The 141,319-nt window shown below is 46.5% G+C and overlaps 4 protein-coding genes across 7 annotated transcripts; 2 read left to right on the top strand and 2 right to left on the bottom strand.

Annotated features, from left to right (window-relative positions):
• Positions 1 to 908: 908 nt before the first annotated feature.
• DYRK4 (dual specificity tyrosine phosphorylation regulated kinase 4) lies at positions 909 to 38,865 on the bottom strand. 3 transcript variants are annotated; one of them, XM_009901458.2, is made up of 14 exons: positions 38,576 to 38,865; positions 34,522 to 34,605; positions 31,468 to 31,620; positions 26,665 to 26,800; positions 24,240 to 24,403; positions 23,084 to 23,220; positions 20,728 to 20,868; positions 18,485 to 18,623; positions 15,693 to 15,774; positions 12,060 to 12,232; positions 8,402 to 8,462; positions 6,976 to 7,105; positions 4,129 to 4,286; positions 909 to 1,418 (listed from the first exon to the last, which is right to left on the bottom strand). In XM_009901458.2, the coding sequence occupies exons 1-14, from the start codon at positions 38,597 to 38,599 to the stop codon at positions 1,192 to 1,194; spliced, it is 1,809 nt and encodes a 602-aa protein (XP_009899760.2). In that variant the 5' UTR covers positions 38,600 to 38,865; the 3' UTR covers positions 909 to 1,191. The 3 variants fall into 3 exon arrangements, with proteins under 3 accessions (XP_009899760.2, XP_054034091.1, XP_054034092.1); XM_054178116.1 differs by lacking the exon at positions 38,576 to 38,865 and adding an exon at positions 37,777 to 38,108; XM_054178117.1 differs by lacking the exon at positions 38,576 to 38,865 and adding an exon at positions 37,777 to 38,108 and having other exon boundaries at positions 1,308 to 1,418; positions 4,125 to 4,286.
• Positions 38,866 to 56,874: 18,009 nt separating this feature from the next.
• On the bottom strand, positions 56,875 to 74,773 carry RAD51AP1 (RAD51 associated protein 1). The gene is made up of 9 exons (XM_054178312.1): positions 74,731 to 74,773; positions 72,530 to 72,579; positions 70,892 to 71,030; positions 68,853 to 68,962; positions 67,679 to 67,753; positions 66,119 to 66,268; positions 63,919 to 64,077; positions 60,722 to 60,865; positions 56,875 to 57,074 (listed from the first exon to the last, which is right to left on the bottom strand). Exons 1-9 carry the CDS (start codon positions 74,748 to 74,750, stop codon positions 56,947 to 56,949), a joined length of 975 nt encoding a protein of 324 aa, XP_054034287.1. The 5' UTR covers positions 74,751 to 74,773; the 3' UTR covers positions 56,875 to 56,946.
• Positions 74,774 to 74,919: 146 nt separating this feature from the next.
• CZH12orf4 (chromosome Z C12orf4 homolog) lies at positions 74,920 to 105,784 on the top strand. 2 transcript variants are annotated; one of them, XM_054178862.1, is made up of 14 exons: positions 74,920 to 75,151; positions 77,610 to 77,804; positions 78,557 to 78,702; positions 81,242 to 81,423; positions 83,506 to 83,605; positions 83,702 to 83,823; positions 85,446 to 85,552; positions 86,976 to 87,173; positions 90,096 to 90,203; positions 92,018 to 92,092; positions 96,345 to 96,547; positions 100,047 to 100,104; positions 102,267 to 102,334; positions 105,101 to 105,784. In XM_054178862.1, exons 2-14 carry the CDS (start codon positions 77,627 to 77,629, stop codon positions 105,191 to 105,193), a joined length of 1,638 nt encoding a protein of 545 aa, XP_054034837.1. In that variant the 5' UTR covers positions 74,920 to 75,151; positions 77,610 to 77,626; the 3' UTR covers positions 105,194 to 105,784. The 2 variants fall into 2 exon arrangements, with proteins under 2 accessions (XP_054034837.1, XP_009899761.1); XM_009901459.2 differs by having other exon boundaries at positions 90,096 to 90,224.
• Positions 105,785 to 134,110: 28,326 nt separating this feature from the next.
• On the top strand, positions 134,111 to 141,038 carry FGF6 (fibroblast growth factor 6). Its single transcript, XM_009901460.1, has 3 exons — positions 134,111 to 134,453; positions 135,364 to 135,467; positions 140,862 to 141,038. Exons 1-3 carry the CDS (start codon positions 134,111 to 134,113, stop codon positions 141,036 to 141,038), a joined length of 624 nt encoding a protein of 207 aa, XP_009899762.1.
• Positions 141,039 to 141,319: the final 281 nt, after the last annotated feature.

The following is a 141,319-nucleotide window of genomic DNA, read 5'->3' as shown; positions in this document are numbered from 1 at the left end:
CCATGCAGAACTTGCTGTCCACCAGGACTCCAAGGTCTTCCTCCATGGAGCTGAAATAACAGGCTGCCCAGGGAGGTGGTGGAGTCACCATCCCTGGAGGTGTTCAAGAGGGGATTGGACAGAATCACAGAATCACCAAGGTTGGAAGAGACCTCAAAGATCATCAAGTCCAACCTGTCACCCAAGACCTCATGACTAAGCCATGGCACCAAGTGCCATGTCCAATCCCCTCTTGAACACATAGAATACATAGAATACATAGAATAAACCAGGTTGGAAGAGACCTTCAAGATCATCGCATCCATGGTGCCATGGTTTAATCATGAGGTCTGTGGTGACAGGTTGGATTGGATGATCTTTGAGGTCTCTTCCAACCTTGGTGATTCTGTGAAATGAAATGCAGTGAAAAGCCAATCTACTGTCTGAAGACCTAACTGTTTATCAACTAATTAAATAGATCAATTATAAGGGTAAGAGAAACCCTGGGGGGGGGGGGGGTGTTTAGAGAGATTAAACGCCCTGTGGAGGAGAATTTCCCTGAATCAAACCAGTTTGCTTTAATCCATCCTTCTTGTTGATGTGAATACTGAGTGGAGGAGTGGGCCCAGAATGCTGCTGCTAAGGAACATGATTAACATTTTAAATTTGCTGAAAAATGTGTGACATTAGTTTCCATCTAGTGCTTCACTGTAAAAAGGAGAGAGAGAAGGGGTGGGGGGGAAGTGAAGATGTTGGATGTGATTTCTCTTATTTATTTACTTATTTATTAATAGAGAAGCAAACCCAGTAGTCCTGTCCATGAATTCCCCTTGGTTTGTGCTGTTATAAGAGAAAAGATTCAGATTCTTCAGTCCAATGCATTTATTCTTCCAGATTCGGGAAGCCTGCAAATTCAGAGCTCCAATGCAACACCAAGAGCAAGACACTCTTCCCTCTTTACAAGTCTCCATTTTATTGCTGCTGGTTGTGAAGGATCTGTGATCACAAGGATGTAGGTGAGGAAAATGAATGGCTTGCAAATTCTGTTTTGACTGTCTGGACTATTTCAGGGTAAAGAAAATGAAACATTAACTATACTTACAGTGTGCACAGGCCATGTACAGACAGATACAGCTTATGTTCCTGAGTACCAATAATACCTACAAAATAGATCAGGTATGCAACCGAACCAAGCCTGGCTTGTGCTGCTTATTACTTAATTGGTGGGAAAAAGAGAGGATTTTTGGAAAGAGTATTTTCACCACTGTGTTCTTCTGGATCACTTTGAAGAGGATTTTCCATCTGGGCTTCCAAATGTTTCTCTGAAATCACAAGTTTCCTTCTGTTCTGCACATCATTCTCTGTGGAGAGCAGAGTAGGGGCCAGTCTTTCAGCCAGTTCACTTTGCACTTTGTCATCCACATCTTTGCAGGTCTTTTCTGTAATAATAAGTAAAATCACAGGGTAAGACTGCAGACTCTTAGAATCATAGAATGGTCTGGGTTGGAAGGAGCCTCCAGAGGTCATCTAGTCCAATTCCCCCTTCAGTAAGCAGAGACATCCCCAACTAGATCAGGTTGCTCAGAGCCCTGTTGAGCCTCTCCTTGAATATCTCCAGGCATGGGGCCTCAACCACCTCCCTGGGCAGCCTGTTCCAGCGTTCCACCACCCTCATAGTAAAGAATGTGTTCTTAACATCCAATCTAAATCTGCTCTTCTCTAGTTTGAAGCCATTGCCCCTGGTCCTGTCACTGCAGGCCTTTGTAAACAGTCTCTCTCCAGCCATCCTGTAGGCTCCTTCAGCTATTAGGTCTCCCTGAAGCCTCCTCTTCTCCAGGCTGAACAACCCCAGCTCCCTCAGCCTGTCCTTGTAGCAGGGGTGCTCCAACCCCCTGATCATTTTCATGGCCCTCCTCTGGACCCTCTCCACCAGCTCCATGCCCTTCCTATATTGAGAGCTCCAGAGCTGGATGCAGTATTCCAGGTGAGGTTTTATCAGAGCAGAGCCAAGTGGCAGAATCACCTCTCTGGATATGCTGGCACATCTTTTGATGCAGCCCAGATACACACACAATCAGAACAAAGACATGAAAAATCAGTATTCTGGGATCTTATAGCCACCACTGATAGAATAGAATTAGAATAGAATAGAATTAACCAGGTTGGAAAAGACCTTGGAGATCATTGAGTCCAACCTATCACCCAACACCATCTAATCAACTCAACCATGGCACCAAGCACCCCATCCAGTCTCTTCCTAAACACCTCCAGTGATGGTGACTCCACCACCTCCCTGGGCAGCACATTCCAATGGCCAATCTCTCTTTCTGTGAAGAACTTCTTCCTAACATCCAGCCTAAACCTCCCCTGGCACAGCTTGAGACTGTGGAGGTGTTTAGGAAGAGACTGGCTGAGGCACTTAGCGCCATGGCTTAGTTGATTAGATGGTGTTGGGTGATAGGTTGGACTCGATGATCTCAAAGGTCTTTTCTGACCTGGTTAATTCTATTCTATTCTATTCTATTCTATTCTATTCTATTCTATTCTATTCTATTCTATTCTATTCTATTCTATTCTATTCTATTCTATGTCCTCTTGTTCTGGTGCTGGTTGCCTGGGAGAAGAGACCAACCCCCACTTGGCTACAACCTCCCTTCAGGTAGCTGTAGACAGCAATAAGGTCTCCTCAAATGATGAATCCTTTTGCTCTGAAAGTGAAGTGCACTCTGCTGTGGTTTCAGATGCCATAAGTATTTTGCTGTCAGTAGGGAAAAGATCTTTCTCTACAAAGCTTTGGTACTGCCAGACTTCTTGGTGGCAGCTGCTATAAAGCTTCAGGAATGCATGCCTGCAAAAGTGAGAAACAGTAGCTCCAGGCACCATATTCCACTGCCCATCCATTATCTGCACACTGCGCTGTTGAGGCCAAACCTAAAACTCAGAGCAGGGCATCTATGGTTTATGCTCAAACAACCCTGTCTGGTTTAAGCTGTAGTCAAGGACCTGTAACCAAGGAGACAGAGTTAATTATGAAACAAAGATGAGTGTTATATAACCAGCCTATGAAATAGCTAAAATAGTTCCATATAAGGAGGAGAAGGAACAGTCCAACTTGTGGTCATCTGGAACACTGGGGGGCCCTGACCACCTGAGAGCACCACAACCTGAAGATGAAAAGAGCATGCACAAGGAGGAGGGGGCTTAAGTACAATGATGGTTGGCAATAATTTGTGGAAATCTGATGAAAATGCAACATTTTGATCTATATAATCAGAAGCTTCAAGCCAGTTTCTTATGCAGGGTAGGTGGAGCTCTGCCCTGTGCATCTGGCACTGTGATAATGAATGCCTGATTCTTAATGCTACATTGATACTAAGGAGTTTATTCCCTGCTTTGTGGTAACAGTGTCACCTCACTTTACTTCATGCAGATGATGTTACAATATCAAGACACACTGAACCTGATGTAAATCATAGAATCATAGAAGGCCTTATGTTGGAAGGGACCTTAGAGATAGAATAGAATAGAATAGAATAGAATAGAATAGAATAGAATAGAATAGAATAGGAGTAGAGTAGAGTAGAATGGAATAGAACAGAACAGAACAGAACAGAATGGAATAGAATAGAATAGAATAGAATAGAATAGAATAGAATAGAATAGAATAGAATAGAATAGAATAGAATAGAATAGAATAGAATAGAATAGAATAGAATAGAATAGAATAGAATTAACCAGGTTGGAAGAGACCTTCAAGATCATCACATCCAACCTATCACTCAACACCATCTCATCAACTAAACCATGGCACCAAGCACCCCATCCAGTCTCTTCCTAAACAGCTCCAGTGATGACTCCACCACCTCCCTGGGCAGCACATTCCGATGGCCAATCTCTCTTTCTGGGAAGCATTTCTTGCTAACATCCAGCCTAAACTTCCCCTGGTGCAGCTTGAGACTGTGTCCTCTTGTTCTGGTGCTGGTTGCCTGGGAGAAGAGACCAACCCCCACCTGGCTACAACCTCCCTTCAGGTAGTTGTAGACAGCAATAAGGTCTCCCCTGAGCCTCCTCTTCTCTAGGCTAAGATCTTCTATTCCAACCGCCCCACCACAGGTAAATGACTTAGTTCTCCAGGCAGCACATACTCACGAATATTCCCTTCTTCTTTATTCTCTGGTGCAGTGAAAGATCCATCACTGTGCCTCCTTGAAGTCTGTGTTTTCTGGTTTGCTCCATATATTTCTGGTTCCTGGATCCATTCATGTTTCATTGCTTCATCGGGAGTCAAGCGCAGGGCAGGTTCCCACCTTAAATCCACAAACAGATAGTCAAATATATGCTAATATTTCTAATATTCTAATATTTCTAACATTCTTGTATTACTTATATTATACTTATATTACTGCACTGGTAAGGCCACACCTTGAGTACTGTGTCCAGTTCTGGGTCCCTCAGTTTAGGAAGGATGTTGACTTGCTGGAGCGTGTCCAGAAAAGGGCAACAAAGCTGGGGAGGGGTCTGGAGCACAGCCCTATGAGGAGAGGCTGAGGGAGCTGGGGTTGCTTAGCCTGGAGAAGAGGAGGCTCAGGGGAGACCTTATTGCTCTCTACAACTACCTTAAGGGAGGTTGTAGACAGGCAGGGGTTTGTCTCTTGTCCCAGGCAACCAGCACCAGAACAAGAGGATACACAGTCTCAAGCTGTGCCAGGGGAGGTTTAGGCTGGAGGTTAGGAAGAAATTCTACACAGAGGGAGTGATTGCCCATTGGAATGAGCTGCCTGGGGAGGTGGTGGAGTCACCATCATTGGAGGTGCTTAGGAAGAGACTGGATGGTGTGCTTGGTGCCATGGTTTACTTGATTAGATGGTGTTGGATAATAGGTTTGATGCGATGATCTTGAAGGTCTCTTCCAACCTGGTCTGGTCTATTCTATTCTATTCTATTCTATTCTATTCTATTCCATTCCATTCCATTCCATTCCATTCCATTCCATTCCATTCCATTCCACTCCACTTAATTTAAGCCAAAACATTCTGTCTTCTGAAAATCAGGCCTTCATGATATTTTCTGAGACAAATGAATTATATCTGAAAACAAAGAGCAATCTTAGGTGGCCTTCTCTATCCTTCAAAACCTGTGTGTTTTGCTGATCAAACTCTCTTCAGCATCATACTCTTCTGGCTATGCCCTTCATGGTGTTATTAGTGTAGGGATCCCTACTGAATATTGGGTTTGTGTTTTTCACATTCCATCAGTGCAAGCCCCAGGAAAGGGAACATAAATGAGGTATAAGGCCATTCATTAAAAGATGTCTTCCCTCATTTAACTGCTTGAAACTACTGTAGAGACTTAAAGCAACAAAACCCATGTGAGATCTTATTAGAGAAATTAAAGGTGATTTCTTAATGATTGTTTTTAATGATCTCTACACTGATTTTCATCCCCTCACAGGCTTCATTAACTCAGTTCCCACACCCACAAGTACCAAGTGTTCTGGCCAAGACCAATTGTGTGTTGCAGAGAGGACAAAGGTTCTCAGCTACTGAGTCACAGAATCATAGAATCACTCAGAGTCATTGAATCATAGAAACAAAGAATTATAGAATCATTGAATCACAGAATCATAGAAACAAAGAATTATATAATCATTGAATCACAGAATCACAGAAACAAAGAATCATTGAATCATTGAATCATAGAATCACAGAAACAAAGAATCATTGAATCATTGAATCATAGAATCACAGAAACAAAGAATCATAGAATAATTGAATCACTGAATCATAGAATCATAGAAACAAAGAATCATAGAATCATGGAATGGTCTGTGTTGTAAGGAACCCCCAAGGTCATCTAGTCCAACTCCCACTGCAGTCAGCAGGGACATCCTCAACTGGATCAGGTTGCCCAGAGCCTTGTTGAGCCTTACCTTGAATACCTCCAGAGACAGGGCTTCATCTACCACCCTGAGCAACCTGTTCCAGTGTTCCACCACCCTCATGCTAAAGAACTTGTCCTCACCACATCTTGATTGATCTCAGCCTCCATGAATTTTAGGCATGGTCTCTTTTACCTTGAATTTTGGAATCATAGAATGGTTTGGGTTGGAAGGGACCTCTGAAGGTCACCTAGTCCAACTGCCTCTCTGCAGTAAGCAGGGACATCCTCAACTAGATCAGGCTGCATCAGGGGAGGTTTAGGCTGGATGTCAGGAAGAAGTTCTACACAGAGAGAGTGATTGCCCATTGAATGGGCTGCCTGGGGAGGTGGTGGAGTCACCATCATTGGAGGTGTTCAGGAGGAGACTTGATGGGGTGCTTGGTGCCATGGGTTAGTTGTTTAGGTGGGTTGGATTGGTTGATGGGTTGGACACAATGATCTTGAAGGTCTCTTCCAACCTGGTCTATTCTATTCTATTCTATTCTATTCTAGGCTGCCCAATATATGTTTTCCTTTTGGGCTAACAGGAAAATGAATGGCATGAGTGGTATTCTACAACCTTGTCCCATGCAATTAGCTTTGAGCTTTTTCACTGCTGGTCACCTGTGTTTTGGGCTTACCAGAGTGCAGGCTTCCTGACTGGGACACAAACAGCACACTCTTCAGTGTTACCAGTGGGAGAAGTGTCCTGTTTGACGAGTCCATACCATTCCTTCAACCCCTGTTCTGCTGTGCCTTCCACTGCTCAAACACATGTACATTTCCATTCATACTGCATTCATATCCATCTCAGTATTTCTGTTGCTAATCTCTACATGCAGACTATCTGGCTCTAATTTGTCTCATTTAAGGACAATAATGCTAATGATAACATCAATAACAACAACAGTTATCCAAATGGTGCCATGTAGGGGGGGGGGAAAACACCCCAACCAAACAAGATAACCTCAACAAAACTGCAAAACATCCCCACCCCAAAACCTGAACACATACAAAGATTTTAAAGGTACAAGAGAATGAAAGCCTGCTGCAGAGAAGACCAAACTATGAACTCACATTAGACATCCTTTCAGAAAGTCCAAGAAACCAGCATCATGGGTTTTCAGCACTGAGCTTAGATCCTTGGAGTCTGGACATCTCTTTTTCCCCTTGCTGTTTGTTATTGATTTAGGAAAACCTTTGGAATCTGGAAGGAAAAGAAATAAATAAAGACATGATCAAAAATGACATTAAAAGTCCATACCAAATGTTTAAGAATTGCAAGAGCAGCATCCATAGCCCTCCCACCTGACTCCAGTTTTGCCCTGTTGGATTCATAGCCTACCAGCATCATGGGAAAGAGTACTGGTAAATTCATAGACTACCTTTTTTTGTTGTTTCCTGTAATTTACACCACCAAATTAAACACAGAGGACTGAACTTAGAGTAAATTAGTTCCCAAAGCCCACTGCATCCATACTAGCAATAATATGTTTAAGGAGCAACAGGGCAATGGATTTTCCAATCACTTTGGCAATGAGAGGGCCATAAGACGTGAAAAGCACAGCACCAGGTTCATTTGTAGGCCTCCTGTTACCCTTTTCCTTCTCCCTTAGTGTTGTCAATTAAGATGAAGCATAGAATCAGAGAATTGTTAGGGTTGGAAGGGACCTCAAGGATCATCCAGTTCCAATCCCCTCTGCCATGGGCAGGGACACCTCACACTAGATCAGGTTGCTCACAGCCACATCCAGCCTGGAATTAAATACCTCCAGGGATAATGCTTCTACCACCTCCCTGGGCAACCTGCTCCAGTGTCTCACCACCCTCATGCTGAAAAACTTCTTCCTAACATCCAATCTCAATCTACCCATTTCTACTTGTTTTTTTCCATTCCCCCTGTTCCTATCACTCCCTGACTCCCTAAAAAGTCCCTCCCCAGCTTCCTTGTAGCCCCCTTCAGATACTGGAAGGCCACAAGAAGGTCTCCTTGGAGCCTTCTTTTCTCCAGACTGAACAGCCCCAACTTTCTCAGCCTGTCCTCATAGCAGAGCAGCTCCAGCCCTCTGCTCATCCTCATGGCCCTTCTCTGGACACCTTCCAGCACCTCCAGATCCTTCCTGTAATAGGGGCTCCAGAACTGGACACAGTACTCCAGGTAGGGTCTCACCAGAGTGGAGCAGAGGGGGAGAATCAGGTCCCTCAACCTGCTGGCTCTGCTTCTCTTGATTCAGCCCAGGATGGGATTTGCTTTCTAGGCTGCAAGTGCACACTGCTGGCTCATGTTGAACTTCTTATTCACCAGCACCCCCAAGTCCTTTTCTTCGGGGCTGCTCTCAAACCAGTCCCTGCCCAGCCTGCATCAGTGCTTGGGATTGCCCGACCCAGAAGCAGGACTTAAGAAGCTTAAGTTCTCTGAGCCTACTCTTTGTTGGTGCTCTAAGTAGTGATAAGCTAGCAGGGAGGAATCCAGCAAGGACAACACAAAACCAGGAGCAGTTACCAAAGAACGTTCTCTTCCTTGATGAAGCCTGGATAAAGTCAGCTGGTGGAAGTCCCAATACCTTCAACAGAGCAAGTGAATTTATGGAGTTATTCCTCATTTCATAAACATTCATTAAAAGCCACCAGAAGAGAAGTGGTATCACACCCTCCCCTTGAAAAGAAGCTGAATGTCACGACAGGCTGTGAAGTGTCTACAAACCATTTCCTGTTGTGCCTGATGGTAAAAGCAACTAAAAAGGATTGCTTAGAACTGTCTGCACACAGAAAATGTTAGCTTAGAAAGGATGACACTGGGATCTTCACTACCACAGAAGGCTCTAACAAAAAAAAGTCTCTCTTAATGACAGCTACATGCAGAGATGCTTCCTTTGAAAGGTCTTGCACAAACTCACTTGGCACTAGTAGGATCAGACCTGGGGCTGAGCTTAGTGGTTAGCAGGGAGTAACTGAGTAACTTCCTTTCAGGGGTCACCTATTCTAACCTTTGCACTGAGCAGGTGATCTGAGGTAAGAGATGTCAAGGTGCATCACTAAACCTCTTTGAAAAACATTCACAAAGAGCCTAGATCCAAATCTAGGGGCAAGAGAGTATAAGAAGGGGAAGCATCCACAGAATGGGGCTTGAGAAGCGAAGGGTGACCTCTAGGAATAAAATCTTGGTCACCAAGAGAGTAGAGCAACATTTGAGCAGGTGACCCAGTGGGGTTCTGCTCAAGGCTTTGATGCTTTCAAGATTGGCTGGACAAAGCCACAGGTGACTGCTCCAACATTAGCAGAAATCTCTCTGCAGGAGTTTGGACTCCTAAGGACTGCATCTAAGGAGACTCCACACTTACATCGAGATGGAAATGCCACCTGGGCCTGGCCTTGGAGAGGTTTTTGTGCATTTTTCATATATTTTTAAGATTTTTAAAATAGTTTTAATATTTTTTGGTATATTTTTTATGCCTTGTATGATTTTGGTGGATTGGTTTTTTTTTTTGTATGGGATTGGTGTATTTTTATATTTTGTGTATTCTTGTATCATAGAATCAGTCAGGGCTGGAAGGGACCACAAGGATCATCTAGTTCCAGCCCCCCTGCCATGGGCAGGGACACCCCACACTAGATCAGCCTGGCCAGAGCCTCATCCAGCCTGGGCTTAAACACCTCCAGGGACGGCGCCCCAACCACCTCCCTGGACAACCCATTCCAGGGCTTCACCACTTTCATGGGGAAGAACTTCCTCCTCACCTCCAGCCTGAATCTCCCCAGCTCCAGCTTCATTCCATTCCCCCTAGTCCTATCACTACCTGACATCCTGAGAAGTCCCTCCCCAGCCGCCTTCTAGCCTCCTTCAGATACTGGAAGGCCACAATTAGGTCACCTCGGAGCCTTCTCTTCTCCAGACTGAACAGCCCCAACTCCTTCAGTCTGTCCTCACAGGAGAGGTGCTCCAGCCCTCTGATCATCCTCATGGCCCTTCTCAGGACATGTTCCAGCACCTCCAGATCCCTCTTGTACTAGGGGCTCCAGAACTGGAGGCAGTACTCCAGGTGGGGTCTCACCAGAGCTGAGCAGAGGGGGAGAATCACCTCCCTTGACCTGCTGGCCACACTTCTCTTGATGCAGCCCAGGATCTGATTGGCTTTCTGGGCTGCAAGTGCACACTGAGAGCTCCTGTTGAGCTTCTCATCCCCCAGCACCCCCAAGTCTCTCTCCTCAGGGCTGCTCCCCAGCCAGTCCCTGCCCAGCCTGGATTTGTGCCTGGGATTGCCTCGACCCAGATGCAGGACCCTGCACTTGTTCTTGTTGAACCTCATGAGGTTGGCTTGTGCCCACCTCTCCAGCCTGTCCAGGTCCCTCTGGATGGATCCCTTCCCTCCAGCCTGTCTGCTGCACCACACAGCTTGGTGTCATCAGCAAACCTGCTGAGGTTGCACTCAATGCCACTGTCCATGGCACCCACAAAGATGTTGAACGAGACTGGTCCCAGGGCTGATCCCTGAGGGACTGTGCTTGTCCCTGGCCTCCACTGGGACATGGAGCCATTGACAGCCACCCTTTGGGTGCAGCCATCAAGCCAGTTCTGTATCCATCCGAGTGGTCCACCCATAGTTTGTATAGGTTTTGTATTTTTTCCTATTTTGCATATTTTGATATTTTTTCTGCTTGGTCTATTTTTTTGGCCTATTCTTATATTTGGCATCTTTGGTGTGGTTTTGTATATTTTGTATCATTTGGGGTATTTTTTTTATGCTTGGCCTATTTTTTTGGGGGGTCTATTTTTAGGTTTTGTGTAGTTTTTTGGTATTTTAAATATTTTGTATTTTCAGCATATTTTTATCTTTTGTACAGTTTTCCTATTTTTTTATGATTTTGTGTACTTTTTGGTGTGTTTTTTTTATACTTTGTCTATATTTTTTGTATTCTTTTAATATTTTATAGATATTTTTGGGTATATTTTTATATATTTTTTTGGTATTTTTTGCATCCTTTATATTTTTATATTTTTATGGTTTTATATTTTTATATTTTTATGGTTTTATATTTTTATATTTTTATGGTTTTATATTTTTATATTTTTATGGTTTGATTTTTTTATATATTTTTATATTTTGTATTTTTGTTCTATTTTTTATATTTTGTATTTTAAAATATTTTATAGATTTTTGGGTATATTTTAAAAATTTTTTGGTATTTTTTGCATCCTTTTTTATATTTTTATATTTTTATATTTTGAATTTTTGTTCTATTTTTTATATTTTGTATTTTAAAATATTTTATAGATTTTTTTGGGTATATTTTTAATATTTTTTGGTATTTTTTGCATCCTTTTTTTATATTTTTATATTTTGAATTTTTGTTCTATTTTTTATATTTTGTATTTTAAAATATTTTGGTGTATTCTTTATATTTTATCTATTTTGGGGGTATATCTTTTAGATTGAGCATACTTTTGTTTCTATGTTTTCACTTACCCTTTTTCCTTCTACCTTTGCAACTTCCCTTTTACTCAAATGCCACATATTTTTTGTTGGACTGACCTTTTTGCCATCCAAATCGATTCCAGACTCTCTCTTTTGTGACTTTCTCCTCTCCTTTCTCTTGCCTAATTTGCTTTTACCCTACTGGGGAAAAAAGGGAGAGGGGAGGCAATCTAAACCTGTTCCATTTGGTGCTTTTGGACTCCAGGAAAGCTTAAACCACAACACTTCTCCACACAAGTTCTGACCATCTGAAGATGTTTCCCTCAGAAGCAAGACAGTGAGTGTACAAAGCAGTGTTTGGCACATGAAATGGATAGAAGAGGTTTGTGTTAGAACTCATAGAGCCCTTTGGCTGCAATAACCTCCTTCTGAAAGGCCAGCCCTTACCCAGGTAGATTCCATTCTCTTTTGAGGTTTCCCTTTGTTGCTGGCAGGGCAGTTGAACACAGAATACAGAACAGACCAGGTTGGAGATCATCCAGTCCAACCTGTCACCCAAAATGTTTGTCAAATGAGTATCACCCAAAATGTTTGTCAAATGAGTATCACCCAAATGTTTGTCAAATGAGTATCACCCAAAATGTTTGTCAAATGAGTATCACCCAAAATGTTTGTCAAATGAGTATCACCCAAATGTTTGTCAAATGAGTATGCAGTTCCAAGATGATCCCCCCCCCCAAAAGTTACCTCCATGATGCAGGCAAGTTGGTCAACTTCATTTTCACCTGGAAACAGTGGGTAGCCCGTGTAAAGCTCAGCTATGATACAGCCCAAGCTCCACATATCAACAGCCATAGCATAAGGATGGCCAAGGATCACTTCAGGAGAGCGATAAAAGCGGCTCTGGACATAGGTGTACACTGCACCAGAACAGAAAGTTAGACAAGAAGCAAAGTATCACAAGTGAGACACAAATGTGGCTTCCAGATTTCACAGACCAGGCATCACGTATCGACTCTGTCCATTAGCTAACACTAAGGGATTCCTCACACAGGCTCTGCAAACCTTTTCTAATCCCATCCTAAAAAAAAATCAATGCTTTCCACTGCTCTATCTGGAAATTGCCCTTGGCTAAGTTTCACAGAAGGAAATTATTCTGTCAATGCTCTGCTTCTGCTTACTCCATGTTCATTTTCCCATTTGGAGGCCTTCCCCTCGCATCAAGCAAGAGTTCATTATCACAGGCTTGCACTGTAGGAAATATTGGTTTCACTGACACCTAGGGAACGTCCCCTACTGCCTTCTGTTTGCCCTGCTAATACATTATAGCCCCACAGCAGATGTCAAAAGATCTCATTCCCAGATTGGAACTCATCAGAGCGAGTAGGTTAATTCTTTCACCTCTTGTGTTTCAGACAAATGAGCACAAGTACAGCATGCAAGCTCTGATATTTTCTTACTCCCAACTCTCTGATCAACACTCTGTTTAATATTCCTGCACTTCTTTCCATTCCCATATACTCAACATCTTTCTGGAAGGAAAATGTCCTGATCTCTATGATTAGAAAGTGCCTGTGCCTTTGTGCATTTGATCAGTTGCATCATTGTTGTCTGCTCTTTGTCATCCTTTGTTACCAATAAATAGCTGACTTTGTTTTCTGGTCTCCATTCCTGTAGCCCTTTGAGGGTTGCACCAATTCTTGTTTCAGCTGAGAGTTTCCTCAGTCATGCTTTGTTTTTCTTTTCTCTGATTTTGTATTTCAGTTTGTTACACTCCACAAATATTCCAGGCTTCACCTCACCTCACACAGAGTGTGCCATCAGAAAGTTTGCAGATGACACCAAGTGAGGTGGCAGTGTTGATCTGCATGAAGGTAGGGAGGATCTACAGAGGGGCTTGGATAGATTGGATCCATGAGGCAGCATTAACAGGATGAGATTCAACAAGTCCAAATGCCAGGTGCTACACTTCAGTCACAACAACTCCAACCAACACTACAGGCTTGGGGCAGTGTGGCTGGAAAGCTCTCTGGCAGAAAGGGACCTGGGGGTTCTAATGGACAAGCAGCTAATATGAGCCAGCAGTGTGCCCAGGTGGCCAAGAAAGCCAAAGGCATCCTGGCTGCGATTAGAAATGCTGTGTCCAGCAGGAGTAGGGAGGTGATTGTCCCCTGGGACTCAGCTCTGGTGAGGCCACACCTTGAGTGTTGTGTCCAGTTTTGGGCACCTCAATACAAGAGAGAGTTGGAGGTGCTGGAGCCAGCGCAGAGGAGGGCAAGGAAGCTGGGGAAGGGCCTGGAGAATAAATCTGATGAAGAACAACTGAAGGAGCTGGGGATGGTTAGTTTGAAAAAGAGGAGTCTGAGGGGAGACCTCATTGCCTCTACAACTATCTAAAAGGTCATTGTGGAGAGACTGGTACTGGTCTCTCCTCACAGGAGATAGAACAAGAGGGAATGGCCTCAAGCTGTGGCTGGTCAGGTTTAGACTGGATATTAGGAAACATTTTTTCAGGGCAAGAGTGGTCAGGGATTGGAATGTGCTGCCCAGGGAGGTGATGGAGTCCCCAAGCCTGGCTGTGTTTAAAGGCAGTTTGGATGTGGTGCTTGGGGCTATGGTTTAGGGGTGAGGCTTGTAGAGTAGGGTTCTGGGTTGGACTTGGTGATCCTGAGGGTCTTTTCCAACCTGAATGTTTCTGTGATTCACCTTACATTGCACCCAAACACAGGCAAACCCAAAATGACTAGGCACTCTGTCAAAACTGATAAGCAAACCCTAATGGTCAGAAGTCCAAAATATAAGTGGGCAGGTTTGGCTCAGCTTGAATATAAATCTTTGAAAGGAAAAATAAGACTAGTTTCCTTTTTGTTTATGTGTTGGGTTGGTTGGTTTGGGTTGGGTTTTATTTTGTTTTGTTCTAAATTAATAACCTGCACTGCAGTGTTCTTTCTTGGCCTTTGCTTTCTGTTGTAGTGCTTGCTTTTCATAACAGATGATCATAGAATCAACAAGGTTGGAAAAGACCTCAAAGATCATCAAGTCCAATCTGTCACCCAAGACCTCATGGCTACTAGACCATGCACCAAGTGCCCCATCCAGTCTCTTCCTAAACACCTCCAGTGATGGTGACTCCACCACCTCCCTGGGCAGCACATTCCAATGGCTAACAACTCTGTGAAGATCTTTCTCCTCACCTCCAGCCTAAACCTCCCCTGGCACAGCTTGAGACTGTGTCCTCTTGTTCTGGTGCTGCTTGCCTGGGAGAAGAGACCAACCCCCACCTGGCTACAACCTCCCTTCAGGTAGTTGTAGATATCAATAAGGTCTCCCCTGAGCCTCCTCTTCTCCAGGCTAAGCAACCCCAGCTCCCTTAGGCTCCCCTCATAGGGCTGTGCTCGAGGCCTCTCCCCAGCCTCATTGCCCTTCTTGAGGGGCCCAGAACTGGACACAGTACTCAAGGTGTGGCCTCACCAGTGCTGAGTATTTGCATTCCTGATGACAACATCATTCTTGCTTCACAGTATGTCTATTAATGTTAAGATTCATTATTATATGAATTTTTATGCATTTTTTTCTCATTTGCATTTTTTTCTGTATAGAAAGAGAGATTGGCCATTGGAATGTGCTGCCCAGGGAGGTGGTGGAGTCACCATCACTGGAGGTGTTTAGGAAGGGATTGGATGGGGTGCTTGGTGCCATGGGTCAGTTGATTAGGTGGTGTTGGATGATAGGTTGGATGCAATGATCTTGAAGGTCTCTTCCAACCTGGTTTATTCTGTTCTGTTCTATTCTATTCTATTCTATATTCAGGTGTTAACTCAGAGCAGAAGTACAGATTGAGGAGGATGCTACAAGCCCACAGAACTTGGACTCAGTGATCTCAAGGGTCTTTTCCAACCTGGTTCATTCCATTCCATTCCATTCCATTCCATTCCATTCCATTCCATTCCATTCACATCTTTGACAGGGGTAAAAAGAATCCTCCAACTGAACTTAGAGTTTCTAAACTAAAAGAATAATCCACACACTGTATTAATCCAAAAAGTACCAATCCAAATGTAACCATCCCCCTCTGAAAGCTAAGTGAAGTGTTGGGATTGTCCTCCTGGGCTTATTGCAGATAACCACTCCTGCAAATGCAATTCTGCTTTCAACAGAAGTGAAGGAGCCGATGAGGCTTTGGATAAAGAAAAAGGATGGCCACAGCTTACTTGTCTCCTACCAGGATTTGCTCCACAGCCAGTGGCTGAACAGTTCATCAGGTTCCCATTAGGGGCATAGGTCACTACAGGAGTTGAATCAAAGACATAACTTTTCCACATGATTTAAAATCAAGAAAGCTTACTAAGAAAATTACATCAACTTGACTTTTCTGCAGACCTCTTTGGTGTTCATAGCAGCTTGATCCAAAATCAATAACTTTAACTGAACCTTGGCCATTGTGGTATAACAATATGTTCTCCTAAAGAGAAAAAAAAAGAAAGAAAAGAAAAGAAAAGGAAAAAAAGAAACCATCACAAAGAAAAACAAAAGGGTTTAAACACCACAACAGGTTAGTGAACACTGAAAAATAAGCAATGCATCACCCAGTGGGTTTACACTTCTCTGCATAACAAAAGCTTCAAATTACAGCTTGCTTGGGAATGACTCTGCTGACACGAGGAGGCAGCCAAGAGTGTGTAGTTAACCAAAGCAGAGGGGAGGTTTGGAAAGTACCCATCCTAGGCAGGAGCACTAGTCCCTCATGCACAGTCCAAGCCAGGGGACTGCACAGTGCGTGGTGCTCTCAAGGCACCAGCCTCTGAGAGTGTTTGCTGGGGAGCAGAATGACCTCCCCAAGGCTCTTAGCTGTTGATCTAGTAAAAGGCAAACTGTATCTAGTTGCATGCTAGGATAAATTAACAAGAACCATTCTTTTGTGACCGCAGAAAGCTCCTGCCCTGTGAATGAGTGGTACTTCACAGTTCCTCCCTCCACTGCTTTCAGCTTTCCCCAGACTCTCTGTAAGCATACCTCTCTCCACCTCACACAAGTCTGATGTAGAGATTTCAAGGAATTGATAACTGGAAATGATAGGGATCCAACGGATTACTAGCTGGGTACAGATGAGTACAGCACTGTGTGCCTGCAATTCCAGCTTGAGAAGTGATTCTGAAACAGCTGGCTCAAGAATATCTGCCCTGGTGAGTGCCTATGAGGTCTCTTCTGCAGAACCAAATTTTATCCTCACTAAAACTATAAATCAAGGATTTCCTTTGATTTCTATACAATCTTCTCCATTTCTTAGCATAGAGATAGCTGTCTTTTATCAACCAGTTTTATAGTGATCATATGTCAAACTTTGAAGGACTGAGCAGCTCCCAGGTTGATGCCAAAGAACGACAAAGTAGGTCCTAGGGTAATTCGTATATTCTAGGTATGTATTCGTGGGCTCATAAGGAAACACAAGAGGGAGAAGGTGCTCCTGATGAAAGGCAAGACCAGGATTGACTTGCAGTACTCAGGAGCTCTTGGGTCTCTTATAGGAAGAGGAACTAGATGACCTTTAAGGTCCCTTCCAACCAAAACCGTTCTGTGGACATAATGCTGGCTTAATAGTGTGTAAGTTTAGACTGGGAGCTTAGGAGGGGAGAGGATTAAGCCCAAGAATTCAGCATGGTATAAAATAACTTAATTGCAAGCTCAGAATTTCATAGGACTCCATTCAGGCATTGGAATGTGCTGCCCAGGGAGGTGGTTGAGTTTAAAGGTGGTTGTGTTTAAAGGTGATTTGGATGTGGTGCTTGGGGATATGGTTTAGGGCTGAACCTTGTAGAGTAGGGTTCTTGGCTGGACTTGGTGAGCCTGAATCCATTTTCCAACCTGAATGTTTCTGTGATTCATGGTAGGACTCTGTCTCTAGCACTGAATCTCTCTCACAATGCAAGGCATCTGATTAGCTGCTAAATAAGGTTCTGGGGGGAGTGGTTACCTAGAATCAAGTCCAGAGATACTCCACACTCTACCTAACATTGAGAAATATCACAGCAAGCAGAGGGAAGAATACACACGGGTTTCAGGCAACATAAATTCATGAAACTGTGCACTTGTAGAATGAGAACAAAATTCCCTCTTAGTTAACTCACTAAATGTGCAGTAATAGGTTACTCTATTTAAATACAGGCTGCACTCATTCATCTTGCCAGCCTCATTCCTTGTCGTTGGCTGCCTGGAAACAGTGTTCCCCATTGGGCTAATTTGTTGTTGATGAAGATATTCTGGTTGCTTTGCAGCCTTCACTTCTCACTGTAAATGGATCTGGCAAAAGATGCTGGCAAGACAATGGGGACAGCCAGTATGTGACTTTTCAGCCATCTCAGTCAAGACCCAGGAAGAAAAATGAGAGCAGATTTTCATCATTAGCATTTTCACTTGAGAGGTGGTTGGTTGATTGATTGATTGGTTCATTTGCTACTTTGCAAAAGGAATAAAGAGAAACATTCACCTGAAAGGAAAATGTAAATAAATTACTTCAGAACTGTTAGAAAACTGTAAAAAAAAAAAAAAAAACACCCAACAAACCCAAAAAATTAGAATTGGAACTTAAGGACAATGGAAGTGTGATGGAAGTGTGTCCCCTGGAATGAGCTAGAGCAGCAGAAATTGCATCACAGATGTTCCTCCAGAAACAGGTGTGTACTCTAAATGCTGTACTATAGAATGGCTTTGTCCTGGCCTCAGCTGGCTACTTAATTTTACAGCTCTGCATATGAAGCTCGATGGACTTAGCAGGATAACCTGAAACAAGCTGCCTTGTGAATGTCTCCTTGAATGACAGTGTCCCTCATGCTGAAATGCTTAATTTCACAAGGAGGTATTTTTTATTCCCCTTTCTCTATGCCAAATGCCATTGCCTGACTTCAATTCATATTTGCATGCAGTTTAGCAACCAGATAACATCTATGTATTGTATGTATTCTATATGTAACATTGCAGTGAATGAACTGAATCAATGGCAAGAGTCACTCAACTCCAGTTCTGAGGGAGTCTGAGATAAACCACAGCTCCTGCACAAAGACCCTACTGGGGTTTTAAGGAGTCTGAGAGTTCCTTTTGATCAGTTACAAAAAAAAAGCAGGATAAAGCTAATGTATTCTGCACAGAATAACAGGTTGTGAAATGACTGTACTTACAGGCTTCAGATCACAGTGAATGATTCTTTCCTGGTAGAGCACTTGCAAACATCTCAGCACACCCTGAGTGAAGTGTCGAATTAAAGACAAACTGAAACCTTGGAAATTGTTCTTTTTGATCAACTCATACAAATTTATTCTGCGAGGGTTGTGGGAGTGGAAGAAGAAGACAGAAGGCAGAAAAGAGATTAGGGAACTTATTTTCAAAGGCATGATTAGCTCACAGTTCATCAAGTGAGTATTTAGCCTGTCTTCCTACATGAGGGAGGACTCATGCAGAAGAGAATGACTTAGCTATTTTCCTCCTCGAGAATGCTCTTCTGCATGTAACATGCACAAACACCTCCCTTGAGCCTCCAGATCTAAAGAAGACATAATGTTGTCAATGGACTTGCTTGCTTGCTGAACTCAGTGCTATATTATGAGCTGAGCTGATTTTCATCAAGAACAACTGTCATTCAGGAATGAGAGGAATACATTTTCTTCAGCCTCTTCTCATTCTCACTTGCCTTTGCCTTGGCACCTTGTGTAAACCCTTTTTCTCCAAAGAGTCTTTCATCAGCAGCAAATCTCTCTAGATAAATACTCCCATAAATTCAGGTCTCATTAGCTTCCTGTAGCCCTCCTGTCACTTATCATATCAGAGCATTAAGTGATGTTGCTATTTTCTGCCAGGCTTGGTTAGCAACATATGAACGTTGCCCTGAGACCTTGAGAGCAGCCTTAATAGCCCTGCCCAGCAGCCTGGGATTCCTCCAACCTGCCCACAGCCCAGAACCCCATGTCAAACCCTCAGGACCATCATTCCCTGATCCAGTGACACCACAGCAGGGATGGTCTCCAGCTCCCTACAACCCCTGCTATGCACCCCACCAAGCCAGGCCCATGTCCCAGGGCAACCTTGGTCCATCCCTGTAGCCAGGGCTGAGGCTGTCCATGTACTCCCTCCTGCTGCCCTTCTCCTGGCTGTCAGGTTCTGCCCTCAAGGACTCCATAACTCCTATTGCCAGAGGCCCAGGAAGCCCTCAGCCTACTCTGTGCCCTGACAAGTAGAATCATAGAATTGTTAGGGTTGGAAGGGACCTCAAGGATCATCTAGTTCCGACCCCCCCTGCCATAGGCAGGGACACCTCACACTAGGGCAGGGACACCTCACACTAGGTCAGGTTGCTCAGATTAGGTTACTCAGGTTGAGTACTGAGTGCTAAATGTGTGGTTGTTCTTCAGAGGAGGAAAGGGCCACAATGAAGGTGGCTGTTGAAGGGATGCACAAGTGTGTCTTCAGCAACATTGCTCTCAAGAGTTGTCCTCAGCAGGACCAGAAATATCTGCAAGGACATCAACAGCTGCAGCTTTCTGCCTTCCCACCTTGTGCATCCACTGGTGGCAGGCAAGGTCCGTTCCTCCAGAGGTAACCCAGGTTACTAGGGCTTGATGAAGAAGAATTTAGGGGTCTCCACTGTACTTTAAAAGCAGTAACTATTTTACCAGACAAATATATTATTTTTTCTATGACAGCCAGTCTTCAACTCTCCAGTGAAGAGCTGAAACATAATGGCTGTCCCAGGAAGGTTTTCCTACAGCAGCTTTCTGAGAGCGTGGTCTATGGCAATGCCTATCCCTGTCTGGCTGTGAGTGGCAAGCTCCCATGCAGCAACACACTGACTTTAAGTCTCTTTGAGATCAAGCCTTCCATACAAAGATGAATCTTCAGCCAGGGCTGTGACAGGTGCAGCAAAAGGACCTTTACTTTAAGAGATGGGGAACTATGGGTTAACCTCCACAGTTCCAGCTGGACACTCTGATTACAGGGAGGCTGCTGGTGGATAAAATGCTCTGGCTTCTCTAAAATGTCTCCAAAATTCCTAGGATATGTCCTGCAGCACAAGGCATAGAAAACAATAAGAAGCTGTACTTTTAAGTTGTTTCATATTATTTATGTACCCTGAAGCTTACAAGTCCAGAAATTGTTGTTTGATTCATTTTTTTTTTTGGTCAAGGAAGCCTTCACTACACAGAACAAAAAGATAAGAGATGGATTATGGCCTCATCAAGGTTTTTATCACTTGGCCTTCGGTGGCCAAAGGCTCAGTTATACAGCCTGTATTTCAACAGGATCCCTTCCTTCTAACATTAAGAGCTGCAAATTCTTCTGAAGAAGAAATAATAAAAAGAAATAAAGCCTGGAAGGTGCAAGATTTACAATGCTCTGTAAGGTTTGTGGAAAGGAAAATAGACTTTACCCCAGCAGCTCAAAGGAGATGCAGAAGTGGTTGCGAAAGTAGAAGTACTCCTTCATGTGGATGATGTTGTGAGTGTCATCCTTGTCCTTCTTCAGGAGAGCATCAAGGATCTTCACTTCTACCAAAGCCTGGCTGTGAAATCTGAAATCACAGAATTAAGCAGGTTGGAAAAGATCTTCGAGATCAAGTCCAACCTATCACCCAGCACCATCTAATCAACGAGGGCACAAGCCCTATGAGGAGAGGCTGAGGGAGCTGGGGTTGCTTAGCCTGGAGAAGAGGAGGCTCAGGGGAGACCTTCTTGCTCTCTACAACTACCTGAAGGGAGGTTGTAGCCAGGTAGGGGTTGGTCTCTTCTCCCAGGCAAGCAGCACCAGAACAAGAGGACACAGTCTCAAGCTGTGCCAGGGGAAGTTTGGGCTTGAGGTGAGGAGAAAGTTCTTCCCAGAAAAAGTAATTGACCTTAAGAAAAAGTAATTGTGCTGCCCAGGGAGGTGGTGGAGTCCCCGTCCCTGGAGGTGTTCAAAAAAGGATTGGATGTGGCACTTGAAGCCATGGTTTAGTTAGTCATGAGGTGTTGGGTGACAGGTTGAACTTGATGCTCTCTGAGGTCTTTTCCAATCTTATTGATTCTATGATAAATCATGGCACTAAGTGCCTCATCCAGGCTCTTCCTAAACACCTCCAGTGATGGTGACTCCACCACCTCCCTGGGCAGCACATTCCAATGGCCAATCTCTCTTTCTGGGAAGAATTTCTTCCTAACATCCAGCCTAAACCTCCTCTGGCACAGCTTGACACTGTGTCCTCTTGTTCTGGTACTGGTTGCCTGGGAGAAGAGACCAATTCACCTCCTGGCTACAATTTACCATCCATCTCTGTTATCTGCTGCAACTTTGACTCTTGATGGTTGTTTCCTAGTCTAAACATACTGGCTTCCACAAAACTTAAATGTAGTTATTTTGACTTGGATGAAAAATTTGTTTACATGACAAAATTTCACATAAGCATCCAGTGTAAAGTCCTAGTGCCTTTCAAGTCCACAGGAATGCTTTCCTTGACTTGAACAGGACCATACTTCACACCTACCACTGTAAGACAGGCAGTACTGAAGACTGGCTTTACATTTCGCATTCACTAATAAGAATACACTGCACCAGTACAGGTTGGGAGGTGATCTGCTGGAGAGCAGCCCCGTGGGGAACAAGTTATCCATGAGACAGCAATGTGCCCTGGTGGCCAAGAAGGCCAATGGGATCCTGGGGTGTATGAAGAAGAGCATGTCCATGCTCTTCTCTGCCCTAGTGAGACCTCATCTTGAGTACTGTGCTCAGGTTTGGGCTCCCCAGTTCAAAAGGGACAGGGATCTGCTGGAGATGGTCCAGTGGAGGGCTACAAGGATGATTAAGGGACTGGAGCACTGCCTGGTGAGGAGAGGCTGAGAGACCCAGGGCTTTTTAGTCTGGAAAAGAGAAGATTTAGAGGGGATTTAATAAATGTTCATAAATACCTGAAGGCTGGGGGTCAGGAGGGAGGGGACAGCCTCTGCTCACTTGCTCCCTGGGATAGGACAGGGAGCAATGGATGTAAGCTGCAGCACAGGAGGTTCCACCTCAACACAAGGGGGAACTTCTTTACTGTAAGGCTCACAGAACACCTGAACAAGCTCCCCAGAGGGGTTGTGGAGTCTCCTTCTCTGGAGACTTTCAAGGCCCATCTGGATGTGTTCTTCTGGTCCTGCTCTGGCAAGGGGGTTGGACTTGGTGATCTCTTTGGGTCCCTTCCAACCCCTGACATCCTGTGATCTGCTGGTTAGGCAACTAAAGAGCTAAGACTGTTGCTCTATTCAATAGCATCATTCTCATCTGCTTTGTTGACCTTGGTTCAATATAAACTCAACATGAAATATCTGTAATCATTCACATTCTATCCCACCAGTTGCAGGGAGTGATAAGGGTTTAAAGTGAAAGAGCCACCAGATGAATTCCTGGCTTCCAGGATGGTGTTACCAGCAGGACTTAGGTGATCCTGCTCTGGCTTGATGACCTTCAGAGGCTTTTTCCAACCCCTACCATTCTGTGATTCCTTACGAATGTAGGCTTTCAGGTCTCACTTGTGTGTGTAAGAGATACAGAGACCTCCTCCTTGTAAGTCAGGAGCAAGTGTGCCTGCTGACATAGACAATGTCTCTGTGAATGCTGAGTCCCTGACATTGCCTTTCCTCACTCAGTTCTCACTGTGAAAGCCTGATATACAGTGGGGGTTGATTTTGCTTTCTTCACACTATCCCAGAATGCCACTGCCTGTAGAACAAAAAGCTGTGACTGTACTGGTTTAAAGTCAACAGACATCTCACCTTTTCTTATTCCTTATTATTTTCAGTGCCACTAATTCATTGGTTTTATGATCCAAGCATTTAGCCACCTGCCCAAATGACCCTTTCCCAATGACCTCCAACACTTCGTACCGGTATGCAATATGGTCGTGTAAAACCTTCAAAAGGAAACACATAGTTCAGATTCCAGAGGCAAGACAAACATGGACAGCAAGCTACCCATGGGACAGCAATGTGCTCTTGTGGCCAAGAAGGCTAATGGGATCCTGGGGTGCATTAAGAGGAGTGCATCCAGTAGATCCAGGGAGGTTCTCCTCTCCCTCTACTCTGCCCTAGTGAGGCCCCAATTGGAATAGTGCATCCAGTTCTGGGCTCCCCAGTTCAAAAGGGACAGGGATCTGCTGGAGAGAGTCCAATGGGGGGCTACAAGCATGATGAAGGGACTGGAGCACTGCCTGATGAGGAAAGGCTGAGAGCCCTGGGGCTGTTTAGTCTGGAGAGGAGAAGACTGAGAGATCTAATCAATGTCTGGGTGTCAGAAAGGAGGGGACAGCCTCTGCTCACTTGTGCCCTGGGGTAGGACAAGGGGCAATGGATGTAAAATAGCACAGGAAGTCCCACCTCAAGATGAGAAAGAACTTCTTTACTGTGTGGGTCACAGAGCACTGGAATAGGCTCCCCAGAGAGGATGTGGAGTCTCCTTCTCTGGAGACTTTCTAAGCCCATCTGGATGCATTCCTGTGCTAGAATCTATGGTCCTGCCCTGGCAAGGGGTTTGGGCTCAAAGATCTCCAGAGGTCCCTTCCGACCTCTAACACCCTGTGACCCTGTGGTGAGGCTTTACAATAGTTTTTGTGTGTGTGAGTTTACTGGCTATGAGAGATGCTGGGCTGGTAGCAAGTGAAGTCTACATTAAACAAGGGTGACAGAGAAAATGACAAGCACATGCTTCATTAATCCACCTACCTTGCATCAATCCTGAATGAGGTGCAAAGCAGGTCTCTCTTTAGGATTCTCTTCTGAGCTTTAAAGTGATTGGTACTGATGTTTTCACTATGTCAATATTAATCTTCTAGAAGCAACACTTTTCTCACAGAGATCACTTCAAGAGCTGGCAGATTGTCACTACAAACTTACTGAGCTGAAAATGAGTGCCATCATTTTTTTCCCCACTTACCTTCAGGTAGGAACCATGCTCATCATCGTAACAATTATTACTCTGGGTCTCAGGCAAGACTTCAATCTTTTTAGCTTCCAGCCCAAGAAACCACAGCTCTGCATAATTGAAAATCTCTTTTTGCTCATAGACTGTTAACTGGTTTCTGAAATATTTCAAGGCTTCTACATCAGAAAACAAGAAGGTAAAATGAAAAGGGGGAAAACAAACAAACAAACAAACAAAACAACAATCATCAAATCAATCAAGTGGCAGAAATTGAAGGGCAAATCGCTTTTACAAGGGACTATTTGAATGCAAATTGTGCTGCCGTAGGGGGGAGGCTGTGCAGCTGCCTGCTAGAGGCCAGAATTACTACGATTTTGCACAACTTTCTGCTTCTTGTGTCTGGTTTTTTTTTCCTCCTGCCTTCCCGGTGATCTGTTTCACAAAGCATTCTTCATCTGCCAGCCAGACTCCGAAGAGTGCTTGGGTAAAAACGACTTGATCCTGAGCAAAGTTATTCACCTAGATGGTTTTGAAAACCCCATCTGGTGAGACGCTGGAACAGGTTGCCCGGGGAGGTGGTGGAAGCCTCTTCCCCTGGAGGTTTTTAAGGCCAGGCTGGACGTGGCTCTGAGCAACCTGATCAAGTGCGAGGAGTCCCTGCCCGTGGCAGGGGGGTCGGAACTAAATGATCCTTCCAAACCTAACAATTCTGTGATTCTGTGATCTGGTACTTCAGCAAGCTTCATAGCTTACATATTTTTATGCTGCATGGGTTTGTGGTTGGGGGTTTTTTTATTGTCTTGATTGTCATAACTATAATACAGGCAATAAGCTTTAGGTAACCCAAGCTTTCAGGCCCTTGTTTATCTGACAGAAAAATGTCAAGTTCAGATGCGTGTCAGGAATTAAACGGGACTCAGATCCGTGCTTCCCTTAGTGCTGATTCTTCCCTCACAGAGACATTTCAGCTCCTCTCACACCTCTGCTTATATAATTGAAATCTAGATAAATAATCAGCCAGCAGCATTACAAATCAGTGCGCTCTCCAGGCATGCCTGGGGGTGTTTTGTTAAACAGTGGCATAACTTCATCCCCTGATGCAGGGATGCTAAATCATTCTGAAGCAAAAGGCCACTACATTATTTTTTCCCCCTCCCCTAGGCTCTTTGTAAAAATAGATTAACCCCACCTTAAACTTTCTAGATGTCAGAACCCCCCAAAATGCAGTTTAGCCCACATAGATAAAACGTGGCACAGCTGCAAGCAAGTGGGAAAAGCATTTTGTCATTATATTAGCATAGTGCTGTCAACCAAATGACTTGGCATAACTTTAAGGCAAACCTGTCAAACCTTTTGCATTTACAGAACATTTATACAGAATTAAGCAGGTTGGAAAAGACCTTTGAGATCATCAAGTCCAACCCATCACCCAACACCATCTCGTCAAGTAAACCACGGCACCAAGTACCTCATCCAGTTTCTTCCTAAACACCTCCAGTGATGGTGACTCCACCACCTCCCTGGGCAGCACATTCCAATGGCCAATCTCTCTTTCTGGGAAGAATTTCTTCCTAACATCCAGCTTACACCTCCCCTGGTGCAGCTTGAGACTGTGTCCTCTTGTTCTGGTGCTGGTTGCCTGGGAGAAGAAAGCACCCCCCACCTGGCTACAACCTCCCTTCAGGGAGTTGTAGATGGAAATAATGTCTCCCCTAAGCCTCCTCTTCTGCAGGCTACAATACTGAACTTTAAGACTTTCACAGGGCTGGAGCTTCTCTCTCATGGAGACAGACTGAGAGAGTTGGGGCTATTCAGTATGGAGAGGAGAAGGCTCTGAGGAGACTTTGTTGTGGCCTTCCAATATCTGAAGGGGGATGCAAGAAAGCTGGGGAGGGACTTTTGAGGGTCTCAGGGAGAGATAAGACTAGGGTGAATGGAGCAAAAATGGAAGTGGGTAGATTCAGATTGGATGTTAGGAAGAAGTTCCTCACTATGAAGGTAGTGAGACACTGGCACAGGTTGCCCAGGGAGGTGGTGGAAGCCTCATCCCTGGAGGTTTTTAAGGCCAGGCTGGATGTGGCTCTGAGCAACCTGATCTAGTGTGAGATATCCCTGCCCATGGCAAGGGGGTTGGAACTGGATGATCCTTGAGGTCCCTTCCAACCCTGACAATTCTATGACTATTACTCTATGATTCTAGGAAATACACTTCATTATCATGGTGTAATGCACACTTCTCTCATTTATCTCTATACATCCCCTTCTGTGTTCCTCCCCAAGTAGGATTTTGAGAAATCACTGTCTTCCACATGGTTTGTTCTACTTTTCAGTGACCATTGAGTGTGGGACTTCTGGCCACTGAGCACCCTGGCTGCATACCCTCCTGCAGGCAGCCTGTCACTCTGGCCTTTTAAGCACAGTCTGTGTTCTATTCTACCTGAAGCTGTCATAGGCAGTTTGACACAGATGCTGGTGCTTTCTGGTTCTGATGGTTTCGTCTGGGCTCTGGCATCGCTCTCAGGAAGACAATCTGGAAGGGCAAATTGGGAAATATTGCCTGGAGTTCCATTTTCCTGCCAAAAAGGAAAAAAAATAAAAGGAGATTTGTTTACAGACACTTTCAGGAAGATCCAGTTGATCTGGACTTATGTAAATACATACAAACCCCATGATATCTCAAATGGTACACTCCCAAAGACAAAGATGCAAGATGCTTATTTTGGATTTGTTGAGTGATCCCAGTTTAGGAAAGAGGTTGAGTTGCTGGAAGGTGTCCAGAGAAGGGCTACAAAGCTGGGGAGGGGTTTGGAGCACAGCCCTGTGAGGAGAGGCTGAGGGAGCTGGGGTTGCTTAGCCTGGAGAAGAGGAGGCTCTGGGGAGACCTCATTGCTCTCTACAACTACCTGAAGGGAGGTTGTAGCCAGGTGGGGGTTGGTCTCTTCTCCCAGGCAAGCAGCACCAGAACAAGAGGACACAGTCTCAAGCTGCACCAGGGGAGGTTTAGGCTGGATATTAGGAAGAAGTTCTTCATAGAAAGAGAGATTGGCCATGGGAATGTGCTGTCCAGGGAAGTGGTGGAGTCACCATCACTGGAGGTGTTTAGGAAGAGACTGGATGGGGTGCTTGGTGCCATGGTTTAGTTGATTAGATGGTGTTGGGTGATAGGTTGGGCTTGATGATCTCAAAGGTCTCTTCCAACCTGGTTAATTCTATTTGATTCTATTCTATTCCATTCTATCTTTAGGTCAATTTTGTGCAGAGCCAGTAGAAGCATGCTTAGGGACAGAAACACTCTCTGACCCAGGAAGCAAATTCTGCCAATAGTACTAGAGGCTATTGGGCCATGGAAAGAAAAATCTCTAAATAGAATCATAGAATTGTCAGGATAGAATAGAATAGAATAAACCAGGTTGGAAGAGACCTTCGAGATCATCATGTCCAACCTATCACCCAACACTACCTAATCAACTACACCATACAACCAAGCATCCTGTCAAGCCTCGCCCTGAACACCCCCAGCGACGGCGACCCCACCACCTCCTCAGGCAGCCCATTCCAGTGGGCAATCACTCTCTCTGTGTAAAACTTCCTCCTAACCTCCAGCCTAAACCTCCCCTGATGCAGCCTGAGACTGTGTCCTCTTGTTCTGGTACTGGTTGCCTGGGAGAAGAGACCAACCTCCGCCTCACTACAACCCCCCTTCAGGTAGCTGTAGAGAGCAATAAGGTCACCCCTGAGTCTCCTCCTCTCCAGGCTAAGCAACCCCAGCTCCCTCAGGGAGGAAGGGACCTCAAGGATCATCTAGTTCCTGCTGCCATGGGTAGGGACACCTCACACTAGATCAGGTTGCTCAGAGCCACATCCAGCCTGGAATTAAAAGCCTACAGGAATGAGGCTTCCACCACCTCCCTGGGCAACCTGTGCCAGTATCTCACCACCCTCATGGGGAAGAACTTCTTCCTAACATCCAATTTGAATCTACCCATTTCTAGTTTTGTTCCATTCCCCCTAGTCTTATCACTCCCTGACACCCTGAAAAGTCCCTCCCCAGCTTCCTTGTAGCCCCCTTCAGATACTGGAAGGCCACAATTAGGTCTCCTCAGAGCCTTCTCTTCTCCAGACTGAACAGCCCCAACTCCCTCAGTCTGTCCTCATAGAAGAGGAGCTCCAGCCCTCTGATCATCCTCATGGCCCTTCTCTGGACACCTTCCAGCACCTCCAGATCCTTTCTGTAACAGGGGCTCTAGAACTGGACACAGCACTCCAGGTGGGGTCTCACCAGAGTGGAGTAGAGGGGGAGGATCACCTCCCTCAACCTGCTGGCTCTGCTTCTCTTGATGCAGCCCAGAAAGCCAATCCCATCCTGGGCTGCAAGTGCACACTGCTGGCTCATGTTGAGCTTCTCACCCACCAGCATCCCCAGGTCCTTTTCTTTAGGGCTGCTCTCAGGGCAGTCCCTGCCCAGCCTATATCAGCGCCTGGGATTGCCCCAACCCAGATGCAGGACCTTAGACATGGTCTTGTTGAACTTCATAAGAGAAGGTTCATTCAGTGCATGGGCTCTCATTTCAAATGGCTGTATTGTGATTAAGTTGCTGTAACCTGCATGAGCTAGTAGAGAGGGGCAGGAAGGGTAGGATAATAGACATTAGCCATTTTGGGTTTCTGTGTGGGCACATCTGCTGAAGAGTTTTGCTAGAATCCTTAAAACTGCTTGCACAGCCCACACTGCTGCAGGCACACCACTCGGATCTGCACACATAAATATTTATAACAGAAACATCAAGAGTGATATGAATGGGGAATGAATGGGCCTGTGTGGGTGCAGAAGCACTGGAAGGAAGAAACTGCAGGAGAAAAAGCTATATGGATGTCACCAGTATCAACAGATGATCAAGAAGGTTTCACCTCAACAGGAGGAGAAACTTCTTTCCAGTGAGGGTGACAGAGCACTGGGACATGCTGCCCAGAGAGGTTGTGGAGTCTCCTTCTTTGGAGACTTTCAAAACCTACCTGGATGCATTCCTGTGTGGACTACCCTGAATGATCCTGGTTTTGGCAGGGGGTTTGGACTCAGTGTTCTCTGGAGGTCCCTTCCAACCTCTAATATACTGTGATACTGTAATCCTAGAGCATGCAGATTCTCAGGGCTCCCAGAATGGGAAAATAAAGGACAGACCACAGAATCAAGCCAAGAAGAGATGATGAAGGGCTGGAGATAATAGAGCAAGAGATAAAGTGACAGAAGACAGTGTGCTGAGAGCGTTATCAAACACCGGAATGGTCTGCCCAGGGCAGTGGTGGAGTCACCATCCCTGGAGATGTTTAAGCAGTGTGTGGACCTGGCATGCAGGAACATGGTTTGGCATTGCCCCTTTAGTGCTGGGTTGTGACTGGATGATCTTTGAGATCTCTTCCAAAAGGCTGTTTTCTATGATTCTGTAATGCTGGGGGCAAGGAGGGTAGGACATGCTCTTAATCTCTTCACTGAGGAGAAAAGACTCAGCTGGAGAGGATGGATCCAGTGGATCAACACTTGGCTGCACCTATAGAGAGGGCTATGGTTTCTACAGAGGATGAAGAACAGGAACAGCTGAGCAAAACCAGGATACATCTGGTGAAGTAGGTAAAGAGGGCCTGCAAAAAAAAGCTTTGCTAACTAGTGAGAGGGGTTTTAATTAGGTGCAGAAGGGAAGAGTAATCATTACCTAAAGGCCCTGACACTCAGTCACCTCAGTAGCTGCTGAAGAGGAAAAAGCATTCTGGGAGGTTTCTGGGTTGTGTTCTTAAGGCAGCTGATCAGAGATGCGTTGCTGGACCTCTTACTCTTGTGCAAGGAACAAGTGGTTGAGGACACAAAGGTCAAGGAAAGGGCAGACTTGGCTGCAGTGACCAAGTGATTGTGGAGTTTAACATCCCTGGAGAAGTGAGTGAGACAGCAGAATTACAAACCCTGGTCTTCAGGAAAGTACCTTTTGGCTTGCTCAGGGGTGTCCTGAATCATAAACCCATGGAAGGCTGCCTTGGAGGAAAGGAAGTCAGAAGAACTCAGTATCTTTGAGGTCAGTCTCCTTGAAGCACATGAATAGTCCATTTAACATGCACAAAGTTGAGCAAATATTGCTGAAGGCCATCGTGGATGAAAAGGGAGCCTCTGACCACGCACAAACACAGGAAGGAGTACAAAAAAGGGGCTGGTTATCTGGACTACATACAAGAGACACTACCTGAATATGTAGGTATGCTTGGGAAAGCCAAAGTTCAGCTGGAATTGCAGCTAGCAAGGGATATGAAAGTGAATACATCACCAGCACAAAAATAAGGTGAAGGAAAATGGGGGTGCTGGTGAACAAGAAGCTGGACATGAGCCAACAACATACAATCATGCTGGTAAGGAATTAGTCTATTTCATAGCCTCATAGAATAGTTTTGCTTGGAAAAGACCTGGAAGTCCATCAAGTCCAACCATTATTTAACTCCACCAAGGCTTGTGCTAAACCACATCAGAGGATCACAGGATGTCAGGGGTTGGAAGGGACCCAAAGACGTCAGAGCAGGACCATACAACCTAGCTCAGCTCACAGAGGAATGCATCCAGATGGGCCTTGAAAGTCTCCAGAGAAGGAGACTCCACAACCCCTGGGGAGCCTGCTCCAGTGCTCTGTGATCCTCACAGTAAAGTTCTCCCTTGTGTTGAGGTGGAACCTCCTGTGCTGCAGCTTACATCCGTTGCCCCTTGTCCTATCGCAGGGAGCAAGTGAGCAGAGCCTGTCCCCTCCCTCCTGACCCCCAGCCCTCAGATATCTATAAACATTTATTAAATCACCTCTAAGTCCTTTCTTCTCCAGACTACAAAGCCCCAGGTCCCTCAGCCTCTCCTCATCAGGCAGTGCTCCAGTCCCCTAACCATCCCTCAGCACCCCCATATCTGCATCTTTTAAACACCCCCAGGCACAGGGAGTCAACCACCTCCCTCTTGAGCCTCTTCCAGTGTTTGATAACCCTTTCAACATTTGACTGTTTGCAGCTCTTCTTTCTCTTTCTTGTGCTCTTTTTCCCCCTTCCTCTTCAGCTATGGCTGAAAATAAAAACTGATGCAAATGATGCTCACACCAAATTATTCCTCTTCCCACACACAAACGTATTTGTGAGGCTCAGACACTGACACTCTTTTAGCAGTACTTTGAGAGGAGCTGATTTGCCAGGCAGACACAAGGCATCCAAGAGCTTTGCAACTCACCTGAAGAGAGGGAAGGACGTTCTGCAGGCTCTTCTTGTTTGTTATCTGAGGCAGGCTGCTTTCAAGGAGGGGAGGGTTTGCAGTGTCTGCAACCAAACCATTCTTTGCTTGACCTTCCAGACGTGGGAGGGAAAGAACACCACGACTGACTCTCTAAATGGAAAGCATAAGTTAAATATTACATAATGACCTAGAAAGCCATTCTGTGCAACACCTTCCAAAAAAAAACCAAAACAGGACTCTAAAACCTTTGAAAATGGGTATGGTTCGCTTCTGACACCTCAGGATGACTCTGTGGCTGCTAGCAGTTGTACTAAGGGGCAAGAGGAGGTTGTCCAGGCAGCCGGGCGCATTTTAGAGCATGAAAGCTTCCCCACAACATCCACAAGCATTGGAGAAGTGGAAAAGGTGCTTGGAGAGGACTCCTTTGAGAATAGAATAGAATAAATAGAGTAGAATAGAATAAATAGAATAGAATAGAATTAACCAGGTTGGAAAAGACCCTTGAGATCACCAAGTCCAACCTATCATCCAGCGCCATCTAATCAACTAAACCATGGCACCAACTGCCCCATCCAGTCTCTTGCTAAACACCTCCAGTGATGGTGACTCCACCACCTCCCTGGGCAGCACATTCCAATGGCTAAGCTCTCTTTCTGGGAAGAACTTCTTCCTTACATCCAGCTTAAACCTGGTGCAGCTTGAGACTGTGTCCTCTTGTTCTGTTGGTGGTTGCTGGATGTTAGGAAGAAATTCTTTCCTGAAAGAGAGATTGGCCATTGGAACGTGCTGCCCAGGGAGGTGGTGGAGTCACCATCACTGGAGGTGTTTAGGAAGAGACTGGATGGGGTGCTTGGTGCCATGGTTTAGTTGGTCAGATGGTGTTGGGTGAAAGGTTCTAACATCCAGCCTAAACCTCCCCTGGTGCAGCTTGAGACTGTGAGTGGGGAAAATACAGCATATGTAGGGTAAGCTACTTGAAAGAGTCTAGCACAGAGCCATGAGGATGATTAAGGGAGTGGAACATCTGTATGAGGAGAGACTGAGGGAGCTGAGGGCTCTGTAGCTTGGGAAGAGGAGACTGAGAGGTGACCTCATCAGTGTTTATAAATATGTAAATGGTGAGTCCCAAGAGGATGGAGCCAGGGTGGTGGTGCCCAATGACAGCACAAGGGGCAATGGGTGGAAGCTGAGGCATAGGAAGTTCCATGCAAATATGAGGGAAAATGTTTTCAGTGTGACAGTGACAGAGCACTGAGACAGGCTGCCCAAGGAGGTTGTGCATTCTCCCTCTCTGGAGATATTCAAAACCTGCCTGGATGAGTTCCTGCGTGATCTGCTCTGGGTGCTCCTGCTCTGGCAGGGGGGTTGGACTGGATGAGCTTTCAAGGTCCCTTCCAGCCCCTGAAATTCTGGGATTCCGTGTAACAAGCAGGCATGAATTGGAAATGGCAGGCAACATCATTAGCTCTTTCCAGTGGAAGAAGAGAGATTGAGACTGGACTGCTGCCAAACACCCTGGGTGGAGACAGTGGGAGGGTCTTCCTTGTACTGGTTTCTCATTATTTCCTTCCCCCTCCTTTCTAATGGAGATCACTTTGGCCGGGCCCCTTTGTTGCACTACTCATTAGTGAGGAAAGGGCAAGCTCTGTGCCAGCTTTACTGAAAAAAAATAAATGCTTTTATCAGCTGGAAACCTCCAGGACTATTCAGCCTTTCTTTAGCCTTCTCCTCTTCGTTAACTGCAAAACATTTCAACGTCACTCATTCTTTAAAGCCAGTCGTTGGAGGAAGTGGGTTTGTGAATGTGTGAACTTCTAATCTCCTTTGTTATCTGAACTGATGGAAATCACACTCTTAGTAGCAAAGAAAATTGTCGAGGTTGACTATTTCTTTGGCAAACAACAACAAAACGTTTGGAAACAGCTCTGAAATAGATCAACTGTGCACTATCAAATGCAGGACAAGGGCTAAAGTGTTAAGGCTACAGTCCATGCACATCCTTGGGAAATTTTTGTCATCAGGAAAGGGTAGAAATATGGTTGTCAAGCTTTTGACACAAAGGAGAGGTTTGGTCTATTCTCAAAAAGCAAAGACACAAAGCTCTCAATCCAAATGACTTGAACTGAGGTCTTTTCCAACCTTATTACAGAATCACAGAATCACCAAGGTTAGAAGAGACCTCAGAGATCATCAAGGCCAACCTGTCATGACTAAACCATGGCACCAAATGCCACATCCACTCCCCTCTTGAACACCTCCAGGGATGGTGACTCCACCACCTCCCTGGGCAGCACATCCCAATGGCTAACAACTCTCTCTGTGAAGAACTTTCTCCTCACCTCCAGCCTAAATTTCCCCTGGCACAGCTTGGAATGGAATGGAATGGAATTAACCAGGTTGGAAAACACCTTCAAGATCATCGAGTCCAACTTATCACCCAACATCATCTAATCAACTAAACCAGCAAGCACCCCATCCAGACTCCTCTTAAACATCTCCAGTGATGGTGACTCCACCACCTCCCTGGGCAGCACATTCCAATAGGCAATCTCTCCTTCTGGGAAGAAGTTTCTCCTCACCTCCAGCCTAAACCTCCCCTGGCACAGCTTGAGACTGTGTCCTCTTGTTCTGGTGCTGCTTGCCTGGGAGAAGAGACCAACCCCCACCTGGCTACAACCTCCCTTCAGGTAGTTGTAGAGAGCAAGAAGATCTCCCCTGAGCCTTCTCCAGGCTATGATTCTATGACTGAGTAAGTTTTCTTTTCCAGTGCTATGGAAAAGTCTTTATGAGCTTAGAACTGAGATTCCAGTGGACTTTTCATGGCAACTTCAAGAAACAAAAGCAGGTAGACAGAAATGCCTCAAATTCTACTGAACAGCTAGCATAGCCAAAACACTTGCAAGCATCTTGGGAGACCCATTCATGCTGCAGGGGAAATGGAAGAGGGGAGGGAATAAAGGACTTCTCCCTATTCAGATTCATGCATTATAGGGGACCTCTTAGGAAACAAGCATCCAGGTATTTTTAAAAGTCAGCTGAAGAGTCACATACCTGATGGAAGACTCTGTTAGGTCCCAGATGCTCTCTCTCTTGAACAGTCAGCTGAGACTGGGAAAATGCATCCACATGGGAAGACTGCAAAGAATGAAATGAAGCTCTAATCAAAAAAAGAAAACCAATCCTGGAATCTCTGTGTGGTTTCCAAGGTCTTTTCTTTGTGGCAATGTCTGTGCCAATATAGTGTATGAGGGAGGACCACAAAGGCTGCTGAAAACACCCTGTGCTTGTCCCAGCCAGACAGCTGTTTTGTGAGCAGGTGCAGAGACAGCTCCTTGTGCCTATTGTGCTTCTCAGCAGGCTTGGTCTGCCCATGTGCTCAGTGGAAGGGAAGGGGGAGGCCTTTGCCATCCCTAAATATGCCCTCAAAAGCCAATAGTGAGTCTGCTTGGAAAGATTGCTTTAAACTGCCTCACAAGATAGATGATCCCAAAGGTCTCTTCTAACCTGGTTAATTGTATTCTATTGTGAGCCCAGCTACTGCTGCCAGCTATGCCAGCTCCTTATTAGGCCCTTTATTCACAGCATCACTGAACTGTCAGGGTTAGAAGGGACCTCAAGGATCATCCAGTTCCAACTCCCCTGCCATGGGCAGGGACACCTCACACTAGAGCAGGTTGCTCACAGCCACATCCAGCCTGGCTTTAAAGCCTTCCAGGGATGAGGCTTCCACCACCTCCCTGGGCAACCTGTGCCAGTGTCTCACCACCCTCATGGGGAAGAACTTCTTCCTAACATCCAATCTGAATCTACCCATTTCTAGTTTTGCTCCATTCCCCTCAGTCCTATCACTCCCTGACACCCTAAAAAGTCCCTCCCCAGCTTTCTTGTAGCCCCCTTCAGATACTGGGAGGCCACAATAAGATACTGGGAGGCCACAATAAGATCAGAGCCTTCTCTTCTCCAGACTGAACAGCCCAAACTCTCTTAGCCTGTGTAAATTTCAGAATCAGGAAAAGATGAGAACAGCTCTGGGATCACTCCTATTACAGAATCACAGAAGGTTAAAGGTTGGAAGGGACCTCCAGAGATCATCCAGTCCAACCCCCCTGCCAAAGCAGCATCACCCAGGGTAGTCCTCACAGTAATGCATCCAGGTAGGGCTTGAAAGTCTCCAGAGAAGGAGACTCCACAGCCTCTCTGGGCAGCCTGCTCCAGGGCTCTGGCACCCTCACTGGAAAGAAGTTTCTCCTCATGTTGAGGTGAAATCTTCTATGTTCAAGCTTGAACCTGTTGTTCCTTGTCTTATTACTGTGCACCACTGAAAAGAGCTTGGCCCCCTCCACTTGACACCCACCCCTCAGATATTGATAGATGTTGATCAGATCCCCTCTCAGTCCTCTCTTCTCAAGACTAAACAGCCCCAGGGCTCTCAGTCTCTCTTCAGAGGGGAGATGCTCAAGTCCCCTAACCTTCCTCATATTATGCTAATGGAGTACAGTTTGAGAGGAAAAGTCATGGCTGTCTGTGGAGCATAGGAGAACAGTGGGAAAGGGAAAGGTACTAAGACCTTTCTTTGCAGGACATAATAATTCTCTTCTTTGGAACTGAAGGTCAGCTGGCTGGGGATAGAATAGAAAAGAAAATAGAATAGACTAGAATGGAGAATAGAATAAAACAGGTTGGAAAAGACCTTCAAGATCATTGAGTCCAACCTATCACCCAACACCATCTAGTCAACCAAACCATGGCACCAAGCACCCCATCCAGTCTCTTCCTAAACTCCTCCAGTGATGGTGACTCCACCACCTCCTTGGGCAGCACATTCCAATGGTAAATTACTCTTTCTATGAAGAACTTCTTCCTAACATCCAGCATAAACCTTCCCTGGCTCAGCTTGAGACTGTGTCCTCTTGTTCTGGTGCTGGTTGCCTGGGAGAGGAGACCAACCCCCACCTGGCTACAACCTCCCTTCAGGTAGGTAAGGGATAATGGATCATGTACTGCAAACCCAAAACATCCTCTGAGTCACCTCAACAAAAGCCCCTAAGAACAGGACTACTGGATTATTGCATCCTACTTATCAATGTCCTGGAGCAAGATATACTTTGCCCAGTGCACCAAACATCCTTGTTGTCACTATTCTTCAGTGTAAATTTGCTCTGATGAAGTATGGAAAACCCAGAGCCAGAGTATTTTTGCAGACAAACCCTTCACATGCCAACTACATAGCCTGGATATCCATAGTGAATCACATCAGTTATGAAGGTGAGTCTGGACCCACATTCTTAACTCTATTGCAGGATGTTAGAGGTTGGAAGGGACCTCTGAAGATCATGAAGTCCAACCCCCCTGCCAGAGCAGGACCACAGAACCTAGCTCAGGTTGCACAGGAATGCATCCAGGTGAGTCTGGAGAGTCTCCAGAGAAGGAGACTCCACAACCTCTCCAGGCATCCTGTTCCAGTGCTCCATGACCCTCACAGTAAAGAAGTTGCTCCTCACATTGAGGTGCAACCTCCTGTGCTGTAGTTCTACCTCAACCTGAGGAGGAACTTCTTTAGTTGGAGGGTCCTATAGCAATCCAGCTTTTAATAAGTATGAATTTTAGTGCATAGTTGTTTTTCACACACACAGACACACTTCACCTACACTTTCCTCCCAGCTAGCTTCACTTTTGCAGTTTCTGGAAGGGATGAAACAGCTATCACTGAAAACCAAAGAAACAGTGGACTTCAAACAGAAATCACAGAATTCTTGAGGCTGGAAGAGACCTCTGAGACCATCAAGTCCTGACTATGCTTTTGCAGACTGCAGCCTTCACTCTAAAATGGTTATTATATTTATTCATGGTTATTATATTTATTCATATATCTCTTAGCAATACTTCTTTCAAATGCTATGCAGTGATGTTGATGCTACTAAACCTGAACTCCAAACTGTGCTGTATTTGCTAACAGAGCCTGAACAGCTCACACAATGTCTTTAAAATCCAGCAAGAGCTAAAGAAGCAGCCAAATAAGCTCCAAGACGTCCTGCCAGCGTCTGGAGTCTGTTTGATTTCCATGGACTGGGGATAAATTAACACCTTAAATTTTACACCCTAAAAATCAAATTCAGTCTATCAGCCCAAATCTCTGCCTTTATTTCATCAGGGAAAAGTGTGAGTCCTTTCATTTCTCTTTCTCATAACCTACTTAGCAAGGGCTTACAGTTCTTCAGTGCTGTTTGGGGAAGTGATTCACCACACACACACCACACCCCACACCCCCCCTTAAAATCAATCAATAATCAATCCTCATAACATTACCTCCAGCAGGTAAACAGCCTCATCTTTCATCTGGGGGGGGTGGGAAAATGGATCTGTGGCTACTGATGGCTAAATGGGGAGCAGGTGGATTGATCTGTTAGTCCCCACAGTGATGATCTTGATGCAGATGATCCATCAGCTGCTGCTCTAGCAAAATCCTGCACACCTAGCGTGGGATCTCCAGCTGAGCCCTTGCGACTGGTTTCATTCTGGCAGGTGCATTCGAGGCAAAAACTCCATCAGCTGTTACTATTCCCCTCCATTTCACTCCTGCCTGTCCTACTTAGAGAGCACTGAGCCTGCCCTGCAGCACCAATTGTTGCACTTCAGTCTCAGATCACCATCTCCTGCTCTTCCAGCCCTTCAAATCCTGTGTTACCTTGCTGGTATTCCTCAAGAACCAGAACAATGTCCTCATTCACCACCTAACCTGCAGCCTACAGTTTTAGGCACTGAGCACACAACAGCCTGCAAAAAAACCCCAGCAGCTGTGACACATCTTCCTAATTCCCCAAATGCCTTCTTATTTCTCTTCCCCACCCCCTCCAGTACCCTTTTAAGCAGAGAACTCAGAAACGCATGGAAATCTTAGAGCTTATTAAATGCACAGCTTCACAACTCCAGGCAGACTACACTGTCTCCTCGTGGAAACGCTCACTTCCCTCCTCTCTGCCCTCAGAGCTGACTAAAGCCTCGAGAAACCCACAGAGACCAACGCCAGATCATGCAGCACGTCGGAAAAGCCACAGCGAACGGACTCGCGCGCGCGCTCGAAACGCAGCGGCAACGTTTTCCCCACCTTGTCAACTAGTTCTGTCAGCATCACTGCAAGGGCTGTTAACTGCAGGATGGAAGCTGTTTATTCCATTCAGAGAAGGCATCTCAGGGATCCCACCTTCATCTAGTCAGAGCATAGCAGGATCAGTTGCATCCACAGTACCCTGATCGGGGTGGTGGTGGCGGTGGGGGGGAAATAAATAAATAACTGGAGAATGCTTCTGCTTGGCTTCAGCTTTCAGTTTGTACCCCGGAAATATGCCAGTGACTATTAGCTGCTCTAGTATTCTTTTTGGTGGCCATCTGTTCCCTTTCTCAGCCTCCTCCTAGCCAAATATAATTTTCCATATTTAACGTGGCAAGGCAGTAATAAGCAAGACAAATATAACGGGATTGGCTGTTCTCCTTGCCATCTCAGCCTGCTCCTTTCTCACTGAGCTCATGTGGTTGTGAAACTCAAGAGAAGAGAAAAAAAAAACACCACCCAACCCTAAAGAAACACCACCAAAATGCTTCAACTTGCATCTCTCTCAAAATTTGTCACACTGACCTCGCTATGCGGTGAGAAAAAGCTTTTCTACCAAGAAGCCTAGCCTAGAAAAATGAAGATAAATTAATGCCTCAAGGGTAGAGTCCTCGTTGGATGCTATTTGGAATGGAATGGAATAGGATAGGATGGAATGGAATAGGATAGGATGGAATGGAATAGGATAGGATGGAAGAGGATAGAAATTAACCAGGTTGGAAAAGACCTTGGTGATCATCAAGTCCAACCTGTCACCCAACACCACCTCATCAACTAAACCATGGCACCAAGCAACCCATCCAGTCTCTTCCTAAACACCTCCATGGTGACTCCACCACCTCCCTGGGCAGCACATTCCAATGGCCAACCTGTCTTTCTGGGAAGAGCTTCTTCCTAACATCCAGCCTAAACCTCCCCTGGTGCAGCTTGAGACTGTGTCCTCTTGTTCTGGTGCTGGTTGCCTGGGAGAAGAGACCAACCCCCACCTGGCTACAACCTCCCTTCAGGTAGTTCTGGAGAGCAATAAGGTCTCCCCTGAGCCTCCTCTTCTGCAGGCTAAGCAACTCCAGCTCCCTCAGCCTCTCCTCAGAGGGCTGTGCTCCAGACCCCTCCCCAGCTTTGTTGCCCTTATTTCTTTGTGGACCAAACTGTGGCACCTTGGTTTGGGGCTGTGGTGGGTGTAGGCTGTGCCTTTAAAATTTAGCTGCAGGTTTCAAGCAGAAAAAAAAATATCAATAAATCACTGTTGAGTGTAAAAAGGAAAACAAAAGATTACCCCAAAAAACTTCATTGGATAAATGTCTGGGGTTGAAAGGAGCTGCACCATAACTATTCATCACTTTTCAGTCTTTTTCTCTTCTCCTCTGATCTGTTCTGCTTTGCCAGGGAGAAGATAACACTTCTGGCTGACCTTGAGATAAGCCTAACCTACTGCTTTTCTCTCAGCTTCTCTCTCTCTCTCGGTACAGGGGAATTTGGGAGGGGTAAGTGGGGCAGTGGAGCAGCTTCCCTGGGCTTTCTGACCAGGGTGGGGTTTGGTGTGGTAAATCCTGTATATTTTGTACATACTCATTGCATTCCGTTGTGGAGTGTAGTTTTTGCTTGTCAATACAGCTTCATTTGCTTCTAACTGAGCTGCTCTGGCTGGAAGTTAGTGCTGGGGGAAGTTGCAACCCCCCACAGCAGCTCTTCATGACATCAGTGAAACAGAGCTTAGCTGTCATCCTGTCTTTGCTTTTCCTCTTTTGGGTGTTGTGCATGTGTGACAGAGCAGTGATGGAGGCGTCCCTCTCCCCTCACCATGCTAGGGGATATGTCTAAAACTGAAAATGCAGAGTGCTCTCCTCCTTCCTGCAGCCAAGTATTGGCATGTTCCCTGCTGGTCTTAAATCTGTCAACAGCCCACAATAGTTCTACTTTTCACTCAGAAACCAGTTTTCAGAGAAGAAATACATGCTCACCCACAGAAGCCACTCCAGAAGGGCCTCTCTTGGAACGAGCACTGCTTTTCACAGCGTGGTCAAAGGACAAGTAGCCAGTCTTGTGCACTCCTGGTGGGCCATGCAATGTCCTTGCCTGACATAATAGCTGAGGGGCCCCACTCTAAAAGGCACATCACTGCCACTTCCATCCTTCCAGGTCTCATAACTCTCAAATCATAGAATCATTAAGGTGGGAAAAGACCTCTGAGATCATCAAGTCCCACCATCAACAAAGGGCAGCAAAGCTGGGGAGGGGTCTGGAGCACAAGCCCTGTGAGGAGAGGCTGAGGGAGCTGGGGTTGCTTAGCCTGGAGAAGAGGAGACTCAGGGGTGACCTTCTTGCTGTCTACAACTACCTGAAGGGAGGTTGTAGCCAAGTGGGGGTTGGTCTCTTCTCCCAGGCAAGCAGCACCAGAACAAGAGGACACAGTCTCAAGCTGTGCCAGGGGAGGCTTAGGCTGGATGTTAGGAGGAAGTTCTTCATAGAAAGAGAGATTGGCCATTGGAATGTGCTGCCCAGGGAGGTGGTGGAGTCACCATCACTGGAGGTGTTTAGGAAGAGACTGGATGGGGCACTTGGTACCATGTTTTAGTTGATTAGATGGTGTTGGGTGATGGGTTGAACTTGATGATCTCAAAGGTCTTTTCCAACCTGGTTAATTCCCTTCCCTTCCCTTCCCCCAACACCACCATGCCCACCATGTCCTGAATTGTTATGTCTACATGCTTTTTGAACACCTCCAGGGATGGTGGCTCCACCACCTCCCTAGGCAGCCTGCTCTAGTCTTTCAGTAAAGGAATTTTTCCTAACATAGTCAACAAATCCTTTCCAGTATTACACCTCACAGAGAAGAGAAACTCCAATGTTTATAAATATCTGAGGGCTGGGTGTCAATAGGGAGGGGACAGGCTCTGCTCAGTTGCACCCTGGGATAGTACAAGGTGTAATGGATATAAACTACAGCACAGGAGGTTCCACCTCAACATGAGGAGGAACTTCTTCACTGTGAGGGTCACAGAGCACTGGAACAGGCTGCCCAGAGAGGTTGTGGTGTCTCCTTCTCTGGAGACTTTTAAGACCCATCTGGATGTGTTCCTGTGTGACCTGTGCTAGATTCTGTGGTCCTGCCCTGGCAGGGAGGTTGCACTCAATGATCTCTGGAGGTCCCTTCCAGCCCCTAGCATCCTCTGATCCTCATTCTCTAGCCAAACAACTGCACAGATTCTCACAATGAGCAGACCAGGTTCAGCACAGAGGTGCCATGTGCTGGTATACAAATCAAACAGCACAAACATGCAGTAAGTGTATTTAAGTCACTCCCACAAAAGCATACAGAGGCAAACTGGCACAAGTGGGCACACTCAGCTGGTTACACTCCAACTCCTCTCTCTCACAGGTATACCTAGCATGTCTGAGTAATTAGAGAGCCACAGAATCACAGAAGCAATCAGGTTGGAAGAGACCTCCAAGATCATCAAGTCCAACTGACCACCCAGAACCATCTAATCAACTAAACCATGGCACCAAGTGCCTCATCCAGTCTCTTCCTAAACACCTCCAGGGACATTGGCTCCACCACCTCTCTGGGCAGCACATTCCAATGGCCAATCTCTCTTGCTGGGAAGAACTTTCTAAGATCAAGCCTAAACTTCCCCTGGTGCAGCTTGAGACTGTGTCCTCTTGTTCTGGTGCTGGTTGCCTGGGAGAAGAGACCAACCCCCACCTGGCTACAACCTCCCTTTAGGTAATTGTAGACAGCAAGGTTCACAAGAAGGGATTTAACTAATGTAGTGTGTGACATCTAACTGTGAAAAAACAGATTCTGATACTGGAAACTACCAGAGCAGTCCACTGTTGATATCATATTTGTGTACTACACAGATAAGGAATTATTGGAACCACTACCAGCACTTATTAATACCACTTGGTGCTCTTCTTTTAACCAGGTACATGAAGTGGGGTAGAGGACAGAAAGCTGCACACTGCCTGCCCTCTGGTTTGCTCACAGCACAGCCATTCTTTTCCTGGGAAGACTTCTAACACAGCTTGACTTAGCTCCACATCCCTCTGGCCATATCTTTCCATCTCAGGTTTTGACTTGCTTTGTTGAGAAAATGTTCACTTTCTCAGGCTAGCTTACACAGAAAGGAGCAAAAAACAGATCTGGTCATGCATTCAGCTGTCTCCCATGAAGGAGAATGCCCTCTACTTTATTTCCTTTGATGTATTTCTGTTCCTCACAGTGCTTTCCATGCTCCTCTTTTTATTTTAAGGCACTCTTGTAAACATATTCAAATTTCCTGTGCCGCAGCTTGCAGGAATAAAAGTATTTTTAAGGGTGATTCTTCTCTCACAGCTGAAGAGAACCAACTAGTTTTTGACAGCACAAGAGAATGTATGAAATTTTCTCCTACATTCTTTTACAACACTCTCAGGGTAAAAGAAACCTGCCAGGTTTACTACTAATTTTTTACACAGAATGACAGAATTATCCAGGTTGGAAAAGACCTTTGAGATCATCAATTCCAACCTAGCAGCCAACACCATCTCATCAACTAAACCATGGCACCAAGTGCCTCATCCAGTCTCTTCCTAAACACCTCCAGGGATGATGACTCCACCACCTCCCTGGGCAGCACATCCCAATGGCCAATCTCTCTTTCTATGAAGAACCTCTTCCTAACATCCAGCCTAAACCTCCCCTGGTGCAGCTTGAGACTGTGTCCTCTTGTTCTGGTGCTGCTTGCCTGGGAGAAGAGACCAACCCCCACCTGGCTACAACCTCCCTTCGGGTAGTTGTAAAGAGCAAGAAGGTCTGCCCTGAGCCTCCTCTTCTGCAGGCTAAGCAACCCCAGCTCCCTCAGCCTCTCCTCACAGGGCTGTGCTCCAAACCCCTCCCCAGCTTTGTTGACCTTCTCTGGACACCTTCCAGCAACTCAACATCTTTCCTAAACTGAGGGGCCCAGAACTGGACACAGGACTCAAGGTGTGGCCCAACCAGTGCTGAGCACAGGGCACAATGACCTCCCTGCTCCTGCTGGCCACACTATTCCTGATACCATTGGCCTTCTTGGCCACCTGGGCACACTGCTGGCTCATGTTCAGCCTACTATCCACCAGTGCCCCCAGGTCCTTCTCTGCCTGGCTGCTCTCCAGCCACTCCAGCCTGTAGCCCTGCCTGAGGCTGTTGTGGCTAAAGTACCTATTTGATGCATTCATAAAAACTGGTCAGCTGCCAATGTGTAGAGACTGCAATTAGAAGGTTCTACAGAGCATTAGAGCAAATCATTGTGAAACTGGAAGGATATACTGATACACAGGATATACAGTCATGATATACTGAAGTGAAAAATCAATGAATAAGAGATCTCAGCTGTAAATTACAAAGCAATTCTGCTAAGTTTGAAGGAAACGTTTATGATCTTTGTAACTCACTCTTTAAAAATAGATAAATCCATTTCTGGTAAATATCTAATCAAGCAAGCTAAGACTCTTGAATGTGTCCAGAGAAGGGCAACGAAGCTGGGGAGGGGCCTCGAGCACAGCCCTGTGAGGAGAGGCTGAGGGAGCTGGGGCTGCTTAGCCTGGAGAAGAGGAGGCTCAGGGGTGACCTTCTTGCTCTTTGCAACTACCTGAAGGGAGGTTGTAGCCAGGAGGGGGGTTGATCTCTTCTCCCAGGCAACCAGCACCAGAACAAGAGGACACAGTCTCAAACTGTGCCAGGGGAAGTTTAGGCTGGAGGTGAGGAGAAAATTCTTCACAGAGAGAGTTGTTAGCCATTGGAATGTGCTGCCCAGGGAGGTGGTGGAGTCACCATCCCTGGAGGTGTTGAAGAGGGGATTGGATGTGGCACTTGGTGCCATTGTTTAGTAGTCATGAGGTGTTGGGTGACAGGTTGGACTTGATGATCTCTGAGGTCTTTTCCAACCTTACTGATTCTATGATTAGGCTGTGCTCCCATCCAGTGAGATCTGGACAGGCTGAGAGCTGGATGAAGGCAAACCTCATGAAGTTCAATAAGGACAAAGTGTAGGGTGCTGCACCTGTGAAGGAAGAACAGCAGGCACCAGGACGGGTTAGATGCTGCCCTACTGCAGAGCAGGACCTTGGAGTCCTAGTGGACAGGAAGCTACCTATGGGACAGCAATGTGGCTTTGTGGCCAAGAGAGCCAATGGGATCCTGGGGTGCATCAGGAATAGTGTGGCCAGCAGGGCTAGGGAGGTTCTTCTCCCCCTCTACTCTGCCCTGCTGAGACCACACCTGCAATCCTGTGTCCAGTTTTGGGCTCCCCAGTTCAAGTGAGACAGAGAGCTGCTTGAAAGAATACAACAGAGAGCCATGAGGATGATTAGGGGACTTGAGCATCTCCCTTATGAAGAGAGACTGAGAGCCCTGGGGCTGTTTAGTCTGGAGAAGACTGAGAGAGGATCTGATGAGTGTGTATAAATATCTGAGGGGTGGGTGTCAAATGGAGGGGGCCAAGCTCTCTTCAGTACTGCACAGTAATAAGACAAGGAACAGGTTCAAGCTTGAACACAGAAGGTTTCACCTCAACATGATTCTGTGAAAACTTGAACTACAAATCCCAATTTGCCAACATCCCTGTGAAACAGAATAGCACTGGAGGTTAAAGAAGTTAAGGAACTTCCCCTGATAATGAACAAGCATTCTGGAGTGGGAAAAAAAAGGATTCATTCCATCTTAGCCTAAATGTTAAAGGCAAACAAATTCCCAAGCCTGCTGGCAATGGAAAAAGCCAGTCACACAGTTTCTGACTTCTTTAGAATGTCTCCTACAGAAGAGTGCAAAAGCTTGGGATATGATAAAGTCAGATTTCTGACATTTAAAGTTCTTGCTTATGAGCTGGCTATTTAAAGTTTATTAACAATTCCTGTCATGGTGAGAATCAGAGAATCACTGAATTTCAGGGGCTGGAAGGGCCCCTGCAGTCCAAGCCCCCTGCCAGAGCAGGATCACCTACACCAGATTACACAGCAGTTAGGATCTGCTCTTTCTCCTAACAACCAAATTAATAACATTGTTCAGTTCTGAAAGGGCTTAAGAGCTGGATAAAAATCATTAATGCAGCTTTACATAAACTTAAAGCTAAAGATGTAATTACTATGACCTTGGAAATAAAACCTGACATCTGAGCAAGGGTACATGACTGACTTCAAATAGTATTTGGGGACAGGGGGATTTTCCAATCAGCTGCTTGGTTGAATGAAGCCACCAGGACCTTATCAATATGGTTAGGCCACACCTTCAGTCCTGTGTCCAGTTCTGGGCCACTCAGTTTAGGAAAGATGTTGAGTTGCTGGAAGGTGTCCAGAGAAGGGCAACAAAGCTGGGGAGGGCTCTGGAACACAGCCCTGTGAGGAGAGGCTGAGGGAGCTGGGGTTGCTTAGCCTGGAGAAGAGGAGGCTCAGGGGAGACCTTCTTGCTGTCTACAACTCCCTGAAGGGAAGTTGTAGCCAGGTGGGGGTTGGTCTCTTCTCCCAGGCAACCAGCACCAGAACAAGAGGACACAGTCTCAAGCTGCACCAGGGGAGGTTTAGGCTGGATGTTAGGAAGAAGTTCTTCCCAGAAAGAGAGATTGGCTATTGGAATGTGCTGCCCAGGGAGGTGGTGGAGTCACCATCCCTGGAGGTGTTTAAGAAGAGTCTGGTTGGGCACTTGGTGCCATGGTTTGGTTGATTAGATGATGTTGGCTGCTAGGTTGGACTGGATGATCTCTGAGGTCTTTTCCAACCTGGTTAATTCTATTCTATTCTATTCTATTCTATCATTTATAGGAAATAAAACTGGGCAAAGAAAGGGCAGCCTAGAAATGCACAAACAGGTTTTTCTAAAGCACCAATTTATCTTAGGACTATGCCAGGAACAGCAAATATGGTTATTCTTGGACTCACAAACTGAAAAGGAGTCACATGCAAAGCAGGAACTGGAGATGGACAAGGTAAGCCCCTTTGTATACAGCAGGGTACACAGATGAAAGGTAGCTCTCAGTATGTTGACAAAGTGATAAGCAAAAATACCCAAAAGCTGATAGGCAAATAAGATCATTAGTATGACAGAAAAGAATGTTTAGCTTTCCTATCAAGACCCAGAAGCCTTCATATCAGGAAAGAATCATAGAATGGCTTAGGTTGGCAGGGACCTCACAGATCATCTACTCCAACCTCCCTGCCATGGGCAGGGATGCCTCCCAGCTAGACTCAGCTGCTCAAAGCCTCATCCAGCCTAGCCTTCAACACCCCCAGGGAGGAGGCATCAACAGCCTCCCTGGGCAGCCTATTCCAGAGTCTCACCACCCTCATACTGAAGAACTTCTTCCTAAGATCCAGTCTAAACCTATTCTCCCCTCAGCTTCAAAGCATTCCCTCTTGTCTTCTTGATGGACACCCTTATGAGAAGTCCATCTCCAGCATTCTTGCAGGACATTGAGGTGGTGGAGTGGGTCCAGAGAAGGGGAACAAAGCTAGTGCTGGAGAACAAGTCTGGTGAGGAGCAGCTGAGGAGGCTGAGTGGAGACCTTCTGGCTCTCTGCAACTCCCTGAAAAGAGGTTGGAGCCAGTTGGGAGTCAGTCTCTTTATCCTACAAACAAGTGAAGGAAGGAGAGGGAGTGGTCTCAGGTTGCACCAGGGGAGTTTCAGGCTGGACATTAGAAGAAACTTCTTAACTGAAAGGGTTCTCAAAGCCTGGAACAGGGGGAGGTAGTTGAATCCCCATCCCTGGAGGTGTCTCAAAGAGGCAGAGATGTGGCACTGAGGGACATGGTTTAGCCCCAGCCTTGGTAGAGTTAGAGAATGGTTGGACTTTGAAGGTCTTGAAGGACTTTCCCAACCAGAACCTGTGGTTCTGTGATTGTAAATAAATTACAAAGCCTCTCACATAAACCTAGGCAGTCTGAAATCATTTGCAGAGCCCTAGGGTGTGCTGGGATTCCACAAACTGATGATTTGCTCACCCTTCATAGAATGGTCCAGGCTAGAAGAGACCTCCAAAGGTCATCCAGTCCAACCTCCCTGCAGTCAGCAGGGACATCACCAACTAGATCAGGCTGCCCAGGGCACCATTGAGCCTCACCTTGAATCTCTCCAGGGAAGGGGCCACAAACACCTCCCTGGGCAACCTCTTCCAAGAGTTCCACCACCCTCATAGTAAAGAACTTGTTCCTTACATCCAATCTAAATCTGCCTTTCTCTAGTTTGAAGCCACTGCCCCTCATCCTTTCACTGCAGGCTTTTGCAAACAGTCTCTCTCCATCTTTCCTGTAGGCCCCCTTCAGGTACTGGCAGACTGCTATTAGGTCTCCCTGAAGCCCCTTCTCCAGGCTGAACATCCCCAGCTCCCTCAGCCTGTCCTCTTAGTAGAGGTGCTCCAACCCACTGATAATTTTGGTGGCCCTCCTCTGGACCCAAAGAAGCCTGGGCAGAAGCCTGTGAGATACTCCTGTAACACACAAAAGGAAACAACTCCTATCTTTGCAGCATTAGGGTTAATTAATGTTTTCATCAAAAATTTGTCATCTTCATTCCACTTCTCCAAACAAATTTCACAGAATCACAGAATGTTAAGGGTTGGAAAGGATCTCAAAGGTCCAAGCCCCTGCCAGGGCAGGATCACCTAGAGTAAATTACAGATGCACAGTATCATAGTGCATTAGAGGTTGGAAGGGACCTCCACAGATCATCCAGTCCAACCCCCCTGCCAGAGCAGGATCACCCAGGGTAGTCCACCCAGGAATGCATCCAGGTGGGTTTGGAAAGTCTCCAGAGAAGGAGACTCCACAACCTCTCTGGGCAGCCTGTTCCAGTGCTCTGTCACCCTCACTGGAAAGAAGTTCCTCCTCATGGTGAGATGAAACCTTCTATATTCAAGCTTGAACTTGTTGTTCCTTGTCTTATTACTGTGCACCACTGAAAAAAGCTTGGCCCCCTCCACTTGACACCCACCCCTCAGATATTTATACACACTCATCAGATCCCCTCTCAGTCTTCTCCAGACTAAACAGCCCCAGGGCTCTCAGTCTCTCTTCACAGGGGAGATACTCAAGTCCCCTAATCAACCTCATGGCTCTCTGTTGGATTCTTTCCAGCAGGTCTCTGTCTCTCTTGCACTGGGGAGCCCCAAACTGGACACACATATTGATGAGACCCTCTCCCAGCCTTCTCTTCTGCCATAGATTAATTCATGGCAGATTGTCTAACTGATCCAACTGTCTTCTTTCTGCTTTCTGTCAGTTCTTTTTCCAACAGGCACGTCACAACTGAACACAAACACCAGACAATAAAACCAAACACTCTTACCTGAGGCTGGATTCTCCTATTTCTTCTCATTTGGAAACAAGAGCTACTGAAGAAGCTGAAATCACAGCAGCTCTGGCTGCATCTTTCTTTCCCCATAATGGCAGAGCTCCATGTTTTGAACCTGTCCCCATCAAATCTCTTTCCTCCTCATTTAAACCTGGCTGCTGCCGTTGGGCTGATCCAGCTCAGCTGCACTGGTGCCCCTCTGTGAAGAACAGCAGGGGCTGATTGATGGGTTTTATGGACTCAAATCACACGTTGTTTTACCACAGCATTGACACCACCCAAATAATAAGCCAAAGGAGCTGTGAATAGTAGCATCTTTGCTGACGTGCTAGGAAACCTTTGAGGACTTAGCACAAGCACAACATGTTCATCAATTAGGCTCAGCATGGTTGCAAAGCCATCCCTTGAGGCACATTAAGGTGCATCATTTGTTTTCTTTTCTTTCTTCCTTTTTGTTTTGGCTTGTTGGAGGTTTTTTCTTTCTTTTTCTTTCCTCTTTTTGAAAGACACAGCCATAGCTTTAATCTCCTGCTATAAACATTGAGTCTCTAATGAAGCTAATTCAAAGGTAATTCAGAGTTTGACTGAGAATCCTAAAAGTACCCCTGAGCCTTTCACAGACTCACAGAATCAACCAGGTTGGAAGAGACCTCCAAGATTACCAAGTCCAACCAGTCACCCATCCCTAACTAATCAACTAGACCATGGCACTAAGTGCTTCATCCAGTCTCTTCTTAAACACCTCCAGGGATGCTGACCCCACCACCTCCCTGGGCAGCCCATCTCACTTTCTGGGAAGAACTTCTTTCTAAGATCATGCTTAAACTTCCCCCTGCACAGCTTGAGACTGTGTCCTCTTGTTCTGGTGCTGCTTGCCTGGGAGAAGAGACCAACCCCCACCTGGCTACAACCTCCCTTCAAGTAGTCATAGACTCCCCTGAGCCTCCTCTTCTCCAGGCTAAGCAACCCCAGCTCCCTCAGCCTCTCCTCACAGGGCTGTGCTCCAGACCCCTGCCCAGCTTTGTTGCCCTTCTCTGGATGCATTTGAGCATCTCAACATTTTTCTTGAATTGAGGGGCCCAGAACTGGACACAGTACCCAAGGAGTGGCCTCACAGCCATTTCCCTCACATCTCCCCTTAGCCCTCAAAACTGCTTGCATTCTACTTCTAGGTAGTCCATCTCTGCTTAAATTTTAATCCTCTGTGTGCCCTGACAGCCTTTTAGATATTTCATTGACAAAACAAATGCTTGCAGCAGGAACAAATGGACAAAATATTATCATAGAATCAATAAGGTTGGAAAAGACCTCAGAGATCATCAAGTCCAACCTGTCACCCAACACCTCATGACTAACTAAACCATGGCTCCAAGTGCCACATCCAATCCCTTTTTGAACACCTCCAGGGATGGTGACTCCACCACCTCCCTGGGCAGCACATTCCAATGGCTAACAACTCTCTCTGTGAAGAGAGAAGCTTAACCTCAACATGATGGGAGGGAATATAGAGCCTAATGGGTACATGAGGCAGATAGGCAGGTGTACAAGGTGTGGGGTTACAATGACAAAGGCAGACAAAAAAGAAGAGTGTGGAGGATATTTATAGCTACATTTCAATACTTGAAGGGGACTTAAAGGAAGGCTGGAGAAGGACTTGGAGTGATTGGACAAGGGGCAATGGTTTGAAACTGGAGCAGAGCATATTTAGGTTGGACATAAGGAGGAAGTTCTTTACAATTAGAGTGGTGAAATACTGGAATGGGTTGCCAAGGGATGTGGTCAAGGCCCCATCCCTTGAGACATTCAGGATTGGACTTGGTGTGGCCCTGGCCAGCCTAGTCTATTTTGAAGGTGTCCCTGCTGACTGCAGGGGGATTGGGCAAGATGGCCTTTGATGGTCCCTTCAAACACATTGCAATCAGTGAAGCTTGGTAGACCTCCTTGATACACCTCTGATGTTGCTGTGCATCATTGGCTGGCAACCACTGACTGAGCAAGGCATTTCTCAGTGCCTGGACACTACAGGAAACTCTGGGGTTCAGACTGCAGCCTGCATTTCACAAGCTGTCACTAAACTGAGCAGTCAACTATGACTTGAATAACATGTGGCTAAGGCAACACCTCTGTGGGGGAGACGTGACATCACTAGCAGTCTGAGGAGGCATGGATTCAGTAAGGTACTTCAGCACACAGTAAGTCTGAAGTATGCAACTTCCTGCCTTGCTCTTTTCTCCTGCCCTCAGCTCTCTGACACCCTTCTGCTGTTGCTGTGAACTGCTAACCACAAGGCCTAGCCTGCTCCACGTGGTTCCAGACATCTAAGGGGACTGCATCCAAAGAGAATCCATCTTCCATCCAGAGAATCCTTTGCCAGCTGTGTCTGGTTTTGTATATATTTTTATTTACCCCTTTTCCTTACACCTCTGTAAACTTCCTTTTACTTAATAACTTTTAGTTTTGGTTAAACTTAGCCTTTTGTACTTCCAAATTGCTGCAAGACTGTTCTTTTGTTGGTTTACCTCTCCTCTTCTTGCCTAATTTTCTTTCCCTACTGAGAAAAGGGGAGAGGGGAGGCAACCTTAAATCTGTTCTATTGGGGCTCCAGGAAAAGCTTCAACAGCTACACTCATAATTCCTTTTTCTCTTACAGGGAGATGCAGAGAAAGCATGAAGAGAGTGCAGAGAAGCTGCTGCAGTATGTGCTGGCTAACATGTCTCAAGAAGGACATGGATCAAAATTCAGGAGTTAGGCACAGTTCCTGCTAAGGAACAAGCTGGATGTGATGTGTGGAGGATGGAATGGCTCACATCACTTTAGTACCATACTTCCCCACTCTTTTAGGAGCAGCTGGGAAAATCTGTCTCCAAGTTTATTTGGCAAGAAAAATGAATCAAAGGAAAAGGAAAAGGAAAAGGAAAAGGAAAAGGAAAAGGAAAAGGAAAAGGAAAAGGAAAAGGAAAAGGAAAAGGAAAAGGAAAAGGAAAAGGAAAAGGAAAAGGAAAAGGAAAAGGAATAAAAAGACAAAAATAAAAAGGAAGAAGGAAAAAGAAAAAAGGAAAAGGAAAAGAAAAAACAAGGAAAAGAAAAAAGAAACAAGAAAAAAAGAAACAAGAAAGAAAAAATAAGAAACATTTTAAAAAAGAAAAAAGGAAAAGGAAAAGGAAAAGGGAAAGGGAAAGGGAAAGGGAAAGGGAAAGGGAAAGGGAAAGGGAAAGGGAAAGGGAAAGGGAAAGGGAAAGGGAAAGGGAAAGGGAAAGGGAAAGGGAAAGGGAAAGGGAAAGGGAAAGGGAAAGGGAAAGGGAAAGGGAAAGGGAAAGGGAAAAGGAAAAAATGAAAAAAGAAAAAAGAAAGAAGGAAAAGGAAAAGGAAAAGGGAAAAGGGAAAAGGGAAAAGGGAAAAGGGAAAAGGGAAAAGGGAAAAGGGGTTGGGGGGCATAAGCAGCATCTGATCTCAGCAGAGATAAACTCACTCATGTTTCAAAGTGTACATGGTGCAGAAGAGAACACATTCTATTATCACTTTTTTTTTAACCACAGGCTGGGGGCTAATAGGGTATTTTTTTTACTGCAGGCTGATACAGAACACAGAATTAATGAGGTAGGAAAAGATCTTTGAGATCATCCAGTCCAACCTATCACCCAACACCATCTCATCAACTAAGTGGCAGTAAGTGCCTCATCCAGGCTCTTTTTAAAACACTTCCAGTGATGGTGACTCCACCACCTCCCTGGGCAGCACATTCCAAAGGCCAGTCTCTCTTTCTATGAAGAACTTCTTCCTAACATCCAGCCTAAACCTCCCCTGGCACAGCTTGAGACTGTGTCCTCTTGTTCTGGTGCTGGTTGCCTGGGAAAAGAGACCAACCCCCACCTGGCTACAACCTCCCTTCAGGTAGTTGTAGACAGCAAGAAGGTCTCCCCTGAGCCTCCTCTTCTCCAGGCTAAGTAACCCAAGTTTTCCACTCTTCATTTATGTGGCTGGGTGCAGAAATTCTTCACAGAGAGAGAGATTGGCCATTGGAATGTGCTGCCCAGGGAGGTGGTGGAGTCACCATCCCTGGAGGTGTTTAGGATGAGACTGGATGAGGCACTTGGTGCCATGGTTTAATTGATTCAGGTTGGACTCGGTGATCCTTGGGGTCTCTTCCAACCTTAGTTATACTGTGATACTGTGATTAGATGGTGTTGGATGATAGGTTGGACTCAATGATCTCAAAGGTCTTTTCCAATCTGGTTAATTCTAATTCCAATTCCATCCCATCCAGACCATGTTTTTCCTTCAAATGACAGTTTCAAAACTCTCCAGTGCTCTATCTATATCTTGCTGATTTAAATGCTGCCAGGAACTTTGGCAGCTCTCCACGTCTGCAGCTCCTCTGCAGGTAGGCTAAATTCAGACAGCTCTGAGCAAACACATCTCATCTGCCTTTGCTTCAGGAGCACACTTCTAGAAAAGGCTTTGAGCCATCATGTCTGCCCAATGCTGCCTGCAGGGATCTGTCAGAAGGGCAGATGGAAGGGGTGGGAGCAGCCAGGCAAGGCACAAGAGCACTGAGACCCATCGACGTGACAGGAAAGTGGGCTCAGAAGTGTTCTCTTACTGATCTTCATCTCAGGCATGCCAGCTGGTCTGTTTCTCCAAAGCTGGCAGTGGCTTCATGGTTGCTTCTGCATAGCCATGTGAACACGACCAGAGAGAGTGTATTTTAAAAGGGATCTGAGTTCCAACTGCTACAAAAGAACTGGATATTATTAAAAGCACAGGCAGATGAAGCTGCTAGGTCTTTGTATGCACAGATACAGAGCTTTAGCACACATGATGTCCTCTAGAAATTTAATGCCTTTTACAGAATCAAGGAAGCATAGAATGGCTTCAGTTGGGCAGGGCCTCCAAAGGTCAGCTAGTCCACACCCCCCTTGCAATTAGCCTCCAATAGATCAGGTTGCAGACCTGAGGAACAGCTAACTACAGAATCACAGAATATATCTGGTTGGAGGAGACCTCCAGGATCATCCAGTCCAACTTTCAACCCAGCATTGAAGGCTCAACACTAAACCATGTCCCTAAGCACTAGGTCCACAGACTGCTTGAACACCTTCAGGGACAGAGAGCCCAGCACTGCCCTGGGTGGAACATTCCAGTGTTTGAGAACTCTTTCTGTGAAGAAAAATTTCCTAATATCCTTCCTGAACTTCCCCTGGCGCAGCTTGGAAACATTTCCTCTGGTCCTGTCACTTGGCACCAAGGAGAAAAGAATGCCCCCTTCCTTGCTCCAACCTCCTTCCAGGTAGTTGCAGAGAGTGATGAGGTCTCCCCTCAGCCTCCTCTTCTCCAGACCACACAAACTCAGCTCCCTCAGATGCTCCTTGTAGCCCAGATGCTCCAGGCCCTTCTCCAACCTCACTGCCCTTCTCTGGACACACTCCAGGACCTCAATGTCCTTCCTGTAGTGAGGGGCCCAAAACTGAACACAACACTTGAGGTGTGGCTTCACCAGTGCTGAGCACAGAGAGATGATCACCCTCTTGTCCCTGCTGGCCACAGTGTTTCTAATCCAAGCCAGGATGCCATTGGCTTTCTTGGCTACCTGGGCACTGCTGACTCATATTCAACTACCAACTAATACCCCCCAGGTCCCCCTGCAGGTCTCAGCTTTCCAACCACAATGCCAACTGCCATCTAATACTCTCTCACTGCCTGTTTCTAGTCTTTTTCTGATCTCATTGAAGTCCATTATTCCTGTTGTACCCCCTGGTGCTCACACATCACCCAGCTCTTTGCAAACCCGACCGTGAACCACACAGCTCTGCAGTGCTGGAAGAATTTCACTTGCTGCCCTCTACCGTTGATTTCCAACATAGCTACAAGCTCCTGCTTGCATGCTGAGAAATGTGTGCCTGTCATAGAATCAATAAGGTTAGAAAAGACCTCAAAGATCACCAAGTCCAACCTGTCACCCAACACCTCATGACTACTAGACCGTGGGACCAAGTGCTGGGCAGCACATTCCAAGGGCCAACCTCTCTTTCTATGAAGAACTTCTTCCTAACATCCAGCCTAAACTTCCCCTGGCACAGCTTGAGACTGTGTCCTCTTGTTCTGATGCTGGTTGCCTGGGAGAAGAGACCAACCCCAACCTGGCTACAACCTCCCTTCAGGTAGTTGTAGAGAGCAAGAAGGTCTCTCCTGAGCCTCCTCTTCTCCAGGCTAAGCAACCCCAGCTCCCTCAGCCTCTCCTCACAGGGCTGTGCTCCAGACCCCTCCCCAGCTTTGTTGCCCTTCTCTGGACACCTTCCAGCAACTCAACATCTTTCCTAAACTGAGGGGCCCAGAACTGGACACAGGACACAAGCAGTGATGCCTCACAACTAGAATAAGCTGCTCAAGGCCTCATCCAGCCTGGCCTTGAACACCCCCAGGGAGGAAGCATCCACAACCTCCCTGGACAGCCTATTCCAGAGTTCTCACCACCCTCATACTGAAGAATTTCTTCCTAAGATCCAGTCTACCCCTGCTCTTCCTCACCTTCAAAACATTCTCCCTTGTCATCATCTAGTTCCAACCCCCTGCCATGGGCAGGGACACCCCACACTAGATCAGCCTGGCCAGAGCCTCATCCAGCCTGGGCTTAAACACCTCCAGGGACGGCACCCCAACCACCTCCCTGGACAACCCATTCCAGGGCTTCACCACTCTCATGGGGAAGAACTTCTTCCTCACCTCCAGGCTGAATCTCCCCACCTCCAGCTTCATTCCATTCCCCCTAGTCCTATCACTACCTGACATCCTGAGAAGTCCCTCCCCAGCCTTCTTGTAGCCCCCTTCAGATACTGGAAGGCCACAATTAGGTCACCTCGGAGCCTTCTCTTCTCCAGACTGAACAGCCCCAACTCCTTCAGTCCGTCCTCACAGGAGAGGTGCTCCAGCCCTCTGCTCATCCTCGTGGCCCTTCTCTGGACACCTTCCAGCACCTCCAGATCCGTCTTGTAATAGGGGCTCCAGAACTGGAGGCAGTACTCCAGGTGGGGTCTCATCAGAGCTGAGTAGAGGGGGAGAATCACCTCCCTTGACCTGCTGGCCACACTTCTCTTGCTGCAGCCCAGGACTGGGCTATTGCTAGATTGGATTGTCCTATTGCTAGACACCCTCATGAAAAGTCTCTCTCCAGCCTTCCTGCCAGATGCCTTCAGGTGCTGGATGGCAGCTGTAAGGTCTCCCTGGAGCCTTCTCCAGGCTGGAGTCCAGAAGTGATTTTTTCAAAAGCAGGAAGATCAATTCACAGAATTCATTTCATTATATATTTTATTTTTGTTTTTAAAAAGACACCATAGTTAAAACCCCTCAAACATTTCTCTATAGAATACATACTAAAAATCATTGTATTCCACATATGTGATATGCAAACATCAACAGACTTCTGAGAGATTAGGGACAAACTTCCCAGGAAATGCTGACTTACCTCTTGCAAGAAAGATTTGCAAACTCTTAACTTTTGTTTGTGTTAAGCATCCATTTGAGACAGGGAATCCTACAGCTGACATGGTGCTGTCCAAGCCACTTTAAGGCCAAGAGTTCAAATAGTTGCAATTAAAACTGACACAGACACGTGTCTCTGAGTATATCACATCAAAGGGCTGCTGACATGGGTGTCACCTTAATTAATAATATCATTTAGTAGCACTTGAGGAGGCCTAGTGCTGTGCAGAATAAAAACTCATTCTTTTTTCCAACATGCACATAACAGTCCTCCAAACCGGATGATGCCACAAAGCTTTTGCTGCTCACCTTCTATTCATAAGCAAAACACTTTCAGAAGTCTTCTCCTCCAGGTGGCACCTTGTCACATGGCACTTAACTGCTGGTACCACTGAGATGCAGTGGTTTGACTCTTGCCAGTCTGGAGAGTGAACCACTTCGTAAAGTCCTTTCCTCCAGGTGGCACCTTGGCACTTGGCACTTAACTGCTGGTAGCACTGGGATGAAGTGGGTTTGACTCTTGCCAATTTGGAGGGTGAACCACTTTCTAAAGCCCTTTCCTCCAGGTGACACCTTGGCACTTGGCACTTAACTGCTGGTAGCACTGGGATGAAGTGGTTTGACTCTTGCTAGTCTGGAGAGGCCGAGTCTAAGGCACTGAGTAGGTGACTTAACTGAAAGGTATTTTGCAGGGTTATTACTGCTTCCTGATGCAGCTGAAAACAATGTTAAAAGAGAAAGAAGGTGTAAGAAGATTAAAGAAGGAAAAAAGGAAATCATGGAAATCGTATGACAAAGCATAGCCAGCAGGTTGAGGGAGGCGATTCTCCCCCTCTACTCCTCTCTGGTGAGACCCCACCTGGAGTACTGTGTCCAGTTCTGAAGCCCCTATTACAGGAAGGATCTGTAGGTGCTGGAACATGTCCAGAGGAGGGCCATGAGGATGAGCAGAGGGCTGGAGGATGTCTCCTGTGAGGACAGACTGAGGGAGTTGGGGCTATTCAGTCTGGAGAAGAGAAGGCTCTGAGGAGAGCTTATTGTGGCCTTCCAGTGTCTGAAGGGGGCCTAAGAGAAAGCTGGGGAGGGATTTTTTAGGGTGTCAGGGAGTGATAGGACTAGGGGGGAATGAAAAATACCTAGAAATGGGTAGATTCAGATTGGATGTTAGGAAGAAGTTCTTCCCCATGAGGGTGGTGAGACACTGGCACAGGTTGCCCAGGGAGGTGGTGGCAGCCTCACCCCTGGAGGTTTTTAAGGCCTGGCTGGATGTGGCTCTGGTCAATCTGCTGTAGTGTGAGGTGTCCCTGCCCATGGCAGCGGGGTTGGAACTGGATGATCATTGACGTCCCTTCCAACCCTAACATTCTATGATTCTATGTCTGTTTTCTGTTCATAGTTTTCATAGCAGAACAACAACAACAACAAAGTATTTTAAAGATAATGCCAAAAGGTTTGAAGAAGACACCACAGAAGCACTCACTGGGGATCAGTCTGTTTGGGAGCCACTGCAGCAGGGACGGTGCAGAGTTTTAATTAACACACTGGAGCAGCACTGGATAAGAACATAGAAAACTCTTCCCAGTGTACTCACAGAACACCTAAACACAATTCCATGTGGGAAAAGGTGGCTTGAAGGAGAGGAGATGAACAGAAAGTGTACAGTAGATAAAAGATGAAGGAAAATCAGAGACAGGAATCAGCAAGAGCATGCACAAACTTCAAGAATAAAAGCTTCTAAGCTTTAGTAGAGTTAAAGCACTCCAACATTTTTCTAATCTTATTTGTTTGGAATAGATACTAATGCAGCAAATACAAGAGAGAAATAAAGCTCTTAGGCAGACAAAAATGGCCACAAGACCGTTAAGATTTGATGCACACTGGAAAATACCTTGTTAATCTCCCCACATAAAGGAGTTAAGGAGGGAAGAGGAAGGGAGGGGAGAGAGGGAAGAAGAGGAAGGGAGGGAAGAAGAGGAAAGGAGGGAAGGGAAGAGAGGAAAGGAGGGGGAAGGAGGGGAGAAAGGAGGGGGAGGGAGGGGAGAAAGGAGGGGGAGGGAGGGGAGAAAGGAGGGGGAGGGAGGGGAGAAAGGAGGGGGAGGGAGGGGAGAAAGGAGGGGGAGGGAGGGGGAGGGAGGGGGAGGGAGGGGGAGGGAGGGGGAGGGAAGGGGAAGGAGGGGGAAGGAGGGGGAAGGAGGGGGAAGGAGGGGGAAGGAGGGGGAAGGAGGGGGAAGGAGGGGGAAGGAGGGGGAAGGAGGGGGAAGGAGGGGGAAGGAGGGGGAAGGAGGGGGAAGGAGGGGGAAGGAGGGGTGTGGCCGTTTGACGCTGTGCCTTTAAGGAAGGGGCACACTGGCTAAATGTTTGTAAAATATTTTGGTATTCTAAACGAATTTCATTGGTAGGATTGTGGGAGGTCAGATTGGACCCGGGGGAGCTGGGAACTTTCTCTCAGTCTTCCTTCCTTCGCTGTCCCTTTCGGCTGGATCTGCTTCTGGGCTTCTTGCCAAGAGATAAGAACTAACTCAACCAGAAACCAGACCCCCCACAGAGGGGGCTTCCCCCTGTGCCCCCCTTCACCCCCTACCTCCCTTCTCCCCCAAAGAGGTAGAAGAAGAGACGAGGATGGTTAGCAGGACAAGGGAAGAAGCGGACAGGCCTGTTACAGGGAGGGAGTTAGTTCTTATCTCTTGGCAAGAAGCCCAGAAGCAGATCCAGCTGAAAGGGACAGCGAAGGAAGGAAGACTGAGAGAAAGTTCCCAAATCCCCTGGGTCCAATCTCTCCTCCCACAATCCTTGGCCAATGAAATTCGTTTAGAATACCAAAATATTTTACAAACATTTAGCCAGTGTGCCCCTTTCTTAAAGGCACAGCGTCAAACGGCCACAAGGGGGAAGGAGGGGGAAGGAGGGGGAAGGAGGGGGAAGGAGGGGGAAGGAGGGGGAAGGAGGGGGAAGGAGGGGGAAGGAGGGGGAAGGAGGGGGAAGGAGGGGGAAGGAGGGGGAAGGAGGGGGAAGGAGGGGGAAGGAGGGGGAAGGAGGGGGAAGGAGGGGGAAGGAAAGGAGGGGGAAGGAGGGGGAAGGAAAGGAGGGGGAAGGAGGGGGAAGGAAAGGAGGGGGAAGGAGGGGGAAGGAAAGGAGGGGGAAGGAGGGGGAAGGAAAGGAGGGGGAAGGAGGGGGAAGGAAAGGAGGGGGAAGGAGGGGGAAGGAAAGGAGGGGGAAGGAGGGGGAAGGAAAGGAGGGGGAAGGAGGGGGAAGGAAAGGAGGGGGAAGGAGGGGGAAGGAAAGGAGGGGGAAGGAGGGGGAAGGAAAGGAGGGGGAAGGAGGGGGAAGGAAAGGAGGGGGAAGGAGGGGGAAGGAAAGGAGGGGGAAGGAGGGGGAAGGAAAGGAGGGGGAAGGAGGGGGAAGGAAAGGAGGGGGAAGGAGGGGGAAGGAAAGGAGGGGGAAGGAGGGGGAAGGAAAGGAGGGGGAAGGAGGGGGAAGGAAAGGAGGGGGAAGGAGGGGGAAGGAAAGGAGGGGGAAGGAGGGGGAAGGAAAGGAGGGGGAAGGAGGGGGAAGGAAAGGAGGGGGAAGGAGGGGGAAGGAGGGGGAAGGAGGGGGAAGGAGGGGGAAGGAGGGGGAAGGAGGGGGAAGGAGGGGGAAGGAGGGGGAAGGAGGGGGAAGGAGGGGGAAGGAGGGGGAAGGAGGGGGAAGGAGGGGGAAGGAGGGGGAAGGAGGGGGAAGGAGGGGGAAGGAGGGGGAAGGAGGGGGAAGGAGGGGGAAGGAGGGGGAAGGAGGGGGAAGGAGGGGGAAGGAGGGGGAAGGAGGGGGAGGGAGGGGGAAGGAGGGGAGGGGGAAGGAGGGGAGGGGGAAGGAGGGGAGGGGGAAGGAGGGGGAAGGAGGGAAGAGAGGGAAGAAGAGGAAAGGAGGGAAGAAGAGGGAAGAAGAGGGAAGAAGAGGGAAGAAGAGGGAAGAAGAGGGAAGAAGAGGGAAGAAGAGGGAAGAAGAGGGAAGAAGAGGGAAGAAGAGGGAAGAAGAGGGAAGAAGAGGGAAGAAGAGGGAAGAAGAGGGAAGAAGAGGGAAGAAGAGGGAAGAAGAGGGAAGAAGAGGGAAGAAGAGGGAAGAAGAGGGAAGAAGAGGGAAGAAGAGGGAAGAAGAGGGAAGAAGAGGGAAGAAGAGGGAAGAAGAGGGAAGAAGAGGGAAGAAGAGGGAAGAAGACACCTTTTCTTTCCTTTCTCTTTTCAGCTCTACTGCCACCAGAGTACCTTTCACCACAGAAGGGCACACATTTTTCTGAAATACCATTTCTTTCTTTCTTTGCTTTTAGGACAGACTGCTAAAAACTTAAGCCATCTAATGTATCTGTTTATAGTTACAATCTTGCAGGTACCTGGAGGTATCCATTTAGGCTTCTTATCTGTTCCTGGACTTGATGTATGTAGAGGCCTCCCAACTGGTTGTGAAGAGCTGGACATCTTTTGGGTGGGCTCAGATCTGTGTTCCGTCATCGGTGAAGGAGAAGCTAGAGGCGATACTTAGTTGGAAAATAAAGTGACTTTAGAAAGACACCCCTTAGCACAGAAATCATCACACTGCTTAAGATAGAATCATAGAATCAACCAGCTTGGAAAAGACCTCAGAGATCATCAAGTCCAACCTATTGCCTAATACCTAACACCTGTCAATTAAACCACGGCTTCAAGTGCCAAATCCAATCCTTTTTTGAACACCTCCAGGGATGGTGACTCCACCACCTCCCTGGGCAGCACATTCCAATGGCCAATTACCCTCTCTGTGAAGAACTTTCTCCTCACCTTAGGCCTAAACTTCCCCTGGTGCACCTTGAGAGTGTGTTCCTTTGTCCTGATGCTGGTTGCTTGGGAGAAGAGACCAACCCCCTCCTGGCTACAACCATCCTTAAGGTAGCTGTAGAGAGCAGTAAAGTCTCCTCTGAGCCTCCTCTTCTCCAGTCTAAATAACCCCAGCTCCCTCAACCTCTCCTCACAGGGCTGTGCTCCAGACCTCTCCCCAGCCTCATTGCCCTTCTCTGGACACATTCAAGTGTCTCAATGTCCTTCTTAAACTGAGGAACTGGACACAGTAATCAAGGTGTGGTCTAATCAGTGCTCAGGGAAGAATGACTTCCCTGCTCCTGCTGGCCACACTATTCCTGATAGAGGCCAGGATGCCATTGGCCTTCTTGGCCACCTGGGCACACTGCTGGCTCATGTTCAGCCAGCTGTCAACCAGTACCTCCAGATGACATAGACCATGGTACAGGACAAGCTAGCTCCCTGCACGGAGTGAAACAATGGGTACATTACTAGATTGTCACGTCTTTAATGGCATCTAAGCAGTCAGTCCTGTTATACTCTGGAATTTCAACCCTGGCAAGCAGGCTAACAACTTCTTTCTGAAGATGTGCCATATATGGAATTTCTAAAGGAAGATTCTTCTGTCAGCTTCCCACAGCAAACCATTCCTTGTCATTACCTAAAACTCGTTTTAAACTAATTTCTACGTTTGGAACTCGAGCCTGAAATTAAAAGCCATTACTGAGTCAGAAGATTAATATCATGGTAAGAATCTTCTATTTAAAGGAAAAAGGCACAGTGAAAAGTTCACTCTGAAGGCATGCTCCACCTGAGTACTGTGTCCAGTTATGGAACTCTTATTACAGGAAGGATCTGGACACGCTGGAGCATGTCCAGAGAAGGGCCACGAGGATGAGCAGAGGGCTGGAACTCCTCTCCTATGGAGACAGACTGAGAGAGTTGAGGTTGTCCAGTCTGGAGAAGAGAAGGCTCTGAGGAGACCTCATTGTGGCCTTCCAGTATCCTAAGGGGGCTACAAGAAAGCTGGGGAGGGACTTTTGAGGGTGTCAGGGAGTGATAGGACTAGGGGGAAAGGAACAAAACTAGAAATGGGTAGATTCAGATTGGATATTAGAGGAAATTCTTCCCCATGAGGGTGATGAGACACTGGCACAGGTTGCCCAGGGAGGTGGTGGAAGCCTCATCCCTGGAGGATTTTAAGGCCAGGCTTTATGTGGCTCTGGGCAACCTGATGTAGTGTGAGGTGTCCCTGCCCATGGCAGGGGAGTTGGAACTAGATGATCCTTGAGGTCCCTTCCAACCCTAACAGTTCTGTGATTCTATGCACATTTCATGTTTTCCACCAAGCACTTAGTAGAACTGGCATTGTTTAGCTATCCTTGAATTAGAAATTAATAAATGCAACTGCAAGAAGAGGCTCTGAGATTATAATTGAAAGGAACAAATCCTGAAATCACTCCTTGTTATTTAACCTTTCCTTAAAAGCTGGAATTATATATATAAAAAAATAACTCTATTCACTTTTGTCTACTTTAGCTTACTAAAAAGCACTTTTTCAGGATTTTTTTCCATCTCTCCCCCCTTTAGAATAGAATAGAATAGAATAAACCAGGTTGGAAGAGACTTTCAAGATCATCATGTCCAACCTATCAACCAATCCAACCCACCTAATCAACTAAATCATGCCACCAAGCACCCCATCAATTCTCCACCTAACCACCTCCAATGATGGTGACTCCACCACCTCCCCAGGCAGCCCATTCCAATGGGCAATCACTCTCTCTATATAGAACTTCTTCCTAACCTCCAGCCTAAACCTCCCCTGGTGCAGCTTGAGACTGTGTCCTCTTGTTCTGGTGCTGGTTGCCAGGGAGAAGAGACCAACCCCCACATGGCTACAGCCTCCCTTCAGGAAGTTGTAGAGAGCAATAAGGTCACCTCTGAGTATCCTCTTCTCCAGGCTAAGCAACCCCAGCTCCCTCAGCCTCTCCTCACAGGGCTGTGTTCCAAACCCTCACCAACTTTGTTGCCCTTCTCTGGACTCGTTCCAGCAAGTCAACATCCTTCCTAAACTGAGGGGCCCAGAACTGGACACAGGACTCAAGGTGTGGCCTAACCAGTGCAGTGTACAGGGGCAGAATGACCTCCCTGCTCCTGCTGGCCACACTGTTCCTGATGCAGGCCAGGATGCCATTGGCCCTCTTGGCTGCCTGGGCACTCTGCAGGCTCATGTTCAGCCTACCATCAACCAGCACCCCCAGGTCCCTCTCTGCCTGGCTGCTCTCCAGCCACTCTGACCCCAACCTGTAGCTCTCCATGGGGTTGTTGTGGCCAATGTGCAGAACCTGGCACTTGGATGTGTTAATCTCATGCCGTTGGACTCTGCCCATCTGTCCAGCCTGTCGAGGTCCCTCTGCAGAGCCTCTCTACCCTCCAGCAGATCAACTCCTGCCCCCAGCTTGGTGCTGTCAGCAAATTTACTGATGATGGACTCAATGATCTCACCCAGATCATCAATAAAGATGTTAAAGAGCATGGGGCCCAGCACTGATCCTTGGGGCACACCACTAGTGCCTGGCTGCCAGCTGGATGTGGCACCACTCACTACCACTCTCTGGGCTCAGCCCTCCAGCCAGTTCATATAGTCATTGTCATCATGGGTCTGCACAGTCTGTCAGCCAAATGTGTCTACTCCTTCAATAAAAGTAGAAAAGACTTACTTTATAACTTCAAATTCATTGTACAAACTTACCTGTACTATTAATCTTGGCTTTGGGAGTTTTCTTCTGTCTTTCTGTTGGCATCTTTTCCCTGGTTTTCTTTTTGTTTCCTTTAGCTTTTTTCTTTTCCACAGCAAAGTCTTCATCCTCATCTTCACTATAATCTGAATCTTCTTCTTCTGACTCCTCACCTACAGCAAGGCAGTACAATTTACTATTACTCCAGGGCCTTCTAATCACATTTTGGACATTCAAACAATGGATATCTTAAGGATAGTCAAAACAAATTTGCACATTTCTACAGGCTGAACTGAGGAAGAAAAAGCCTCCTTCAAACATTCTATATTTGGCTCTGAGCAACCTGATGTAGTGTGAGGTGTCCCTGCCCATGGCAGGGGGGTTGGAACTAGATGATCCTTGAGGTCCCTTCCAACCCTAACAAATCTGTGATTCTATGATTCTACAGAATTCTTCCTCTCTACTTGAATAATGGAATGCTCTGATACAATCCAGCATGCAGTAATGATTTGAACAGCAGAATTACCAATATTCCATGTCTGCAAGATAAAAAAAGTTAAAACACACTTGGCAGGGCTTCTGATTTTTCCGTATTCCTACTCATGACTGCATAAAGTGGGAACACTATGTTTAATTTCAGCTGTAAAGTAAAATTTTATGGATTTCTTTTTAAAAAATCCCATATACTACCAGATCTTAAAAATAGCTCTCTATCAACAGGAATACCTGGATTTTCACCCTGATATTTTATTTCACTGTCAGTTCTAGAAATACTTTTCCAATAACCCATACAGTAAGGAATAAAAGAATGGATACAGACACATTAACCATTGGGGAATGAGAGACAGCCCTCATACCTTGGACCTTGACTGGCTGGAGAGGTGGGCACAAGCCAACCTCATGAGGTTCAACAAGACCAAGGGCAGGGTCCTGCATCTGGGTCGAGGCAATCCCAGGCACAAATCCAGGCTGGGCAAGGACTGGCTGGAAAGCAGCCCTGAGGAGAGAGACTTGAGGGTGCTGGTGGAGGAGAAGCTCAACAGGAGCTCTCAGTGTGCACTTGCAGCCCGGAAAGCCAATCAGATCCTGGGCTGCATCAAGAGAAGTGTGGCCAGCAGGTCAAGGGAGGTGATTCTCCCCCTCTGCTCAGCTCTGGTGAGACCCCACCTGGAGTACTGCCTCCAGTTCTGGAGCCCCTAGTACAAGAGGGATCTGGAGGTGCTGGAAGGTGTCCAGAGAAGGGCCACGAGGATGAGCAGAGGGCTGGAGCACCTTTCCTGTGAGGACAGACTGAAAGAGTTGGGGCTGTTCAGTCTGGAGAAGAGAAGGCTCCGAGGTGACCTAATTGTGGCCTTCCAGGATCTGAAGGGGGCTACAAGAAGGCTGGGGAGGGACTGCTCAGGATCTCAGGTAGTGATAGGACTAGGGGGAATGGAATGAAGCTGGAGGTGGGGAGATTCAGGCTGGAGGTGAGGAGGAAGTTCTTCCCCATGAGAGTGGTGAAGCCCTGGAATGGGTTGTCCAGGGAGGTGGTTGAGGCCCCAGCCCTGGAGGTGTTTAAGCCCAGGCTGGATGAGGCTCTGGCCAGGCTAATCTAGTGTGGGGTGTCCCTGCCCATGGCAGGGGGGTTGGAACTAGATGATCCTTGTGGTCCCTTCCAACCCTGACTGATACTATGATACTATGATACTCTGCAGGTATTCAATACTAGGCTGCTACTAGAAACAGAGCATGAGGCTAGGCTGACATCTCCTGTTGGATGCAGCATATTTTTTTAAGAGTTAAAAACTAGAGGAAGTAAAGAAGCCAGGGTGACTACTTACTTCTTAAAAATAAAGATAAACAAAGCCAATACTGAAAGTGCTAACATCTGACACTGCTCCTCAGTCACTGAATGCAAACTCCAGACAAGTGGAAAAATGAACAGAGGTTAAACTTCCCTGGACAAGGAGGGTAGAAGAAATTTGTTCTGACATAACTGCAGCAAATGCAGTGTAATTGTAGCCAGTTTGGGGGCTGTGTATGAATAAGCTCCAGTGCTTAGATTTACTGTCAAAGCACAACTGAGGTGCCACTAGTATTACAAGAAAATGCCTCAGCAAGAGGGGGAGGTAAAATACAAGCATTATGCATCTCACTGGAAAGATAAACTAGATGTAAGGCATCACATTCAAAGAGCATCTAAGGAGAGGGCTTTTATAGAGAACAACTTACTGGGTAGAGCCTCTGGGTCAGAGTCAGTAGCATGCTCTCTGTCATCACTGTCAATGGTCAGTGACTTCTCACGTGCTGGTACTTTAGATGCTGCTGGTTTTTGCCTACAGTCACCCTCAGGTATGTCATCATCCATGACTTGATTCAGGCCTAGAAAAAAGGAGGTAGGCTAATAAATTAAAATTCATAGTAAATCTATTCTCCACCTCAAAAGGCAGCAAGTATTTGAGTCTTCAGAATTTCCTGTTGAAGTATACTACACAGAAGTATGTCACCAGCACTTGTTCTGATGTGGTTCTCATCTTACTCTTTTAACTGATGAAACTGTACCTTCTGGTTGTGGAAGCTATCCACACTGATCTGCAGTCAAGCTGTGAAAAGGATGGAAGACCAGAAATAAAACTGGAAAAATGAAAAGGTTCCCAATGGCACAGCAAATACTTTGGACATGTTTATTTTATGCTTAAGCATTATGGATTCATCAAGGAGTTGAGTGTAAGTGTAGTGTCTTGAAGAAGTAAATCCAGTCAGCACAGAACTATCATGCCTGTTGCTTTCCCAACTAAATTTTGGCCATCTGTAACAATCTGTAATGAGGAGACACTGAGAGAGCTGGGTCTCTTTAGCTTGGAGGAGAGTAAGGGGTGATCTCATTCATGTTTATAAATATATAAAGGGTGAGTGCCAAGAGGCTGGAGCCAGGCTCTGCTGGGTGATGCCCAATGACAGCACAAGGGGCAATGGGTGCAAGTTGAGACACAGGAAGATGACCATGAGCCAGCAATGTGTCCTTGTGGCCAAGAAGACCAATGGTATTCTGGGGTGTATTAGAAGGGGTGTGTCTAGCAGGTTGAGAGAGGTTCTCCTCCCTCTCTACTCTGCCCTGGGGAGGCCACACATGAAATGCTGTGTCCAGTTCTGGGCGCCTCAGTTCAAGGACCTCAGGGAACTGCTTGAAAGAATCCAGTGCAGAGCCCCAAAAATGATGAAGAGAATGGAACATCTCTCTGCTGAGGAATGGCTTGAAGAGGAGACCAAGGGGTGGCCTCATTCATGTTTATAAAGATGTAAAGGGTGAGTGCCAAGAGGCTGGAGCCAGGCTCTGCTGGGTGATGCCCAATGACAGCACAAGGGGCAACGGGTGGAAGTTGAGGCATAGGAAGTTTCATGGAAACAGAAGGAAACTTTTTTTTCAGTGTGAGTGTGACAGGACACTGGAACAGGCTGCCCAGGGGGGTTGTGGAGTCTTCCTCTCTGGAGATATTCAAAACCCACCTGGAGGTGTTCCTGTGTGATCTGCTCTAGGTGATCCTGCTCTGGCAGAGGGGTTGGACTGGATGATCTTTTGAGGTCCCTTCCAGCCCCTAACATTCTGTGATCTGTTTCAGCAATCCAGAATTGTTACAATTTTCAGATTTTAATCACAAAAATAATGGATCCTTCATCCTCCAGTCTTTTAGACTCTTTTTTCCCCATGTAAGTGAAAGCCAGAAACCAAGGGATACATAAATGTGTCTTCAAATGCTATTCATGAAAAGACAAAGTATGAGAACAACTCACCTAGAAGTTCACTGTCTACACTGCAGTTGGATAACACAGGCCTTCGAAGTTCATTTCTTGATTCAATATTCTTACCTGTTTCAGGATCCAGAAAAGAAACAAACAATAACAGAAAGTGTTAGTGTATTAACCCCATGTTATTAAAAGTCAAGATGTTAAGAAATTAATATAGCTAATGTCTTTCTTTATCTATCTCTAATCAAACTGTTAAGTTTCCAAGATGTCATAGAAAGGTTACTTTTTCTCACAGAACAAAACATGGATATAAAAAACCCAGCAGAAGGCAAAAGTTCTACACTTGGACACTAGTTAGAAATTCTCATTTCCTTATCAAGACATCCTGGCCAGGTTCTACACATTGGCCACAACAACCCCGTGCAGTGCTACGGGCTGGGGTCAGAGTGGCTGGAGAGCAGCCAGGCAGAAAGGGCCTGGGGGTGCTGGTTGACAGCTGACTCAGTATGAGCCAGCAGTGTGTCCAGGGGGCCAAGAAGACCAATGGCATCCTGGTCTGGATCAGGAACAGTGTGGCCAGCAGGAGCAGGGAGGTCATTCTGCCCTGTACTCAGCACTAGTTAGGCCACACCTTGAGTCCTGTGTCCAGTTCTGGGCCCCTCAGTTTAGGAAAGATGTTGAGTTGCTGGAAGGTGTCCAGAGAAGGGCAACAAAGCTGGGGAGGGGTTTGGAGCACAGCCCTGTGAGGAGAGGCTGAGGGAGCTGGGGTTGCTTAGCCTGGAGAAGGCTCGGGGGAGACCTTCTTGCTGTCTACAACTACCCGAAGGGAGGTTGTAGCCAGGTGGGGGTTGGTCTCTTCTCCCAGGCAACCAGCACCAGAACAAGAGGACACAGTCTCAAGCTGTGCCAGGGGAGGTTTAGGCTGGATGTTAGGAAGAAGTTCTTCCCAGAAAGAGAGATTGGCCAGGGGAATGTGCTGCCCAGGGAGGTGGTGGAGTCACCATCCCTGGAGGTGTTTAGGAAGAGACTGGATGAGGCACTTGGTGCCATGGTTTAGTTGACAAGATGATGTTGGATGATAGTTTGGACTTAATGATCTCAAAGTTCTTTTCCAACCTGGTTAATTCTATTCTATTCTAAAACATGATTTTCAACCTATTTCATGATAAAATAAATGATCTGTGAATTCACTACATATAAATATGAACTGCAAAATAACCTTGTGGTTCTGAATTGTGCACCTCAGGGATATTTGCAGATTTTTCTTTGATGGATAAGGCTAAGGCCACTTCTAAGTCTCTTTGATAAAGTTTGTCATCCAAGGATATCCTGGGGAAAAAACAAACATACATGTGTGTTATAGATCTACTTTTGACTCAATGAACTCCTTTAAATCCAAACACTTGTAAAGAGGTTCATATTGCAACACATTTTATAGCCTATCATATGAATCACAGAATGGTCTTGGAGATCCCCCAATGGTCAGCTAGTCCAACTACCTCTGTGGTAAGCAGGGGCATCAGTCTGGAGAAAGGAAGGCTCCAAGGAGACCTTATGTGGCCTTCCAGGATCTGAAGGAGCCTACAAGAAAGCTGGGGAGGGACTTTTTAGGGTGTCAGGTAGTGACAGAACTACGGGGAATGGAGCAAAACTAGAAACATGTAAATTTAGATTGGATGTTAGGAAGTTCTTCCCCATGAGGGTGGTGAGACACTAGCACAGGTTGCCCAGGGAGGTGGTAGAAGCCTCATTCCTGGAAGTTTTTAATTCCCAGATGGATGTGGTTTTAAGCAACCTGATCTAGTATGAGGTGTCCCTGTCCATAGCACAGGGATTGGAACTGGGTGATCCTTGAGGCCCCTTCCAACCCTAACAATCCTATGATTCAACTAGACCAGGCTGCCCAGAGCTTATGATTATTTCCCAAGAAGACTTAAAATAGACACTAATATTTCAAGCACACTGAACTTAAATTATCATTCCAAAACATTCTAGGTACTCATAACTGGCAGTACCACAGAGAAAGATGATTTTGTTTGAAATACCACACTGAAATGTAATGCTTATACACAACTTTACCACCAAAACAATCAGATTTCTTTTTTTCATTGACATTGACTTTTTACATTTTATATCAAACCTTAAACAGAAACTTTTTTAAGGAGTCAAACTTGTATGTATGCTTCTGTTTCATGAGTTAAGATGCTCAGAATTGTTAGTTATATAACTGCTATATCAGTTCAGGAAAGATGTTGAGTTGCTAGAATGTATCCAGAGAAGGGCAACAAAGTTGGTGAGGGGTTTGGAACACAAACCCTATGAGGAGAGGCTGAGGGAGCTGGGGTTGCTTAGGCTGGAGAAGAGGAGGCTCAGCAATAGCTCTCTACAACTACCTGAAGGGAGATTGCAGACAGGCAAGGGCTGGTCTCTTCTCCCAGGCAACCAGCACCAGAACAAGAGGACACAGTCTCAAGCTGTGCCAGGGGAGGTTTAGGCTGGAGGTTAGGAAGAAATTCCTCACAGAGACAGTGATTACCCATTGGAATGTGCTGCCTGGGGAGGTGATGGAGTCACCATCACTGGAGGTGTTCAGGAGGAGACTTGATAGGGTGCTTGGTTGCATGGTTTAGTTGATTAGGTGGTGTTGGATGATAGGTTGGACACAATGATCTTGAAGATCTCTTCCAGACTGGTCTGGTCTATTCTATTCTATTCTATTCTATTCTATTCTATTCTATTCTATTCTATTCTATTCTATTCTATTCTATTCCATTCCATTCCATTCCATTCCATTCCATTCCATTCCATTCCATTCCATTCCAATTCTGCCCTGCAGAGATACCAATACAAGACTGGATAAGGAAATCTGTTCTGCACTTACACACACTGCTTGCTGGGAGTTTTTTAGAGCTGTAACAAAACAGACATAGCTCACTACTGAACTTGGGCAAAGTTTCCTGTCTGTGTGTGATCACATGATCCTTGATTTGCAACTGTACCAATAAAGCTGAAGAATTTTATCACAGTAATATATTATCACAGTATCACCAAGGTTGGAAGAGACCTCAAAGATCACCAAGTCCAACCTGTCACCACAGGCCTCATATTAGGTTCTTATTCTTATCATAAAAACAATAATAATTAAATAACAAATAAACAGACAAGCCAAACAAAACAAAACAAACCATCAAGCCAAACCAAGTATTATTTCTGAAACCCATCTTTACACAGAGTTGACCACATGTCAACATTCCTTACCTTTTACTAGGTGTCTGCTTTTGTGACTGAGTCGACTCTTTGTGTGGCTTTTTTTGCTTCTCTTTTCTCTCCTTTGGATCCTTGAGCTGTGTTCTGGATTTTTTGCTTGAAGGTGCACCTATACATGCAAAGTCTTCATCTGTTTAGAGGGAACAGCAACAACCTTTAATGAGTTTTCCTGCATTCTTCCACGTGGTCAAAAGAAATTGTTCCATTTAATTTCACCACTCACTGAAAACATTCCAAAGGTAACCTCTCTGAAATTAATTCTGCTTTCAGAGGGCACAACAACTCTAAACTAGACTGTTCTTACATGTATTTTACATGAAAATTTAACAAGACCTCTTTTGCATGTACTTTTATTATCTCAGATTGTATCACCAATATGGCACTGAAGCTTCAGTCTCCAATGTGCTACCAGATTTTTCATAACTGGAAGAATAGACTAGAAAAAAATTGAATAGAATTAACCAGGTTGGAAAAGACCTTGGAGATCATTGAGTCCAACCTATCACCCAATACCATCTAATCAATTAAACCATGGCACCAAGTGCCTCATCCAGTCTCTTCCTAAACACCTCTAGTGATGGTGACTCCACCAGCTCCCTGGGCAGCACATTCCAATGGCCAGTTCAGGTAGTTGTAGACAGCAATAAGGTCTCCCCCAGCTTCCTATTCTCCAGGCTAAGCAACCCAAGCTCCCACAGCCTCTCCTCATAGGCTTGTGCTCCAAACCCCTCCCCAGCCTTGTTGCCCTTCTCTTGAAATGTCCCAGCAACTCAACATCCTTCTTAAATTGAGGGGCCCAGAACTGGACACACTATGTAAGGTGTGGGCTAACCAGTGCTGAGGGAACAATGGGTACAAGCCAGAACACAGGAGGTACCACCTCAACATGAGGAGAAACTTCTTTACTGTAAGAGTGATGGAGCCCTGGAACAGGCTGCCCAGAGAGCTTGTGTCTCCTTCTCTACAGAAACTCAAAACCTACCTTAATGCATTCCTCTGTGACCTACCCGAGGTGATCCTGCTTTGGCAAGGGGGTTGGACTCAATGATCTCTAGAGGTCCCTTCCAACCTCTAACATTCTCTGATTCTGTGAAGTGGTCACTTACAACTAGATCAGGTCATCCAGAGCCCCACTGAGCCTCAACTTGTGTACTTCCCAGGATGGAGCCTCATACACCTCTCTGGGCAATCTGTTCCAGTGCTCAAACACCTTCATTGTAAAGAACTTCTTCAAAACATCCAATCGAAATCCACTCTTCTCAAACTTCAAACCATTGCAGGCCCCCTTCAGGTACTACAAGGTGGCAATTAGGTCTCTACAGAGCCTTCTCCAGGCTGAAGAACCTCAGCTCCCTCAGCCTCCAGAGCTGGATGCAGTATTGCAGGTGTGGTATTACTAGAGCAAAGTGGCAGAATTCCCTATCTCCATCTGCTGGCCATGCTTCTTTTGATGCAGCCCAGGATGCCACTGGCCTTCTGGGCCGCAACTCACACTGTCTGCTCAAGTCCAGATTCTTGTCCACCAGCACCCCCAAGTCCTTTTCCTCATGGCTGCCTTCTATCACCTCCTCCCCCAGCCTGTATCACATTTTGAGCCATTTCTGTTAGGTACAAGAGCATGTCACTTACCATCATCTTCCAAGTCTCCAAACTGAGAATAATCAACAATTTTCTTGTTCCTGTGGCAAAAAACATACACTATTAGTACTCTCAGATTGAGCATCTTGACTGGCTAACAGATGATTAGGGGGGAAACCCAGTTTTACAAGAAAAAACCCACAAACATTCAAATGTGGGTATAAGCAGCACTACTGAATTCTCAGATTCATAGAATGGTTTAGGTTGGAAGGGACACTGAAGATCATCTAGTTTCAAATCCTCTGCCACAGGCAGGGACACCTTCTACTAGACCTGGTCACTCAAGGACTCATCCAACCTGGCCTTGAACACAGTGAGGGGGTGCCCACAACCTCCCTGGGCAACCTGTTCCAATGTTTCTCCACCCTTACTTGTAAAGAATGTCTTCCTAATCTCCAGTCTAAATCTGCCCTCCCCAAGCTTCAGTCTATTCCCTCTTGCTGCGTCACTACAAGCCCTCATAAAAAGTCCCTTCCTGGCTTTATGTAGCCCACTTCAGGTACTGAAAGGCTCTTCTAAAGTCTCCACAGAGCCTTCTTTTCTCTAGGATGAACAACCCCAGCCTGTCCCCATAGGAGAGGTTCTCCAGCCCTCTGATCATCTTTGTAACCCTCCTCTGAAAGCAGCTCCATGTCCCTCTTATGCTGGGGGCAGCAGAACCGGATGCAGTAGTCCAGGTGGGGTCTCACAAGAGCAGAAGGGCAGAATCACTCCCTCATCCTGCTGGTCACCCTTTTGATACAGCCCAGCACATGGCTGCCTTCTGGGCTGCAAGTGGACATTGCTGGCTCATGTTGAGTTTATCATCAACTGGCATCCTCAAGTCCTTCTCCTCCAGACAGCTCTCAAGCCACTCCTCACCCAGACTGTATCTGTGCTTGGGGTTGCCCTGACCTAGGTGTTGGACCTTGTACTTGGCCCTGTTGAACTTCACAAGAGCCCACCTCTCAAGCTCAGGGGAGACCTTCTTGCTGTCTACAACTACTTGAAGGGTGGTTGTAGCCAGGTGGGGGTTGGTCTCTTCTCCCAGGGAACCAGCATCAGAACAAGAGGACAAAGTCTCTCTCACAGTTTAGGCTAGATCTTAGAAGTTCTTCACAGAAAGAGAGATTGTCCATTGGAATGTGCTGCCCAGGGAGGTGGTGGGGTCAACATCCCTGAAGGTGTTTAAGAAAAGCCAGGATGAGGCACTTAGTGCCATGGTCTAGTTGATTAGTTAGGGTTGGGTGAGTGGTTTAACTTGATCATCTTGGAGGTCTCTTCCAACCTGGTTGATTCTGTGATTCTATGAAGCCTGCCCAAGACTGTGTCCATCCCTTCCCTCCAGCACGTCAAGCAGACCACACAGCTTAGTGTCATCCACAGGCTCGCTGAGGGTGCCTCAATCCCACTGCCCGCGTCGCTGCTAAACAGCACTGCTCCCAGTACCGACCCCTGAGGGACAGCACTTGTCCCTGCTCTCCATTTGGACATTTGCCGTGGGTCACAGCTCTCTGCCTGCAGCCATCCAACACAACCTGGCTCTTAGGAACCGCTTCGAGATTATTAATTTCTTTTTAAACACCTCTATTTCTTAAAGTCACCGCTTTTTTGTCGTTCTCGCGGTGGGAGCGCTGTACTCTCCTTGCGTACACACCGCTTCCCAGCCGCTAACGTTCAACGGAACTGTTTAACGCCGGGCTCCCTTTTTAGGCACTTGAAATGTGTTTTCCATAGCCTTCCCGGGCGAGTTTCCCAAGCGACGCTGCCGCCGCCGCGCAGAAAGGGCTCAGGGGACACTGTCAAGCCCACCCGAGGGACACCGCCCGCCGCGGCGGCTGTCAGCTGCCCGCCCCGCTGCCCGCGCTTTTTATCCCCATCTGGTAGGGCAGCACCGGCAGGCCCGTCCTCAAGCCCTGCGCTACACTACGGCGCGGAGGAGCTCGGTCTGGAGTCGCAGGACTCTAAGGACGGAGAGCGGCTGCGGCGGAGCGCTGAGGGGCGGCAGAGACCCAACCGCTCCCTCCGCGGGCAACGGCCGCCGCCGGCGCGCGCGCCTGGGGCTTTCTAGGAACCGTCACGCGGCGCCGCTGGGCGCGAGCGCCTGCCGCCCGCGCACCTCGGAACCGCACGGCCCGGCCGGCGGCGCCGGCAGCCCGCACCCCTCGCGCTCCATCCCCGCTCCGCGCGGACACGCGCGACCGCGCACGCACCTCCTCACCGGCCGCGACATCCCGCTGCCGGCGGCGGCAGGCGGGCGCGGGCACGGGCGGCGCTGACGACGTTGCTGCCGCTCCCGCTCCTGCGACGGGCCCCGCCTCAGCACATTCGCCACGAAGCGGGTCTGTGTCGAATCTGCGGCCCCGGACGTACAGGGTCCAACAGGGAGGCGGGAGCTGATGGCGGCGCTGCCGCCGCCTTTTTTCAGTGGATGAACCGCACCCCCTGTGCCGTAGCTCGCCGCTTCCTCTCACCTGTCTGTCCGGAACCCAGGTGAGCGAACAGGGAGGAGGACAGCGCTTGTGTCCGTCGCGGCGAGGAAAGCGGCTCCAGCGGCTGTGGGCGCTGCACAATCCGAGCTGAGGGGCTGTTTACCCTGGGGTTTTGGAGCCTTCCCGGGAGTGGGGGGTGAAGGTGGGTGGCGTCCTGCAGGCCTTTTCCTCCCGCAGGCAGTTTCGTTTCCTCTTTTTCAAGAGACCTTGTGCTGGCTGTCGTGGCGTGGGCCACCTCTCTGGTACCTCAGCTGGAGCTGAGGACACAAGCGCCGGTTAGGGGAAGAGGTTTTGTCCCTCTCTGCTGGGGCTGCACTGGGGTCAGAGGCAGCGGCTGTCACCTGCCTCGGACCTTTTCCTCCCCACTAAATCGGGGAGCAGCAGCAAGACGTTCGTCAGCGTCGTATTTGTGACTAGTGTCCTTTGAATCCTTTTTCCCCATCGCAGAGGGAGAGAAGACCTGGAGACAGCCTCGGATGAGCTTCCATTGAGATTTTTGTTGTTAGGGTGAAGCAGTTTGTGGCTGATTTGTTTAATCCTAGTCTTCAGCATGTTCACAAAACAAAACCAAATCTTCCTATAAACTAGCCCCATAAATTTTGCTGTGGAAGGTATACTTCCTTCTTGTTTATCCTTCTTGTTTATCCTTCTTGTTTATCCTTCTTGTTTATCCTTCTTGTTTATCCTTCTTGTTTATCCTTCTTGTTTATCCTTCTTGTTTATCCTTCTTGTTTATCCTTCTTGTTTATCCTTCTTGTTTATCCTTCTTGTTTTTACTTCTTGTTTTTACTTCTTGTTTTCCTCTTCTCGTTTCCCTCTTTTTTTCCCTTTTTCTTTTTTTTTTTCTTATTTTTCCTTCCTTTTTGTCTTTTTTCCTCCTTTTTTCCTCCTTTTTTCCTCTTTTTTCCTCCTTGTTTCCTTCCTTCTTTTTCCTCCTTTTTTCCTTCCTTCTTTTTCCTCCTTTTTTCCTTCCGTCTTTTTCCGTCTTTTTCCGTCTTTTTCCGTCTTTTTCCATCTTTTTCCGTCTTTTTCCGTCTTTTTCCGTCTTTTTCCGTCTTTTTCCGTCTTTTTCCGTCTTTTTCCGTCTTTTTCCGTCTTCTTTTTTTTTCTTTTTTCTTCTTTTTTATTTTTTCTTCTTTTTCCTTCCTTTTTGTCTTTTTTCCTTTTTTTCTTCTTTTTTTTCCTTCCTTTTTTCCTTCCTTTTTCCTTATTTTTCTTTTCCTTTTTTTTCTTCTTTTTTCCTCCTTTTTTTCCTTCTTTTGACTTTTATCCCCTTTTGTGTCCTTTTCTTTTCTCTTCCTTTTTTCCTTTTTTTCACCCTTCTTTTTTTCTTTCTTCTGTTTTCTACTTCTCCTTGGGCAGTGGTAAAGCACTGAGGAGATTTCAGATGGAGTGTTGTGTCCAGCTTTGCAGGTAATGCTCAAAAGAGAGGAATGGAACTTCCCTCCTCAGTGGAGGGAATTACTGACACAGCTACATGCTCCCATCTTGTATTTTTGTACTGTGGACAGTTCTTTTGCTATTCTTATGGCTTATTTTTATAGTTATTATTTAATAATAATGACAATCTACCCTAAAGTAGGTTTCAAAGTGACAAAATGGGTATTCTCTAAAGAGGTTTGCAGACTCCTGCTCCTCCAAGTCTACCACCTGCAGAAAGGCAGAAAATAAAGCCAAATGCATTGTGAAGGATTTCAGATTTTGAGATCTGCTTGGCAGCAGTTCCAGTGTCTCAGTTAGTTTGCTACTTATGAAGATTTCTTTTGCCCAAATTCTGCCTACTGTAATTTATAAGAGTAATTACCCAAGTTCATGTATTGATACACTCAATTCAATATTTTGGAGACTAATATTTCTGCTTCAGTTCCTACCTATATATTTGTAAGTCACAGGATCACAGGATGTCAGGGATTGGAAGGGACCCAAAGAGATCATTGAGTTCAACCCCCCTGCCAGAGCAGACCATACAGTCCAGCTCAGGTCACAGATGAACACATCCAGATGGGCCTTGAATGTCTCCAGAGAAGGAGACTCCACAACCTCTCTGGGGAGCCTGTTCCAATGCTGTCACCCTTACAGTAAAGAAGTTGCCCCTCGTGTTGAGGTGGAACCTCCTGTGCTGCAGCTTACATTCATTGCTCCTTGTCCTGTCACAGGGAGCAAGTGAGCAGAGGCTGTCCCCTCCCTCCTGACCCCCAGCCCTCAGATATTTATAAACATTTATTAAATCCCTTCTAAGTCTTCTCTTTTCCAGAATAAAAAGTCCTAAGTCCCTCAGCCTTTCCTCATCAGGCAGTGCTCCAGTCCCCTAATCATCCTCATAGCCCTCCCCTGGACCCTCTCCAGCAGATCCTGTCCCTCTTAAACTGGGGAGCCCAAAGCTGAACGCAGTACTCGAGGTCTCACTGGGGCAGAGTAGAGGGAGAGGAGAACCTCCCTCGATCTGCTGGACACACTCTTCTTAGAGTACCAATAAAAAGCCTGGGCTTTTGAAGTTTTCTTATCACAACTGTTAATTATGAACAAAACCATCCTTATTTAGGAGTTTTGCTTACAATTTTAGAAGAACATAACTCATGTCATTTTCATTTCTAATGCAGAAAATCAACTCAAGAAGATGAAGCCTAATAAAGGGAAGACCTGCACTAGGGAGAGAGACTATGTGTATGAATTCAATGCTGGAAATCAACATTTGGTGCTTACTGTCCCTCTCAAATTCCCTGTGCAAGAGAATATTAGCCATCTGCATGGACGTCTAATGCTTCTGCACAACCTGCCATGCTTTATAGAAAGTGGTAAGAATTGCCTCTATAAAAATTAGTGTCCACATCCAAAAGTGTCCTACACAGAATCACCAAGGTTGGAAGAGGCCTCAAAAGATCATCAAGTCCAACCCATCACCACAGACCTCATGACTAAACCATGGCACCAAGTGCCACATCCAATCCCCTCTTGAACACCTCCAGGGATGGTGACTCCACCACCTCCCTGGGCAGCACATTCCAATGGCTAACAGCTCTCTCAGTGAAGAACTTTCTCCTCATCTCCAGCCTAAACTTCCCCTGGCACAGCTTGAGACTGTGTCCTCTTGTTCTGGTGCTGGTTGCTTAGGAGAAGAGACCAACCCCCACCTGGCTACAACCTCCTTTCAGGTAGCTGTAGTTAGCAATAAGGTCTCCCCTGAGCTTCCTCTTCTCCAGGCTTAACAACCCCAGCTCCCTCAGCCCCTCCTTGTAGGGCTTGTGCTCGAGGCCTCTCCCCAGCCTCGTTGCCCTTCTCTGGACACATTCAAGTGTCTCAATGTCCTTCTTAAACCAAGGGGCCCAGAACTGGACACAGCCTGCTTTAAGAGAGCAGAAGAAGGGTGTTTACCAAGACAGCCTTCAAAAAAATGTTTTCAAAACACCAAAACATTAAAGAAAATTCTTGTCAATGCTGTCAAGTAAGGTGCTCAAGTAAAAGGTGTTCAGAAAAGTTTTATTTATATGTTTCCAGTACTTTCACTGACCTGTTTTATTGATGGAGCATTCTCTTCTTGTTACATTAGACCTGAAGGAATCTCTTCATAAGTTCATAGAAGAGGAAACTATAAAAGATTATGACAGAGAAGCTGAAATGGCTCTGGAAGCAGTGAAATCAGGAAAAGTAGACATAAACCAGCTGGCAGATTCTTGGGCTAAAGCTTACAAAGAGGTAAGATTGAGGCTGAAAAGTTACCATTCAGGACTTGCTTTGTGAGGGTGGGTGTGTGTGTGTACAGACAATCACAGCTATGAAGATGCAAAATTACTCTGGAATTCACTTTCAGTGGTCAATTCTTACCCTTTTTTTGTGTTTATTATGTGAAAGTGATCATTCAATCTTCATCCTCCAAAGCTCTCAGTCAAGTTGTTCCTGAATTTAGTACAGTCAAAAGATACAAATTAGAGAGGTAAACAGCTAGTGGCATTCCAACAAAAATAGACTTGCTAAAGTGCATTAGAATCAGAGCAAGAGCTTGTACAGTGGTACTCTTATCCTGAATCTCAATAATCACAATGAGGACTCCAAAGAGAAAGTATATAGTTGGAAGAGACTTTTCAAGCTCATTTCCTGAGTTCTTGTGACAATTTTGCATTATTTACCTGGACCTTAGCAAAGCCTTCAACACTGTCCTGCATGACATCCTGGTCTCTAGGCTGGTGCAATATGGGTTTGATGGATGGACCACAGAGTGAATAAAGAACTGGCTTGATGGCTGCACCCAATGGGCCCAGGTCCAAGTGGAGACCAGTGCTGCAGTCCTGTTTAACATCTTCGTTGGTGACATGGACAGTGGCATTAAGTGCACCCTCAGCAGGTTTGCTGATGACACCAAGCTGTGTGGTGCAGCTCACACCTGGAGGGAAGGGATACATCTGGACAGACCTTGACAGGCTGGAGAGTTGGACCTGTGGCAACCTCATGAGGTTCAATAAGACCAAATGCAAGGTCCTGCATCTGGGTCGGGGCAATCCCAGTCACCAGTACAGGCTGGGCAGGGACTGGCTTGAGAGCAGCCCTGAAGAAAAGGCCTTAGGGGTGCTGGTGGATGAGGAGCTCAGCATGAGCCAGCAGTGTGACCTTGCAGCCTGGGCTGCATCAAGAAAACCATAGCCAGCAGGTCGAGGGAGGTGATTCTCCCCCTCTACTCAGCTCCAGTGAGACCCCACCTGGACTATCCAGTTTTGGAGCCCCTATTACAACAAGGATCTGGAGGTGCAGGAAGGTGTCCAGAGAAGGGCCATGACGATGATCCATGGGCTGGACCTTCTCTCCTATGAGGACAAACTGAGGGGGCTATTCAGTCTGGAGAAGAGAAGGCTCCAAGAAGACACTATTGTGGCCTTCCAGTATCTTAAGGGTGCCTACAAGAAGAGCTGGTGAAGGACTTTTTAGGGTGTCAGGGGGTGATTGGACTAGGGGGAATGGAGCAAAACTAGAAATGGGTAGATTCAGATTGAATGTTAGGAAGAAGTTCTTCCCCATGAGGGTGGTGAGACCCTGGAACAGGTTGCCCAGGGAGGTGGTGGAAGCCTCATCCCTGGAGGTGTTTAAGACCAGGCTGGATGAGGCTCTGAGCAACCTGCTCTAGTGTGAGGTGTCCCTGCTGATGGCAGGGGAGTTGGAACTAGATGATACTTGAGGTCCCTTCCAAACCTAACAGTTCTATGATTCTATTTAGCAATGATGAAGCTTTCAGTGGAGTTATGCATCCTGTTCTGTGTGTGAACTTCAAAACAGAATCATAGAATCAACAAGGTTGGAAAAGACTCTGAGATCATCAAGTCCAACCTATCACCCAATACCTAACACTTCATGACTAACTGGACCATGGCTTCAAGTGCCACGTCCAATCCTTTCTTGAACACCTGCAGTGATGGTAACTCCACCACCTCCCTGGGCAGCACATTCCAATGGCCAATCCCTCTTGCTGTGAAGAACTTTCTCCTCACCTTGAGCCTAAGGAGGAATGCAAAAGGAACTGGAGGAGTCCTAGCAAAGAGAAAGAATGATAGAAACGGCAGCATTTGAGGAAGAAATTATGGGAATTGAGTTTGCCTGTCATGGAATACAGAAGAATGAAAAATTCCACGACATACCTCTCTTAGAACGAGAATTGGAAGCAAATCATCTGCCTTAATGAGTGTCAACAAAATGAAGTTAGCTTAACCTTTGTGAAGGAAAAGTGTGTATTGGGTGAGGATGGGAATGTGATAAAGCATTGAGGAGTTCACAGGTTTCTGTGCTAGTGATTTGTGTGAGCCAGGTTGGCCTCTGAGTACAAGGGTTAGGATTAGGTTATTTTTTGGTATTTCTAACCTACACTTCAGTGATACAACTTCAATTCAGCTGAATCTGGTGGGAATGATTGCATGTGTAAAGTGTGTTTCAATATAAAGGAGCCAGCAAGACTGGCATCTTTGGGTCATTCCGTGCTCAGTAAAGACAGCCTTTCTCAAATCTGCAACTAGTGAAGTTGGAGGTTAGTCATCCTTTCTAGCAAAAGATTGTTTACACAGCTAGTACCCTGGGCCTTATCTAAAATAAGTCAGTTGCAAATGTTTTTTGGGGGTAATTTTGTTCTTTTCCTGTTGCTAATGGCTGAAAATTGGTAATTCCTCACTGTAGTCAAAACCTTGATGTTTCCTGATGGTACGAGGGATCCTTCTGTGTCCTGAACCATACTCTATGCTTTCAAATCTTTTCATAGACAACGTTAGAATATGCAAAACCTGAGGAAACCAGCTGGGATGAAGATTTTGCAGATGTTTATCATGATCTGATACATTCTTCAGCTTCTGAAATGCTGTTAAACCTGGAACACAATTATTTTGTTAGCATCTCAGAATTAATAAGTGAAAGAGATGTGGAACTGAAGAAACTACGGGAAAGGTATTCCTTCTTTTTTCCCCCTTATTAAATGCCACAAGATTAGACTTGGGAGTAATTAGACAGGGAGAGTTGTTAGCCATTGGAATGTGCTGCCCAGGGAGGTGGTGCAGTCACCATCCCTGGGGGTGTTCAAAAAGGGATTGGATGTGGCACTTGGTTTAGTAGTCATGAGGTCTTTGGGTGACAGGTTGGACTTGATCTTTGAGGTCTTTTCTAACCTTATTGATTCTATGATTCTAAGATGTGTACACAACATCATGTGTCAACTTGTATTTCACTATATAAGCCCTATTTCCATTTTATATTTCCCTCTTGAAAGGGTTTTGGTGCTTAGCTTGTGTTGTTAGAGTCAGCTATCTCATTCTGAGTCACTGAAGATAATCAAAGCTGAGGCTGTCAAAGTTAATACAATATTTGATTTCCAGTGTTCTATCCACACTGAAGTGGTCTAGCAACATAAAGTGTTTAGGATATCTAGAAAATCAATTTTATGAAAATATGGGCAAAAGACCAGTTTTAAAATCAGAAACTGCTGAATTTGAACTTTAGGAACCTAGTTTCTGAATAGCTGCAGGTTGCTGCTTTGCCCACAAGAGGGAACACACGCGATGCTGGGTTTCCTTTTCTTTCCCGCCCACCTCCCCACTCCCTCCCCTCCCCTTTTTGTTTCCCTTTAAGGAGAATAGGTTAAGGAATACGAAGACACACCAATATAGGTGAAGTGTAGATGATAGATGCTTGTGAGGTGCAGAATATTCTCAGCAGGTCTAGTTTAGTATTCTACATAGCAATATTGCCAAGCTGCAACTTGGAGAAGGACCTGGGGGGATTGGTTGATGGTCGACTGAATGAGTCAGCAGTGCTCAGGTGGCCAAGAAAGCCAGTGGCATCCTGGCTTGGATTAGAAACCCTGTGGCCAGTGGGAACTGGGAGGTGATCAACCCCTGTACTTGGCACTGGTGAGGCCACACCTCAGGTGTTGTGCTCAGTTCTGGGCTCCTTACTATAGGAAGGAGGACATTGAGGTGCTGGAGTGTGTGTGTCCAGAGAAGGGCAATGAGGCTGAACAAGGGCCTGGAGCACCTGGCCTGCGAGGGGCATATGAGGGAGCTGGGGTTACACAGTTTGGAGAAGAGGAGGCTGAGGGGGGACCTCATTGCTCTCTACAACCACCTGAAAGGAGGATGGAGCAAGGAGGGGCCAGGGTCTTCTCGATGGCAAGTGACAGGACCAGAGGAAACGGTTCCAAACTGTGTCAGGGGAGGTTCAGGCTGGGTATTAGGAACTACTTTTTCACTGAAAAGGTTTTCAAACTTTGGAATGGTCTGCCCAGGGCAGTGGTGGAGTCACCATCCCTGGAGGTGTTCATGCAGCATGTGGACCTGGCACTTAGGGACATGGTGTAGTGTTGAGCTGTGTTGAAGGTTGGACTGGATGACCTTTGAGGTCTCCCCCCACCAGATATGTTCTGTGATTCTGGTTTTCTTCTAGACTGAATGGTACTAGTTAGGGGCTAAATGTTGCCAATGATGTGTTACCAAACCTTTTTGCTCCTTGCTGCTTCTTCTCAAATATGCATATAGAAGAAAGAACACTTAATCCTAAGAGGAGGAGTGCTGAAGAGCTATGCTGTGTATTGACTGATGGAATTGATCATATCTGTTTGTCCTAAGCAAGAAGCACTGTATGTTGGTGGCAGCTGCTGAGACTATTCCAGATGAGTGTAGGCGTTGTTCTGTTGACACAGGAGCTGGCTTGGAATCCCTGACCCTCATCTCACATTTGTTCTGTGGGTATTCATTGCTAAATCTGTGCTGGGGTCAATCAGTTCCTTGCTGAAGAAAAGTCTGAATGTGAAAGGCTAAGTGAAGCTGGGGATTAAGAAAACTAAGGAGGGATGAGGTATTGGATGAACTGATGGTAGCACAGTGGTCCCTTTAACTCCAAGTCCCCTTGTTGAATGTAAGTTGAGTGGAAGCTTATCTGACTACTAAAAATAGACTGAACACACCCTTTTCCTGGTGTTTACCTGCCTGCCTCAGCTGTGGTTGTTGTAAACCTACATTTTTGCTTCTCTTTCAGACAAGGAGCTGAAATGGATAAGGTGATGCAGGAACTAGGGAAATCGCTAACAGACCAAGATGTAAATTCATTAGCAGCTCAGCACTTTGAATCTCAGCAGGTAAACTAGTTTTGGTGAGCTAGAATATGTCATGCAAATAATTGTCTTTAAAAGAGAAAACCCAGAATGTGCAAGTTGTCACTGTTGTTTTGTTAGGATTTGGAGAACAAATGGACCAATGAATTAAAACAGTCTACTGCTATCCAGAAGCAGGAATATCAGGAATGGGTGATAAAGCTTCATCAGGACCTAAAAAATCCCAACAACAGCTCCATCAGGTATTTAGTCTCTCTGTGATGCTTATTTCCATCTGTCACAGTTCAAAGGACTTGCTTTTATATAACCTTCATTTCCCAGTGACCATTTAAATAGAATACTCAAAGCCAAAGCCCCCTGTCATAATTAAATACTTGTAGGAGTCTCTTCATTGTGTGGTGTTAAAAGCTCTCTGTCCCAAAAAGGGTTGTCATGTAACTAAACTACAATTTCAGCTGGGTGGGGTCTCCCTTCTCTTTGACCTTTATTTACAATTTCTACTATTTGACCTTTATTTACAATTTCTACTATTTTGCAATACTCTCTGTTACCACTTAAGGACATTCTGCAGAATAATTGTAGCTTAGTCAGTGGTAACAGTGGGAGACATTGAATTAATAGGCCTCTCTTTTTTTACTTTTTTTCTTTTTTTTTTTTTTCCCCTTCTTTAAATATTCATCACTAGACATCTGAAAAAAATGACATTTTTTAGTGTGAACAATTGTGGTGAGTGCTTGAGGGAAAAAGATTTCTGGTAGAAGAAGTGGCAGGGAAATCACAATGAGTAACGTGGGGAGATCCTTATTCTTTACCATTAGTAACCACCACCTTTGCTACTGATAGGAAAACAGAAGGAGCAAAACCTGATGCTTTTGCATAGCTCATGTTAGTGGAAGAGCCTGTTTTGAGTAGATTTAGGTGAATGCAGTAAGGAATTTATGGGAAACACACTACCTTTAAGCAAGGTGGATGTCAGTGACATCAGGCAGGCATTAAATACTTCATCACTTCCTCTGAAGTGCTTCCTTTTGGGATAAGGAAGCTGAATGTATGGAACATGAGGGAGAAGAGGGGAAATACATTCAAAGAGCATGCTCTATGTTTAGATTTCTCACTGCTTTCCTCAGGATTATTATTCCCTGAATTTATGCTTTGGAAGTCTTTTGTAGTGCTCAGGGTAGTGCCAGAGTGTGCTGAGACTGTGCAGCTCACAAACAAGCTGGCCTCTTTATAACCTAGTGACCAGGAAAACACCTCTGCAGTAGTGACAGTCTGCTTAAGCTCTGAGACCAATCACCAAATCTCTTTCCATGGAATTTTCATGTTAGCTTTGATTATGAAACCACAAGTCTGTAAAGATAGTGACATTACAGAGGCTATTCACACTTAACCCTTGTGAACCTCTTTCCACATTCTGGTTTCCTGCTGCTGTAAAATAAGACAATAATTTGAACACTGAGTGCTTGATTTGGCTTTTGTTTTGTTTTTCACCTCCCATTTTTGTGTGGAGAAAAAGAAATGTTTTAGCTGGAAGCTTCATAAGATTTGGGCTGTTACAAGTAGGCTGAAAATCTTTCTTTTTTTTCCCTTTTATTCCTATGTTCTTACAACTGAGTGTTGTAATGTTATTTCTCAGCCTCATGATGCTATATAAATGAACTAGGCAATGTCAGTCTGACAGTGAAGCCTGCTCTTCCTGCACAGTGGGAAAGCAAAACCTCAGATGAGTGAAGCTCCTCCAAATAGGTTTAGTTTCTTGGTTTCCGCAGACTAGCTGAGAAGGCTTTGGGTAGCTTGCACAAAACACTGTTGCTCTTGACCAAAAATTAGGCTAAGCCTTGCAGTGTGTTTCTTGTTATTACAGTGATGAAATTAAGGTTCAGCCCAGCCAACTGAGGGAATCAGTAGAAGGAAATGGAAGAATTTATGAAGATCAAAGGCTGTTAGAAGAAAGTTTTACTATTCACTTGGGTAAGTGAAGTAAACTGCCAGCAAAACCAGACATAATAACTGGTGCTAACAAATAATGTATCTAAGCCATGGATTACTTACAGCATTTGTTAGTGTACATAATACATTGTTTAGTGTTTCTTCTCCACATTGTATTTCTTCTTCACATATGTAAAAGTAGTACTGTATGATATAAAGTGTAGCAAACAATGTCTAGCTGCCTGAAATATACTTACTAGAAAACATTCTGGAAGCAAGTTTTTATCCTCTCTGGCAAGGTCACTAGTGTAGAAAAGAGCATCAACACACCAAAACACAGTGTGGTTAAAAATTGTGTTTTGATTTTCCCTGTGTTTGGTATGAAAATACAGGTGTTAAATACAATCCCCATGACTAATCAACAGAAAAAATAGATGGTTACTTTTTTCCTTATCGTTTGTGCAATGGAGGCTTCTTACACTGCCTGGTTTGGCTGCATTAGTATTTCATCCATAGCCTTATAATGGGAAAAGAGGCTCATTTTGGTTATAGGTCTGCCTTGACTTGTAGCAGTGGGTGACAAAACTGCATTTTGACTGTTTCTTTGTAAATTTCTGATGTTTGTGTAAAAGTGAGTTTTAAGAACTTTGATCCCTTGCATTTTAATTACAATCCTGAGATTCCTCTTTTACTCTGTGTGTGTTAAAACCATTTATATGATTTTACAAGTGTAATGAGTGTGTAGTCTTGCATCTGGGAAAGAACAACTCCATAGATTAGTAGAGCTTGGGGACTGTCCTGTTAGAGAGCTGTGTAGGGGAAGAACAAAAGGATGGCCATGGTCCAGCCAAGAGGGCCAGTGGCATCCCGGGGTGAATTAGAAGGGCTGTGGTTAGTAGGTCAAGAGAGGTTCTCCTCCCCCTCTATTCTGCCCTGGTGAGGACACATCAGGAATATTGTATCCAGTTCTGAGCCCCTCAGTTCAAGAAGGACCTCAGGGAACTGCTTGAAAGAGTCCAGCACAGAGCCACAAAGATGATGAAGGGAGTGGAACGTCTTCCTGCCAAGGAAAGGCTGAGGGAGCTGGGGCTCTTTAGCTTGAAGAGCAGCCTGAGAGGTGCCCTCCCTCATGTTTATAAATATGTGAAGGGCAGTGTTGGGAGGACAGAGCCAGGCTCTGTTCAGTGATACCCAGTGACAGGACAAGGGGCAACGCGTGCAAGCTGGAGCAGAGGAGGCTCCATGTGAACAGAAGGAAAAACTTCTTCCCTGTGAGGATGCCAGACCCTGGAGCAGGCTGCCCAGAGAGGTTGTGAAGTCTCCTTCTCTGGGGACATTCAAAACCTGCCTGGACGTGTTCCTGTGTGACCTGCTGTAGATGATCCTGCTGTAGCAGGGCGGGTGGACTCAATGACCTTTCAAGCTTCCTTTCAACCCCTAAGATTCTGTGTGATACTCCATACAGGAGCTCAGTTGAAGACCATGCATAACTTGAGGTTACTGAGAGCTGACATGCTGGATTTCTGCAAGCACAAGCGCAATCATCGCAGTGGGGTAAAGCTTCACAGGCTTCAAACCGCGATGTCTCTCTACTCAACCTCTCTCTGTGGCCTGGTTTTGTTGGTAGATAACCGTATCAGTTCGTACAGTGGCATCAAAAGAGGTGAGTCCTCTAATGGGGGAAAAGAAATGTCACTTAAAAACTTGCTGTCTTGTCTCAGTGAATACAAACAGCTCCCTGTTAATTAAAAACTTACTGGAGACCCTCGTGTTTTGGATGTGGGACTGCAAAAGGGTGACAAATGCACACAGAGATGTGGACAAGGATGGAGGGACAGAGCTGTGCTCTGATTTGCTGTTCTCCTCCTCTTTCCTAGGTTTTTTTCTTTCAGTAAGGAACATTTTAGAGTGCACATTTCAGTCTTGATTTCCCTGCCTTAGACTGGCGTACTAAGGGCTTCATTCAGCCAGACTTGGACAGGCTGGAGAGCTGGGCAGGGAGAAATTTGATGAAGTTCGACAAGGGCAAGCATGGAGTCTTGCACCTGGGAAGGAACAGCTCCATGTACCAGTATAGGTTGGAGAAGGGCCTGCTGGAGAGCAGTGAAGGCAAAAGGAACCTGAGGCTCCTGGTGGATGGAAGGATGACCGTGAGCCAGAAATGTGCTCTTGTGGTCAGGAAGGCCAATGCTATTCTGGGGTGGATTAGAAGGGCTGTGGTTAGTAGGTCAAGAGGGGTTCTCCTCTGCACTGGTGAGGCCGCATCTGGAACCTTGTGTCCAGTTCTGGGCCTCTCAGGTGAAGAAAGACAGCTGCTTGAAAGAGTCCAGTGCAGAGCCACAAGGATGATGAAGGGAATGGAACATCTTCTGTATGAGGAGAGACTGAGGGAGCTGAGGGCTCTTTAGCTTGGAGGAGACTGAGAGGTGACCTCATCAATGTTTATAAATATGTAAAGGGTGAGTGCCAAGAGGCTGGAGCCAGGCTCTGCTGGGTGGTGCCCAATGACAGCACAAGGGGCAATGTGGAAGGTGAGGCATAGGAAGTTTCATGTAAATATGAGGAAAAATATTTTCCCTGTGAGGGTGACAGAGCACTGGAACAGGCTGCTCAGGGGGTTTGTGGAGTCTCCCTCTCTGGAGATATTCAAAACTTGCCAGGATGCAGTCCTGTGTAATCTGTTGTAGGTGCTCCTGCTCTGGCAGGGGGGTTGGACTGGATGAGCTTTCAAGGTCCCTTCCAGCCCCTGAAATTCTGTGATTCTGTGACTCTATAAATGTCAGCTCAGTATACTGAAACCTATCTGCAGTGGTGAAAATGAAATACACTAAGATTTTAAATTCAATGTGTAAAAATACCCCATGCTTTAGGTATCTGCAGCACTGTCAGAATGGCCATTGCAGATGAACAATGGGAATATTACTTGCTTACTCCTGGAAAGCTTGATTAATGGATATTTTGAGTGCCTGTCTTTTGAGCAGCTGGACACCCTGCTGAAGGTGTTTTGTGCCAAGGTCAAGCAGGGAAGCATGTGTTTGTTCCTGTTCCAGTTTTAGTCACTAAATCTTTCTCTGAATTACAACACTGACTTTCTTACCTTCCTCTTGAAGTTTAACACCAGAATATTTACACTTCAAATGTTCTTTTGACTGGCTGCTGTTGTTATTCTAGTGTGGCATGAAAAAAAAAATGGACTTTGGTGGTAGGTATTTTCTGAAAGCAGTGTGGAATCAGGCTTGTAGAAGGCAGGAAGGAAGGGGAAGTGTACCAGTAGACATTGCAGTTGCATTTTTACTACTGTGGTGTCCTGGCTGATTAATTCTTTTTAAAAGTGTTGCAGAAATCAGTGTCTTCTCTCAGCTCCTCTGACCTAGCTGAGTGTATTTCTTTAAACCATCAGTGAACATCTGGTTGTACTAAGACCCCAAACCACTCCAGGCAGCCACTGAGGTTTGGGCACATGTCTTATATCCTCTGTGTGGTAACAGCGGTAGCTTCTGGCAGAAGAGCTGTAATAAACACCTTGGAGAGGAGGCTTTGCTCTTAAGCTGTTGAAGCTGTTTGTTGTGAGGACATTAGCCAGAACCTATTCTCCTTCCCCAAAGGCTCTTTTTAAGAAATAAATGGGCTGAGGGGTTCAACAGGTCATAAAATTGCTAGGTGTAACCTTGAAATAACAAATTGCTGATGTTGTTTTAAATAGAGAGGTTCCTGGCTCACACAGTCTAAATTTCTGGGCTACAAAAGTGAAGAAACAATTTCCTGCTCCTGGTTTAAAACTGGGGGAAAATGCAAACCTGACAGCCTTTATGTTGTGATGTGTTAGAAGCAACCCCTGTGAGATTCTGTTCTGTTCTATTCTATTCTATTCTATTCTGGGCTTGGAACACAAGCCCTATGAGGAGAGGCTGAGGGAGCTAGGGGTGCTTAGCCTGGAGAAGAGGAGGCTCAGGGGAGACCTTATTGCTCTCTGCAACTACCTGAAGGGAGGTTGTGGACAGGCAGAGGTTGGTCTCTTCTCCTAGGCAGCCAGCACCAGAACAAGAGGACACAGTCTCAAGCTGCACCAGGGGAGGTTTAGGCTGGATGTTAGGAAGAAGTTCTTCAGAGAAAGAGTGATTGGCCTTGGGAACGGGCTGCCCAGGGAGGTGGTGGAGTCACCATCACTGGAGGTGTTTAGGAAGAGACTGGATGGGGTGCTTGGTACCATGGTTTAATTGATTAGATGGTGTTGGATGATAGGTTGGACTCGATGGTCTCAAAGGTCTCTTCTAGCCTGGTTAATTCTATCCTATCCTATCCTATCCTATCCTATCCTATCCTATCCTATCCTATCCTATCCTATCCTATCCTATCCTATCCTATTCCATTCTACTCTATCCTATTCTATCCTATTCTATCCTATTCTATCCTATCCTATCCTATCCTATCCTATCCTATCCCATCCTATCCCATTTCAAACCTAACTACAATTTACATACTCAATTTGTAACTGACCTTTCTTGAACAGTAGAGCAGAATCATGTAATATTACTTAGCACACCCTTATGACCCATATTTATTTTCTCTTTTGTTTTTCCCCTAGATTTTGCAACTGTTTGCCAAGAGTGCACAGATTTCCATTTTCCTGGAATTCAAGAACAGCTTGAAATTGTCCAGAAGGTTGTACTTAAGGCCAGAGCACAGCGTAGCAGTAAGTCGAAAAGACACCATGGTCAGTGACAACCAAAATTACTTTCCTTGAAATAGAATAGTGGTCAGCTGGATGTTTGTGGTTGCAGCCAAGTTGATTTCACTGCTCTTCAGCTACTTGATCTGTGAAAATGGAGTGTGCAAATGTATTGGCCAGCTCTGAGGAGCCTGCATGAAATGATCTCTTCACAGACAGCGTGCTCCACAGGATGTCTTTGCTGCCATAACAGACATACCTGACCAGAGGACAAAAAGTAAAAACCACAACAAAATGAACAAACAAACAAACAAAACCCAAAATTAACAACCCCAAAAAATCAAACAGACAAACAGGGAGGAAAAAAACTCCATCAAAATCCAAAGTATAAACCTTTAGGTCCATGGGAAGTGGACCTAAACTGCTTTCCTGTGCAGTCTGAACTGCCTGTAGCAACCCAGACTTCGTTTGACTTGACTTTTAAAATTTCTGTTTAAATGCCAAGCTTCAAAAGTTGTGGCAGAGGAATTATAACTTTTTTTCCTTTACTTAGAAGTGAACTCTAAAAACTGACTAACAAACTGCCTGTGGATACTTCTTAGTGCTGACCAAATCCTTGTGAAAGATTTAACTTGGCAGTCACATTTCCAGCTGGCTGTGGTGTTTTCTGACTGCATGGTGTTAAGGCAGTACTTGTACATTATTAAACATGATGTTTTTCTTCCAGAGAACTACTTAGGTGATTGAAATATGTCAGTAATGTCAATAGGTTCATTAGAAGAGAAACAAATTTTCTTAGGAAACTACATATTGCTGTGGCTTTTAATACAGATGACTGATGTATATCTCTTGTGATGCTAGGAACAAATTTGTTTTCAATACCTTATTTAAAAAGCAACAGCAAGGTACTATGTAGTTGTGGGGGCAATTTGGAAAGTTTAGAATAGAACAGAACAGAATAGAATTAACCAGGTTGGAAAGGACCTTCGAGATCATCGAGTCCAACCTATTGCCCAACACCATCTAAGCAACTCAACCATGGCACCAAGTACCCCATCCAGTCTCTTCCTAAACACCTCCAGTGATGGTGACTCCACTACCTCCCTGGGCAGCCCATTCCAAAGGCCAATCACCCTTCCTATGAAGAACTTCTTGAAGGTCTCTTCCAACCTGGTTTATTCTATTCTATTCTAACATCCAGCCTAAACCTCCCCTGGTGCAGTTTGAGACTGTGTCCTCTTGTTCTGGTGCTGGCCACCTGGGAGAAGAGACCAACCCCCACCTAGCTACAACCTCCCTTCAGGTAGTTGTAGACAGCAAGAAGGTGTCCCCTGAGCCTCCTCTTCTCCAAGCTAAGCAACCCCAGCTCCCTCAGCCTCTCCTCACAGGGCTGTGCTCCAAACCCCTCCCCAGCTTTGTTGCCCTTCTCTGGACACCTTCCAGCAACTCAACATCTTTCCTAAACTGAGGGGCCCAGAACTGGACACAGTACTCAAGGTGTGCCCTAACTAGTGCCGAGTACAGGGTCAGAATGACCTCCCTGCTCCTGCTGGCCACACTGTTTAGCTTTCTGTCTGAAAATACTGTGATTTTCTTTTGTCCAAATGAAGAGATATCATAAGATGCTTTGTTACAGAAGCTAATGACGTGACATAGGATTTAGTTCAGTGCCTTTTGAAGACAGCAGAAATGCTTCCTGTCCATCCCTCTACTCTTTGGGGGGACTTTATAGTAACTTATGATAAAAATCCAAGCTGTGTATCATCTCTGTACATCAACCTTTGATGCTAGAGCCTAATTAACAGATTGTGTGTTCAATATTTGTGCTGTGTGTTTAGGCACAGAAAACAAAAGCAGTGGAAATGAAGACAAATTAAAGAACACTGAGAGAAACCAGTCAAATATTTTGCCAGGTGAGTTCTGTTGCATATTTATCCCCCCCCCCCCTTCTTAAAGCAAATTGTGTTTCATAGATGCACATTTTTAGCTCTAAAGTCAAAACATAAATTATAAACTAAACCCAAGCTGACCTCAATCAGAGGAGAAGGATGTTCTTGTGGCTAAGGCAGAGAACTGGGTGTCAGGACATCTGGTTTCTATTCCCAGCTTTGCCATTGCATCATATGCCTTGGGGCAAATCACTTAACTTCTCTACAGCTAAAATTTCTTCTCAGAATTTTAGAGTGGGAAAAAAATAAAGAAATCTCTGAGCATCTTGGGGAGAGGTGAAACTTAAATGCTAGCAGCTAATTTTGTGTTGGAAAATCACACAGAATTGTCAGGGTTGGAAGGGACCTCAAGTATTATCTAGTTCCAACCCCCCCATGCCGTGGGCAGGGACACTTTCCACTAGACCAGGTTGCCCAGAGCCACATCCAGCCTAGCCTTAAAAACTTCCAGCAATCATTATATATGTGTCAGTGTTGTGATACAACGATGCATTTTGCAATGTGTTGTTTAACTTTGACAATGTACAAATCCATTCCTCTAAAAGAGGAAATACTTCCTGTATATGTTGTGATTTTTAGTAAGGAGAGCTGTGAAATCTGAAGGTGCATACACAGTTGGAGGGGGGAAGAGTTAAGTCCATACAACCTGTGTCTCAGTAAGAGGGTTTCTTAAAGTTCCTTTCATGACTGCCATAGATCATGTTAGTATAAGTGGATTATATATATCAACTTGGGTCCTTAACAGATAAATCTGGGTGAATCTTATTGCAGTGGCATGTGTATTACTGCTCTTAGATGGTCATTGCTGGGCATTACTACCTCCTCAGCAGTTATCAAAAAGGAGTACATACCCATTCAGCAGCTGTCCCAGTGCCAAGGTAGCATCTTAACTTAAATGATCAATGAGAATAGGTTTGAAGAAAGGTGTTCCATCTGTTCACTGAATAGAGTAGAATAGAATTAACCAGGTTGGAAAAGACCTTTGACATCATCGAGTCCAACCTATCACCCAACACCATATAATCAACTAAACCATGGCACCAAGTGCCTCATCCAGGCTCTTTTTAAATACTTCCAGTGATGGTGATTCCACCACCTCCCTGGGCAGCACATTCCAATGGCCAATCTCTCTTTCTGTGAAGAATTTCTTTCTAGCATCCAGCCTAAACCTCCCCTGGCACAGCTTGAGACTGTGTCCTCTTGTTCTGGTGCTGGTTGCCTGGGAGAAGAGACCAAGCCCCACCTGGCTACAACCTCCCTTCAGGTAGTTGTAGACAGCAAGAAGGTCTCCTCTGAGACTCCTCCAGGCTAAGCAACTCCAGCTCCCTCAGCCTCTCCTCACAGGGCTGTGCTCCAAACCCCTCCCCAGCTTTGTTGCCCTTCTCTGGACACCTTCCAGCAAGTCAACATCTTTCCTAAACTGAGAGGCCCAGAACTGGACGCAGGACTCAAGGTGTGGCCTAACCAGTGCTGAGTACAGGGCAGAATGACCTCCCTGCTCCTGCTGGCCACACTATTCCTGATACAGGCCGGGATGCCATTGGCCTTCTTGGCCCCCTGGGCACACTGCTGGCTCACATTCCGCCTACTATGAACCAGCACCCCCAGGTCCCTCTCTGCTTGGCTGCTCTCCAGCCTGTAGCACTGCATGGGGTCATTGTGGCCAAAATAACAGCAGGGGTAATGCATGGCTGCTTTTCTCTTGGCTCCAGTACAAACTTTTGGTCTGCAGTGGAAAGGTAAGATGGAAAGACCTACATTTCCCTGCCCTTTGCTCCTTCTACATTGGATAAAGGAACACCAAGCCTTAAAATAAGCCCACCAAAATGCCTTGGTAACTTCTTGCAAACACTCTTCTTGCAACCAATCTTCCCATTACTATGATTTTTTTTTTCACACAGTATCACTAAGGTTGGAAGAGACCTCAAAGCTCATCCAGTCCAACCTGTCACCACAGACCTCATGACTAGACCATTGCACCAAGTGACACATCCAGTCCCCTCTTGAACACCTCCAGGGATGGTGATTCCACCACCTCCCTGGGCAGCACATTCCAATGATGAATGACTCTCTCGGTGAAGAACTTTCTCCTCACCTCGAGCCTAAACTTCCCCCAGCACAGCTTGAGACTGTGTCCTCTTGTTCTGGTGCTGGTTGCCTGGGAGAAGAGACCAACCCCTTCCTGGCTACAACCATCTTTCAGGTAGTTGTAGAGGGCAATGAGGTCACCCCTGAGCCTCCTTTTTTCTAGGCTAAACAATCTCAGCTCCCTCAGCCTCTCCTCATAAGGCTGTGCTCAAGGCCTCTCCCCAGCCTTGTTGCCCTTCTCTGGACACGTTCAAGTGTCTCAATGTCCTTCTTAAACTGAGGGGCCCAGAACTGGACACAGGACTGAAGGTTTGGCCTAACCAATGCAGAGTACAGGGGCAGAATGACCTCCCTTCTCCTGCTGGCCACACTGTTCCTAATGTAGGCCAGGATGCCATTGGCCACCTGGGCACACTGCTGGCTCATGTTTAGGCAGCTGTCAACCAGCACCCCCAGGTCCCTCTCTGTTTGGCAGCTCTCCAGCCACTCTGACCCCAGCCTGCAGCTCTGCATGGGGTTGCCGTGGCCAAAGTGCAGCACCTGGCACTTGGACTTGTTGAATGCACATTCTCATGATCCTTGATACCTTTGTCTTCTTTGTCTGTCTCAGTTGGTTTTAACCTACTATCCACAGCCCCTCTGCATCCTTTATTTTACCCCATCCATTTTTGGTCTTTCCGCCTCCTACATCCGTCTGCAGTTCAGTGCCTGCCTTGTGTATTTTGAGTGTTACACCTCCTCTGTGGTTGGGTTTTCTGTTTGTCTGCTATATATAGCTCATATCCGCCTGTGCTGGCACTGCTATGTCTTCTACCAGGTGTCTGTGATGCCAGTGAAACCCATCAAAGCAGGGCAGTGAGTGTAGGATGGATGTCTAACAATGATGTTCCAAGAGGGTTCAGATCAGTTGGTTTCTAACTTCTTCTTTTTTTTTAATCTCCTTGTGTAACTGTCAGGATCTGTTGCCTGGAGCAGCTCCAGAGGAAAGCCACAAAAATAATCAGGGGGTTGGAACACCTCTGCTACAAAGACAGGCTGAGGAAGCTGGGGTTGTTCAGCCTGGAGAGGAGGAGGCACCAGGGAAACCTAATAGCAGCCTTCCAGTGCCTGAAGGGGGCCTACAAGAAGGATGGGGAAAGACTGTTTACAAAGGCCTGCCCTGATAGGATGAGGGGCAATAGGTTCAAACTAGAGAAGAGCAGATTTAGATTGGATACAAGGAACAAGTTCTTTACTGTGAGGGTAGTGGAACAATGGAACAGGTTGCCCAGGGAGGTGGTTGAGGCCCATCCCTGGTGATATTCAAGGTGAGGCTCAACAGGGCTCTTGGGAACCTGATCTAGTTGGAGATGTCTCTGCTTACTGCAGAAGGGATTGGTCTACAGGCTGGGGTCAGAGTGGCTGGAGAGCGGCCAGGCATTCTGCCCCTGTACATTGCACTGGTTAGGCCACACCTCGAGTCCTGTGTCCAGTTCTGGGCCCCTCAGTTTAGGAGAGATCTTGAGTTGCTGGAAGGTGTCCAGAGAAGGGCAACAAAGGTGGGGAAGGGTTTGGAACACAAGCTATGAGGAGAGCCTGAGGGAGCTGGGGTTGCTTAGCCTGGAGAAGAGGAGACTCAGGGGTAACCTTATTGCTCTCTACAACTTTCTTAAGGGAGGCTGTAGACAGGCAGATGTTGGTCTCTTCTCCCAGGCAACCAGTACCAGAATAAGAGGACACAGTCTCAGGCTGCGCCAGGGGAGGTTTAGGCTGGAAGTTAGGAAGAAGTTTTACTCAGAGAGTGTGATTGCCCATTGAAATGTGCTGCCCAGGGAGGTGGTGGAGTCACCATCACTGGAGGTGTTCAGGATGAGACTTGATGGGGTGCTTGGTTGCATGGTTTAGTTGATTAGGTGGTGTTGGATGATAGGTTGGATGCGATGATCTTGAAGGTCTCTTCCAACCTGGTTTATTCTATTCTTTTCTAGATGACCTTTGGAGGTCCCTTCCAAGCCAGGCCATTCTATGATTCTATGTTTATGTTTGCCTTTAGGTTGAAGTGACCCTATCCTTACACTGCCTAGCACTTGGGTGTGAGCACAGATCCCTGCCATGATATCCTGCCCTCTTGGTTTCTGTTCTGCTGTAGGAGAATTCTACATCACACGCCATTCAAACCTCTCCGAGATTCACGTTGCTTTCCACCTCTGTGTGGATGATAACGTGAGGTCTGGGAACGTGACTGCTCGGGATCCTGCCATCATGGGGCTCAGGAACATCCTCAAAGTGTGCTGCACACATGACATCACCACCATCAGCATTCCTCTCCTACTGGTGCATGATATGTCAGAAGTAAGTGAATGTGAAGGTCTGCTTTCTTCTTGTCTTCTAGCAGGCGGCAAAGGTGATCTTTGCAAAGGTTGTGTTTTGTGTGGTGTAAGCCCGGGGGGATGGCTTAGCCCAGGCACATGCTCCAGCCTGATCATTTCACAGAATACAGAATTAACCACGTTGGAAAAGACCTTGGAGATCATCAAGCCCAACTTATCACCCAACACCATCTAATCAACTAAACCATGGCACCATGTGCCTCAGCCCTCTCGTTTGAAACACCTCCAGTGATGGTGACTCCACCACCTCCCTGGGCAGCACATCCCAATGGCCAATCTCTTTTTCTGGGAAGAACTTACTCTTCACATCCAGCCTAAACTTCCCCTGGCACAGCTTGAGACTGTGACCTCTTGTTCTGGTGCTGGTTGCCTGGGAGAAGAGACCAAGCCCCACCTGGCTACAACCTCCCTTCAGGTAGTTGTAGACAGCAAGAAGGTCTCCTCTGAGCATTCTCTTCTCCAGGCTACAGTGTACAGTGTAGAAGTGATTCCCTTATGCAAGATCAGGGTCTCTTGTTGTGAAAATGCAAGCCCTGCAAAAATTAAACACACCCAGTACTGAAGCTTCTAAAGGATATGCTTCCATACATAAAAGCAGACTTTTAAGGAACAAGTGGTATTATTTCTGACATTTTTCATCTCTGATATCAAGACCTGGTTTGGGGCACAAATGCAAGTATCAGCTGGCAGGACAGCAGCCTGGGTTTACTCCTGGGACCCAGTGAACTGTGTTTTCATAAATGTATTGAGCTTTTTGCCTTAAACCTTGTTAGTTTTAGCTTTTGTTTGCATGCCTGTATTTCACAATACAAATAAAGCACAAGACCAGGTGTCCAGCACGCTTTGAGGGTCTGTTGTTGCCTGGATGTGTGACACTGTAGAATTACCTTCTTGTCTGTTGCTGGGTCCTTAAAAGGTTCTGGTGAAACAATTCACATTTTGTATTCAGTTTTCAGAGTAAGCAGAAAGTGACCTCTGTAGTAACTGTGTGCTTAGGCCAGGCTGCACTGTGTGAATTGCATTAGCAGCATTGCTTATTACAGTGCTTTGCAGCTGGCTGACCTCATGTGAAGCACACAAATGTGTAACTTGTTGTTGAGGGAAAACTCAATAACAGGTTTCTGAAAGTTTAACCTGAACTTGGTGCCTTCAGCAACCCCAGTTTTTTGGAATCTACATTTACCACCTACATAAAAACATTTTTGTCAAGTGGTTAACCAGGAGCACAGCTGCAGAGATGTTTGCAGGCTTCAGTGTGACAGGCATTCAGCATGAGTTTTCTCTGTGCTTTTCCCCCAAGGGTTTTCTTCTTTTATGGCTGGAAGAAAGGTGAATGAGGCCTTGAGCAGCCTGGTCTAGTGGAAGGTGTCCCTGCCAATGCCAGGGGGTTGGAACTAAATGATCCTTAAGGTCCCTTCCAACCTAAACCATTCTATGAATAATGAATGTATCAAGGAGGATGATTAGAGGGGTGGAGCACCACTGCTATGAGGACTGACTGAGGGAGTTGGGGCTGCTCAGTCTGGAGAAGAGAAGGCTCCCAGGAGACCTTGTTGTGGTCTTCCAGTATCTGAAGGGGGCTACAAGAATGCTGGGGAGGGACTTTTTAGGGTGTCAGGGAGTGATAGGACTAGGGGGAATGGAGCAGAAATAGAAATGGGTAGATTCAGATTGGATGTTAGGAAGAAGTTGTTCCCCATGAGGGTGGTGAGACACTGCCACAGGTTGCCCAGGAAGGTGGTGGAAGCCTCATCCCTGGAGGTTTTAAAAGCCAGGGTGGATGTGGCTCTGGGCAACCTGCTCTAGTGTGAGGTGTCCCTGCCATGGCAGGGGGGTTGGAACTGGCTGATCCTTGAGGTCCCTTCCAACCCTGACAATTCTATGATTCCCTGTATCTAGTGGAGTCCCTCAAGGGTTGATACTGGGACCAGTACTATTCAATATGTTCATCAATGACCTGCATGAGGGCACTGTCAGCAAGTTTGCTGATGACACCAAACTGGGAGAAGTGGCTGACACACCTAAGGTTATACTGCCATTCAGCCAGACCTGGACAAGTTGGAGAGTTGGGAGGGGAGAAATTGAATGAAGTCCAACAAGGGGAAGTGTAGAGTCTTGCTTCTGAGAAAGAACAACCCCTGGGACCAGTAGAGATTGAGGACTGACCTGTTGGAGAGCAGTGCAGGGGAAAGGGACCTGGGGGGGTCCTGGTGGATGGAAAGGTGACCATGAGCCAGCAATGTGCTCTTGTGGCCAAGAAGGCCAATTGCATCCTACGTTGGATTAGAAAGAGTGTGGCCAGTAGGTTGAGAGAGGTTCTCCTCTCCCTCTGCTCTGTCCTGGTGAGGCCATATCAGGACTACTGTGTCTAGTTCTGAGCCCCTCAGTTCAAAAAGGACCTCAGGGAACTGCTTGAAAGAGTTCAGTGCAGAGCCACAAAGGTTCTGAGTGGGGTGGAATATCTCCCTGCTGAAGAAAGGCTGAGGGAGCTGAGGCTCTTCAGCTTGGAGCACAGGAGCCTGAGGGGAGACCACATTCATGTTTGTAAGGATGTGAAGGGCAATGTTGGGAGGACAGAGCCAGGTTCTGCTCAGTGATGTCCAACAATAGGACAAGGGGCAGTGGGTGCAAGCTTGGAACAGAGGAGGTTCCAGGTGAACAGAAGGAAAAACTTTCTCCCTGTGAGGGTGCCAGAGCCCTGGAGCAGGCTGCCCAGAGAGGTTGTGGAGGTTCATTGGCTGAAGCCATTCAAAACCTGCCTGGATGCATTCCTGTGTGACCTGCTGCAGATGATCCTGCTCTGTCAGAGGGGCTGGACTGGATGACCTTTCAAGGTTCTTTCCAACCCCTTACATTCTGTGATTCTATCTTTGAGAGAGAGAGAGAAAGAGGTAGGAATAAATATATCACCCTGGTATAGAGTACTGTGGAAAACTGAGTCCTCCTTCATGGCCTGTTATGATGCTTAGAATCATAGAATAGGATCATAGAATCAATAAGGTTGGAAGAGACCTCAAAGATCATCAAGTTCAACCTGTCACCCAAGACCTCATGAACTCAACCATGGCACCAAGTGCCTCATCCAGTCCCCTCTTGAACACCTCCAGGGATGGTGACTCCACCACCTCCCTGGGCAGCACATTCCAATGGCCAATCACCCTTTCCATGAAGAATTTCTTCCTAACATCCAGCCTAACCCTCCCCTGGCACAGGTTGAGCCTGTGTCCTCTTGTTCTGGTGCTGGTTGCCTGGGAGAAGAGACCAACCCCCTCCTGGCTCCAACCTCCCTTCAGGTAGCTGTAGACACCAATAAGGCCTCCCCTGAGCCTCCTCTTCTCCAGGCTAAACACCCCCAGCTCCCTGGGAAAATGGGGTTCTGTGGCAAAACATTTATTATTAGCCTGTTACTTTTGTTGGTTGGATCCATTGGGAACTGAGGCTTTTCATTTCTTAATTTTCAGGAAATGACCATTCCATGGTGCTTGAAGAGGGCAGAGCTTGTCTTCAAGTGTGTCAAAGGTATGCTAGTGAATGCTTCAGCTGGGTTTTTTGTGCTGCTGTTGGTGACATCCAGACTTAGCTCAGGATGCACATTTACCCCCCCTCCCAAAAAAGTTCCTCAGTAATTTATTGTTTGTAAAACCTACTTTATTTGTTTTCCATTGTGAAATTATTAACTGTTATGCCAGGAAATAGTCTCAGGCCCTTGGAGATGAAAAAGGCTTTGAAAGTATCTTTACAGTTTAACCATAGGCAGTAGAAGAAAAAGCCCTTCCTGCTCCTGTGAGCAATCTCTGAAGGAGAGCAGGAGCTGATGTTTCTCTGTAGCATAATTTCCAGTGTCTTTTGCATTTTGCTTACCTTAAATAGTGAGCACTCCCCACACTTTTCCCAGACTACTTTATTCATCTCTTTGCTGGAAAGTCATCATGGCTGGATTTGGGTTTCTCTCTTTCCAAGTGGCATTATTGCTTACTGCATTCTTCTGTGTTGCACTTCATTACTTGAACCAATCATTTAGAGTATTGAAGCTGTTGGTTGTGTTCATGTTCTTTCTGCCACCTACCTGACTGACTGCCTGTAATTCACACTGGAATATCATCCACACAGGCTCTGTCATTAAACAAATGCTTTTCTCAGTGTTTTTATTTGCCACTGTCACTGAACAAATGCTTTTGTCAGTGTTTTTATTTGCCACAGACACTGAACAAATGCTTCTCTGAGTGTTGTTATTTGCCTGTGGACCTTGTTCATTTGTAAATAAGGGAGACCATAACAATGCTGTGTTGTAACCTGAGCCATAAATGAGTGATGATCCTCTTCCACTTAAGGAGCTCCAGATAGTTTGGGGTTTTTTTTGCTGCCACATTGTCAGGGTGCTTTTGGCAAGAGGCTCCATTACCATGGATGGGGTCACATCAGAGCTGCAGGAAAGAGCCATTGGAAGGACTTGTAACATGCAGATCTGCAGAAAGGTCTCACTTCTGCTGGCTGGTGCTGTGCTGTGCAGTAGGACTGACAGGCTGGGCAGATGGGCAGAGTCCAACGGCATGAGATTTAACACATCCAAGTGCCGGGTTCTGCACATTGGCCACAGCAACCCCATGCAGAGCTACAGGCTGGGGTCAGAGTGGCTGGAGAGCAGTCAGGCTGAGAGGGACCTGGGGGTGCTGGTCGACGGTAGACTGAACATGAGCCTGCAGTGTGCCCAGGCAGCTAAGAGGGCCAATGGCATTCTGGCCTGCATCAGGAACAGTGTGGCCAGCAGGAGCAGGGAGGTCATTCTGCCCCTGTACACTGCACTGGTTAGGCCGCACCTCGAGTACTGTGTCCAGTTCTGGGCCCCTCAGTTTAGGAAGGAGGTTGACTTGCTGGAACGAGTCCAGAGAAGAGCAACAAAGTTGGTGAGGGGTTTGGAACATAAGCCCTACAAGGAGAGGCTGAGGGCTGATTTATTCTGCTCTTCAGAGCAGAATCTTGTTGATTCTTCTCCATAGATTTTTCCATGTAACACAGGCTTCAGTTAGGAGGTTGGCCAAGTCTGATTTACAGAGTCACAGAAACATTCAGGTTGGAAAAGACCTCAAGGTCACCAAGTCCAACCCAGAACCCTACTCTGCAAGGTTCACCCCTGAGCCATATCCCCAAGCACCACATCCAAACCACCTTTAAACACATCCAGGCATGGTGACTCTACCACATCTCTGGGCAGCACATTCCAATGCCTAACCACTCTTTCTCTGAAAAAAATGTTTCCTGATGTCCAGTCTAAACCTCCCCAGTGGCAGCTTGAGGCCATTCCCTCTTGTTCTATCTCTAATTTTAGCCATTGGAATGTGCTGCCCAGGGAGGTGGTGGAGTCACTGTGCCTGGAGGTGTTCAAGAGGGGACTGGACGTGGCACTTGGTGCCATGGTTTAGTAGTCATGAGATGCTGGGTGACAGGTTGGACTTGATGATCTTTGAGGTCTTTTCCAACCTTATTGATTCTATGATTCTAATTACCTGTGAGAAGAGACCAGCACCAGCCTCTCTGCAAGGTAGTTGTACACAGCAATGAGATTAATGACACATGCTGGTTCAGGCAGTTAAAATCCTAATTGGCAGCTCTCTCTCTGCTTGCTAATGGTGTAATTGACACACTGCACAGGTAATGCATGTAGTTTGAATGTTGCTTTTTAGGTTTCATGATGGAAATGGCCTCGTGGGATGGAGGGATTTCTCGGACTGTGCAATTCTTGGTACCGCAGGTAGGTTAAACTTAAGTTCATGTCCAGCCTAGGAGACTGTTGGAACCAGGGCTTAAATATCAGCAGGTCTCATCTGGATTTCTTTGCTATGCCTGGCTCCTTTTCTGTGAGCTTAAATGAATCACTGTGGGTTTGGTTCCTTGCCTATAAAACAGGGCGAAGAGTAGGTTGTATTTTTTCTTCATATCATTCTGAGAATGCAAATGTTTCAAACTGGGGAGTTCACCTTTGCAAACTGTGAATGGATCACCTTTAACAAAGATTCCCTTTTTTTTTTGGCCATTTCCTTTGAAGAGATGGGCTAACCTTCCATTGCTCTGGTGGGTTGAAATTTGTCATGTGGTGGGTTGAAATTTCCCCCCCACCATGAACTTTGGCTGACCAGCTCGGTTGGAAGCTGTGTTTACAAGCAAAACTACAATCTACAATGAAATGCAATGAATATGTGCAAAATATACAGGATTGACAGTATTTGCAGGTATTTGCAATTCATAAACAGCACAGGAACACCCCTGGTCAAAGACCAGGGGAAACTACTAGCTTCTCCTTTTCTGTTCCCAGCCCCACTGTACAAAAAGAAGGGAGAAAGGAGCAGAGAAAGTCTCTGTTAGATTTAACCAAAACAATGCAGACAAGGTCAAGCAGAAACAAGTTAGTATCTCTCCAAAGCAAAGAAGCAAGAAGAGAGAACTGTTTTGGTACAACCAGTGATATGGTAGATGCAGAGTCGAGTAGAGTAGAGTAGAGTAGAATTGAATTGAGTTGAATTGAACTGAATTGAATTGAGTTGAATTGAGTTGAATTGAGTTGAATTGAGTTGAATTGAATTGAATTGAATTAACCAGGTTGGGAAAGACCTTTGAGATCATCAAGTCCAACCTATCACCCAACACCATATAATCAACTAAACCATGGCACCAAGCACCCCATCCAGTCTCTTTCTAAACACCTCCAGTGATGGTGACTCCACCACCTCCAAAGGAATATCTCTCCAAAGGAACTGTTTAGAATGACCTTTATATTCCTTTTCACACCCATTAGTGATTTATTTACATTTTACTACTTTTCTGCTCAAGATCTGTGAAGAAATATTAAAGGCATAGCCTAAAACTACCACAGCTGCATAGATCATATTGTCTAATGGTTTGCCAAGTTGCAATGCACTGAATAAGTCATGGAATGGAATGGAATGGAATGGAATGGAATAGAATAGAATGGAATGGAATGGAATGGAATGGAATGGAATGGAATGGAATGGAATGGAATAGAATTAACCAGGTTGGAAAAGACCTTTGAGATCGAGTCCAACCTATCACCCAACACCATCTAATCAACTAAATCATGGCACCAAACGCCTCATCCAGGCTCTTCCTAAACACCTCCAGTGATGGTGACTCCACCACCTCCAGGTACTTGAAGTTCATTGTAATTAAGGTTCTGAAATTGCTTAATTTGGAGTTTTATCCGATTTTCAGAAGCAGGAATTTTTCAGAAACAGGAAATTTTCCAGGCCTGTCCAGTACTCAGTTTAATGTATTCTAAAAAGCATTACTTGGAAGCAACATAAAGCTCAGTGTTATGTTAGGAAAGAAATGCCTTGTATTTCTTGACAAAGTAGTAAGCTGCTGAGCAAGGAGGAAGCTAAGAATAAACCAAGCACTGAAGTTAAATCTAATCCTGGAATTCAGAGTACAGGAGCCCTGTAGCTAGCAAACAGCACTGTCCTGCTTATGCTAAGCAAAAATAGTCAATGACAAGGAAGCTCCTGAAAACAGATAGGTCACAGAGATACACAAACAGGGATTTTATTAGGCTAGTCTTTTCCTTTGGATTGAATTAGAACTGCAGCACAGTTTGAGAAGGGTCTTTGTGGGATGGCATTCAGCAAGTCCAAGTGCCAGGTGCTGCACTTTGGCCACGGCAACCCCATGCAGAGCTGCAGGCTGGGGTCAGAGTGGCTGGAGAGCTCCCAAACAGAGAGGGACCTGGGGGTGCGGATTGGCAGCCCCCTAAACATGAGCCAGCAGTGTGCCCAGGTGGCCAAGAAGGCCAATGGCATCCTGGCCTGCATTAAGAATAGTGTGGCCAGCAGGAGCAGGGAAGTCATTGTGCCCCTGTACTGGGCACTGGTTAGGACACACCTTGAGTCCTGTGTCCAGTTCAGGGCCCCTCAGTTTAAGGACATTGAGACACTTGAATGTGTCCAGAGAAGGGCAACGAGGCTGGGGAGAGGCCTTGAGCACAGCCCTATGAGGAGAGGCTGAGGGAGCTGGGGTTGCTTAGCCTGGAGAAGAGGAGGCTCAGGGGTGACCTTGTTGCTCTCTACAACTACCTGAAAGGTGGTTGTAGCCAGGAAGGGGTTGGTCTCTTCTCCCAGGCAACCAGCACCAGAACAAGGGGACACAGTCTCAAGCTGTGCCAGGGGAGGTTTAGACTCGAGGTGAGGAGAAAGTTCTTCACCGAGCGAGTCGTTCGTCATTGGAATGTGCTGCCCAGGGAGGTGGTGGAGTCACCATCCCTGGAGGTGTTCAAGAGGAGATTGGATGTGGCACTTGGTGCCATGGTCTAGTCATGAGGTCTGTGGTGACAGGTTGTACTCAATGATCTTTGAGGTCTCTTTCAACCTTGGTGATACCTTGATACTGTCTTCTGACAAACAGCAGTTCTGTTATGAAACAAAGTTGAGTGCAGCTTCATGCTTCCAAACTACAGCAAAAAAAAAAAGCCCCAAACCAAACCAACTGGTGTGTTTTATTCTTTTTCCAGACAATTTCTGAGGAAATGTTTTACCAGCTGAGCAATATGCTTCCACAAATCTTCAGAGTGTCCTCTACACTGACTCTGACCTCTAAGCACTGAATTTTGTGCAGCAGCAAGATTCCTCCTGGGGACAAAGGATGAGGTTACAGAGATCCTGGACTGGAATGTCTCTTTTTTTCTGAGGGATGGTGACCCTGAAGTGATACTTGTTGCAATCCCAAGAATCATGTCTCCCTCATAAAAGGCAGGCAAGTGGTAGCAGTTGAAACAAAGCAAGATGCAAAGATCAGCAAAGTGTTCATGTTGAATTCCTCACCTTTATCTGAAGGACATTCAGTGTCGCTTACTGTGTGCATTCTGCAGAAATATGGAGGTGTTCCTCATACTTAAGCAGCAGAAATAAGAGCTGATGGTGGGAGGAAGATCTGAGTGAGCTTCAGGCTGTTGACTTCCAAACCTGTTGTCTGAGTTTGTTCAGTGACACCTCAAAAATCATGAACAATGCCAGGTGTTGGAATAACTTGGATTTCATTTGTCCCAGAGGTCTTTCCAGCATCACAGTGACCACTAAATAGAGTGTATTAATGCTTCATTTTGCTGTTAATAAATCAAAGATGTGAAACAAGCACTGCACCTGCTGCACTTGGTGAATCTTGGAAGTGTATTGAAGCAAAATTAATCAAAATAATACATCTGTGACAGTAAATTACTATTTGTGATTATTTATTTCTTGGGTTTTCCCCCCACTGTGTGAACTTTTTTTGCTTTATTTCAGCATTTTATTTATTGTGGCCTTCCAGTATCTGAAGAGGGCCTACAAGAAGGCTGTGGAAGGACTTCTTAGGATATCAGGTAGTGATAGGACTAGGGGGAATGGAATGAAGCTGGAGGTGGGGAGATTCAGCCTGGAGGTGAGGAGGAAGTTCTTCCCCATGAGAGTGGTGAAGCCCTGGAATGGGTTGTCCAGGGAGGTGGTTGAGGCCCCGTCCCTGGAGGTGTTTAAGCCCAGGCTGGATGAGGCTCTGGCCAGGCTGATCTAGTGTGGGGTGTCCCTGCCCATGGCAGGGGGGTTGGAACTAAATAGAATGGAATGGGAATGGAATGGAATGGGAATGGAATGGAATGGAATGGAATGGAATGGAATGGAATGGAATGGAATGGAATGGAATGGAATGGACCAGGTTGGAAGAGACCTTCAAGATCATTGCATCCAACCCATCAACCAATCCAACCCACCTAAACAACTAACCCATGGCACCAAGCACCCCATCAAGTCTCCTCCTGAACACCTCCAATGATGGCGACTCCACCACCTCCCCAGGCAGCCCATTCCAATGGCCAATCACTCTCTCTGTATAGAACTTTCTCCTAACACCACCCAACCAACTGAACAATGCAACCTTGTGGTCCCTTCCAACCCTGACTGATTCTATGATTCTATGATTTCACATTAGCAAGTGTGTTACGTGAATCACTTAATGACAGGATGCCATCCAGTGGGACTTGGACAGGCTGGAGAGCTGGGCTGAGGAGAATCTCATGAGGTTCAATAAGGCAAAGTGTAAGGTTCTGCACCTAGGTTGGGGCAGCCTGATGATGGAGATGATGAAATTGAGAGCAGCCCTGCAGGAAAGGACTTGGTGGGTGACAAGCTGGACATGAGGCAGCAGTGTGCACTTGGAGCCTAAGAAGGTAAATGGCAGCCTGGGCTGCATCAAAAGCAGTGTGGCCAGCAGATCCAGAGAGCTGATTCTGCCACTTTGTTCTGGTGAGAACTCACCTGGAGCACTGCATGCAGCTCTGGAGCCCACAACACAGGAAGGACATGGACCTGATGGAGTGGGTCTAGAGGACCACAAAAATGATCAGGGAGATGGAACACCTCTGCTACAAGGACAGGCTGTGGGAGCTGGGCTTGTTCATCCTGGAGAAGAGAAAGCTCCAGAGAAGCCTAATAGCAGCCTTCCAGTAGCTGAAGGGGGCCTGCAGAAAAGTTGGGACAGTCTTTTCATAAGGTCTTTTTTTGGTAGGACAAGAAGTAATGATTTTAAACCAAACAAGGGTAGATTTAGACTAGATGGGTGAGGCACTGGCATAGGTTGCCCAGAGAGGCTGTAGATACCTGGCCCTGGAAACATTCAAGATCATGTTGGACAAAGCTCTGAGCAACCTGTTCTAGCTGAAGATGTCCCTGCTCACTGCAGGGGAGGTTGGATGAGATCACCTTTAAAGGTCCTTTCCAACCCAAACCATTCTGTGGTGGTTTTCTTTTTGGTTGGTTGGGGGTTTTTTGTTTGGGTTTTTTGTGTTGGTTGTTTTGGTTATGTTTTGGGGGTTTTTGTTGGTTTGGTTTGGGTTTGGCTTTTGGGGGGCTTTTTTGGTGGGTTTTTTTTTGTTTGCTTGGTTGATTGGGTTTTTTTGGTTGGCTTTTTTGTTGTTGTTGTTTGTTTTAGTTCTGTTTTGGGGTTTTTGGTTGGGTTGGGTTGGGTTTGGGGTTTTGGGTTTGGTTTTTTTTTTTTGGTGGGTTTTTGTTGGTTGGTTGCTTGGTTGGTTTTGGGTTTTTTGCCTTCCTGAAACCCACAGTTCTGTTATGCATGGAGATTCTGCCAGAGCTGGGCTTTGAATTTGAACTCTCTTTCTATGTATGGCTGAAATGCTGCACTTAAAAACTGGAAATCCTGGGAGCCAAATAAGAAACCAAAACCCAATTTATTTTTTTTCATTATTCTATTTTCATTGTGATTTTAAAAAAATTATTATCCCTGGAGGTTTTTAAGGCCAGGCTGGATGTGGCTGTGAGCAACCTGCTCTAGTGTGAGGTGTCCCTGCCCATGGCAGGGGGGTGGAACTGGCTGATCCTTGAGGTCCCTTCCAACCCTGGCAATTCTGTGATTTAGTTTTGGTAAATTTGAAGACTGCAAAGCTGTGTTCTGGGGAAACAATTTCAGATTCTCAGGGAGAATGAAAGCAATCAGTTCATGGTGTTTATAGAGCCACTCTGTCATTGACAAACTCTTAGTTTAGTATTTTTACCAAGGCCTACATGCTGTAGAGAAGCCATGGAAGTGACCAAGCAAACATAGAATCATAGAATCAATAAGGTTGGAAAAGACCTCAAAGATCATCAAGTCCAACCTGACACCCAAGACCTCATGACAACTAAACCATGGCTCCAAGTGCCACGTCCAGTCCTTTTTGGAACACCTCCAGGGATGATGACTCCACCACCTCCCTGGGCAGCACATTCCAATGGCCAATCACTCTTTCTGGGAAGAGCTTTCTCCTCACCTTAAGCCTAAACCTCCCCTGGCACAGCTTGAGACTGTGTCCTCTTGTTCTGGTGCTGCTTGCCTCGGAGAAAAGACCAACCCCCACCTGGCTACAGCCTCCCTTCAGGTAGTTGTAGACAGCAAGAAGGTTTCATCTGAGCCTCCTCTTCTCCAGGCTAAGCAACCCCAGCTCCCTCAGCCTCTCCTCACAGGGCTGTGCTCCAGACCCCTCCCCAGCCTCCTTGCCCTTCTCTGGACACGTTCAACATCTATTGCTGAACTGTCAAATGCTTTCTTTCCCTGTGCCAGGAACTTCTAAAGAGGACTCATTCAAGTGTGGTGACCTAATGTGGTGTTCTGGAAAAGCAGGATGTAAATTCATCTAGAAGGAGCTGGATTAATCCTGTTAGAGCTCATTTTACATTGCTGGTCTTTAAGCTGAAATTGAACTCTGGTCCCAGAAAAGCAAGTGCTGTAACCACTGTCCTGCTTGTGAAAGGTGTGGCAGCAGAACTATCCCTTCATGGGAGCTATCAGGCTTGTCTGTGTGCTGAAAAAGACCTGTTACATACTTGGTACTTATAGTACTTTTCCCTGGTCAGTACCTCCACCAACAAATAGCCTATGGGACACCACACTTCCTTGAGCAAATCATCTTGCTTATAGAATCATAAAATCATTTCAGGTTGGAAAAGAGCTTTGAGATCCTCAGGTCCAACTATGCTCTTCAACATCTTTATTGATGATCTGGATGAGGGCATTGAGTCCATCATCAGTAAATATGCTGACGACACCAAGCTGGGGGCAGGAGTTGATCTGCTGGAGGGTTGAGAGGCTTTGCAGAGGGACCTTGACAGGCTGGACAGATGGGCAGAGTCCAAGGGCAGGAGATTGAACACATCCAAGTGCTGGGTCCTGCACACTGGCCACAACAACCCCATGCAGAGCTACAAGCTGGGGTCAGAGTGGCTGAAGAGCGGCCAGGCAGAAAGGGACCTGGGGGTGCTGGTTGAGGGTAGGCTGAACATGAGCCTCCAGTGTGCTCAGGTGGCCAAGAGGGCCAATGGCATCCTGGCCTGGATCAGGAACAGTGTGGCCAGCAGGAGCAGGGAGGTCGTTCTGTCCCTGTACACTGCTCTGGTTAGGCCACACCTTGAGTCCTGTGTCCAGTTCTGGGCTCCTCAGTTCAGGAAAGATGTTGAGTTGCTGGAAGGTGTCCAGAGAAGGGCAACAAAGCTGGGGAGGGGTTTGGAGCACAGCCCTGTGAGGAGAGGCTGAGGGAGCTGGGGTTGCTTAGCCTGGAGAAGAAGATGCTCAGGGGAACTCTTCTTGCTGTCTACAACTACCTGAAGGGAGGTTGTAGACAGGCAGAGGTTGGTCTCTTCTCCCAGGCAACCAGCACCAGAACAAGAGGACACAGTCTCAAGCTGTGCCAGGGGAGGTTTAGGCTGGAGGTTAGGAAGAAATTCTACACAGAGAGAGTGATTGCCCATTGGAATGTGCTGCCCAGGGAGGTGGTGGAGTCACCATCATTGGAGGTGTTTAGGAGGAGACTTGATAGGGTGCTTGGTTGCATGGTTTAGTTGATTAGGTGGTGTTGGATGATAGGTTGGACATGATGATCTCAAAGGTCTCTTCCAACCTGGTCTATTCTATTCTATTCTATTCTATTCTATTCTATTCCATTCCATTCCATTCCATTCCATTCCATTCCATTCCATTCTACCACGTTAACCACTCAACCATATCGCTAAGCGGAACATCTAAACCACCTTTAAACACAGCCAGGGATGGTGACTCAGCCACCTCCCTGGGCAGCACATTCCAAGGCCTGACCACTCTTTCAGTGGAAAGTTTTTCCTACTGTCTAGCCTAAACCTACCCTGGTGCAACTTGAGGCTGTTCCCTCTTGTTCTATTGCTAATTCCCTGGGAGAAGGGACCAGCTCCTGCCTCTCCACTTTGTCCTTCCAGATAGTTGTAGAGGGTGGTTAGGTCTCCTCTCATCCTCTTCTTCCTCAGACTAAACAGTCCCAGTTCTCTCAGCTGCTCTTCATCAGACTCTAGGCCCTTCATCAGCTGAGTTGCTCTTCTTTGTACCCACTCCAGCACCTCAGTGTACTTCTTGTATTGTGCCCAAAACTGAACACAGTACTCATGATGTGTCCTCACCAATGCTGAGCACAGGGGGACAATCCCTTCCCTTCTCCTGCTGGTCATACCCTTGCTGATCCTAGCCAGGATGCCGTTGGCTTTCTTGGCCACCTGGGCACACTGCAGTTTCACATTCAGCCTCTTGTCCATTAGCACCCCCAGATCCCTTCCTTCCAGACAGCTTTCCAGCCACACTGCCCCAAGCTTCTAGTTTGCATGGGGTGGTTGTGACCCAAGTTCAGGACCCTCCACTTGGCCTTGCCCTCTGCAGAGCTTCCCTACACCCAAGCAAATCAGCAGTCCCAACTAATTTGGTGCAGAGTTACGAATGGTGCACTCCTCATCCAGATCATTTTAGACTCTTTGTCAGCAAATCAGTTACCCCTGAATTCTCCTGTCAGTTTGCCATTTGATTTGCACCATTTGATTTAGTAGTAGTTGAGGAAAACTGCCAGGAATATGTAAGAAAATAAGTAAGCTTTTTTGCCCTTCATTTTCTGAGTCTGTGTGGTTTTGTTTCTCAGAGGATTACATGTAGACTTTTCACCATATATTATAGAATCAGAGAATTGTTAAGGCTGGAAGGGACCTCAAGGATCATCCAGTTCCAACCCCCCTGCTATGAGCAAGGACATTTCACAATAGATCAGGTTGCTCACAGCTACATCCAGCCTGGCCTTCAAAACCTCCAGGGATGAGGCTTCCACCACCTCCCTGTGTTTCAGTGTCTCACCACCCTCACGGTGAGGAACTTCTTCCTAACATCCAATCTGAATCTACTCACTTCTAGTTTTGTTCCATTGCCCCCAGTCCTATCACTCCCTGACACCCCAAAAAGTCCCTCCCCAGCTTTCTTGTAGCCCCCTTCAGATTCTGGAAGGCCACAATAAGGTTTCCTCAGAGCCTTCTCTTCTCCAGGCTGAACAGCCCCAACTCCCTCAGCCTATCCTCATAGGAAAGGAGCACTAGCCCTCTGCTCATTCTCATGGCCCTTCTCTGGACACATTCCAGGACATCCACATTAATTTTCAGTAAGCTGGAGAGGAGGTTCCATGTGAACAGAAGGGAAAACTTTTTCACTTTGAGGGTGACAGAACACTGGAACAGGCTGCTCAGGGGGGGTTGGAGTCTCTGAAGACATTCAAAATCTGCCTGCATGCATTCCTGTGTGACCTTGCTCTGGCAGGGTGGTTGGACTGGATGATTTTTCAAGGTCTCATCCCCCCTTAGCATTTTGTGATCCTGAAGCTCTGGTTTGGGAAGAGCAAAGTGGTAGGAGTGGTGGTGTAGGAAAAATCACTCAGTTCTCCTGAAAACTCTGCTGAAGCCTGGCCCTTGTAAATGCAGGCTTGGCCTGCCAAACTCTAAACAACCCCTGATACAGCACCTGTTAAACTGTTCCTCTTATCTGTTCCTACTGAAGTGGTGCTAACAGCAGAGTTTTAGCTGTCTTTGTAGAACAACAGAGTACTGAGCTGAGCTGACCTAAAGTGTACTTTCTGTTTGATCAGCACCTGGCAGCAGTACAGAACAGGAGCACACAGCCTGCAGTTCATGGAGTAAAGCCACGTGAGAAATCCCATTTGGGTCATCAGAAGCTATTTGAGATTAAGAGGAAAGTGACTCAACAGGCATGAGGTTTTCTATTTGTATGTGCACTGCAGCATTCCCTGGAAGGAGAAAGAGTATTGAATGCCTTGAAAATGTTGGGTGAAATTGGGTGGAATATGGGGTTTGCATTGAAGGAATGGTTGTGGCCACTCAGAGAAACAAGGAGGCAAATCAGGGAATTATTGAGGCTGCAAAAGACCTCTGAGATCATCAAGTCTTAAGGGGGCCTACAAGAAAGCTGGGGAGAGACTTTTTAGGGTGTCAGGGAGTGATAGGACTGGGGAGAATGGAAAACAAACTAGCAATGGGTAGATTCAGATTGGATGTTAGGAAGAAGTTCTTCCCCATGAGGGTGGTGAGACACTGGCACAGGTTGCCCTGGAAGGTGGTGGAAGCCTCCTGCCTGGAGATTTTTAAGGCCAGGCTGGATGTGGCTCTGAGCAACCTGCTTGAGACTGTGCCCTCTTGTTCTGGTTCTGGTTGCCTGGGAGAAGAGACCAACCTCCACCTGGCTACAACCTCCCTTCAGGTAGCTGTAGACAGAATAAGGTCTCCCCTGAGCCTCCTCTTCTCCAGGCTAAGCAACCCCAGCTCCCTCAGCCTCTCCTTTATAGGGCTGTGCTCCAAACCCCTCCCCAGCTTTGTTGCCCTTTTCTGGACACCTTCCAGCACCTCAACATCTTTCCTAAACTGAGGAGCCCAGAACTGGACACAGGACTCTGTCTGTGTGTGTAGGTCGGAAGCATAAAGAGATGCTTCTCCTCTTCTTGTGTCTTTGCCTCACTGAAGTAGCTGCACATCAGTGCTGCATAAAAATAAATGTCTTGCTTCATACTATGTACTGGATGTGGTGGAAGTTGGTAGCAACCACAGAATTATGGTCCCATGGGACCACAGAATTAGAAGAATATATTGTTGTGCACAAGTACAAACAAGCTTATTTCTGGTCATGTAAGTTGAAGGGCTTGATTTCATGCTATAATAGCATTTAAACACTAGGTTGTCATCTTACCCCAATGTTTAGAAGCAAGTGGAACAAAACAAACATGCATCACAAAGAGCAGCACTGGGGAGGCCAGCCACAACAGTCATCAGAAGCAAGACATCAATGAGCTGAGTACCCTGGTAAAACTCCAAACAGGTGAGCAAAAGAATCACAGAAACATTCAGGTTGGAAAAGACCCTCAGGATCACCAAGTCCAACCCAGAACCCTACACTACAGAGTTCACCCCTAAATCATATCCCCAAACACCACATCCAAACCACCTTGAAACACAGCCAGGCTTGGGGACTCCACCACCTCCCTGGGCAGCACATTCCAATGCCTGACCACTCTTTCCTCCAGCAGCAGCAGGGTGGCATTCAGTATGTGAGGGAGTCTTTAGAGGAGCATAGTCTGTCCTGCTGAGTAAGGGCTTCAGCTATTTGTTATCAAAATCAGTTTGCAGAGCTGGACTCAACCCAGAAGGCAAAGTGTCACAGATAGGGGTGATTTGAGTCACCAACCCTGGGTGTGTGACCCAGCCAGCATCTCAGACAGATTCATTTACCCTGAGTAAGGAAAAAAGATGTTTTGCCTCTTGCCTGTGTGCCTGTGCCACTGAACAAGCAGGATGAAGGTGGCTGCTGTCTCTGCAGGAGCAGACAGTCTCTGCAGGGGCAGACAACCTCTGCCAGTCTCCTGGGAGGCAGTGTCTGTCATTGGGCCCATAGGAAGGGTGGGAAAGTGGATGACCTGCAGAGGTGGCTGCAGTTTATATGTCATCAGACACCAGACACCAACAGCAGACACCAACAGCTGGGCTGAGTGGCAGAGAAGTGGAGGACACCCATTAATCCTATCTAGCTAAGGAGGTGAAGCATAGGAAAAATACAGTGGGTGGAAGAATGCTGTGTAAAACAACCCAGAGAAACTTCTTGTCAGCTGAATTGAATGGAAAGCCCAGATAGCCAGTCCCATCCTGGGCTGCAGCAAGAGAAGTGTGGCCAGCAGGTCAAGGGAGGTGATTCTCTCCATCCACTCTGGTGAGACCCCACCTGGTGTACTGCCTCCAGTTCTGGAGCCCCTATTACAGCAAGGATCCAGAAATGCTGGAAGGTATCCAGAGAAGGGCCACAAGGATGATCTGAGGGCTGGAGCTCGTCTCCTATGAAGACAGATTGAGGGAGTTGGGGTTGTTCAGTCTGAAGAAGAGAAGGCTCTCAGGAGACCTTATTGTGGCCTTCCAGTATCTGAAGGGAGCCTACAAGAAAGTTGGGGAGGGACTTTTTAGGGTGTCAGGCAGTGATAGGACTAGGGGGAATGGAACAAAACTAGAAATGGGTAGATTCAGATTGGATGTTAGGAAGAAGTTCTTCCCCATGAGGGTGGTGAGACACTGGAACAGGTTGCCCAGGGAGGTGGTGGAAGCCTCCTGCCTGGAGGTTTTGAAGGCCAGGCTGGATGTGGCTGTGAGCAACCTGACCTAGTGTGAGGTGTCTCTGCCCATGGCAGGGGGGTTGGAACTAAATGATCCTTGAGGTCCCTTCCAACCCTAGCAATTCTATGATTCCATGAAATAAACTTCTTTGCTGAATTGAATGATGTCTTTCAACCAGGATTAATCATGGACCACATAAACAGTCTGTAAGGTGGCTGTGAAAGAAGGGAGAATGATGATAGAAGGAAGTCAGCTAGAGCAGCAGCATAATTTAGACAAGGCCAAAGGATAGGGCTGGGGAATAACTGATGTAATTTTCCAGACCATGAAATGTTCAAGTGTATGTTTAGTAGAACATAGCAGAATGAACTGAGCAGGCCACAAAAAGGACCACAGATGTGGTAGTAGATAGTGTAAAGAGCAAGGTGGCAAGTACAGCTTAGAGAGATGAGAGCTTTAGCAAGCAAAGCTTCCTTTGGGCACTTCTTCCTCACATGAAGGTTTGGGGTTTTTAATTGCATTATGGACTTCAGTACCTCCTGCATAATTCTTTTCTCACTGACCACTGTCTGCTTTCAGAGCTGACACTGAGCAGCAGGGCAGGGCTGACTGAAGCTGGAGAAATTTCCTCTAGTGGGACTAATTATCAATACCCATAGGAAAGATAGGTATCAATACAGGCTGGGGGATGATGAAGTTAAGAGCAGCCCTGCAGAAAAGGACTTGAAGGACTTGATGGGTGAAAAGGTGGACATGAGCAGGCAGTGTGAGCTTGCAGCCCAGAAGGCAAATCACATCCTGGGCTGCATCAAAAGATGCACTGCCAACAGATCCAGAGAGGTGATTCTGCCACTCTGCTCTGGTGAGTCCTCACCTGGAGTACTGTGTACAGGTCTGGAGCTCTCAGTACAGGAAGGGCAAGGACCTGATGGAGGGGGTCCAGAGGAGGGCATGAAAATGATCAGGGGCTTGGAGCACCTCTGCTGTGAGGACAGGCTGAGAGAGCAGGGGGTTGTTCAGCCTGGAGAAGAGAAAGCTCCAGGGAGACCTAATAACCTGAAGAGGGCCTCCAAGAAGACTGCAGAGGGACTGTTTGCAGAAGCCTTCTTGTGATAGGCTGAGGGGCAATGGTTGGAAATTAGAGAAGAGTTTTAGATTGGATGTTAGGAACAAGTTCTTTAGCGTGAGGCTGGTGGTGGAACACTGGAACGGGTTGCTCAGGGAGGTGGTTGAGGCCCCATCCCTGGAGATATTCAAGGTCAGGCTGGACAGGGCTCTGAGCAACCTGATCTAGCGGGGGATGTCCCTGCTGACTGCAGGGAGGTCAGACTGGATGACCTTTGGAGGTTCCTTCTGGCCTGGCCCATTCTATGATTCTGTGTTTCAGATGGCTGTTGACTTTCACAGCATCCAAATCTTCACTCCAGCCACTGGGAATGCAGCAAAAGTTGTGGTGACAGAAAAGCCACCAACCTCCTGCAGCTAGGGGCCCACAGGATGCTGTTAGTTTTGCCTCTCTTCTTAGCTTTTATCTGGCAGTCCCCTTTCTTTAGGAGTCACCTTTTGCCCTGTGTTTTCCTGCTGTAAACTCAAAGCCATCTAAAGTTCACTGACTTACTCCAAAATTACACAGATGTAACTGAGAGCAGGATTTGGCCTTGTGTGCCCTTCCAAGGGTGCTAAGTTTGAAGAGATACAGAGCAGCAAGACTGGCTAAATGACATCTGAAGGGGAATATGAAAACCATCTGTAAATATTTAAAGGGTGCAAAGATTAAAGAGGAGGCAGCTTTGCACTCCCTGTTCCCAGAAGGATTTAAACTTAACTAGGAGGGATCAAACTGGGTGAAGGAAAATATGGAAGAATCAGAGAAGCAATATGGCTACAAACCTCAGGAATCAGTCTCACCATGTGAAATTTTTCTCTGAGAATGGAGAGACAAAGAACATGGAAGAGTTCACCTCTGTATAAATTGCCCCACCTCTGTTTGAGTGAAAGGCAGCAGCAATGAGCAGCAGTACTTTCAAAGCCCACCTGGATGCATCTGAGGGGTGGGTGTCAAGTGGAGGGGGCCAAGGTCTTTTCAGTGGTGCACAGTAATAAGAAACAAGAGGTTCAAGCTTGAACATAGAAGGTTTCACCTCACCATGAGGAGAAAGTTCTTTCCAGTGAGGGTGACAGAGCACTGAAACAGGCTGCCCAGAGAGGTTGTGGAGTCTCCTTCTCTGGGACTTTCCAAATCCACCTGGATGCATTCCTGTGTGGACCACCCTAAGTGATCCTGCTTTGGCAGGGGGTTTAGACTGGATGATCTCTGGAGGTCCCTTCCAACCTCTACTGTACTGTGATACTGTGCTTCTGTGATATCCACTGTGTGATTTACAAAATGGCATGAGGATAGAGCTATGCCTTTGTGTTTATGAAGGACTCTTAAGCTGCCTGGAAGATGGCAAGGCAAGGCTTGATGTCTGCCTTCCTGATTGCTCAGCAGAAAGGGACTGATTTCTCCCTCCTTCCATCTTTGAGGAACACATGAATGGCAGACTGGGTCCAGGCAGTCATGGTTTGCCCCCATCTGGCTTAATGTGTTGTTTGGTTCGAAGTCTGCATGCAGGAGAATGGATGAGAAGCATAATGTGAGCTGCTGATGTACACTGGCAGCCCAAGGGAGCCAACCAGATCCTGGGTTGCATCAAGAGAAGTCAGGTCAAGGGAGATGATTCTCCCTCTCTGCTCTGCTCTGGTGAGACCCCACCTGGAGTACTGCATCCAGTTATGGAGCCCCTTTTGCAGGAAGGATCTGGAGGTGCTGGAACATGTCCAGAGAAGGGCCATGAGGATGAACAGAGGGCTGGAGCTCCTTTCCTATGAGGACAAACTGAGGGAGTTGGGGTTTTTCAGTCTGGAGAAGAGAAGGCTCTGAGGAGACCTTATTGTGGCCTTCCAGTATCTGAAGGAGGCTACAAGAATGCTGGGGAAGGACTTTTTAGGGTGTCAGGGAGTGATAGGACTAGGGGGAATGGAGCAGAAATAGAAATGGGTAGATTCAGATTGGATGTTAGGAAGAAGTTCTTCCCCATGAGGGTGGTGAGACACTGGCACAGGTTGCCCAGGGAGGTGGTGGAAGCCTCATCCCTGGAGGTTTTGAAGGTCAGGCTGGATGTGGCTGTGAGCAACCTGCTCTAATGTGAGGTGTCCCTGCCTGTAGCAGTGGGGTTGGAACTAGATGATGCTTGAGGTCACTTCCAAACCTGACAATTCTATGATTCTGAGCATTCCATGGAGAAAAACTCTCCTTCCAGATATACAAAGAGAAAGACCAAACCATGGTGGAAGAAATCCTTTGATTAAATTCATCCAAGTTTTGATGAGAGCTGTAGAGAGTCATATGCAACATGGCCTTGTCAGCTCTTTCCTGGTGCTGCATTTCTAACAGCACCAAATATCAAATAATAGCCTGGAGAAGAGGAGGCTCAGGGGAGACCTTACTGATGTCTACAACTACCTGAAGGGAGGTTGTAGCCAGGTGGGGGTTGGTCTCTTCTCCCAGGAACCAGCACCAGAACAAGAGGACACAGTCACAAGCTGTGCCAGGGGAAGTTTAGCCTCAAGGTGAAGAAAAAGTTCTTCACAGAAGGAGTCATTGTCCCTGGAGGTGTTCAATAAAGGATTGGATGTGGCATTTGAAGCTATGGTTTAGTTAATCATTGTGTGTTGGGTGACAGGTTGGACTTGATGATCTCTGAGGTCTTTTCCAACCTGGTTGATTCTATGATTCTATGAAAAAGAGTAACTGGCCACTGGAATGTGCTGCCCAGGGAGGTGGTGGAGTCACCATCCCTGGAGGTGTTCAAAAAAGGATTGGATGTGGCACTTGGAGCCATGGTTTAGTTAGTCATGAGGTGTTAGGTATTAGATAATAGGTTGGACTTGATGATCTCTGAGGTCTTTTCCAACCTGGTTGATTCTATGATTCTATGATCTGTGAGACTTTCTGGTTTCAACAGGGGCTTAAGCTCCTTGGCCTGCATGTGTGAATGGACTCTGTACACACAAATTTAGTAGTGCCTCAAATTGGGGAGTTAGCAGAGCTGCAGCTGGTTTGGTTGTGTCCCAAAAGTCTTATTTTAGGTGCTTGAAACTGAACCATAACAGCTTCTGCCTGGCATAAATTAGAATCCTCCCAAATGCTCTGAGCTTCACTCATGGAACTCATTTATAGTGACTGTTGGCAGCTTTGTTCCAAAGAACACTGTTAAATCCTGGCAGAAATAGCATCTCTCCACAGACAGGGTCCTGCTTCCTTCCACCACTCCTCATGTGTGCAGCATCCACCTTATCAGGCTCCTCTCTGCCTATTTCCACAGCGGAAATCCCATCAGCCCAAGCCAGCCAAGCCTCCTTTCTGTTCTTTGTTGTTTGTCTTTTGGAGAAATGAGCCTTCCCTTGCTCACCAGTAAAAGACAGAAATTGCAGTGGGTCAGTGGCATGAGCCTGGCCTCAAGCTTGAGCAGCTACACAAGAGGATGTGAGTGCTTCTGTTGAGTAGTCGTTTGGAAACCGCTGCCTGACCACCAGTTGTTATCTTGGATGTGTTTTTAGCCATTTCAGGCAATTCTCCCTGCCCATGGAAGTGGTTCTTTCTTCCAAGAAATCCATGTTTCTACATGCAAAGTGGTACACACCACTCTTGTGGGGGGTGGGGGCTGGGGTCAGAGTGGCTGGAGAGCGGCCAGGCAGAAAGGGACCTGGGGGTACTGGTTGATAGTAGGCTGAACAGGAGCCAGCAGTGTGCCCAGGTGGCCAAGAGGGCCAGTGGCATCCTGGCCTGGATCAGGAATACTGTGGTGAGCAGGAGCAGGGAAGTCATTGTGCCCTCAGCACTGGTTAGGCCACACCTTGAGTCCTGTGTCCAGTTCTAGGCCCCTCAGTTTAGGAAGGACATTGAGACTCTTGAACGTGTCCAGAGAAAGGCAACAAGGCTGGGAAGAGGCCTTGAGCACAGCCCTGTGAGGAGAGGCTGAGGGAGCTGGGATTGCTTAGCCTGGAGAAGAGAAGGCCCAGGGGAGACCTTCTGGCTCTCTACAACTGCCTGAAGGGAGGTTGTATCCAGGTGGGGGTTGGTCTCTTCTCCCAGGCAACCAGCACCAGAAGAAGAAGACACAGTCTCAAGTTGTGCCAGGGGAAGTTTAGGCTGGAGGTGAGGAGAAAGTTCTTCACTGAGAGAGTTTATAACCATTGGAATGTGCTGTCACCATCCCTGGAGCTGTTCAAGAGGGGATTGGATGTGGCACTTGGTGCCATGGTTTAGTAGTCATGAGGTGTTGGGTGACAGGTTGGACTTGATGATCTCTGAGGCCTTTTACAACCTTATTGATTCTATGATTCTATGAAGAGTGGAAAATAATGACAAATTCTAAACCATCCCATTGGACAGATAATAGACATAAAACCTGGATCTATAAACTAACTCTCTCTCTTATCACTTCCTCCACTCTGGCTGATGCTTCCTGATGCTCTTTTTCAACACCTCCAATGATGGTGACTCCACCACCTCCCAGGGCAGCACATTCCAATGGGCAATCTCTCTTTCTAAGAACTTCTTCCTAACATCCAGGTGTTTAGGAAGAGACTGGATGGGGTGCTTGGTGCCATGGTTTAGTTGATTAGATGGTGTTGGGTGATAGGTTGGACTTGATGGTCTCAAAGGTCTCTTCCAACCTGGTTAATTCTATTCTATTCTATTCTATTCTATTCTATTCTATTCTATTCTATTCTATTCTATTCCATTCCATTCCATTCCATTCCATTCCATTCCATTCTATTCTATTCTAGTATAGTATAGTATAGTATAGTATAGTATAGTATAGTATAGTATAGTATAGTATAGTATAGTATAGTATAGTATAGAAGCAGAGTCTGGCTCTTTTGCTGTGGTCTGCTCATATCAATGGCAGTGTTTGAGTAGCAGTACCATGAGTAGCACAGCAAAGAAGCATTCTTCCCAGTAGTAGTTACCTGCTGGATCACCTTACCTGTTGCCTAAACAGATCACCGGATGTTAGGAGTTGGAAGGGACAGGGACCCAAAGAGAATATCAAGTCCAACTCCCCTGCCAGAGCAGGACCATACAGTCCAGCTCAGGTCACACAGGAACACATCCAGACAGGGCTTGAAAGTCTCCAGAGAAGGAGACTCTACAACCTCTCTGGGCAGCCTGTTCCAGTGCTCTGTCACCCTCACAGTGAAGAAGTTCCTCCTCATGTTGAGGTGGAACCTCCTGTGTTGTAGTTTATATCCATTGCTCCTTCTCCTATCACACGGTGACTGTGCCCTCCCTCTGGACACCCAGCCCTCAGATATTTGTAAACATTTATTAGATCTCCTCTCAGTCTTCTTTTCTCCAGACTAAAAAGCCACAGAAAGATCTGAATTTTTACAGTGGAGTTATACACAGGCTGAGCACTTAGAGCAACGAGACAGAACAAGAACAGAGATGGCAAACAGAAAGCAACCAAAGACAGATAAGGATGGATCAAGCTGCAGATGCTAAGGGGATTCAGCAGGAGATGGTGTAAGAGGCTTTAACCTCCTGTATTTGTGTCCACCTGACAGTGCTAAAGTACAATCCAAGACTCACTAACATGCACTCCTGTGGCCAGTTCTTACACTGGTTTCTCAGGGTGGGAATTTAGAGACTGGATGGGGTGCTTGGTGCCATGGTTTAGTTGCTTAGATGGTGTTGGGTGATAGGTTGGACTCGATGATCTCTAAGGTCTTTTCCAACCTGGTTAATTCTATTCTATTCTATTCTATTCTATTCTATTCTATTCTATTCTATTCTATTCTACTCTACTCTACTCTACTCTACTCTACTCTACTCTACTCTACTCTATTCTATTCTATCATGCCAAGAATCACAGAATCCATCCAGTTGGAAGAGACCTCCAAGATCATCCAGTCTGACCCAGCACTGAAACCCTGTCCCTAAGTGCCAAGCCCACAGGCTGCTGGAACACCTCCAGGGATGGTGACTCCACCACTGCCCTGGACAGACCATACCAATGTTTGGCAACCCTTTCAGGGCACAACTATTACTTCTTTTCACATCATTATTTTCGTGAGAGGCACATTCAATTGCATCATTCACATGCCTTCAAGGCTTTCTGTAACAGTAGGAGAAACGGTGGGCTGGAGAAGACAGCTGGGTTTGCACGTGGTCTATGTCAGTTTACTTAAGCACCACCACTTCACTACTGCTGGAGGAATGCAGCAAAAGGTCAGTGCTGAAACTCCAATAAAGTAAGCTGAGCACACATTCCAGCTGCCAGCATATGCTCACTGCTTGCCTGATCAAAAAGGGAACATCAGAGCTCTGCTACATGCTTGCCTTGACCCTGCTCCCTACCGCCTGTCTAGCGTGCATCAGACAAACTGCTCTCTAATCCTGCGTGGAATACTCGTTCTGCTTAAAGGATGCTTGGAATAGTTGCATATACAGAAGAACACAGAATTAACCAGGTTGGAAAAGACCTTTGAGATCATCAAGTCCAACCTATCACCTAACACCATCTAATCAACTAAACCATGGCACCAAGTGCCTCATCCAGGTTCTTTTTCAACACCTCCAGTGATGGTGACTCCACCACCTCCCTGGGCAGCACATCCCAATGGCCAATCTCTCTTTCTGTGAAGAACTTGTTCCTCACATCCAGCTTGAACCTCCCCTGCTGCAGCTTGAGACTGTGTCCTTTAGTTCTGGTGCTGGTTGGCTGGGAGAAGAGACCAACCTCCACCTGGCTACAACCTCCCTTCAGGTAGTTGTAGAGAGCAAGAAGGTCTCCCCTGAGCCTCCTCTTCTCCAGGCTAAGCAACCCCAGCTCCCTCAGCCTCTCCTCACAGGGCTGTGCTCAAGGCCTCTTCCCAGCCTTGTTGCCTTTCTCTGGACACGTTCAGGAGTCTCAGTGTCCTTCTTAAATTGAGGAGCCCAGAACTGGACACAGGACTCAAGGTGTGGCCTAACCAGTGCTGAGTCCAGGGGCACAATGACTTCCCTGCTCCTGCTGGCCACATGGTTCCTGATGCAGCCACAATTAAGCCACATCATCTTTATTATTGGTCTGTTAAAAAATGGCAAGAATCAAAACTCTTACAGCTAAAAGAGCTTTTGGCTGATTTAGAACATGCCCTCATAACATCATTTGATAAAAATAAGACTCTGGCCTCTTTAATAGAACAAATTACTGAGGTTTTATATTTAACCATGGTCACTGTTAAAGCTATAATTGGTTTTCAGAATGTTTCAGGAATCTAATCTTGATGGCCCATATGTTAAAAGCCATCACAACAAATGCCTCACATTGCAGCTCTTGATGAAGAAATAACAAGGTGGCTGCAGCCTTAAATACAAAGTGTTTATTTGTGTGCTCAGATTTGATGCTCTTATATCAGAGCAAGCATCAGAAATTGCCATTTCAAGGCAAGGAAGAAGGCAGAATCAAAGCAAACCTGCATGACATCTGACCTGAAGGGAGGTTGTAGCCAGGTGGGTGTTGGTCTCTTCTCCCAGGCAACCAGCACCACAACAAGAGGACACAGTCTCAAGCTGTGCCAGGGGAGGTTTAGGCTCAAGGTGAGGAGAAAGCTCTTCACAGAAAGAGAGATTGGCCATTGGAATGTGCTGCCCAGGGAGGTGGTGGAGTCACCATCCTGCAGGTGTTTAGGAACAGCCTGGATGAGTCACTTGGTGCCATGGTTTAGTTGCTTAGATGGTGTTGGGTGATAGGTTGGACTTGATGGTCTCCAAGGTCTTTTCCAACCTGGTTAATTCTGTATTCTGTAACAAGTTGGAAGAAGTCAATTGGAGAGCCACTAGGATGCACAGGAGTATGCTGAAGGTGTTCAATGAGAGGCTGAAAGTGCTCTCAGCAACTTACCAAGGTACTGCTCAGCTGTTTGTAGCGTTGTTAACCAAAATGAAAACACTTCTGTTTGCCTTGGAGAGATGCCTTCTGAGCAAGGCCTTGGGTATCATCAAGGAAGCTGTGCTGCATCCTTCTGTGGAGAGTTCACAGAGTTTGCACACTGTGAGTGTGTTAGCAATGTATCCCTTCTTCAAGCACAGAAGATGCCAGCAGGGTGCAAGTCTGACAGCTCTCTGCAGAACTGTATGGGTCTCCCAGAATGAACAGAGCTTATGTTATCAGAGTACATTAGAGGTTGAAGGGGCCTCCAGAGATCATCCAGTCCAACCCCCCTGCCAAAGCAGGGTAGTCTGCACAGGAATGCATCCAGGTGGGCTTGGAAAGTTTCCAGAGAAGGAGACTCCACAACCTCTCTGGGCAGCCTGCTCCAGGGCTCTGTCACCCTCACTATAAAGAAGTTTCTCCTCATGGTGAGCTGAAATCTTCTATGTTCAAGTTTGTATCCATTGTTCCTTGCCTTATTACTGCTCACCACCAGAAAGAGCTTGGGCCCCTCCACTTGACACCCACCCCTCAGATATTTATACACACTGATCAGTCTTCTCTTCTCCAGACTAAACGGCCCCAGGGCTCGCAGTCTCTCATCACAGGGAAGATGCTCAAGTCCCCTAATAATCCTTGTGACTCTCTCCAGCAGATCTCTGTCTCTCTTGAACTGGGGAGCCCCAAACTGGACACAGGATTGCAGGTATGGTCTCAACAGGGCAGAGCAGAGGGGGAGAAGAACCTCCCTACCCCTGCTGGCCACTTTTTTCTTGATGCACCCCAGGATCCCATTGGCTCTCTTGGCCACAAGAGCACATTGCTATTTTATAGTTCCATTCCACTTCCTTAATGCCATATTTTACCTTTTTCCATGTTTCTTTTCAGAATTTCTTTACTAATTCTGTTACACCCCTGAGCTTTAGGCCATCTCACATCTTTCATCTCTTCTCTAACGCTGATACTAAAAAGAGATTCACTAGCTGCTCATTTTGCACCCTCTGCTCCTTGATGCTCTGATTTTAAAACCAATTCCGCAACTAGTGTAGAGTCCTGCATCTGGGAACAACCCCATGGACCAGTATAGGTTGGGGTCTGACCTGTTGGAGGGCAGTGCAGAGGAGAGGGACCTGGGTGTCCTGGAGGGCAGAAGGATGACCATGAGCCAAGAATGTGCCTTATGTCCACAAGAGAGTCATGAGGACAGACTGAGAGAGTTGGGGCTGTACAGTTTGGAGAGGAGAAGGCTCTGAGGAGACCTTTTTGTGGCCTTCCAGCATCTGAAGGGGGCTACAAGAAGGCTGGGGGGAGGAATTTTTGGGGTGTCAGGGAGTGATAGGACTAAGGGGAAATGATAAAAAAATAGAAGTGGGTAGATTTAGATTAGATGTTAGGAAGAAATTCTTCCCCATGAGGGTGGTGAGACACTGGAACAGGTTATCCAGGGTGGGGTGTGGAAGCCTCATCCTTGGAGGTTTTTAAGTCTGGGCTGGATGTGGCTCTGGGCAACCTGCTCTAGTGGGAAGTGTCCCTGCCATGTGCAGGGATATCTCTCAACTAGACTTGGATGCTCAAGGCCTCATCCAACCTGGCCTTGAACACTCCCAGGGAGGAGTTATCCACAGCCTCTCTGGGCAACCTATTCCAGAGTTTCACTACTGTATTGAAGAACTTCTTCCTAAGATCCAGCCTAACCCTACTCTCCCTCAGTTTCAAACCATTCTCCCTTGTCTTATTGCTAGACACCCTGATGAGAAGTCCCTCTGCAGCCTTGATGTAAGATCCCTTTAAGGTATTGGAAGGCAGCTCTAATGAGAAAGCCATCCCCATAACCAACCAACCAAATGAAACATGTTCCACACCATTCCACTGTTCTAATAAATGGCACCAAACAGATCCCTGTGCAGGCTGGAGGCTGTGACTTGTGGTTTTGAGCTCAGCATTTTGCCCTTGGACTGCCTGTCCTTGGAGTGTGGGACCAGCTGAGGGAGGTGATGAGAGAGGCAGTGTGGGTGGGTGTGCAGAACACCAGCTTATAAACTCACAGGCTTGCTGTGGAGTCACTGCTCTGTCTTAGGACAGTCATTTCAACCTCTCTGTGATATGGAGAAGCAGATGTGGGGGCAGGATTTTATTATGCCCATGAATGGAGATGGACCAGAAAACCTGCTACACTAAACTGCCTATGTTGCTGAGAAGTCTGCACTACAGAAGGATTTCTCTGGAGTCTTTAAGACTTCTTCTCTGGAGACTTTCAAGACCCATCTGGATGTGTTCCTGTGTGACCTGTGCTAGATTCTATGGTCCTACTCTGGCAGGGAGGTTGGACTTGATGATCTTTGGAGGTCCCTTCCAACCCCTAACATCCTCTGATCCTGTGATTTTTCTGAGTGTCAAGTGAAATCCAAATCTCCAAGCCTCCTTCAGCCTGCACTGACAAGAGCTCCACAGTGCAATCACCAGCAGCTTAAACTGTTCCTCCTCCAGAACACAGAATACAGAATTAACCAGTTTGGAGAAGACCTTTGAGATCATCAAGTCCAACCTATCACCCAACACCATCTAATCAACTAAACCATGGCACCAAGTGCCCCATCCAGGCTCTTCCTAAACACTTCCAGGGATGGTGACTCCACCACCTCCCTGGGCAGCACATTCCAATGGCCAATCTCTCTTGCTGGGAAGAATTTCTTCCTCACATCCAGCCTAAACCTCCCCTGCTGCAGCTTGAGACTGTGTCCTCTTGTGCTGGTGCTGGTTGCTTAGGAGAAGAGGCTAACTCCAACTCCAACTGCTTCTGCAGGCTATGTGGGCTAGCTGCTTCTCTCAATCCTTAGAACAGAAGTTGAAACACAATTTCTCTTTCACAGAATCACAGAATGTTAGGGGCTGGAAGGGACCTTGAAAGCTTATCCAGTCCAAACCCCCTGCCAGAGCAGGATCACCTAGAGCAGGTCACAGAGGAAGGCATCCAGACAGGTCTTGAATATCTCCAGGGAGGGAGACTCCACAAGGTCTATTAGGATTAAGGAATTAAATAGTGAATAAATATAAACAAATGGTAATAAATAGTAATAAAAGCCACACAGGAACACATCTTGAGCATTTCTTGAGCTCTTGCTACCTCTGCTGCTTTTTAACTTACACACTCTCTTACCCTGGTGGTCACAGATGCGTAGGTCCAAGTGGCTTGCCAAGATCTCTCTGTGTGTGACATGAAGGATGAGTTAGGTCTCCTGTTAAGACTTCACTGCTTATCTTGGGTTCCTTTTGACTGGTGATGACAAAAGCACAGAATCATAGAATTGTTAGGGTTGGAAGGGACCTCAAGGAGCATCTAGCTCCAACCCCTCTGCCATGGGCAGGGACACCACACACTAGAGCAGGTTGCTCAAAGCCACATCCAGCCTAACCTTCAAAACCTTCCAGGCATGAGGTTTCCACCACCTCCCTGGGCAACCTGTGCCAGTCTGTCACCATCCTCATGGCAAGGAACTTCTTCCCAACATCCAATCTGAATCTACCCATTTCTAGTTTTGCTCCATTCCCCCTAGTCCTATCACTCCCTGACACCCTCAAAAGTCCCTCCCCAGCTCTCTTGTAGCCCCCTTCAGGTACTGGAAGGCCACAATGAGGTTTCCTCAGAGCCTTCTCTTCTCCAGACTGAACAACCCCAATTCTCTCAGTCTGTCCTCACAGGAGAGGAGCTCCAGCCCTCTGCTCATCCTCGTGGCCCTTCTCTGGACACCTTCCAGCCCATCCAGATCCTTCCTGTAACAGAGGCTCCAGAAGTGGAGGCAGTACTCCAGGTGGGGTCTCACCAGAGCAGAGTAGAAGGGCATAATCACCTCCCTTGACCTGCTGGCTACACTTCTCTGGATCCAGCCCAGGAGTCAGCATTTGTATGAGGTGATACTTTTGCTCCATTCTGAAGAGTCTTAGGCAAAGTTGCAGTCTCTTGTCTTGCTCATTCATTTTGGGTATCTGTAGGGTCACAAACCTGCTTCTCTGTTGGATAGCAGTAAGAGAAATAACAAATGCAATGCACTACTAACCCTTTTTGTCATCCTCCTCCTACCAGAGCTCAGGTCTTCTGCTGATATTCATCTACACTGTGGCCCTATCCAGCCTAGTCTTGACGCTTCTCTACCTCACAACATCCTCCTCACTGTTCCCCAGTTTTCTTGCTATCAGTCAAGTTCTTAGATATCCCTGCAGCCCATCCCTGCAGCCCTTAGCCTATTATGGTTTTTTCTACTGCTTTCATACTGTGGTTTGTATTTCATTCATACGAGTTCTGGGGTGTGTGTTAAAAACCTCTAAACACTGTTAGCTTAAAGGTGGGGCTCCATAGCCATACAGTTTTATGCAGGTTATCCAGACCCTGCAGTGCTTACCCTGCCAAACCAGACAGATTTGTCACCTGGAAATTCATAGGTTCATAGAATGGTTTAGCTTGGAAGGAACTCTCAAGATCATCTAGTTCCAAACCCTCTGCCATAGGCAGGGACATCTTCCACTAGACCTGGCTGCTCAAGGCCTCATCCAACCTGGCCTTGAACACCTCCAGGGAGGGGACATCCACAGCTTCCTTGGGAAATCTGTTCCAGTGTCTCATCACCCTCACTGTAAAGGATTTCTTCCTCATCTCCAGTCTAAATCTGTCCTCCTCAAGCTTCACAGAATGGTCTGAGCTGGAAGGGACCTCCAAAGGTCATCCAGTCCAGCACTCTCTGCAGTAAGCATCCTCAACTAGATCAGGTTCCCCAGAGCCCTGGTGAGCCTCAGCTTGAGGTGAGGCCAGGGAGGTGGTGGAGTCACTGGAAGTGTTTAAAAAGAGACTGGATGAGGCACTTGGTGCCATGGTTGAGTTCATTAGATGGTGTTAGGTGATAGGTTGGACTTGATGATCTCCAAGGTCTTTTCTGACCTGCTTAATTCTGTTAAAAAACAGAAAATCTGTTCCAGTGTCTCATCTCCCTGACTGTAAAGGATTTCTTCCTAATCTCCAGTCTAAATCTGTCCTTCTCAAGCTTCACAGAATGGAACTCTGTGTGCCAATTCTGTGTGGAATTCTGTGTGCTAAGTGTGGCTATGGAGCCCCATCTTTAAACTAACAGTGTGTAGAGGTTTTTAACCATTCTCCAGGGATGGGTCTCCAGCCACCTCCCCAGGCAACCTGTGCCAGTGTTCCTAACATCCAATCTAAATCTGCTCTTCTCTAGTTTGAAGCCATTGCCCCTTGTTCTGTCACCACTGGCCTTTGCAAACAGGCTCTCTCTATCCTTCTTGCAGGCCTCCTTCAGGTATCTCCCCTCTCCTCTGTTCCACCAGCAGCCTGGGTCTTCAACACAGGCAAGGTGAACAATTTTAGTCCGTCCTTCTGTGTTTGAATGAGGGATTGCTCTTTCCAGGCCTTAAAATAGGGAGAGACTTTGAAGTGCTTTGAAAGTGGACCTTGGGACCCTAAGTCATCATGCATTTTTGAGAGACATCCCTATCACGTTACTGCTCAGCTGCATGTCTTTTCCTAGGCTGTCTGAAAGTGGATCTGTGCTGCTGTGTTCCAAAGGGGGATTATTTGAATGTGGTACTAAAATACCAACAAGCTTTGTCACTTTAATTAGGCAGTAAGCCCTGTCATCCTGGGTCTTCAGATTTGGAGCAAGCAGAGGTGGATTGCTGAAGCAAACTGTTACCTATTTGGGAGATCACAGGTTTTATTACACTGAAAATTCTGCTGGTGTGTCACAGGATCACAGGATCAGAGGACGTTAGGGGTTGGAAGGGACTTCTGGAGATCATCGAGTCCAAGCCCCCCGCCAGAGCAGGACCATAGAATCCAGCACAGGTCACACAGAAACACATCCAGATGGGCCTTGAATATCTCCAGAGAAGGAGACTCCACAACCTCCCTGGGCAGCCTGTTCCACTGCTCTGTGACCCTAACTGTAAAGAAGTTCCCCCTAGTGTTGAGGTGGAACCTCCTGTGCTGTAGCTGATATCCATTGCCCCTTGCCATATCACAGGGTGCAAGTGAGCAGAGCCTGTCCCCTCCTTACTGACACCCAGCCCTCAGATATTTATAAACATTTATTAAATCCCCTCTCAATCTTCTCTGCTCCAGACTAGACAGCCCCAAGTTCTCTCAGCCTCTCCTCATCGGGCATGTTCTCCAGTCCCTTAATCATCCTGGTAGCTCTTGATGCCTTCCAAATTCCCCTGGGCATGTGAGGCCAGGACAAGATGCTATCTAAAAAAAAATGAAAGGTCACAGCATGTTTACTGGAAATAGTTAGTTTGTGACCCAAGAGGACAAGTTTAACCAGAAGGAAACATCTTTGAGAGGAGACAAGGCTTGCCTGATTGAATCCAGAATTTGCACATCAGCTCATCTTCAGACCGCTTTGCTAATACAGAGGAACTCAGCGACCTGGTGGCCACAGGTGAGACTACAGAATGGTTCAGGACTCATTTCAGCTACAATGGAGAACTTGCCAAAAGCAGGATCACCCAGGGTAGTCTGCACAGGAATGCATCCAGGTGGGGTTGGGAAGTCTCCAGAGAAGGAGACTCCACAACCTCTCTGGGCAGCCTGCTCCAGGGCTCTGTCACCCTCACTGTGAAGAAGTTTCACCTCATGGTGAGGTGAAATCTTCTATGTTCCAGTTTGGATCTGTTGTTTCTTGTCTTATTATTGTGCATCAAAGAAGCTTGGCCCCTTCCACTTGACACCCACCCCTCAGATATTGATAGACATTGATCAGATCCCCTCTCAGTCTTCTCATTAATCATCCCCAGGTCTCTCAGTCTCTCTTTGTAGGGGAGATGCTGAAGTCCCCTAATCATCCTCATGGCACTTGGCCTTGTGAGGATCAGATGTCCCAGTGAAATCACAGTTTTTAGCTGTTTGGTTTCAAGATCAAACAAGACTTTTGCAGGCAAGCCATCTGACCACCTTTTCCATTCACTGCCCAGTCAGCTATCCTTGCTCAGCAGGAAGCTGCAAGTGAGAGGCTGTCCCCTGGTCCAGTTACCCTGTCCCACCACAGCTCTCAGCAGCCACTTTCCCACTGGGTTTGCTAAAAGCCAAAGTAGTGCATCCCAAAGGCTTGCAGAATTCATCCCAGGGTTTGGTTGAGTTTTTTTTTGGGTTTGGTTTGTTTTGTACTATATCTTGTAGGACTGAGAGTACCAGGATGCCAGAGGGTACATCCCACAAACTGTTCCTTTGACATAGGCCATCAGAATAACTCGCTGGGAATCTGCAGCGGCAGATGTGCCAGAACAAGGTAGACAAGATCTTTAACCCATGTCTTGTCTATGCAGTGAGAAACCTGACAAAGGAGGCACAAAGATGCAAAGGGAATCAAAAGGCAATGATGGAAAGCCAGCTCTGCAGCCCCCGTGAAACCACCACATGCTGTTTGGCAGCCCTGAATGGAAGCTGTGTTCTGATTTCCCTCCTGGGACACTGAACAGGAGCAAACTGCACAATTGGTCCTGAAATATTCTCTAGAGTTAAATAAACAAACAAACCAAAAAGCAGTTAGAAAGAAAACATTGCAAGCATGATCAGAGGGCTCTCCTGTGAGGACAGACTGAGAGAGTTGGGGTTGTTCAGTCTGGAGAAGAGAAGGCTCCAAGGTGACCTAATTGTGGCCTTCCAGAATCTGAAGGGGGCTACAAGAAAGCTGGGGAGGGACTTTATAGGGTGTCAGGGAGTGATAGGGCTAGGGGGAATGGACCAAAAGTAGAAATGGGTAGATTCAGATTGGATGTTAGGAAGAAGTTCTTCCCCATGTGGGTGGCACAGGTTGCCCAGGGAGGTGGTGGAAGCCTCATCCCTGGAGGTTTTGAAGGTCAGGCTGGATGTGGCTGCGAGCAACATGCTCTAATGTGAGGTGTCCCTGCCTGTAGCAGGGGGGTTGGAACTAGATGATCCTTGAGGTCAATTCCAATGCTGATAGGTCTGTGATTCTGTGTTTTACAGACAGATGTTTTACAGGCTGGGAGATTAGGCATTGTTTACTTTGGGAATGGGCAGCTCTTCAGGCTGTACCTGAAGGGTAATTGTAGCCAGGTGGGGGTTGGTCTCCTCCCAGGCAACCAGCACCACAACAAGAGGACACAGTCTCAAGCTGTGCCAGGGGAAGTTTAGACTCGAGGTGAGGAGAAAGTTCTTCCCAGAGAGAGTTGTTGGCCATTGGAATGTGCTGCCCAGGGAGGTGGTGGAGTCACCATCCCTGGAGGTGTTCAAGAGGGGATTGGACGTGGCACTTGGTGCCATGGTTTAGTAGTCACGAAGTGTTGGGTGACAGTTTGGGCTTGATGATCTTTGAGGTCTCTTTCAACCTTATTGATTCTATGATTCTATGATAAGACAACCTAAAAAACCAATGATCCACCCTTAAAACAGTGACCCTGGACTATGTTTCCCATTGGCACCAGCCTCATGGACTGCAGCTGTGCTGAGGGGGTGTGAGATGCTAGTACTGCTCCTTGTTAAAACTTACATCTGCCCTTTGTAGAGCTGAAGTATTGTGACATGCAGTGGAAGGCAGCAGAGAAAAGGGTCAGAAGATTTTTACTGTGAGCAAAAGGTGGAAGATTTTCTGAGTGTTGCTTCAGTAAAGGCTTTGAAGTGCCACCTGGCACAAGCCAAGGTCTAGTCCAGTGCTTCCCAACCTTTTCCTAGCTGAGCCTCTCTCAAGAGAATAATCAGTATTTCATGCATCACTGGATCTAACTGCTCAGCTGCCTCAGGGCTGCCATGCCCTGAGGTGCTCCTGTTGTGTGCCTCCAGCATCCAAGGCCTCATATTACATCCCTGCTGTCACCATGGATGTGCCCAGTGCCCTTCCAGGTACTCTCCTTATTAACCTGCAAGTGTCTCAAATGACATGGACTACCCAAGTTCTGTGCTGTGAAAAGCTGACAGACCTATTGGCAAAAAGCATGTGCATAAATCTCAGACATTTCCCTCCCACTAGTGCCCTAACAAGCCCCATGAAGTTCATTAAGATGGAAGTCTAATCTGTCCAGCTCTAAGGAAGCTGGAACAGCATCAGCTAAAAAGGAGGGGAATCAAGTAAGACAATCTGAGAAAATGGAAGGAAAGGAAAAATAAGATATTCAGACATTAGTGGGGGGAAGGAAAAAAAAAAAGTGAGGATTTGGGCATCTTCCCTGTGAAGAGAGGCTGAGATCCCTGGAACTGGTTAGTCTTCAGAAGAGAAGATTGAGGGGGGATCTGATCAATGTCTACCAATATCTGAGGGGTAGGTGTCAAAGGGGAGGGGGCCAAGCTCTTTTTGGTGGTGTGCAGTAATAAGAGAAAGAACAACAGGTTCAAGCTAGAACATAAAAGATTTCATCTCACCATGTGGGTGACAGAGCACTGGAACAGGCTGCCCAAGGAGGTTGTGGAGTCTCCTTCTCTGGAGACTTTCCATACCCACCTGAATGCATTCCTGTGCAGACTACCCTGGGTGATCCTGCTCTGGCAGGGGGGTTGGACTGGATGATCTCTGGAGGTCCCTTCCAACCTCTAAAGTGCTGTGATACTGTGAAAAAAAGCCAGTGAGGCAGTAGGGAGGTGTGGCCATTGCCCTCTTCCCCTCTTCTTCAATGCCTTGTCTTGCCAACACAAACACCGCCACCCCCTGCAAAAGGCACACAGCCTCCCCAAATAACTGTGATCATTTGGAAGTCCCCTCAGTGAAAGATGGGAACACTTAAGGACATATCAATGTCCCCAGCAACATGAAACTGCAAGATCAATGCTGCATGTCCTGCTCAGCAGAACTGCTGCTGCAAGCAGCAGAAACGTGCTTGCATAAAATCAGTAGGAGCAAGCCCAGGGGCTTCCTCTCCTTTCAGTGTGGCTTACCTCTCTGTTAGCCAGCCAGGAGCACTCCTTTTAGAGGGACAAACATGGCACAGTAAGAGGTGTCTTGGATTTGCTGGCTGTGTGCAAAAAGAGCAAGGGCCCCTTGGAGCCAGTTCTCCCCCAGTTTTGCTCTGCCCTGCTGCACACCCAGCGATCGTGCCACCGAGGAAGTGGCTGCAAAGCTTTCATTGCTCACTGATGAGGTCCATAACTGTTTTTACACCTTCTTCTCTAAATAAGGAAGCTGCCTGTGAAGCCTCTGACTGCCCTGGCTGCTTTCAACAGCCAATGAAACCCCACTCCTGCCTCCAGTCTTGGGTGACAGCATTCATCAAAGCTCAGCCAGCCCGGGGAGGATGGCAGGTTAGTGTTACGGCCGTGGCAGGCTTACCTTTGGCAAGCTGTTGATGTCAGAGTGATGATGTGGGGAGGGACAGGCTCTGCACTATAAAAATGGGTCGATCAAATATAACTGAGGCTGCTTGCTGGGAAGCAGGATCTACAAAACATGGTCCCCACCACTTTGCCTGCTGTTGGCCTGCCTCTGCTTCCGACCCGACCGCTAGCGGGCTTTAGTTTCATGTCAGCAATCTCTGTGGGCTTTCCAAAAATAAGCCTCTGCCACCATGCTGGAGGGAGGCAAACAAGAAGGGCAGTATTTTTAGGGCCATCAATTCTGACCACGTGCCCAGGAGGTGAACCGGATGGCCACTGCACAGAGACTTCTCATCACTATGTTCTGCGAAGACAGCGCTCAGCGGACGCTGCCTGCTGCTTTCCTCCTCCTGGGTTTGCTAGCCGGGATCGCTTCCACACACCCAGTTGTAAGCAGAGCTAATGGCACATTGCTGGAAAGAGGATGGCAATCTCTGCTGTCCAGGTCCATTGCTGGGATGTCAGGGGAGAAGTCAGAGGTGAACTGGGAGAGTGATTATTTGCTAGGCATCAAGAGGCAGCGGAGGCTTTACTGCAACGTGGGCATCGGGTTTCACCTTCAAATCCTCCCAGACGGCAGCATAAGCGGAGTTCACAATGAAAACCAATACAGTGAGTTGCATCCAGAAATGAAATAGCATAGATGTCACTTAATTGCTGTGAACTCGAGTAATTTACCCTTCAGAGAATGCAAATGTTATTACTTGGTAGTGTTCCTCAGTCTCTGCTCCATCTGTTGCCTTTCTGAGAGTCTCTGGGATCAATACCCGGTAGAAGCCCCGCGGGCTGGAACGTGTCACGAATGCTTTAGACAAATTTAGCTCCGATTTATTTTTACCCTACTTTGCTGCACAGATGAGAAAAGACCAGCCAGGTGGGGAAGTGTCTCTCTGCTGTATTTGCTCACTCCTCGCTTTCTCATTCGCCTGTTTGAGTTTGGGAGGCTGTTGCTCAGCTCAGAGGGCCCTGAATTTTGAATCCTGGGTGACCGGGACGGTTGGGACGTTCAGACATGGAAGGGGCTTGCTGTTCCTGCTTGGGCTTTTGTTTTTTCCTAATGGGTGCTGCTCTCTTAGGAGATTAAGGAGAAGCATTAGCCCTGTGGGTTTGATTTTCCTGTAGAGGGCAGTTGCTGAAAATCTTTTGCAGCTAAGACATCATGGGGGACTTGAAAATGCAAGCCACGCTTCTCTAGGGCTGAATAACAAACACTCCATAATTACAGCGTATCGGGGGGAAAAAAACCAACCCCAAACTTACTTGTTAGAAAGAGTTTGATGGATCAAAAGGATTGTACAGCATGTGACTGCACTCCTGAATAATCATTTTAAAACCCCACAGCATAGAAGAAAAACCAAGACCTTCTCAGCCTCTTTCTATTTGGCTGGACTAGGGAGATAAATCTAACCAAGACAATGAGACAAGGTCGTTAGAGGTTTAAAGCAAGTAAGTGATACCTGGATTGCCTCTGATTAGCTCTAAATTCCGTGCTAATACTCCTATTGAACTGCTTCTGGTTTAGGTCTCTTTGAAATATCCACCGTAGAGAGAGGTGTAGTGAGCCTGTTTGGGGTGAAAAGTGCTCTCTTCGTCGCAATGAACAACAAGGGGAAGCTATATGGAACGGTGAGTACAGGTGCAAAGAGTTTTTCCTTGCTTAAAGGAAGGTTGAAAGGGTTTTGTCTGTTGAGTTCGGTTTGGTTTGGTTGGGGTTGGGGTTTTTTTGTGGGTTTGGGTTTGCTTTGGTTTTGGTTTGAATCATAGAATCATAGAATCAATAAGGTTGGGAGAGATCTCAAAGGTCATCAAATCCAACCTGTCACCCAAGACCTCATGATTACTAGACCATGGCACTAAGTGCCACATACAATCCCCTCTTGAACACCTCCAGGGATGGTGACTCCACCACCTCCCTGGGCAGCACATTCCAATGGCTAACAGCTCTCTCTGGGAAGAACTTTCTCCTCATCTCCAGCCTAAACTTCCCCTGGCACAGCTTGAGACTGTGTCCTCTTGTTCTGTTGCTGATTGCCTGGGAGAAGAGACCAACCCCCACCTAGCTACAACCTCCCTTCAGGTAGTTTGGTTTGGTTTGGTGTTGGTTTGTTTTGGTTTAGTTTGGTTTGGCTTGCTTTTGCTTTTGCTTTTGCTTTGCTTTGCTTTGCTTTGCTTTGCTTTGCTTTTGTTTTGCTATGTTTTGTTTTGTTTCATTTTGTTTTCTCTCCTGGAAATTTCTGGTTAAAAGCAGAGTCTCTTACTTACAGGGAGCTTGCCCAGTCTGGTGTCATCAGGGTTATTTAGTACATGAAGCAGGAAGGCTGTTAGAGGTCTGTCATCTTTTAGCTTTCCAAGAAGATTGTACAGGGGAGCACTCTAGGAAAATTAATCCATGTGACCAATAGGAGGGGTTAGTTAGATGGCTTCTTCTAAGGCTTCAGCACTGCAAACACTTTCCAGTAAGAGTGAACCCTGCTGATTCTCTTTTGCTCTGCATTATATGTAAAGCAAATGGGAGTGCACTGCAAAGACCCCTAGAAGGTAAAGTACATTTAGGTCCATCAGAGGGTGTGCATGTGATTGCATGTCTCTCTGTGTGTGTGCACAGGTTGGTGTAGGAGAGGTGCAGTCATCAGAACTATCTGCACTAGCTACCATTAGTAATATCATGGCCACATGCCACCCACCCCCTCCCTGCATGGGGTGAATCAAGAAAAGTGTGGCCAGCAGGGGTAGGGAGGTTCTTCTCCCCCTCTGCTCTGGCCTGCTGAGACCACACCTGCAATACTGTGTCCAGTTTTGGGCTCCCCAGTTTAAGAGAGACAGAGACCTGCTGGAGAGAATCCAACAGAGAGCCGTGAGGATGATTTGGGGACTTGAGCATCTCCCCTGTGAAGAGAGACTGAGAGCTCTGGGGCTGTTTAGTCTGGAGAAGAGAAGGCTGAGAGGGATCTGATCAATGTCTATCAATAGCTGAGGGGTGGGTGTCAAGTGGAGAGGGCCAAGCTCTTTTGGGTGGTGTGTACTAATAAGACAAGAAACAACAGGCTCAAGCTTGAACATAGAAGATTTCAGCTCACCATGAGGATAAACTTCTTTCCAGTGAGGGTGACAGAGCACTGGAACAGGCTGCCCAGAGGCTGTGGAGTCTCCTTCTCTGGAGACTTTCCAAACCCACCTGGATGCATTCCTATGAGAACCACACTAAGTGATCCTGCTCTGGCAGGGGGTTTAGACTGGATGATCTCTGAAGGTCCCTTCCAACCTCTAATGTACTGTGATACTGTGATACCAAACCAACCACACCATGAAGAATGAATAGGAAGTCTACCCTACAAAGTCACCATATGAGCTTGGGGGGTTGTTTTAATGATCAGTTGTGTGAGATCAACCCCAAAGGGTGAGAAACCAGTAATGGCTATTAGCACTGGCATGCAGCTCAACCTGGAACACCATCACCATCATCCTAGCTATGCCATCTAAACACAGTTTAATGTCTGAAGCCTGAGCAAGGCATCTCCACATTCAGCACTTGCTGGGAAGCATGTTTGAAAGAGGCTGGCTCTGGGCACTCAGCAAAAGCAGTCCATCTCTCAGTAATGAGTGGTAGTGACAGCATTCATCTCTTTGCTCAAGAAACAACAAAGTAGTTTCCTTTGAACCAGCTGTGAAGTCAACAAAGCATTTCAGCTGCTTAGTGATACACCAGATGTTGTGAAGAACCCACAGCCATTACTAATCTGAACAATCCATTGTTCCACAATGACAGGGGAGATGTTTTAAGGTTCCACCATAGCAATATTCTTTCAATCACGTCTGATTTCAAGCACCCAAAACAGTGCCACAAACCCAGCTGCTTTGCTTGACTAAAGAAATGCAGAGTCTGGATTCAGAGCTCCCTTTGATTTTTTTTTTTTGGGGGGGGGGTTTGTCCACCCTTAGTTTCAATCCAATCTTATTTATGTTCAAGGACATTTTCTAAAGCTGCAAGAGATGTGCATTTTCCCTTGCACAATGCAATGCCCTAAGTTCAACTCTTTAAGAAGCTGTGAATAGTGTTATTACACCCTGGGTCCAAACAGAACAGCAGCTGGCAGCCTGTGATGTGCCAGACATTTCAGTTGAGGGAGTTACTCTGCTTTGTCTTTTAATATCTTCAGTGCTCTCTCAGTTTGTCTCCTGCTTGTCCTTGCACCTCCTCTCCCTGATAACTCCCCCTCCTTGGATTTACATGACCTGGCATAAAGGAAAAATGAAACTGTTTTCCCAGGTTAGAACCTGCTGCATGTCTCACTAGCAGTTAAATAGATCACCAATGGTTTAACAAAAGGGAACATTTGGTGCTAAACTGAGGTCTTTTAGCCTGGGGATGAGGAGGCTCAGGGGAGACCTTATTGCTGTCTACAACTACCTGAAAGGAGGTGGTAGCCAGGTGGGGGTTGGTCTCTTCTCCCAGGCAACCAGCACCAGAACAAGAGGACACAGTCTCAAGCTGCACCAGGGGAGGTTTAGGCTGGATGTTAGGAAGAAATTCTTCCCAGAAAGAGAAATTGGCCATTGGAATGTGCTGCCCAGGGAGGTGGTGGAGTCACCATCACTGGAGGTGTTTAAAAAGAGACTGGATGGGATGCTTGGTGTCATGCTTGAGTTGATTAGATGGTGTTGGGTGATAGGTTGGACTTGATGATCTCCAAGGTCTTTTCCAACCTGGTTCATTCTGTAATCTCCAGGGATGGGGCCTCAGCCACCTCCCCAGGCAACCTGTTCCAGAATGTGCTGCCCAGGGAGGTGGCAGAGTCCCCATCCCTGGAGGTGTTCAAAACAGGATTGGATGTGGCACTTGGAGCCATGGTTTAGTTGTCCTGAGGTGTTAGGTATTAGGTAATAGGTTGGACTTGATGATCTCTGAGGTCTTTTCCAGCCTGGATAATCCTGTATTCTGTCTTACTCAAATGCCTTATTCAAGCAAAGAGTTCTCCTTGTTCATTGCTGTTTGGAAGAAAACTGAAGGGTTGGACAGCCAGCAGATCATTCTTTGATGAATGCCAGGACACCTTGTGAAGGGGAGGTGTGAAATCAAGCAAAGCCATTTATGTGGGCAAAAGGGCAGGATGCTGACAGAAGGGATTGCCTGCCAATAGAGAGAAGAAATCCATGACTGATCATGAAGCACAGAGTCCACTATCTGGACAGGTGGCATCTGAATTCATCCGATGCCAAATTAGCACTGAGGAGATTTACTGTTGGATGCGGTCACCCTGGCACCACCTGTTGCACCCTGCAACAAGTTCTTCTTGTGAAAACACTAGCAAGAAAAAACTATTAGAGGCTTCCTGGACTATCCCTCCTTACTGCAGAGGGGGTTGGACTAGATGGCTTTTGGAGGTCCCTTCCAACCCAGATAATTCTATGATTCTGTGATTCTATGATTCTAGGATTCTATGATTCTAGGAATCTATGAGTCTAGGATTCTATGGGTCTATGAGTCTATGATTCTAGGAGTCTATGATTCTAGGAGTCTCTAATTCTAGGGTTCTATAATTCTAGGATTTTATAATTCTAGGATTCTATAATTCTAGGATTCTATGAGTCTGATTGTATGAGTCTCTAATTCTGTGATTCTAGGAGTCTCTAATTCTAGGATTCTATAATTCAATAGTTCTATGATTCTAGGATTCCATGAGTCTCTAATTCTGTGATTCTATAATTCAATGGTTCTATGATTCTAGGATTCTATGAGTCTCTAATTCTATGATTCTATGGCTCTGTGATTCTAGGATTCTATGAGTCTCTAATTCTGTGATTCTATGGCTCTATGATTCTAGGATTCTATGAGTCTCTAATCATAGAATCATAGAATGAACAAGGTTGGAAAAGACCTCAAAGATCATCAAGTCCAACCTGTCACCCAAACCCTCATGACTAACTAAACCATGGCTCCAAGTGCCACCACATCCAATCCCCTCTTGAACACCTCCAGGGATGGTAACTCCACCACCTCCCTGGGCAGCACATTCCAATGGCTAACAACTCTCTCTGTGAAGAACGTTCTCCTCACCTCCAGCCTAAACTTCCCCTGGTGCAGCTTGAGACTGTGTCTTCTTGTTCTGGTGATGGTTGCCTGGGAGATTCTTTGATTCTATAATTCTAGGATTCTATGATTCTATGAGTCTATGATTCTTTTATTCTACTATTCTATGATTCTATGAGTCTATGATTCTTTTATTCTACTATTCTATGATTCTATGAGTCTATGATTCTTTGATTCTATAATTCTAGGATTCTATAATTCTATGGTTCTATAATTCTGTAATTCTATCATAGAATCCATAAGGTTAGATAAGACCTCAAAGATCATCAAGTCCAACCTGTCATCCAAAGCCTCATGACACCAAGTGCCACATCCAATCCCTTTTTGAACACCTCCAGGGACGGTGACTCCACCACCTCCCTGGGCAACACATGGCTATGATTCCATTATTCTAGGACTCTAGGATTCTATGAATCTCTGATTCTGTGAGTCTCTAACTCTATGATCCTTTGATTCTATAATTCTAGGATTCTATAATTCTATGGTTCTAGGATCCTCTAATTCTATGGTTTTATGATTCTATAATTCTAGGATTGCATAATTCTATGAGTCTATAATTCTGTGAGCCTCTAATACTAGGATTCTTTGATTCTATAATTCTATGGTTCTAGGAGTCTATATGGTTCTATTAGTCTATGATTCTGTGAGCCTCTAATTCTATGATTCTATGATTCTATAATCCTATGGTTCTATGAGTCTCTAATTCTGTGATTCTTTGATTCTATGGTTCGAGGATTCTATGAGTCTATGAATCTCTGATGCTATGATTCTTTGATTCTATGCTTCTATGGTTCTATGACTTTATGGTTCTATGATTTCTTCTACCTGCTTCATTCTATAATTCTATGATTCTATGACTTTATGATTCTGTGATTTATACTATCTGCTTCATTCTTTCCCCCCACCCCCCTTACCCCTTTCCTCTTCCTTAGGCTGTTTTCCAGGACGAGTGCAAGTTCAAAGAGACCTTGCTGCCCAACAACTACAATGCCTACGAGTCAAACGCTTACTGCGGGGCTTACATAGCCCTCAGCAAACACGGGAGAGTGAAGAGAGGAAACAAAGTTTCTCCTGCTATGACCGTGACCCACTTTTTACCCAGAATATGAACAGGAGCAAAGCAGAAGATTAAACCCCAGGGAAAAAAAAAAAAAGGAAAGCAACAAACCACCACCAAACTGATTCATTTTGCACATGGGAATAACCTCCCAGGTAAAGTATTATGCTGTTCATTGAAAAATACTAATTCTCTCAAGATGTATGTGTATATTTGGATAAAAGTCTTTGTCCTAGATTGATCATGTAGCACGTGTAACATGATGCTGCTTCTCTGTACCGATTTCACGCGGCCGTGTGCCTCCTTTGGTGCTGAACAGAGCAAAAACGCAAG

Source organism: Dryobates pubescens, chromosome Z (assembly GCF_014839835.1).
Source record: "Dryobates pubescens isolate bDryPub1 chromosome Z, bDryPub1.pri, whole genome shotgun sequence".
Lineage (NCBI taxonomy): Eukaryota > Metazoa > Chordata > Aves > Piciformes > Picidae > Dryobates > Dryobates pubescens.
The sequence above is the reverse complement of the archived record's forward strand: the minus strand, read 5'-3'. Positions and strand labels throughout refer to the sequence as shown.

Excerpts from the sequence above, each read along its gene's own strand:
- DYRK4 (XM_054178116.1), bottom strand. The coding sequence starts at position 37,806 with ATGAAAGATGAGGCTGTTTACCTGCTGGAG. Across the intron at positions 8,463-12,059 it reads AACTTGCCTGCATCATGGAG|GTATTGGGACTTCCACCAGC; the intron begins GTAACTTTTGGG and ends GCTCTGTTGAAG. Across the intron at positions 1,419-4,128 it reads TAAAGAAGAAGGGAATATTC|AAAAGACCTGCAAAGATGTG; the intron begins GTGAGTATGTGC and ends TTATTATTACAG.
- RAD51AP1 (XM_054178312.1), bottom strand. The coding sequence starts at position 74,750 with ATGTCGCGGCCGGTGAGGAG. Across the intron at positions 67,754-68,852 it reads GCACAATTCAGAACCACAAG|GTAAGAATATTGAATCAAGA; the intron begins GTTATTTTGCAG and ends ATCCTGAAACAG. Across the intron at positions 60,866-63,918 it reads AGCCAAGATTAATAGTACAG|TATCGCCTCTAGCTTCTCCT; the intron begins GTAAGTTTGTAC and ends TTTCCAACTAAG.
- CZH12orf4 (XM_009901459.2), top strand. The coding sequence starts at position 77,627 with ATGAAGCCTAATAAAGGGAAGACCTGCACTAGGGAGAGAGACTATGTG. Across the intron at positions 87,174-90,095 it reads GTACAGTGGCATCAAAAGAG|ATTTTGCAACTGTTTGCCAA; the intron begins GTGAGTCCTCTA and ends TTTTTCCCCTAG. Across the intron at positions 102,335-105,100 it reads TGCAATTCTTGGTACCGCAG|ACAATTTCTGAGGAAATGTT; the intron begins GTAGGTTAAACT and ends TTCTTTTTCCAG.
- FGF6 (XM_009901460.1), top strand. The coding sequence starts at position 134,111 with ATGGCCACTGCACAGAGACTTCTCATCACTATGTTCTGCGAAGACAGC. Across the intron at positions 134,454-135,363 it reads TCACAATGAAAACCAATACA|GTCTCTTTGAAATATCCACC; the intron begins GTGAGTTGCATC and ends CTTCTGGTTTAG. Across the intron at positions 135,468-140,861 it reads AGGGGAAGCTATATGGAACG|GCTGTTTTCCAGGACGAGTG; the intron begins GTGAGTACAGGT and ends CCTCTTCCTTAG.